At 45.9% G+C, this 141,179-nt stretch overlaps 5 protein-coding genes across 10 annotated transcripts; 2 read left to right on the top strand and 3 right to left on the bottom strand.

Annotated features, from left to right (window-relative positions):
- Positions 1-2,284: 2,284 nt before the first annotated feature.
- On the bottom strand, positions 2,285-29,199 carry VANGL2 (VANGL planar cell polarity protein 2). Of its 3 annotated transcripts, none has more exons than XM_059934690.1 (8): positions 28,904-29,199; positions 13,864-14,124; positions 13,604-13,724; positions 11,061-11,668; positions 10,153-10,289; positions 9,504-9,639; positions 6,638-6,869; positions 2,285-5,821 (listed from the first exon to the last, which is right to left on the bottom strand). In XM_059934690.1, exons 2-8 carry the CDS (start codon positions 13,932-13,934, stop codon positions 5,561-5,563), a joined length of 1,566 nt encoding a protein of 521 aa, XP_059790673.1. In that variant the 5' UTR covers positions 13,935-14,124; positions 28,904-29,199; the 3' UTR covers positions 2,285-5,560. The 3 variants fall into 3 exon arrangements, with proteins under 3 accessions (XP_059790673.1, XP_059790680.1, XP_059790686.1); XM_059934697.1 differs by lacking the exon at positions 28,904-29,199 and adding an exon at positions 28,516-28,602; XM_059934703.1 differs by lacking the exon at positions 28,904-29,199 and adding an exon at positions 17,463-17,478.
- Positions 29,200-50,109: 20,910 nt separating this feature from the next.
- NHLH1 (nescient helix-loop-helix 1) lies at positions 50,110-50,511 on the bottom strand. Its single transcript, XM_059902741.1, has one exon. The coding sequence runs from the start codon at positions 50,509-50,511 to the stop codon at positions 50,110-50,112; it is 402 nt and encodes a 133-aa protein (XP_059758724.1).
- Positions 50,512-61,642: 11,131 nt separating this feature from the next.
- NCSTN (nicastrin) lies at positions 61,643-76,756 on the bottom strand. 2 transcript variants are annotated; one of them, XM_059934680.1, is made up of 18 exons: positions 76,600-76,688; positions 76,096-76,123; positions 75,263-75,367; positions 71,067-71,190; positions 70,516-70,704; positions 69,941-70,086; positions 69,021-69,171; positions 68,617-68,726; positions 68,205-68,357; positions 67,428-67,532; positions 67,167-67,244; positions 66,126-66,298; positions 64,566-64,668; positions 64,356-64,451; positions 63,960-64,047; positions 63,541-63,695; positions 63,090-63,302; positions 61,643-62,445 (listed from the first exon to the last, which is right to left on the bottom strand). In XM_059934680.1, the coding sequence occupies exons 4-18, from the start codon at positions 71,116-71,118 to the stop codon at positions 62,323-62,325; spliced, it is 1,935 nt and encodes a 644-aa protein (XP_059790663.1). In that variant the 5' UTR covers positions 71,119-71,190; positions 75,263-75,367; positions 76,096-76,123; positions 76,600-76,688; the 3' UTR covers positions 61,643-62,322. The 2 variants fall into 2 exon arrangements, with proteins under 2 accessions (XP_059790663.1, XP_059790658.1); XM_059934675.1 differs by lacking the exon at positions 76,096-76,123 and having other exon boundaries at positions 70,516-70,637; positions 76,600-76,756.
- A 43-nt stretch (positions 76,757-76,799) lies between these two features.
- COPA (COPI coat complex subunit alpha) lies at positions 76,800-127,970 on the top strand. Of its 2 annotated transcripts, none has more exons than XM_059934663.1 (33): positions 76,800-76,950; positions 80,005-80,118; positions 80,307-80,380; positions 83,939-84,019; positions 86,064-86,140; positions 86,873-86,982; positions 92,206-92,315; positions 93,703-93,802; positions 94,742-94,877; positions 95,541-95,623; positions 107,876-108,026; positions 108,956-109,022; positions 109,972-110,047; positions 111,946-112,028; positions 112,854-112,993; positions 113,558-113,643; positions 113,732-113,897; positions 118,891-119,053; positions 119,156-119,302; positions 120,064-120,253; positions 120,376-120,471; positions 121,630-121,718; positions 121,912-122,035; positions 123,265-123,354; positions 123,535-123,644; positions 124,048-124,125; positions 124,289-124,357; positions 124,919-125,055; positions 125,321-125,507; positions 125,606-125,716; positions 126,035-126,196; positions 126,858-127,052; positions 127,316-127,970. In XM_059934663.1, the coding sequence occupies exons 1-33, from the start codon at positions 76,911-76,913 to the stop codon at positions 127,373-127,375; spliced, it is 3,702 nt and encodes a 1,233-aa protein (XP_059790646.1). In that variant the 5' UTR covers positions 76,800-76,910; the 3' UTR covers positions 127,376-127,970. The 2 variants fall into 2 exon arrangements, with proteins under 2 accessions (XP_059790646.1, XP_059790653.1); XM_059934670.1 differs by having other exon boundaries at positions 76,801-76,950; positions 113,759-113,897.
- Positions 127,971-131,143: 3,173 nt separating this feature from the next.
- Positions 131,144-138,039, top strand: PEX19 (peroxisomal biogenesis factor 19). 2 transcript variants are annotated; one of them, XM_059934647.1, is made up of 8 exons: positions 131,144-131,239; positions 132,655-132,764; positions 133,195-133,360; positions 133,798-133,883; positions 134,100-134,261; positions 134,992-135,168; positions 135,335-135,379; positions 135,548-138,039. In XM_059934647.1, exons 1-8 carry the CDS (start codon positions 131,170-131,172, stop codon positions 135,629-135,631), a joined length of 900 nt encoding a protein of 299 aa, XP_059790630.1. In that variant the 5' UTR covers positions 131,144-131,169; the 3' UTR covers positions 135,632-138,039. The 2 variants fall into 2 exon arrangements, with proteins under 2 accessions (XP_059790630.1, XP_059790636.1); XM_059934653.1 differs by having other exon boundaries at positions 135,513-135,623.
- The last annotated feature ends 3,140 nt before the right edge of the window (positions 138,040-141,179 follow it).

The raw sequence follows: 141,179 nt of genomic DNA, 5'->3' as shown, positions 1-141,179 counted from the left end.
AATATGTCTTTTCGGCTAAGTTACAAATACCCTTTGTTACATGACAAATGGGTGGGATCATCACCTTTACTTTCAGCAAACCCTGAGAGAAAATATGATCCCATGGGATCTGGCCTTAAATCTGTTAACTCCTGGGCCTGGCATTAGAGGAGGAGATTCATGAGGTTAAATACAGACTCTTCCAGGGTCCACAAGGGTGGACTCAGAGAAACCAGGAACATATCCACTACCTTTACCAACCAAAGCACTTTAGTCCCAGACTGGGAACGTCATAGGCACTGAATAGAGATTTACTAAAAGGTATTTAAGAACAAGAATAGGGCTTCCCTGGTAGCGCAGTGGTTGAGAATCTGCCTGCCGATGCAGGGGACACGGGTTAGAGCCCTGGTCTGCGAAGATCCCACATGCCGCCGAGCAACTAGGTCCGTGAGCCACAGCTACTGAGCCTGCGCGTCTGGAGCCTGTGTTCCACAAAAAGAGTGGCCGCGATAGTGAGAGGCCCACACGCCGCGATGAAGAGTGGCCCCCGCTTGCCGCAACTGGAGAAGCCCCTCGCACAGAAAAGAAGACCCAACACAGCCAAAAATAATTAATTAATTAATTAATTTAAAAAAAAAAGAACAAGAATAATTTCAGAGTCATGGTAGGGTAGAAATTTGGTCACAGTAAGTCAAAAGCTGGCTTTGAGGTGAAATGAAAACAGCAAGTGAAATTAAAAGCCTAGTTACAGAAAGGACAGAGCTATGAGAATGGGGATGCAGTTCCAAGGGAAGGTTTTTTTAATTCATTTTCACATGAGAAAGACCTGAATGCAAATTTAAAGGGAGAAGTAAGTATATGATCTCTTTTATATGCCCCTATTGTATCATTCGTTTTTTATAATTCACTATTCATTCAATAAATTTTTTAACTGAACACCGACTGTATGTGAGGAACTGGTATAGATGCTAGGAATACTTAGGTGAACAGAATAGATAAACCTCCCCTCAAGAAAGTAGCGTTACCCAGTCCTGATTCTTAAACAAACTGCTTAAATTTCTTGAAGGGAGGCTGTCTGAGCTCCTCGGAATCCAGTCAGGACTAATCTGTGCTCTGCCTGTGAACAGGCCACACAGTCTTGTGTTAGGTTATCTGGTCTGTCACCTCCCTGTGGCCTGGATCTTCCTCCAGGACAAGGATACAACTCTGGTCTTTGCATCCTCAGAGTATGGCAAAGTATGAAGCAGGGTAGAGGAGGACCAAATCTAGTAAATGGGTTAACTTCACACAGGAAAGTTTACATTTGCTGGTTCATTTGTTTTTAACCTTAGGAAGAGGTTTATATGCTAAGAATTTTGCCCAAAGTCACAGAGAAGCTTGGGTCTGGGTAGAGCTGAAAGAAGGGCCCTGATCTCTCAATGATAATTCCAAGGCTTGATGACAAGCACAGTGCCAACAGAATATTTCCATTTTAAATAAATGACTACTGCCAGAAAATTCTTTTGTGCAGTATCTGAAAGATTAGAGAGATAATTGTAGAAACAAGACGATACTTAGTAACACGAGATACACTTCAGGAATGTTTCTTTTTTTTTAGAACCACCATTATTATTTTAAATTTTTATTTATTTATTTTATTTATTTTTGGCTGTGTTGGGTCTTCTTTTCTGTGCGAGGGCTTTCTCTAGTTGCGGCGAGCGGGGGCCACTCTTCATTGCTGTGTGCGGGCCTCTCACTGTCGCGGCCTCTCTTGTTGTGGAGCACAGGCTCCAGACGCGCAGGCTCAGTAGTTGTGGCTCACGGGCCTAGTTGCTCCGCGGCATGTGGGATCTTCCCAGACCAGGGCTCGGACCCGTGTCCCCTGCATTGGCAGGCAGATTCTCAACCACTGCGCCACCAGGGAAGCCCAGGAATGTTTCTTAATAAAATGTGATGAGCCATCACTATTGAATGAAATCATCAACTGTTCTCTGAAACTCCTATGAATCCACCCATACAGGAATCTTTCCTTCCTCCTTAACCACCCCAGAGAACAGCTGAGTCCTCATGTTCCCAAGTGTCTCTCTTCTCAGAATCAGTGTTCAGAATAAGCAACTTCCTTTTTCAATCATCCTGAAAAGAGTGGAGCAATGATGAGCTCACGCTGCCCCCTCCTGGCCCACCCACTCCCTAACAAGGAGCATACATTCACTCTTTCCTGACCCTCTTTGGCTCTTTTTACTCCTGTGAAAAAAAAAGAAAAAAACAACAGAATGCCCCCACAAAAGTCAAATGTCTTTATTTTATATAAAAAAAATTTGTACAGTTTTAGTTCCTATGTTTAAGAAAAAAAAATCCCTAAAATTGTCATAATGTTTAGATCCACTGCAAACTGTAAAAACAAGCTTTTTATATATTAAAAAAAAGAATTTACATTTTACAATTTTCTACATGCATGCACAAGGTCTCAGCTCTGTAACCCAAAAAAAGGAAAAAAAAATCTAGATCCAACAGTGGAAAATTCTACATTTACAATCTCACTTGGAAGGAACTCAAAAATTCCTCTTCCTTTCACACACAGAAGAACAAATCACAACAATCACACACCAGGACCATCAGCAGAATGCTGCCCCATGGGGAGGGCAGAGGAAAAAGAAGACAGACTGACAGACACCACAGAGGGGCAAGGGAGCTCATCCGGGCCCAACAGAGAAGAAGAGAAGCACAAACTCTGGGAAACAAACGTTTCAGATGAGAAAGGATCTCAATGTCTCATGACAGGTATTGTGTCAGGGTTTGCAACAGGACTGAGGTGGGGATGGGGAAGTGAAAAGGTAAGGGCTGAAATGGAGGGGGTTGGGAAGAAAAAAGGAGAAGCTAAAGGGAAATAAACAAGAATAGAAACAGAGAGCATGAAGAGTAGTTTAAGAGAAAGGGACGAATGGGGACGGCGGCAGAGTGGCGAGGTAGGTGAAGGACTGAGGCACAGCTTCCTGGTGTGGAGGGAAGGAGGACCAGCCTTCCAAGGTGGTGAAAAGGAAGGCCTGGGAGGTGTGGTGGGGATGTGCTAGGATGCCATGTAGTCATAGAAAAGAGCCCTGGAGAGACCCAGCTACAGCTCCCTGATGGTGGCATATGGGGCGCGGGTGGTAATGGGTGGGCAACACCCCTATGGGGGAAGAACGAGCAAATCCAGCATGTGATGGGACAGGCAAAGTGGGGGACACTGCTCAGAGGGACTGAGTCAGCTGCACACCCCACAGCAGTTCACAGCATGAAGACAACTTCCCATATAGGAGAAGCAAAAGACAAACACAGCCGTACACTTGACAATTCATCCTGACATTTCAAAAAATAATAATAACAATAATCAAAGAAGACAAAGATACCACAGTTCTGATGCAAAGGACCAAAACACTACCATTCTCAGTCACAGACCTTAGTGCTTAGAGAGAGAGTCAGGGGTGGGGGGGGAAATGTCTTTTTGTTTTAGGAAAAGGGAATGAAAAAAATCACAGTGATTAAAAACATGGCAGGTTCTTAAAATAAACATTCCCCCGCCCCTAACCTAGGGCAGCGACTCTGATCCCAAAGACTTTCCCTCTCCCCACCCCAACTCCTCCTCAAACCACACCACATCCCACTCCTGCCCACAAAGGCAGTGACCCCAATCACCATCCAGGCCCCGTTTTCCAGGATAGTGAGGTATTTAGAAATGTGACCCAGAAGGGACTCCTCTGAAACCAGGTCTTTGAAGAGAAGGAAAAAATACCTTCCCAGGACCCCCAGGACAGGATGTATCTCACTCAGGCTTCTCCCCAAACCCACAGCCCCGGCCCAAGGCTGACCTCCAGGCCCTGCCTAGGTCAGCCCCATAACCCACCCAAGTGCAGATAAGGTAAGCACTGGCCGAAGAACCTTTCTCTAGTAAGCGGTGTGTGGAAAGATGTGCTTTTTCAGAAAGGACAGCAGGAGAAACAATCCCCAGGTTCCATCATGCCCAGGGCTGCCACTACACAGAGAAGACTCCCTGGTAAGAGATCAACTGTGATCTTACCCCAGGGTGCACTCTGCAAGGCAAGAACAATGAGTTTTCCAGGGGAAAGACGGGCTTATAAAGGGGCATTTGAGGACTGGCCCAGGGGACTGCTCCAGCCCAGCCACCAGAATGCTCCCCAACATGGGTGCTGGCTGGAGGTATGTGAGTACTCCTTAGTTCTATTCCCCTTGGCTAAAACTACATAATTTAAGGGTGTCTGATTTAAAGGCTCAGATTTACAGTGAAAGTAAGTATTAGAAGGCCAGCAAATTTTGCTCAAGAATTCAGATTGGGTGCAAAGACTAAGGAAGCTAAATGGGGTGAGGGGCTAAGTACCCATCAAAGGCAGCAATCTTGGTCCCTCACCCCAATACAGAGGGAGACCAGAGCCCAGAAAACCAGGCAGTGAGGGAACAGGGGGGGACCCTGGCCAGCCAAGGAAAAGAGACCCCTGAGGCAAAGAAGTGGACTTAAGGCAGGGGATGAGGAGGAGCTGCTGGCTCCCCCCCAAAAAGAGATGAGGCAACAGGTCTCTGGAGCTGAGAGAAGAGACAGCAAGACTGGGGGTGGCTGGTGAAGGAAAGAAAAACATTTGGCTGAGACCACCAGGGTGGGTCAGGGTCTGCAAGCCACTAATTCTGTATAGAAGTCTACGTGGCATCCTTCACTGGGAAGGGGGAGTCCCGTCCCACCATGGTGGGAACAGAGGTGAAGGAAGTTCAGAGGGCAGGGGTCAGCGATGTTCACGGGGCTCTCTCCCAACCTTCCCCCAGGACCCCTTGGAAGAAAGGTACTGTCCCCCAGGGCCCAGGAAAAGTGGTCACAGAGGTTTTCCATCTCAGTTTGCCTGTGGTCACACGTGACCACACAAATCAGAAATGGAAGGTAGAGATTTCAGGGTAAAGGATGGGATCTTCCCTTGCTCTGAATATGTGTGGATGGGGGAGAGAGGCTCAAACAGCTGGAAGCAAATAACCCTGGCAGGGAGGCCCCGGACGCTGGGGCTGTGTGGGAGGATGCAGGAGGATCCTTGCCCAAGAACTCCGGCTTGGGGTGAGCGGGCAGGGGGAGCAGATCCACCTGCCGCCAGGAGGCAGCAGGTAGCGCTGCCCAGGAGTTTGGCACCGTGGCTCTCTGGAGTCAGATCTGCGCCCCCCAGAGAAACCCTTTTGGGGGCCACTGGATAGAACTGCTTATAGGAACCTGGGTTCGAGAGTGGGGCTCAGGTGGGCCCTGTGCCCTTTCAGAAGAGACTGTCACCCGGGGAAAGGAGAGGGAGAGAGGCACTGATTCCTGCAGGGCCTGGAGTGATACAAAAGTGAGGAGGGTGGGAGAAGGAGAGGGAATTTCCCAGGTACTGTTGACAGCAGGATGGTCTCTCCAGGTTCACATGGGGTAAATAAGGAAGAGGGGAGGAGACAGGTGGGGGGGTGGTTAATTCAAGTAAAAAAAAAAACTAGAGCAAGAGGAAGAAGGTGGCAGGAATGTGGCAGGGCCTGAGGGCCACGCCCCCACCACCCTCAGGAGCCCCCCGCGTCTCCCACTCCCCCTGCTGTTGCACAGTCACACCGAGGTCTCAGACTGCAGCCTCATGACAAACTTGTGAGACTTGGGGTCCACAAATTCCTCGGAGAGTTTGAAGAATGGGACCTTCTTGGTGCTGACCACCAGGCTGAAGTCCTGGCGTTTCAAGAGGAAAACGATGCCATCCTTGAGCCCGTTGGTCACCGGCTCCTCGCTCACCAGTGTCCACTGTTTGGCCAGCCAGCGTTCCTTGTGGTACTGGATGGTGGGTCCAGCCGCCAGGTACCGCTCCAGGAAGGCCTGAGGAAGGGAGAAGGGACTTCACAGGAAGTTCTCCCTCCCACCCACCCAACCTCCTTTACCCCTCGGGGGGTACAGCTTCCAAAGACCACCAAGATGTGCCCAAGCTCACTCTCTGCAAACGATCTCAGAATGTTAGAGCAGGAAAGGGCCTGAGATCATCTGCCTCAGACCCTAGTTTATCAATGAGGGATCGGGAGCCCACGGAGGTGACATGGCTCAGTAGGGTCGGGCCTGGGACTCAGCTCTCCTGACCCCTCATCCCCGGCACCTGCTATGACCCGGGCAAGCCCTCCCTCGTCCTTCCTTCTTCTCCCTTCTGCTCGTACGGGTAGCGTCCAGCAGGGCTGCACCAGCAGAAAGCTAGAGGTGTCACAGTTAAAGTGCAACATCTTTAGTCACCTGTTCCCCAAAGATGGCTCAGGGGATGCAATTCTAGGAAGCTGGCTGTAGAGCTGAAGGGTGGGAATGGCTCAAAAAGAGCACAGTGCAAAGAACATCTTCTGGAGGTGAGGGGGTAAAGGTGGGAGTTTGGATCTGAAAATTCCGGAACCCCTACAGAGATGAGAAATAGGTCTCAACCATTCCCAAAACGGTCCTGAAACTCCGTCTTCTCCTCACCACCTAAGAACTTCACCCCATGCAGAGATGGAGTGGATTGAGTACGGATGAGAGAAGAGACTATACAGAGGTAGAGATGAGAGAGAGAGGGATGGAGGGTACGGAAGGAGGTGAGAGAATAAGGGAGAAGGAAGTGGAAAGGAAGGGGCCAGAACTGGGGAAAGAGGAAGGATGCTGGGGGCAGAGTGGGCCTACCTTGGGTGTCATGTCGTGAGTGATGCAGAACTCAAGGTGCTGCAGGATGCTCTCCATGGTGTGGTAAGGCTGCTGCTTGGTGGTGCGAAGGTACTTCTGCATGGCACGGGCCATGGATGCGAAGATGGCCTGGGCTGCCTCCCGTGGGTCCATCACCTCCCTGGGGTTCTTCTGTTCCTCTTCCTGCAGCCGCTTAATGTGAGTGAAGGCCTCCTCCACGGCCACCACAAGCCTGGGGGACATGAGGAGTATGGACCAGACGCCAACCTCTCATCTTCCCCCCAGCTTCAGCCCTCCAGCAGCCTGAGCGAGGTCAGGCCTTTGTGCTCTCCCTGAAGCAATACGCACCCAACTGGAGTCAAGAACCAGGCTTTGGGGGCTGTGTGTGTGCATGTGAACATGCATGTGTGCAGCTGGGTAGAGGGGGAGGGTCTTTCCCCCTCTAGGGATAGGAAACAGTTGTAGAGCTCAGTGAGCTCAGCCCAGGGACCCAAGGAGGACAATCTAGTGTCAAACCCAGAGAGACAACTATGGATCAAACCCTAGAAAAAGCCTCCTTAAGACCCCCCAAATCACACTTCAGTGGGTGAAAAATTAATAGCTGTAACTACATCAAAATGACAGATGCCTATTCAACCATGACAGCATGGGCAACATTAACTAACACCTGGGGTGGGCAGAGGTAATGCAAAAAATATGCTGCAAATCAAGAAGGAAAAGGTAAGAACAGCATTGAAAATGGGCAAAGGAGTGAACAAATAATTCGTAAGAGACCTGAAAGGCAGAAAAATAGATGAAGTCGTCACTGGATAGTAATCAGAGAATTAAAATGTTAATAAGATACTACTTATTCATCAAAATGGAAAAAATTAGGAAGATGACCATCATCCAAATATTGGTCAGGATGGTGGAAGATTTCTCTGAGTACTATGCAGCGATGAGATGCAACAAACCAGATATACAGACAAGGGTGAATCTCAAAAATATACTGTTAAGGGGGAAGCAGGGAAAAGAAGCCAATTTACATTAAAAGCATAGAGACATACAAAACAATACCAGTATCCGGAAACCCAGGAACCTGGGGACTTCAAGCAGCTTAGGATGGGATTCTGGGCTAAGTAAACGTGTGGATCTGTGTAAGTCTACCATATCTCTGTTTTTTCTTTTGCTTCCCCCAAGTGTCTCAGTAAAGTTTCTTTTGAAAAGATCCTTTTGACTCAGGATCTGAACCAAGGGAAATAGTTTTCTCCTCGTTACAACCAAGGTAATGGGGAAGGAAAGGGTCCCCTATGGTGGTGGCAGCACAGGAGATCCAAAGACCCTAGTCAGGGCAAAGGTAGAGGAGGAAGGGAACATCTCCAGTTTCCTTCCCACGAGGGCCTTTTCTGAGACAACTGGAGACTTGCTGCAATGTCACAGAAATGGAGCTGCTGACCTTCAGTCTACTGCAGCCTCGTGTAAGAACAGGGTCAGGGCTACCTTTCTCCCTGGAAGCCTGGAGATCATGTGGGAGGAAGGGCAGAGTTCCATGACCCTCTACTCCTCCTCCGTGGAAATCCCAACAGACCAAGGTGGGCCCTGGCAACAGTAAGCACCAAGAAAGAATCTTCAGGCATGACTAGCATTCACATAACAATGTGAACAGGAAAAAAGGAGAAGTGAGGACAGCGTTTAAGAATTTACCAAGATATGGGCACTAGAACCTCATTTTCTTTTTTCCTGGGAAATAAATGGATATTATTTTATTTTTTTTTTTTAACATCTTTATTGGAGTATAATTGTTTTACAAGGGTGTGGTAGTTTCTGCTTTATAACAAACTGAATCAGCTATACATACACATATATCCCCATATCCCCATATCCCCTCCTTCTTGCCTCTCCCTCCCTCCCACCCTCCCTATCCCACCCCTCTAGGTGGTCACAAAGCACCAAGCTGATCTCCCTGTGCTATGCGGCTGCTTCCCACTAGCTATCGGTTTTACATTTGGTAGTGTATATATGTCCATGCCACTCTCTCACTTTGTCCCAGCTTACCCTTCCCCCTCCCCGTGTCCTCAAGTCCATTCCCTAGTAGGTCTGCGTCTTTATTCCCATCCTGCCCCTAGGTTCTTCATAACCATTTTTTTTTTTTTTAGATTCCATATATATGTGTTAGCATATGGTATTTTTTTGCAGGTAAAAATGTACCATCTGCTGAGCAAGTCTACAAGATCTACTGGAAGGAGGGCTAGTCTAGCCTCAATCCCTGCCATTGCCAGGGAGGCTCACATCCTTTAATAGTCCCTGCTCCACTGTGTAGGCAGAATCAAATGCCCCGTCCACTTCCATCAGATGCCCATCCCCTGGTTATCCAATAATCTCGGTACGTTTTGCAGATGCAATGAAAGTGCTGAGTCAGTTGACTTTAAAATAAGGAGATTATCCTGACAGGTCTGGTCTCATCACATGAGCCCTTTAAGAGCAGAGTTTTCTCTGGCTGGTGGCAGAAGTCAGAGACAGACCTGGTCTTGCTGGCCTGGAGGAAAAGGCGAACTACCTATGGGTCCAGGTGACAAGGAACTGATTCTGCCAACAGCCAGTGAGCTTGGAAGGGGACTCGGGCTCAAACGAGAGTCATCTTGATTTCAGCCCGTGAGCCCTGAGTGGAGGGTCCAGCTCACCCGTGCCTGACCCATGGGACTGTGAGACAATTAATGTGGGGTGTTTTGCAGCACCGGGTTCACGGTGATTTATTAAGGCAGCAACAGAGAGCGAATGCACACACCCCACCCATATCATCAGCAGTTACAGAAGCCGATGGTCTTCCTCTCCCCAGCCTATCCACACCCCACAGCCCCCAGCACCCCCTCCTCCCCCAGGGACCCACCTGGCCCTCCTCTTGCGCACCCTCCGCTCATGCTCAGCCTCCTCGTAGTAGTACTCGTTGTGGCTGTTGTCCCGCCTCCGGGCCGCTGCTGCAATCACAGCCCGGGACTGGCCCGTGGAGTTGTTGGTGCTGTTTTCTGCACAGGAGCAGGAGAGAGAGGGGATGGTCACTTCAGAGCGTGGCCTCCTTTCTCACTCCAGGAAGTCTGGAGCCAGCAACCCGACACATCCAGAGGAAGCTGTGTCCACCCCCCAGCAACACCTCCCGTTCCCAACCCTCCTGGCCGCGTCTGGGAGAGGCCCACAGGAAAGCAACAAGGAAGGCACCAGAGGGCAGGAGTCCCGCACATGTTCCTCCCCAGTGCAGGACGTTCTGGAGCTCAGAGAGCGAGGGCTTAGGACCAGGGCTGATGAGCAGACGCAGAGGAGCCAGATTAAGGGGACGCACCATAGCATAAAGGGACAGCAAGTAGAGTCAGCAGCTAAGACCAGCCACCTGGCATTAAGGGAAATGACAGAACAGAAGGGGCTGGGACACGGGCTGGGGAAAGGAGAAAGCAAGGCAAGAAGGGGGAAAGAGAAACAGGAGGCAGGAACTTGGGAATCCTGCTTGGGAAGAGACCAGGAGGCCGAGGAGCAGGGCCGCTCACCCTCTCCGAGGGAATACACCTTGAAGCCAGACACTTTCTTGGCCAGGACGGACTTGGGCAGGTTGAGGAGGGCAGGGTTGTAGACAGGGAAGTCATGGTAATACTTCTCCAGGATCCACACTGCCACGCGCTGGATGCTGTGGGGGACACGGCAGGAGGGGGAGGGAGAACGGACAGACAAGGGGCGCAGGGGGAGGGACACATCAGGGCAGGTTGGCAGGGCAGGAGAGGACAGAGGGCAGGGACAAGCTGCTTCCAAGGAGCCTGGCTCAGGGCCTGAGGTCTACTTACCAGGCTCCCAAGCCTTCCCCAGGGAGAGAAAGCCCAGGGGAGAAAGGGCGTCGGGCCAGGGTCCCCAGCCAAGGGTCACCTCCTCCCCTCCATCATTCCCCCCCAAGATTCCCTGCAGGACCAGGAGGTGCTATTGATACTCTGGATGGCCAGGGCGGCCATCCTGCCCACAAGTTTAGGGGGAGCTGAAGAACTTTCCTCATTATCTTTTCCGCTGGGGTTGGGGGAGAGTCCCTCCTCTGGCCAGCTCATCTCAGTGACCACTGACTAAGTGTCCTCAAGAGGCTGTGCCTCCAAGAAAGAGCTAGAAATGTGATTCCAAAAAGCCCCTGTTCATGCCCCAAACCTTCTTCCTCTTTGGTCCATCCCTCTCTAAGATCCCCGATCTCTAATTGTCTGTTCATCTATTCACTCCCAACTCCTAACTCCCGCCTTACCTGCTCCAGGACCCTTAGCCTGACAAACGCTGTTGAAAACCTAGGATGTGCAGAGTACGCAACTCCGTCCCACACAGCCCTCCTAACCCATCCCTTCCAGCCCCACCATCACACCCTCCTACCCTACGGTCCCCTCAGCCTCCTCCCCAGGCCCGTCTGCCTGCCCCGACGCGCCCATACCTGAGATGGCCCACGTTGTAGAAGCGGCTGGCCCCGTCAGTGGAGCGCACGACCTTGAGCGTGAACTGAGGCTGGAGCTGGCGCAGCTCCAGCAGGACCACAGCCAGGTAGTGCACGAAGAGCAGGGCATCTACCAGCGACACGGCAAACTGCACCACGCCCTGGTAGCTGCGCTCGCGGGCGTCCAGGATGCGCACGCCGTAGAAGAGCCAGTAGGAGACGACGAGCAGGAAGACGAGCACCATGAGCAGGGCACGCAGCACGAAGACACGGGGCAGAGAGGCCTTGGGCCGGCGGAAGAACAGGGCCCAGCTGCCCAGCAGCAGGATGAGCAGCTTGAAGGCCACGGAGATGAATAGGCCCTCGCAGGCTGTCCCGCACGGCTCCAGCTCCTCCCGCCACAGCAGTGGGGGCAGCAGCAGGAAAGCCAGCGGCGTGAGGAAAGAGAGCAGGGCCAGCGTGGCCCCCGCCGCCACGCCCAGGTGCCGGGAGCAGTCCAGCGGGACGCTGTCCTCCATGTCCTTGGCGATGCGCGTGAGGTCATCGTGGGAGATGCTGTGCTCCGAGGTGCCCGTTACTACTGTGGTCGTCTCCCCCCAGTTGTCGTCCTGCATCAGGAAGGGCCGCAGCAATGTGGGGAGAGGAGGAGGAGGCAGGGACACAGGAGAAAAGGTGAGCGGAGAGAAGACAGAGAGCAAAGCAGGGAGAGGAGAAAAGAGGGCAATCAACAAACATGCAGCCATCAAAGTATTTACTGAGCTCCACTGCATGCCCAAGCCTGGCCTCTGCAGGGATGGGACATCTGAGACCTGGGCCCTGTGGGAGCTTCATGCCATCAGCCAGACAGTAAAAAACTACACATGTACCCTCAGAGCAGAGGGTACAAGACAGATGCCAGGGAGCTGCTCAGCCAGAGACTGGGATCCGAGGTCAGACTCTCCAGGCAAAGTGGGCAGGCTCGATCAGGCCACCTGCAAGGCCAGGATAAGCAACAGGTACCTATCCTCCAAGTATGGAGAGCCACTCAAGGTTTCTGGTTAAGGGAGTGACCTGACAAAGGCAGTGTGGTGAAGAGAAGAGGACACCGGTAGGAAGGGTTGGGGAAGGTGAGTGACTAATGCGGGGCATGTGAGACACAGTGCAGACTCGGGGCCACTCTGGGTCTCTGGTCCGCCTGGCTGGCTCTATTGGGCCATCTGAATGCCCACCACACAGGGGCTGCCTGTTCCTGGAGGCAAGTGGGTGGACAGGCTGAGGTCCCCTGGTGCCCTTCTAAGTGTGGTCCACTCAAGCTGTTTCTCTGCAGGGGCTGGACGCCATCCCTCAGAGGAGCCCCAAGACCACCGGTGGTCATTCGTGCCTACACCCTTAACTCGTGGGCAGTCTGGGAATATGGAGTCACATTTTGACACCCAGGGGATTCAGGCTACAGGACAGAGACAGAATGGGGAGTGTAGGAGACTGCCTGGCAGGGTCATCGACTAGGGGGTGGAAGAATCTCCTCGCCGAGGAAAGGAGAAGAGTCTGACCAGAAGATGAAAAGTGGAGGCGCTGCCTGCTCTCAGCTCAGGGAACCCTAATATGACCCTCAGCCACACTGCCTAGGCACTCCAAGCATCAAGGGCCTGGGCACTTGTCAACAACAAGGAGCTGATCAGGTCTCAGGGTCACTTCAAGAATTCAGGAGGCCAGGTCTCTGGGAGAAGATGGGATTGGGAAAGAGAGAGAGAGACCATTTCCCTCAGGTACTGATCTGCTCCCAAGACCCAGGAATCCCCAGTGTCAGTCACAGAGATGTCCTGTGAAGTCTCCAGCTCCCTAAGATGCTCCCAAGAAGAAAGAAAAGGAGGAATGAGACACGGACAACCTCACAGTCAACTCAAATCCTGCCTCTGCCTTCTGCCAGCACTGGGTTCTGCCCCCTGACCTCCCTGCCAGGTGCACACAGTGGGCCAGAGAGGCTAGACCAGGAGCAACCTGCTCAGCCCTGTCCCAGAGAACTCTCTTCCAGAACCTCCTCCGTCTCCCCAGGCTCACTTCTTCTCCCTCCCCTTTCTCCCTCGACTCCTCCCACCTACCCTAAGACCAGAGGTGCTATTCTATAGTTCGACACCAGAGAGCGCTGGAGTGCCCATGCCTTTAGGCTCAAGGAAAACTCAGGGCTGCCACACCCCCAGCCCCTCCCACTCCAGATTCCCAGCCCCTCCCACTCCAGATGCCCAACCCCCTAACTGGCTGGCCTGAGCCCAGAGGAGTCAGGCAATTCCCATTACACAGCCCAAGTCACATGGGTCATAAAGACGAAAGAGGCTGCTGCTTCCAAAGGGATCTCTGAATTCTACTGAAATTCTACTGAATTCTACTGAAACAAGGTCCTAGCTTGGGACACTTAGCAGACGTATGTCACAAGATGCCCTCCCTGATCTGGTTGCTGTTGGAAGAGACCAGGTTTCCAGGCCCTTCCCCTTTCTGATGGACCTCTAACTTCTCCAGGGATCAGTCTGGAAAACACCTGGCCTAGACCTCATCCCTCTGACGCTCACCCGCTCATCCCCTCGCGTGGACTCATTGTCCAGCAGGGGCTCCCCTGGAGCCTGGATCGTCACCGACTTGTCCCCACGGCTCCCGTCTCGGCTCTTAGAGCGGTGTCGGTCCCGACGGTCCCTGCGGCAGGAGGCCAGGGGAACAGGCACAGGAGGTCAAGGGGAGGACCCGGGTTTCTCAGCAGCCACCCCCAGTCCACCACCCCTGTGCATGCTCCCACCCCTCCCCCCCGCCTGCGTCGCGCCCCACGCACACCCACCTGTGCTTGCGGGAGCTGCGGGAGTGGCCCGACTTGTAGGAATAGCCCGAGTACTGGGACTCGGTGTCCATGGCGTCTGAACGCCGCGCCTTGTAGCGCTCCAGGGCCACAGGCTGGGGCCTTTTGGGGGGCCCCACTGCCACCTCCTTTAGCACCGACTTCTTCAGGCCAAGGGGCACCTTTAGAAAATCAACCGTCACCCTGAGGGACTCTATTTTGCTGGACGGGTGGGCTGGTCTCGGAGAAAATCAAGCGGCCCTCCTGAGGAGAGGAAGCAGCCGGTTAGGGGGAGCTGGAGCTTTCTGTGGGGTCAGAGTGGAGAGGCAGGCCATCCCCAAAAGGCAGCTGCAGGAAGCTCAGCGGAGCCTTGCCACTACCTGAGAATATTCCACCCAGGTTCCTGCTCTGTGCAGTGGGCCCAGTTCCTCCTGCCCTGCCTCCTAGAAAGAGCACCCCCAGACTGTGCCAAGGGCTCAGGGGTGGGGGAAGACGGCCAGCAAAGGCCACCCAGAATGACCCAACACTGGACCCCCTGCAGGGGAGAACCAGGCAATGCTTTCCTATTCTCAGCCAGGAAAACTAAGACTCGGCGAAGGCAGGTTCTGGCCAGGCCAACTGGTTGGACCAGTGGAGACCATAGCAGGAGGCAGCTAGCTCTGCCCAGTGGCTACCCCAAGCCTCTCCTTCTCTCCTCTCATCTCCTCCCACTCATAAGTTCTGAGTGGGCCCACAGGGGACTGCCTATGGCTGCTTCTCTTGGCATCCGGTCCACAGCATCGACGTCAAACACACCCATAGTTACTGCCAGGTCAAGTTGGCGGCTCCCCCTGAGGCTGTGTGTGTGTGTGTGTGTGCTTGTGTGTGCGCACAAAGCAGGGGTAAGGAATGGAAACTACAGATCACATGGTGGGGGGCAGGAGGGAAAAGCGAGTAGAAACCATCCTCTAAAAACCTAACATCCTGAACTAGGCAAGGTCATGAGCTTATCTGGCTATTTGTGGGCTGAGGGGCAGCATCTTTCTTCTATACTTTCACCTGCTAAGTCTGCAGGGAGAAGGACCTCTTCTTCTCCCCTCCTCTCTCACTCTCAACCAAATCCTGCTCATTCCTCAGAGCGCAGCCCCTACCCCCTCAGGAAAGCCCCCACCTCCCCCAGCACCCAATGTTACATCTTCCCCTCCAACCCCGACCCCACCGTCATCATCCCCGTGCACTGAGCAGTCATTTCCTACCTTCACTCACTGAGTCATCAGCTCTTGCTTAGGCTCCTTCTAGGAACCATGTACCCTGCTAGGCCCTGGGTACAGTGGTGAAAAGACACTGAGTTCACAATCTAGCGGGGCAGGTGCACGCTAAACAAGTAAACAGGTGAGTATAAACGACTAACTACATCAGTGGTGAAAGGAGAATAACGAGGACAGTATGACAGACAAGTCTGGGGAGCGGGGCTCCTTTAAACTGAGTGGTTCCAGAAAGTCTGAGAAAACAACAGCTAAGCCTGAAAGAGCACAGGAGTTAAGCAGGCAGAGCGGAGGGAAAAGCCTGCAGAGCTCAGAATGCCCCGTGGAAGGCCAAAGGCAGCAAAGAGTTGGGTGGACCAGTGGAGCCGGAGCTGCGGAAGGGAGAGGGCAGTGGAAGGTGAGGCTGAAGAGGTGGCCGGGGGCCGGGTTATTGCAAACTCCATGGGTCAGGGGAAGAGCTCATGGGAAGCCTGCAAAGGGTTTTAGCTATGCAGGTATGGACTAGAAAGAGGAGAAAGCAGAAGTAGGGAGATGAGTAAAGAAGCGACTACTGGGCTTCCCTGGTGGCACAGTGGATAGGAGTCTGCCTGCCAATTCAGGGGACACAGGTTCGATCCCTGGTCAGGGAAGATCCCACATGCTGTGGAGCAACTAGGCCCATGCGCCACAGCTCCTGAGCCTGCGCTCTAGAGCCCGCGAGCCACACCTACCGAGCCTGTGCTCTAGAGCCCACAAGCCACTGCTACTGAGCCCGTGTGCCACAACTGCTGAGGCCCGCATGCCTGGAGCCCGCGCTCCACAACAAGAAAGGTCACCGCAGTGAGAAGCCTGCACACCGCAATGAAGAGTGGCCCTCGCTCGCCGCAACGAGAGAAAGCCCACGTGCAGCAACGAAGACCCAATGCAGCCAAAAATAAATAAATAAAATTAAAATTAAAAAAAAAAAAAAGAAGCGACTACAGTGGTGAGGCTTGGATAGGGCAGAGCAGCAGAGGAGATGGGGAATAGTCACTTTTGCAACATATGTTGGTGGTAGGACCAACAGGACTTAATTGGACTGCGTGAGGGGGAGGGGAACGTCAAGATCTCTGGCCTGAGCAAGACAGTAGGTGGTAGTGCTATTATTAGGTGGGAAGACTGGGGAGGAAGTTGGTGAGTACAGTTTCCAGTGTGCTGAGTTCATGACTGTGAGACAGGCTGTGGAACAGGCAGCTGGGTGTCAGAGGAGCTGGACTCAGAAAAGAGTCTGAGCTAGAGGTATGGATGGTGTGCAAGGTCAAGGGAATGGATGAGGTCACCCAGGGAGAGGGTTAAATAGGGGGTCCCGAGAACCCCAATATGTAAACGTGTCCGAGGAAAGGGATCAGGCAAAGGGGCTGAGAAGGCAAGGCCAGAGGAGCCTGGAGGCCAGAAGAGTGGGCTCTCATGCAGCCAAGAATTAGAGTGTTTCAAGGTAGGAATAAAATCAGCCAGGTGCTGCCAGAGGTCAGTTACGTTAATTTGCTTTATGTAGTTGTTAACTTTTCTCCAACTGAACTGAACCATCAGTAACTTGAGAATAAGAACTATGATTGATACATATTTGTATCTGCCACCTTCCCACGGGCAGATAGCAAGTAACTAATACCCACCTGACTCTCAGGGAAACTGCAACGACTGTAGGGAGATGAAATCAATGCTAAATCCATTCATTTATCCTCCTAACAGAGTTATGTGGAGGCACTCCATGGCCTAGTGATGTCTGTCAATAGCCCCATGTCAAGGCAAATGTGTGACATTACATACATACTTAGGCAAACACGACAAACATACTTAGGAAGACAGAGACACAATATCTTAACCCACCCTAAACCTTTCTAAAAGCTTTTGCTACAAACAAGGCCCTGTTCATCTCCCTGTCTGCAAATTACATGTTGGGGTCCACTACCCCGTCTCCCCCAAGAACCCATTCTACTGGTCTAGTCCCTGATACAGTTCAGACACATCACCTGCAGCTCTCTTGCTGTGGTTCAGCTTACTCTTTCTAGTCATCCTCCTAAAAACTGAATTTCACCAGGAGGTTCAAAGAGAACAACTGGGTTACAGAGTGAGAGAGGTGGAGAAATAAAGACGAAAAGGACTGCCATGGACTCCAGTCCAGACAGAGACACCAGAACCCAGACTCTCCATCTCCCCAGCCTGAGTTCTCATGTCTGCCAGAGCCAACAGCAAAAAGAGCCTGGGATTTGCACCCGAGTAGCTGAATTCCAAGCCTAACTCTCCCACTGATGAGCTGTGTGACCATGCGCAAGTTACTTAACTTCTCTGTGCTTGGCAGCCTGGTAGGCTCATTGGTAAAATAGGGAAAATGATACACACCTCGTGGGGTTGCTGTACGTATCCTGGGGGTAAAAGAAGTACTTTAATAAACTGCTCAGCAAGTAATAAGTTAAGCAATTAATACACTCTGGCTTCAGGATCATTCCTACTCCAATCCCCAGATACTTCCTCTGAGACTTGGGGAAGAGGTGGTATAAATAAATCCTGCTGCTTGTACAACTAAAGTCACACACACACACACACACACACACACACACACCAGACCAGAACCACCACTTCAAACACACCCAGGAGGGAAGCTGATGCCATTGTGCTTCCCCTACAGATAAATTTCAAACCAGACAAGGGTGCCAGTCCCCTCCCAACCCTTTGTTCTAAGCTGCCCTCGCCTAAAGCTCCCTACCTTCCTCCCAGCTACTTATTGAAGACCCAACATAAACCCAGCTCCCCTGGCCTGCTTCTCCCACCCCTACCTAACAGAGGGGCCAAAAATGAACCCAATTTCTGAGGCCCTTGTCTGCTGTCCCCTCAAATACCCCAGGGAACTAATCCAAGCACTGGAGAGGCTGTGGGGAAGGATGGGAGGTGAGCAAAGAGAAGGGCAGACGTTCCCCTTGTTTAATCGGTCTCAGGAATCAGGGGTTTGGAGGGTCTCCCGGGTGGGCAGCGTTCCCAGGGAAGAGAGTGGGGGAGGGGATCGCTGGATGAGATCAACAAGTGGAAATGTGGGAGGCATGACAGGACCGGGAGGGAAGTCCGGACTTGCTGCAGGGCAGGGAGTGCCCTGCTTTGGGGGGTGGGAGGCTGTAAAAGGGAATGTGTTCCATTGCTTTTCACCTTGCCCCCACCCCACCCCAGACACACAAACACATTCACCCGGTCCCCTGCTCAAACCAACCATGGATTATCTGGGGTTGGCCAGAGAGGAGAGTGGGAGGGAAGAGAGAGGCCGTCACAAAGAGGAGACCCTTCTCCCCTCCAAAGGTCTTTCAGAAATAAAATTAATGGAATGTGTCTCAGTATCATCCCAAGAGGATTGGGAGGAGGGCTGGGGGGGGGAAATGTGGGGGCTTTTGTCCCTGCTGCCCAGCTTCTCCCACATTGATCACCATGGCAACCAAAGCCCCCTGTTGCCTAGGTGATGGCAGCCAGGTCCTGGAACCCATACCCAGCATCCCAAGCGAGAGAGGTTATGGAGGTGGGGGGGTAGGGACAGAGGGGGAGAGAATGGGGTTTCTCCTCTGGCGGCCCCAGCTTTTGTATGAGCTCTGGGATCGGGTTTCTTCAGGAAACAATCAGAGGCCTCTGGAAAAAATACACTCAAAACCCGGCAACAGGCAGAGGGAGTAAGGCTCTTCTGGGTGGGGTGGGAGGCATCGGAGGGGTTTGTGTTGGCCAAAAGTCAGACGAAGACTAGACCCTTCCTCACTGCCCCACTCAGAGGAGCAACCTAGGCAGACAAGGCCTTGGACACAGACACAGGCAGCCCCACGCGAGGCGCGTGCTGAGGACCGATGACCAGACGGCAGGCAGCCGTGGTCACCACCTCCCCCTGCTGCTCTAGCCCGGGGCCACCACACCACCCGGTCCCAGCTCCTTTCAGGCCTGGGGTGGGGAAAGGAGGCAGAGACAGGACCCAGATGGGGCTGGGGTAAAGAACTGTGGGAGCAGGGCAACCAGGTAGAGAAGAAGGTGGGGAGGTGACAGAACACAAACATGCACCCAGAAAGGGCGCCTGCAGTTCCTCGTCCCTACCGAGGACAGGGCTGGGAGTTCCAGACCCGAGGCACAGCGGAAGGCGCTTGTGTGGGATTTCAGAATGCACTTCCAGCTGGAGGGGGGAAGAGGATGAGAAAGAGGACAGGAAGCCAAAAGTTTTCATCCTACAGGAGCAGCGCTCCGATAGGACCATTTTTTAAACAAATGGCCTTCCTCTCCTCAGGCCAGGATGGGGGAAGGGTGGTCCTGCCTGGACGCAAGGAAATGGACATGATCACCTCTTTAGACCCCTCCTGCAGAGGAGTCTGTGGACCCTTGCCCATTAAAGGTCTCTGATTCCTATCATCTTCAAAAATACTGAATCACTATGCTGTACATCTGAAACTAACACAACAGTGTAAAGTCAACTACACTTCAATTTTTTTAAAAAGGTCTCTGATTCCTACACAAGAGCCTAAGTCTTACCGCATGTGCCCTGCACCCTCTTCCCCACTACAAATCATGGGAGGTGTGGACATGTGGGCCCCCAGCCCCATGGCTCCCTAAGCTTCACCTACCACTGCCTCTGTCCAAGGATATCAATGTGAGTTCCACCCAAAATGCTGGATGCCCACCCTCCTGGGGGGCACCAGAAGTCCCATCTCCCAGCCCAGTATCCAAGGAGCTAGATGTCTGCCCAGAGAGACCAAGCACCTTGCCAAGACATCAGCTAGTGTGAGGCAGAGCAGATTCCAAGTCACAACTAACTGTCCCACTTGGTTTCTCCTCTTTACCACATCACTCCCTGAGCTTCATGGACGTGCTCAATCCAGGCCGCCCTGTCAGACACTGGTAGAGGCAGGAGGTGTCCGATGTGGGGGGAAAATGCAGCACCTAACAAGCTCCCAGGGAGGAGAGGGAGGTTCCAGAACCTCTGACTGTGCCCACATCGTTCTCCACGCACCCCCCACCACCAAAGGAGGAGACAGTGGATTGACCCACCCAAGTCTCGGTAGGTCCCAGCACTAAGCTAGAAGAGGCCTTCCAGGTGCAACCCCAAGCTTTACAGCTAAAAAGGTAGGGCCCAAAGAAAGAAGGGTGCTAGCTCATGGTACTACATCCGAGGCAGCCCTTTCTGGCCTCCGTTGTTAGAAAGACCTCACTAATACTGGGACTCTGAGGCGTGCTCCTCTTGGAGTGAGGCCAGGTTCCTCCACGACACTCCTCCTGGACTCTGGGTTCCTGGAATAGCCAAGACTATAAGATGGCCAGGACAGGAGAGAATTCACTGGCTCCTGCCCTAGCCCTTCTTCCTCAGTGACAAAGGGACAGAGACTAGACAGGCCTAAGCTTGTTGAGACAGTTGAGACTGAAGAGCCCCTTCCCCTGTAAGGGCTGGTTTCTGCCTCCGCCCACCGACCACTCCTGACTGAGGATCTCAGTGTTCCTTCATCATTCCCATCCAGCCTTGCGTCACGTACGAGCCCTCCATCCCAGGAGGCCCATGCTGGGTTCTCCCTACCACGAAAAGAACTAAGGCACAAAGTGGGCCAGGACCAGCCCCAGGGCCTAGACCAAAACTGGGATTTTTGCACCCCCCATTCCTGGACCCTGAAAAAGGCCCCAATGTCCTTAAGTCACAGTGCTGTCCAGGAGGCCAGAGAGAACAGCTGGATCTCAGTGGGCTGAGGGGGTAGGAAAGAGTCGGACGCAGAAGTCTGAAAGCTGGCACCAAGCCCCGCTCCCGCCCTGTTAACGGGCACTCTCCCAGGACGGCCCCAGACATGAGCTCACCCTCCTTAGAGCCCTGGGGCAGGGGGCAGGATCCCTCTCCCCACTGGGCTGAGTAGCAGGGGAAGAGCCGTGCTTGGGTCATGCAGACAGTCTATGCTTCCAGAGCAGCTGTTCACCACCAGACCCCAGTGCAAGGAGCACTGCAGGGGAGGGCCCATGGATTGGGCTCCCGGCCAGGATACCTGAGCTTGCATTCTAACTGAAAAGGAGCTAGGGAAGCCAGAGCCAAGCCCTTCTCCACCTACTTCCTTAATTTCTCTCGATCTAAAGCAGGGGGGGGGACACTGAGGACCCTCCAAATCCACAGACACACTTAAGCACAGACACAGGCACATGTGCACCCGTGCTCGTATTCCCCCTCTGAAACCCGGAATGGCTCCTGCCTGCCCCGCCCAGCTCCACCCACCCTGGCCAGGCAGGTTCTGTAGAGACCTGCTCTGCTTTCTCTCCAGCACGCCCACCCCCACCCCCAGCTCTCAGAAAGTCCCTGCCCCCAACGCACTGCACACAAGTACACGCATGTTGCACACACACCATAGCGCTGCATTCCCTGCCTCCCCCAGACCCATTCCCAGTCGGTCTGGAAAGGAACACTGGGCGGGAGGAAGGAGTGCGCGGTAGAAGGGGCCAGTAATCCCTCTGGCATCTGTCCCAGGTGGAGGCCAGAGGGGAGACAAGATGCTACGCTGGGGAGAAGGTAACCGGGGCTTCTAGATGCCTGGATGCTCTGTTAAATTTGCACCAATGAGCAGGCCCCATAACTCCCACCCACCAGGCTCTGAGCTTCCTCCTCCCTCAGCTAGGGCAAAGGACTGGCCCCTACGTGCCCACCACTAAGCTGCGGAAGAGCCAAGAAGGAAAACAGGCACCCTGAGTTGTCCTCAGGGACAGGAGAAGGTGGAAACGGGAGGCGGGCAAGCCACATTGTCCCAGAGGCCAACTTCCTGTGCGCTCCACATGCCCACCCTTACGGAAAACAAAAATGCCTCCCCCTCTTCTTAGCCTACTGTCCTAGGTGGGCCCCAACTGTCCCTGACCCCAAGAGACCCTCAAAGCCTGCTCACCCAGCCCCCACCTCGGGGGGAGGGGGGGACTAGTAGAAAGCAGATGAGGAGTCAGCCAACCTTAGGTCTGCACATGGATGGGGAGAGCTGTGACGTGGGGACACTGGCAACAAAGGTCGGTTTGTGTGGGGAAAGCAGTAGGGAGGGCCGAAGGGTGCAAGACGCAGTGTGACTAGGGGTGCGGGTGGCAGGCCTGGCTCTCCCTGGGTCTCCCCATTCTGAAAACCTCCTCCTGCTTCACTCCAGGGCCTCTGACCTGGTAAATCAGCCAGTTCGTATCTAGGAAAACCGAGCCAGCTGAAAGGCCCAAGCACCAGCCAACCTCCACTGTCTTGACAAACCCACCACCTGAGGTTTCCACTCTTTCTGAGGAGCCTCACATCCCCCAACCCTTATATCTGCCACCCTAATCCTGGAGTAAAGCAGGGGACAAAAATAAGTGTTTCTGTTCACACCCGGTTGCTTTCTAAGTTACTGCATTCACACCTCGGGCTCAGCACCTGTTCCTGTGTACCTCCACTCACCCTAACAAGCCAGAGCCCCCTCCCCAGACCCTCACACACACACACACACACACACTCTCTCTTCTAGCCAGACTGGGGGAGCCACGAACTCTCTGGTGAAACTCTCCGGGGTCTGAGGGATATTGTTAGGGGGTTGCTGGAAAACTCTACAGACAACGAGGGCCAGGCCCTTCCAATCAAAACAAGACTCCATGGGTTATGGTGGCCGGAGCCCCCACGTGTGAAGTGACCCAGCAGACAGGAACAGGCCAGCCCTCGGGGATGTTCTGCCCAGGTGGCAGGCCTGCCCCAGGCTGTGACAACAAGGTGCTCCTCCTAGGAGACCCCATTCCTCCAGCAGACTGACACCCTCCCTCAAGGGTAGACTTCTCTACTCCTCAGGCTGACATCTGGACTCGTGTCTGCTTTTCAGGAGATAGGGGAATTATTCAAGTTTGAGATTAAAGGCAATAATGAACAAAACCTGAACTAAATGAAATGAGAGGAGGGAAAGGTGGAAAGAGCACTTTGGAAAACAGAAGAGAAATGACATCAGATAGACCTAGCATAGCCTCTGAGGAGCTATGTAATCTTAGATGAGTTGCTTGCCCTCTCTAAACCTCAGTTTTCTTATCTGTAAAATGGGGATAATTGTGCCAACTTCAGAAGGTCGAGTGTTCAATGAAATAATGTATACAGAATATCACAGAGTCAAACACGTAACAGATGCTCAATAAAATGTTAGTTTCCACCTCCTTCTCCTATAGAGGGTGCACAGCCAATCCCCTTCACTCCCTGTTCCCATAACCTCATTGTGAGAAGTAAGACCCCACCTGGAATAAGACGGAAACAACACTTTGGCTACAGTGCTGGCCCCAGCCCCCAAATGATGGCCCCTCTCTAACTTAGACCACACCCAGGTCTGAGAGAGCAGCCAAAACCCCTCATCCCACGCTCTGCCTCTTTCCTCAGGGGCTCCTGGATCCTCCAGCCTCTCTCTTCCCCTCCCTCCTTCCACATTTACAGTGAGGCAGGGCCTGGGCTGTAATCACCTCCTTCTCTCCTGCAGGCGCTAAGCTCAGCTGTGTGTGGAATGGCAGGAGAAGGGGGCCCCAAGCCTCCCGCCCCACTCCAGCCCCCAACTTCTTCCCACTCTCCCCTCTCACTGCCCCACCCTGATTACCAGGATATCCTCAGCTCTGCTGATTCTAAGCCTGCTTCTCCCAAACCCGTTCCCAGCTGTCATGTCTGTAATTACCAGCCTTGCCAGGGGCATCAGACAAGCACAGCAACACCTAATTTCCAATGGGCGCCACCACACAAGGCCTCTGCCTCCTACTCTGAACCAAGCAGTGTGGAGAAAGGGATGGAGAGAGTCTTCCTGACCCACCTCATTTCTCTCCACATCACAAGAGAAAAGGTGACAGAAGGTTGCCCAAGTCAGATCAGCAAGAGACAGGATATAAAGAGTAGGATTTACTCCCAGGCCTTTTCCTTCACCTCTGCTACCAAAATCTCCCCATGAACAGGGTTACCCACCTGGAGAGCGTGAGAGAAATTTCAGGTCAATTCAGAGAGAGGGGAAGTCAATGCCCAGTAAAACAGGAAGATGGGTACCCACAGGGATGAGGGCAGATGCATACTGGAGGGAGCTGCCCAGGAAAGAGGAAGAAAGAGTAGGTTTTAAAAAGTCCCATCTGCGACCCAGACTCTGAGAAGAGGCAATAATATCCCAGCCTCTCCTCTCCCTAATACCTCCATCCCCAGCCAATCACACAGGACTTCATTTTATAGGCAGGGAAACTGAGGCCAAAACCCCAGTTAATACTTCAAAATCCAGTAACACCAGCAGCATGTGGCTCACCAGCCCCCCCGGTTCCTTCTAGCTCATGCTCAGCCTCTACCTGCAGCACCCTCCCCAGGCCCCTCCCTGCCTGCCTAACTCAGCCTTTAAATCCAGCTAAGGTTGATCCACACAGTGGAATATGATTCAGCCACAAAAAGGAGTGGAGGTGTGATGCTACAACATGGGTGAACCTTGAAACAATTATGTTAAGTGAAGGAAGCAAGACAAAAGGTCACACATTGTATAATTCTATTTATATAAAACATCAGAATAGGTAAATCCATAGGGACAGAATGCAGATTGGTGGTTGCCAGGGGCTGGGAGGTAAGGAATGGGGAGGATATATTAACCTGTATCCTTAATGGGTACAGGTTTCCTTTTGGGGATAATGAAAGTGTTTTTAGATAGAGGTGGTAGTTGCACAACACTGTGGGTGTACAAAGTGCCACTGTTCACTCTAAAATGGCTAATTTTAGGGAATTCCCTGGCGGTCCACTGGTTAGGATTCCGCACTTTCACTGCCGAGGGTGTGGGTTCGATCCCTGGTCGGGGAACTAAGATCCCACAAGCCGCACAGCGTGGCCAAATAGATAAATAAATAAATAATAAAATGGCTAATTTTTTTTTTTTTTTTTTTTTGGTCACACCGCGTGGCATGTGGGATCTTAGTTCCCCGACCAGGGATCGAACCTGCACCCCTTGCAGAGTCTTAACCACTGGACCACCAGGGAAGTCCCTAAAATGGTTAATTTTATGTGATGTGAATTTCATCTCAGTTAAAAAACATCCAACTAAGGGCACATCTCCTCCAGGGACCCTCCCTGACACCCACGCCAGGACCAAGCACTCTTGCTCCACATTCCGGTGGCCTCCTGAACACACCTCCATATACTACTCACTGGGTTACAGTGAATCGGCATGTTTATGCACATTTTCCCAATGAAAGCTGGTCTTATTCACCCCTCCATCCCTTGTGCTTCACACAGCACCTGGCAAATAGTAGGCAGTGCCCAATATGGTCTGCCAGAAGAAGTGCAGAACCAAGGCCTAGCTCTCCTCCCCAACCCAGAACTCACTCCTTTAATTATCATCAATCAGAACCCAAACCATTCCAGCTAACGTTTACTGAGGGCTTCCCAAGTGCCAGGCACCATGTGAAGTACTCTCTATATATTACTTCATTTAATCCTCATAAACCTAAGAGGTAGGGCCTATTATTAACTCCATTTTACAGGTGAGGCTTCAAAAGTTATCTACTCTATCTGAGGCCTCAGAACTAGGAAGTGGCAAAACCAGAATTTAGGAGCAGGCTAAAACCCAGGGAAGGAGACCACTAGAGGTTCCTGGAGGAAGGCCCAACCTGGGGAGGGAGGATAGTGCCTTTTTTTTTTTTTTTTTTTTTTGGTAAATATTTATTTATTTATTTATTTGGCTGCGCCAGGTCTTAGTTGCAGCAGGCGGGATCTTTGTTGCGGCGTGCAGGATCTTTTAGTTGTGGCATGTGGGATCTAGCTCCCTGACCAGGGATCGAACCCGGGCCCCCTGCACTGGGAGCACAGAGTCTTAACCGCTGGACCACCAGGGCAGTCTTGAGGATAGTGTCTTAAGACATCTAAGAGGCTGAGGAATAGGTTTTAAGAAGCTGCCCAATGTCACAACACTATTAAGTACTAATTCCAGCCAACTCTGCTGGACGCTTCCCTTTGGCCTCACAGTGTGGGGAGCTGCTCAGGGAGGAGTACCAAGGAAAACTGGAGACCCTCAAACTCAGGGGATGAGGGGCATCCCAGATCTCTTCACTGTTCCCCACAAAGCTTCTGTAAGTCAAGTTGATCCCCCTCTAACTGAAAGGACCTCTTGGAAACCAAGTAAGCAGATAAAAGTCTGTCCTGCTCTAGGGACAGGGAAGGGGGCCCTTCCTCAGATCTCGAAGGAGCAGAGGGGGCACACCAGAGAGGCCGGCCCCAGAAGAATTAGGGGGAGAGAGGGCAGAAGCAAGACAATGGGGGAGGAGGGGGCAACGCGGCCACTAGTTCCAGTATGAAGTACTTTCAGAGGCGGCCTTTCCTAATGTCTGACCACAAGTCCTCTCCTCCTTGGAAGAGCCCCCCAACACACACCAGTATAATACATCATGCATGCAGTGAGAGGACAGGAGCGAACAAGGTACCCTGGAAGGTACCCCAGAGCATACCATCCTATATGCAAGAACCTCGCTCGCCCTGGGAACCTTACCCATCAGATAGGTGTCAGGTTTGGGGCAATCATGCATTTTCTTAATCCAGTCTTTTCCTTCTCTGCCCCACACCTAGTCCCAACATTTTCTGCTCTTATCCTGGGGGCTTAAGAAAGGTGGGGAGCCCTGAGGGCTAAAAAGGGAACATTTCCAATTGCACATGCCCATTAGGAACTCCCATTCGGGAATTACCCAGAGACCCTAATGGGCCTGTGCATTCACAGCCTCAGCTCCTAAAACTGGGTGCCTCGATCTAACCTCTGGCAGCAAAAGGAAAATGACTGAGAGTGAGATGGGCAAACAAGGCATGCATCCCAAAGATGGCCAGCCCCTTCCCTTCACCCCAAAAGAGAAAGAATGAGAGAGAGAGAGAGAGAGAGAGAGAGAGGGAAAGAGACAGAGAACGTAGATGCTGCTTCTCTGGGGACCGATACATCCACTTCCCACCGCACCATCATGACGGTGAGTACAGCCCTCGATGGGTGCCTGCCCCTTCCCCACCACAGGGACAACTGCCCTCCTGGCAAGCTCAGCCCCTATTCCTCACCCTGAAACCTGGCCCCAGACCACAGCTCCATCCCAATCATGCTTCTCACCAGCAAAAAGAAAAAGTGTGTGATAACCCACACAGACACACCTGCAGAAACTCCTTTAGAAACACCCTCCACTGCCCTCCCCAGAGCTCCCATGCTACCTTCTCAACCCCATGGGAAGGGAACCCAAGATGTTAAGCACCGGGTCTCATCCCTCCAGGCATGCTCCTTCCTCTGGCCTCCATCCCATACCAAAATCCCAGACTCCTCGGGAACTATAGGATCCTAGAGGCAGGGCAGAGTTAGTGGGCTCCGAAACAGCAAACTCCAAGGTGGCTTTACAAGAGAACTGTGGCCTGAGGGGGCTGAACTTGGGCTGGGAAGCCAAGAATGTAGCCTCTCCAAGCACTAGAACCCTACCTATAAGGTGGAATAAGAGGATGTCCCTCTTATTCTTCTCCCTGACTCCTCCAATCCCCCAGATTCCTCTAGGACTACCACCTGAACCCCTGTTCCCTATTCCCCACAACACACACCCTTGTCCAAAACAGGCACCTCATAAAATGGCCCACTCACTCCCACCCATAGGTCTCAGATACTTAAGGCACTACCCTCAAAACCAGGGCAGGGCCATCCAAGAAGCCTCAGAATCCTCCAGGCAGCCCTCCTTTTGGGCTCTCTGCCAGGAAAATCTGCCTGCAGAGGCAAGTGGCAGTACCCCCAATACACACTCAGAAATGCACACACTACCTAAGGCAGGCACACGCTGGTACTTATCTATCAACACAGGTTACACACAAGAGAACACATTCACTAGCATCCCTTTCCAGTACACAGGTGCACACACACCTATCCAGGTATGCCCCATTCTGCTCTTACACACCCACCTTCCTCAGTACCTGTCTATCTCTTTCCCATAAACCCCTACCCAGTTCACACACATAGACACACACCCCTTCCCCAGAGTAAGCCCATAAATACATATCCAAACACACCACAGATACACGGTCAGCTCCTGCTTGGGTGCACACACACTCAGGCACAGAAAAACACCTTCATCTCCAAACCCACCTGCAGGAACACGCAGCACACACACACAAAAACAAAGAATCATGCACACTGATGCTCCACCAAGCCTTTAAAACTCACCGATGCAGAGCCCACAGCCCCTCAAATGGGTAAATATGAGTGGAGAGAGGGACGCCGGCGCCTGTCCTCTGGGCCCCGATAGATAACACAGTGCCCGGGTCTCTGGCCTCCATCCCCATCCTCGACCTGCACGAACACCCCCTCTACTCTCCTCGGGCGGGTCTCCCCAGACTCCACATCACACCCTCAACGCATACCTGCCCCTGGCCCTCCCCACACTTCTGAGGGGAAGTGTGTATGCACCCCTAAACACCCTCGCCTTCCAATACCTCCAGATTTCGATCCTTCCACTGCCTCTCCAACCACCTCCAACACACACTCCCAGCCTCTGACTTCAACCGGCTCCCCCGGTAACATTAAGGTCCCCGCCGGGCGCCGGGCGCCGGGCCCCCGGGCCCAGGAAAGTCCCCGGCTCTCCAGGCCCGGGCTCCGCCCCCTCCCCACGCGCCCCTTCCACTCCCCAAAGTTGGGGGGGCACTCCGCTGTGCAGTGGGGGAACGGACCGGAAGGGGGTTACCCCGCGCCCCCCTTCCCCCATAAGCCACCCCGCTCGCTGGGGGACCGGGCACCCCCTGGCCCCTTGCATGATTGTCCCCTTTTCTGTTTCCTTTTTTTTTTTTGCAAACTTTGCCCGCGCCCCCTCGGCCCGGCACTCACCAGCCGCTGCGAACTGCCGGGTGGGCTCCGCCGGCGCCCCACTCGGCCCGGCGCCTTTGTATCCGCAGCGTTCCGGGTCGCTACGAACTCCGCGCTCCCGGACGGGCAGCGCGGACGATGGGGGGGTGTAGAGGGGGGCTCCTGAGTCTGGTCGCCCCCTCTCCGTCCCAGATCGCAGTCTCTTCCCCCTCAGGGCCCCAGGGGCAGGGGGCCGGGGGGAATGCGGGGCGCTTAGGCTCCCATGGCGGGACCAAAGATCAAGGAATCAGGGATCAGGAATCAGATCGGGAACCGGCGGAGGAGGGGGAGGGGGCGGAGGGGGAGGGGACGAGAGCCGAGGGGGTGCAGGGGGCGGGGGAGCGCGCGCTCCCGGGTGCCGCCTCCCGGCTGTTCCCGCAGCCGCCGCCCCTCCCGCCGCCGCGTCCATTGTCTGCGGCCCCGCTCTTCCACGAGTCGCCGCCCCCCCAGCCCTTCGCCTCCAGATTCCCGGCGGCCCTTCTGGATCCTGGGAATTGCCGGCGGGACTGTGACCCCGGCCCCGAAAGGTGGTCTGGGGGATGCCTCGATTCCTGGCCTGGGCCCACCCTGCAGCCACTCCTGCGGCTGTTTTCCTCCACCCGCCTGTCGGAGACCGAGCCCGCCGACCCCGAGGGGTGGCCGTGTTCAATTCTTTAGGGCCCCAGACCCGGCTACACGAAATCCAGTGGAATCTGGGACGTGGAAAGATTGAGTTTTTGCCCCCTCTAGGGCTGCGAGAAGAGCAAGTCATCCCTGGTTTTAATTAGTGGCGAGAAATGCTCCCTTCTTCCCATGCATACGGGGATTTCCCTGACACCGTCGCCACCATATCCCCCGGCTTCCAAAAATAATTTAATTACTTGGTGTTCTAGCTGCGAGCGGCGGCCGCCCAGTCAGTCTGGGACGCTCTCTTCATTAACACTTTTTTCCTCCCCTCTGGTTTGAGCGTTGGGATTAATTACAAAGGAAACCCTGCCCTGGGGGAGTGGGGGAAGGGAGACGACGAGGGCGCCGGGAAGTTTGGATGGCAGGGGAGAGAGGCCCTTCTCCCAGGAAACCTCCAAGTGTAAAAATGCGTTAGCCTATCAGGTCCTAACCCCAAGTAGGCAGGGCTCTTGGCCCCAGGGTTTCACATACACTGGAGCTGATGGCACTACACAGGGATTGTAGGGTACCACAAGTATCCGACATAATCGGGCATTTCTGCTTTAGAGTATGCCAAGAAACCAGCTGAGTTTCATGAAGTGGGGCAGTAGCTTTGAACCCACCAAGACTGACCCCCACTATAAAAGTCTAGGCTTGTGAAAAGTACATGTACTCCTTGGAGTGAGTGAAAGCAAAAGTATTATTATAATGTCATTAGTATTGTGTGCAACCCGCACTTACCTAGAATAATAATACTTCAAAAGCACATTTGCACACTTCATCTCTGGCAGGGCAAGGCTCTCTCAACATCTCAACATCTTAGGGCTTCCAGTCCTGATACCTTCTCACCCAACCCTGTGATTAAAAAGTCTCAGGGTAGGAGACTCCCAGCCTCTCTGTTCCTGACTTGTTGGGGATTTTTCTCCTCTCTGATGAAAAAATTTTTTCTGAGACTTAGTGTCAGACTTTTTGGTCATCCATTCTAACCTGACCAAAGATGAGAACAGAGTCAACTTCATCTGCACTGTGACCATTCCAATATGTCATTCTTTAGGTCTTAATAGAGCCTTAAGACAGACTTCCCTTCTTGACCCAAACCCTTGCCTTTCCTCATACAGTACTCTCTTCCCACATCATGGGTCAGCAAGTGACTGAACACCAAGACTGCATGAAATACGCAGAATCATCATTTCAGGTACCCAAGTCTCTGCATGCATTCAGGTGCTCATTTGCTTGGTGCCTATCATGTGCCAGGCACTGGGCTGCACTGGAGGTCCTGCCGGTGTCGGGGACGGTTGGCAGGAGAGCTGGGGAAGGGTAAAACGTGGTAGAGAGGGCTTAGGGTGCTCCCAGCCCACCCAGAGCACACCCCCGGTGCTGGGCAGCAAGTGTGTAATTTGACACAGTGTTGGGAATGTCCTAGCTGCCACAGCCCCACCTGACTATCCAGCAGGTTTACTGTGAACTGTGTTCACATGATGATAGCCTGTTTCACAGACCTCAAAAGGGCCCAAAGAATAGGAAACACTGCTTCTGATGCCAGAATTACAGATAGCTCTATAACCTCTCCCCACCTAAAGCTTGAAACCTAAGTCAGGATGTCAACAAATGAAGCGTCAGGATTAACAGAGATCAGGCATCAAACTGCAGTAGGCTATGACCCTCTTTTCTCTCTCTGAGGGTGAGATTGGGGGCTTTCCGTTATATCTCTGTAACAAAAACACTGGATTTCAGAGGAGAGGTCCAACATTAAATCTGACTGGTGTGGTGTGTCCCATGCAGCTATTCTCTGAACTGTCCTCCACCCTCACCCCTAGGATGGAAACCCATCTGGACTTCACACATCCTTAATTCACAGAATGAAGAAATGGAGACACAAAGAAGAGGCCCATGTGCCCTGGGGCCCAAGGGAACTAGCCTAATTCTTTAGGAGGGAGGAGAATGCTGAGGTGACATCCAACCAGGATTTTCCCAAAGAGGCCAACCTACAGTGACAGAGGGAGGTCAGGAGCCTGAAGGACAACAGAGTGGGACAGGTTGAACTTCAAATGCACAGCTCCTAGGGCTTCCCTGGTGGCGCAGTGGTTAAGAGTCTGCCTGCCAGTGCAGGGGACACGGGTTCGTGCCCCGCTCCGGGAGGATCCCACATGCCGCGGAGCAGCTAGGCCCGTGAGCCACAACTGCTGAGCCTGCGCGTCTGAAGCCTGTGCTCCGCAACAAGAGAGGCCGCGACAGTGAGAGGCCCGCGCACCGCGATGAAGAGTGGCCCCCGCCTGCCACAACTAGAGAAAGCCCTCGCACAGAAACGAAGACCCACCACAGCCTAAATAAATAAATAAATAAATAAATAAATTTAAATTTCTAAAAAAAAAAAAAGTTCTCTTTAAAAAAAAAAAAAAAAATGCACAGCTCCTAGCTTGGAGCACATGGGCAAGTTTCTTAATTTCTTCAAGCCTCGATTCCTGCATATAATATGGAACTAATAAGGTAACAGAAGGAACCCCCTCTGCATACCCATAGTGCCCCAGTCAATTCCCAATCAAACTTCCCCTCTCTGTTATATGAATTGGGGATTCCTGGCGCTTTGGGGAATCCTGATCAAGGAAGGGGGCGCCCAGCCAAAAGCCAGGGTCCTCAGTAAAAGCTCTTTCAACTCCTCACCAGCTCATGGGCCTGGGGCAGCAGTGATGGAACAGGCCGACCACAGGCCTCTCAGGAGCCCTGGGAGGTTGAGTCTCCCAGGGAGATGCAAAGGGCTCAAGACATGGCAGTGGACACTCTCCAAGGGAAGGTCCCAGCTCTGAAGAATTGCCTGCTTCCTGTGCACAAGAAGCTGTTCCTGGAAGTAAGGCCCATACCAGAGTGTCAAAGGTTAGGTCTTCTAGTCTGGTGAAAAGTAGGGCCCTTTCCCAGCTCCACTGCTGAGAAAGAGGAATCCTTAGTATCTTGCTCAGACGTAGAAACTTCACAGCCTACGGGATGGCCATGAAAGGTTTCCAATGTGAGTGATTAGCAATTTCACCCACCTCCCAGGTACAGGGGACCCCAGTAATGAACCCCCCATGTGGGACAAGAACCACCATCTTCTTGTAACCCTGTTGATAAAACTGGGGACAGTTCAACCTCTCAGGATAACTAGAGCTCTCTCCCCAGCACCCGCTTTCCTAGAAAGGCTGTTCTCAATGCTTACAAAAGTATTCCCAGACCCGGTTTGTACTGTGAAATAACTGGATTTTTTTTTTTTTCACTTTTAGTGAAAAAGGATACAAAATAGAAAAAACAAACAAACAAAAAACGCTTAGCTGGTTAAGAACTGTAGGATGGGGCTTCCCTGGTGGTGCAGTGGTTGAGAATCTGCCTGCCAATGCAGAGGATACGGATTCAAGCCCTGGTCCGGGAAGATCCCACATGCCGCGGAGCAACTTAAGCCCGTGCGCCACAGCTACTGAGCCTGCGCTCTAGGGCCTGTGAGCCACAACTACTGAGCCTGAGTGCCACAACTACTGAAGCCCGTGTGCCTAGAGCCCATGCTCCGCAACAAGAGAAGCCACCACAATGAGAAGCCTGTGCACCGCAACAAAGAGCAGCCCCTGCTCGACACAACTAAAGAAAAGCCCGCGTGCAGCAACAAAGACCCAACGCAGCCATAAATAAATAAATAAATAAATTTTAAAAAATAAAAAACTTTAAAAAAACTTTAAAAAAAGAACTGTAGGATGTAATAGGTTTGTTTTGAGGTGTCTCTCTCAGATAAGATGCTGATCTCTTTGAGAACAAGGACCAAGCCTCATTCATTTCTACATGAATGGCACAGAAAAGTCACTAAGTTAGTATTAGTCCCCTTCCCTTCTAACTTCCTTCTCTTTCTCTATTCCTAACCTATCCCCAAACTTTACTACTCCCTATTCATCCAATCTTTATCAAGCGTGAGCTTCCTCAGATCCCATCCTATTATCACCAATCTAAAAAGTCACCTACAACTAAACCAGTGGTTCTCAACCTTGACTGCAGATTTTAATCACCTGGGAAGCTCTGAAAACATACCAACACCCAGGACCCATGCCAGACTAATTAAACCAGAGACTTCCGAGTTGTGGCCCAGCTATTAGCATTTAATTTTTAAGTTACTTCAGTGATTCTAATGTGAGAACCACTAAATCGAACTCTTTTTTGATAGGCTTCCTCCTTTCTTGACACAAGGAATGTCCCCACCTCCCTTGCCTAGGACTAATCCCCCCAGGTTTCATTAGATCTTATCCTTTCCCAACTCCATTCCTTATCCCCAGTCTCTACTGTATCTAACTTCAAATTCTTGTAGCAAAATAAAATACCTCCCTCCATTTTGCACCCTCCTCTTGCTTCAGCCCTCTCTTTTCTTTTCTTATCATCCAGTCTTCTCAAAAGAGTAGGTTCCTCACCACTATCCTTCATTCCTCAGCTCCTTGCAACCCAGCCATCCTCTCAATATCTTTCCTCTTCCTGACTTTGAATATCGATATTTCCCAGAATTCAGCCTTTGGCCCCTTTACTCCTCACCTTACATCCTCCCCCAAAGTAATGTCATTCTCTCCCTTGCCTTCAGTCAGTGCTTACTTATTAATGATCTTAAATCCAGATCTCTCTTCTGAACATCAGACTCAAATTTCCAGCTTCCTACTGGACATTTTAACTTGCCTATTCTTTTGGGTACTTTAAATATAATAGGTTTAAAGGGAACATATTATCTTCCCTCCCCCATCCCAAATCCCTTGGCTTATTCAGACCTTTCTCACTTCCAAACTTGTATCATTCCCTTCCAATCTATCTTTCTATCTGTTGCCAGTGTGATTTTTCTGAAAGAGAAATCAGAGTGTCCCTCCATTGCCTAAAACAATTCAATGACTCCCCACTGTCTGCAAGATGAAATCGAAACTTCTTGGCACTCTACGTAAGGACTTTGAGTCTCCCCCTCCAGCCTTATCTCCTGTTGCTCCCTGGGCATTCAAAGCCCAAACATGCAATACGCATACGTTCCAACTAGACCCATCTACTGGTTGTTCTGCCAGCTTGGGGCTTTATTACTGCCTCTTCCTTTCTGAGGTGTTTTCTTTGCCTGAAATCCCATCCCCCTCCACTCTGCCTAGAAAATTCTGTACATCCTTCAAGACTCCACTGTGGTCTCCTCTTTGATTCCTCCCCAACTTTCCCAAGCAGAGTTAGATGCCCCTTTCCCCAGAGAGCCTCCTTTGTGCTCCCAGAGTTCTGCATTTTATGGTATTGTATGGTAATTTCTTATTTACATATCTGTCTGCCCAGCTGGTTCTGTGAGCTTCTGAAGTGAAAGAAACAGTGCTTTATATATCTTTCTATCCTCAGAACTTGGCTCAGTGGGTGGGACACAACAGTGTTTGTCTAGTGAAACCTAACAGAGGAGAAGAGACTGAGAGGAGATAAACTGGAATATTTGATGTCAAAGGAATCTTTCTGTATTTTACAGATAAGGAAACAAGGGCGGAGCAGGTAAACCCACTGCCCCAAAATCATACAGCTAATTAGTTGGCAACACCAAAATTCCCTAAGTCTCCCGATTTCTTGTTCAGTAGTCTGTTCAGTAGTCTTGTTCAGTAGTCTGTCAACTATATCTTATTAACTGAGCATTAATTGTTTCACTTGAAATACAGATACAACTCCTCACCAGCTCATGGGCCTACCAGCCTATTATAGAAAAGAAAAAAGCCTTGAGTCAAAGATATAAGCTTCCACTTTACAAAATTAGAGGAAGAGTGCAAATTAAACCCCAAGTAAGTAAAAGAAAGGAAATAATAAAGATCAAGTAGAAATCAATGAAATAGAAAACAGAAAATTAATAGAGAAAAATCAATGAAGTCAACAGCTAGTTCTCTGAGGAGGTAGGTAAAATAGATAAATCTGGCCAGACTGATCAGAAAAACAAGAAAAAAAATACAAATGACTAACATCAGTAATGAGAGAGGTGACATCACTACAGATTCTAAAGATATTAAAAGGATAATAGAAAAATATTATGAACAGCTTTATGCCAATAAATCTGACAATTTAGATGAATGTAAAAATCCCATGAAAGTACCAAAATGTCAAACTCACTCAAGAAGAAATAGATAATCTGAATCACCCTATAGCTATTAAAGAAATTGAAGTGTAAAAGATTCCCACAAAGAAAACACTAGGTGTAAATGGCTTTACTGGTGATTTCTACCAAATATTTTAAAAAGAAACAATGCCAATTTTATACAAACTTCCAGAAAATTGAAGCACAGGGAATACTTCCCAAGTCATTATATAAAGCCAGTGTTACTCTGACACCGGAATAAGACAAAGAAATTACAAGAAAACTACATACCAATATCCAGTATGAATAGTTGCAAAAATCCTTAACAAAATTTTAGCAAATCAAATCCATCACTGTATAAAAAGGATAATACATCATGACCAAAAATGCAAGATAGATTTAACATATGAAACATTGAAAACATTTTAAAAGATTAAAAAAAGAAAAAACAAAAAAAAAGGAAAACACATGGTCATCTCAATATCTATCAAAAAACATTTGACAAAAATTCAATATCAATTTCTGATTAAAAAAAAACTTTCAGTAAATTTGGAACAGAAGGGAACTTCTTCAACTTGATAAAGGGCATCTACAAAAAACTATGGATAACATCATATTCAAAGATTGATTCTCCTAAGATGAGGAAAAAGGCAAGGATGTATGTTCTTACCACTTTTACTCAACATTATACTGGAGGTTCTAGCAAGTGCAATAAGGAAAAAAAAAAAAAAAAGACATCCAGATTGGAAAAGAAGAAGTAAAATTGTCTTTATTCAGAAACGACATAATCATCTTTATAGAAAATTCAATGGAATACTTTTTTAAAGTTACTAGAACTAATAACTGAGTTTAGCAAGTTTTCAAGATACGAGATCAATACGCAAAAATCAATTATATTTCTACACACTAGCTTTATTAGTTTCCTAGAGCTGCCCATAACAAAGTATCACAAACTGGGATGGTTTAAAACAGCAGAAATGTATTCTCTCACGGTTCTGGAGGCTAGGGATCTGATATCAAGGTATTGACAGGACCATGTTCCCTCTGAAGGATCTAGGAGAGAATCCTTCCTTGCCTTTTTTAGCTTCTGTTGTTTTCTGGCAAGCCATGGGTTCCTTGGCTTGTAAATGCATCACTCCAATCTCTACCTCTGTTGTCACACAGCCATCTGTTCCCTGTGGATTTTTACATCATCTTCCCTCTCTGCATGTCTGGATCCAAATTTCCCTCTTCTTATAAAGACATCAATCATATTGGATTAAGGCCCCACCCTACTTAAGTATGACCTCATCTTAACTCTAATTACATCTGCAAAGACCCTATTTCCAAATCAGTTGACATTCATAGGTGCTGGAGGTTAGAATTTTAACATATCTCTTGCAGTGGGGGGGACACAATTTAACCCATAACATTAGCAACGAACACTCAAAAAATTAAATTTAAAAATACCATTTATAATAGCATCAGAAATATAAAACATTTAAGGTAAGTCTGACAAACAATGTGCACTGAGGGACTTCCCTGGCAGTCCAGTGGTTAGGACTCCACGCTTCCAATGCAGGGGGCGTGGGTTCGATCCTTGGTGTGGGGAACTAAGATCCCACATGCTGGGCGGAGCAGCCAGAAGAAAAAAAGATGTGCTCTGAAAACTACAAAACATTGCTCAGAGGAATTAAAGAAGACCAAAATAAATGGGGAGGTATACATTGTTCATGGATTGGAAGGCTCAGTATTGATAAGATTTCAATTCTACCAAAATTGATCTAAAGATTCAATGCAATCCCAAACAAAATCACAGCAATCTTTTCTTTTTTTATAGAAATTGACAATCTGATTCTAAACATTTTATGGAAATGTAAAATACCTAGAACAGCCAAAACAACTGTGAAAAAAGAGAATAAAATTGAAAGATGTATGTTATATAAATTCAAGATTTATTATAAAGCTACAGTATTCAAGACAGTGTAACATATGCATAAAAAAAAGATAAGTAGATCAATGGAACAGAATAGGGAGTTCATAAATAGATCCACATACATATGGTCAACTGATTGTTGACAAAATTGCAAAGGCAGTACAATAGAGAAGGGATAGTCTTTTTAATATAGAACAGTTGGATATCTACACGCCCAGAAAAAGAATGTCAATCCACACCTTGCATCATACACAAAAATTAATTCAAAATTGATCACAAAGCTAAATGTAAAATATAAAACTTCCAGGAGAAAACATAAGAGCAAATCTTTGTGACCTTTGGTTAGAAAAAAAATCTCTTAGACGTGACATTAAAAGCATGGTCCATAAAAGACATAAAATGATAAATTGGACTTTACCAAAGTTAAGAACTTGTGCTTTCAAAGGACACTTCTAAGAGGTGAAAAGACAAGTCACAAACTGGGGGGAAGTATTTGCAAATCACGTATTTGATAGAGAACTTGTATCCAGATTATATAAAGAACTCTCAAAACTAAAAAAAAAAAAAAAACAAAAAGTAATATATGAAAATATTGCAAAGGAAAAAATAAAATTGCTCTTTTAATTTAAAAAAAGATGGATTGTTCAATAAATTGTATTGGGATAATTAGGTAACCATTGGGAAAAAGCAAAGTTGGATTCCTACCTCATTTCTTATATCTAATGAAATGCAGATAGATCAAAGGACCAAAGGTAAACAGCAACAACACCAAAACAATAATAATAATATAACTACTAGAAGAAAGCAGTGGAGTTTCTTTTTTTATCTTCTGATCTTGGAGCCAGGAAGGCCAAGGCCCAAAATACAGAATCCAGAGAAGAAAAAAACTATAAATTTGACTAAATAAAAATGTTTTGCATGGCAAAAGAGTTAGTATCCATAATCCTATAGATTTTACAATCCTATAATCCTAGAGATACTGCAATCAATTAGAAAATTCCCAACAATCAAACAAAACAATAAAAGAATACTTATGACTTTACATTTACCTGAACAGCAAAACTTATAAGTTGGATAATATCAGGTGCTAGTGAGGTGGTAGGAAATAGAGATCATCACAAGCTGCCGGTGCAAAGGTGAGTTGATATGTTTTGTAGCACAATTTAGAAGTATCTCATAAAACTGAATATGTGTATATTCTATAATCCAGTTCCATTCCTAGGTATGTATCACAAAAATGACCCTGCAAAGGATAAATAAATTGACATATTCAAGGATATCCATTGCAGAAAAAAACTGGGGGAGAAAAATCTTATATAATAAATACATGGTATTGATAGAATGTACATATGGCATATGCAGATAAAAAAAGAACTAGTTCACCATATATTGTGTTTTAAATTCCATCTCATAAGAAAAGCAGAATAGAATTTTAAAACACAATGCTCAGTAGGAATAAAAAAGAAAAGAAAAAGTAAAAGAAACAGAATGAGATGTACATCACAATATTTTCCTGAAATATAAAAACATGCAAAATAATGTAATGTACGGATCATGGATACATACGAGTCAATAAAGGGATGAAAGGGAGATTCAAACACATGCACTAAATAAATGAGTAGATTCCTATGGGAGGGGTGGCAAGGAAAATAGGGTCAAGGATGGGAAAAGAGGAAGCAACAAAAAAGGAGGCATAGACGAATTATTTAGTGTGCCACAAACTGAGGAATTAACTTGATTATAGCAGTTGAACAAAAGAAGAGCAAAAACATTTTTGTTTTCCTTAAAATCAATTGTATTTTTTAAAAGAAAAAATATTGCATAAAATTTTTTTTAAATAAACAGTTTTTTTCACTCGAGAACCAGAGAAGCTCATGAGGAGACCACCTGAGACTAGATCAAAGGAGTGCAAGGTATTGCGTGCACCCTGATCCTTATCAGCAACCCCACTCTTGAACTATTGCTATAAAACCCCTCACCAAATCCCCCCAGGTTGGGACACACAGTTTTTCAGGGCACGAGCCTGCTGTGTTCCCCTTTGCCTGGCAAAGCAATAAAGCTGTTCTTTTCTACTTCACCCAAAAATTTTAAAAAATAAAAAATAAATAAACAGTTTTTTTCAATAGGCCAATGATATGAACAGGCAATTCACAGAATAAGTACAAATAAGCATATGAAATTATTATAAGCATATGAAATAATAAGCATATGAAATTATTATCATATGAAATTATCTAATAAGCATATGAAATTATTATCATCAACCTCAAATAGGGAAAATTCAAATTAAAGAAAAATTGGTATAGTGGAGGTCGATAAAGACTTTTTGGAGGGCAATTTGGAAGAATCTATCAAAATTTTAAATGTACATTCTCTTGAATCCAGCAGTTCCATTTCTAAGAATCTACCTTCCTAAAATGCTCACATTTGAGTGAGCAAATACATACATAAGTGCACAAATGTATGCATAGAATGATATACACTGCAGCATTATTAATAACAAAAGATTGGAATTAACCTAAATGTCCATCAGCAGGAGGATGGTTACATGAATTATCATACATATGTCCTATGTAGAAGTTTAAAAAGTGAAGTTAGGGCTTCCCTGGTTGCGCAGTGGTTGAGAATCTGCCTGCCAATGCAGGGGACACGGGTTTGAGCCCTGGTCTGGGAAGATCCCACATGCCGCGAAGCAACTAGGCCCGTGAGCCACAATTACTGAGCCTGCGCGTCTGGAGCCTGTGCTCCACAACAAGAGAGGCCACGATAGTGACAGGCCCGCGCACCGCGATGAAGAGTGGCCCCCGCTTGCCACAACTAGACAAAGCCCTCGCACAGAAACGAAGACCCAACACGGCCAAAAATAAATAAATTTAAAAAAACAAAACAAAAAACGAGCCATTCAAAAGGTTGGCATTAAAAAGTGAAGTTAGTCTGTATGTATACATAAAAAAGATTTTTATAGTGTGTTGTTTAAAAAAAAGTAACAGTGCATATTAAGTTAAAGTCTAACAGTAAATGTACAATATAATTTTAAATGCATGCACCTATGTATTTATATATATTTGTAATGTAAAGTTTGGAAAGATGGTTCAGACCAAATGGTTAATACAGATTACTTTGGGGGAGGGGTATGTAGTTCATACCTACACAGTTGGTACATCTACTTTTAACTCTATGTATGTATGTTAGTATTATTTGAATTTGTTACAGTAGGCATATATTACTTTGGTAATTTTTTTTTAAACTTGCCTTTTTTTTTTTTTTAATTTATTTTTGGCCACGTTGGGTCTTCGTTGCTGCGCTCAGGCTTTCTCTAGTTGCGGCGAGTGGGAGCTACTCTTTGTTGAGGTGCGCGGGCTTCTCATTGTGGTGGCTTCTCTTGTTGCGGAGCACGGGCTCTAGGCACTCAGACTTCAGTAGCTGTGGCTCCCAGGCTCTAGAGCGCAGGCTAAGTAGTTGTGGCACATGGGCTTAGTTGCTCTGCGGCATGTAGGATCTTCCCAGATCAGGGATAGAACCCGTGTCCCCTGCATTGGCAGGTGGATTCTTAACCACTGTGCCACCAGGGAAGTCCAGTAATTTTTTAAACGCTTTTTTAAAATGAGTAATCCTATGGCTTCCAGTGGAGTGAAAAGATAAGACACAGCTTCCAGAGGAAAATAACTTAACGAGAACCCCGTCTGAAATGTCAAATGGACTGGAATAGATGAATACGTATTCTCAAGGTGAATGGTAACAGGTAGATGTTGGGACAATACAGAAAACTGAAGTGGAAGATAATAAAAGCAATAATTTGTCTTAATATAACCACCGTTTATTGAGCTTTGTTATGCACTAGCATGGGGCTAAGGGCTTATTAACATGTTATCTCTAATAAGGAAACAGATGTTTGGAGATTTCAAGTAACTCACCCAAGTCACACCAAAACCCATGTGATAGTAGGTAAATGATCTCAGTAACATTCAATGTGGGGAGGGCAATCATAGAGATGTGCATGGAAAGCTAAGGGGGAGCAGGAAGAGCCAACTTGAGGCTATAGGAGGGTTTCCTGGAAGAGGGGACATCTTTGTGGTCTTGAAGGTTGAGTAGGACCTACATAGGTGAAGTAGGAGCAAAGGCACAGAAGTCAGGAACAATGGGGAGCGTGCCAGAGAGCTCCTTATAATGTTAGAGGACAAAGTGTGAAGGATGGAATAGCAGTCGGGGTGGAAAGACTTGCAGGAGCTGCACCATGAAGGGAATTTCGTGCCATGTTGAAGAATTTGGCTTTTATTCTAGAAATAATGGGGAGCCATTAAAAGGATTTGAATCTAGAACTGTCGTGATTAGATTTGCACTGGGGGTAGGTCACTCTGATGGCAGTCTGGAGGGTGGATTTAAGGAGAGGAAACCAAGAGGCAGGGAGACAGCTCGGCAACTGCGCTAGTCCAGGCAAAGGAAAGCAGGGGTGGCACTCGTGGAAATAAAGAAACGGTTCCAAGTCTCGTTTAGAAGGCAAAATGGATAGATGTTGATGATGGATTGGAGGTGGGAGCCAGGGCAATTGAATGCTGATGGTGCCATTTAGTCATATGAGGAGCAACAAGGGAAAAGTCGGGATGAGGGGAGGAGAGAATAAGGAGGCCAGTTTGGGGACGTGGAGTTGGAGATTTCTGGGACACGTCCTAGCAAAGAGGTCCAACTCTTTAGGCACAAACCCAGAGAGCCAACTTCCTTCTGGACAGCTCCATGGGAAGACTCCTCAACAGTTCTTGTTCAGTGTGTCCTTAGTATGTCACCACTACTGCCACCATCCCCACCACAATCCCCCACAGTTTCTCCTCCTATTTGGTCTATTTTGGAAGGCAGCACCACTGTTCATCCAGGCTTCCCAGCCAGAAACCTGGGAGTTCTCTTCTAGCCTCTCACATTTAATAAATCGCCAAGTTCTGTTGAATCCACATTTAAACAGCTTTTCCTAAATCTGTCCTCTCCTCTCCATTCCCTCTGCCACTGCTTAAATAGACTCTCTTTTTCTCTCAGCTGACCTTGCAATAGCCTTCTAAAACTGTTCCCTGCACAGATCTTACCCTTGCTCGTCTGTCTTCAGAACTGTCCTTAAAGTGACATTTCTAGAATGTAAGCCTGATGGCATTTATCTACCCTACTCGACAACATTTACAGGTTTCCCATCATTAAGTGGCAAAGGACAAGCTCCCTAGGATAACACATAAGGCCTCTCCTGCCTGGCCCCTGCTTTCCTCTCCCGCCGTTCTCCATCACTCTCCTGTCCCACCAGCCCCTCGTATTTTATGTCCTAACAATACCAAACTGTTTATGGTGTGCTCTTGCTCACAAAGCCTCCTCAGGCCTCCATGCCTTCGTACCTACAGTGCGTTCTACCTGGAATATCGCTGTCTCAGGTAGAGTTCCCTGGGAAAGAGATTCTTACACACTGAGGTGTATGCAGGAGGATGCTTTCAGGAGAGAATATCTGTGAGGTGTGAGAGAGGCTGTATTAAGCAGAGAGCTAAACTGAAATGCAATGGGATTGCAGGAGAGGCCTCTGGCAATCCCATGGGGGATCTCAAGCTGGGACAGACCTTCATGGCTGTCCCTGGAATGGGGCTGTGTAACCCCACGCACCAAGCAGCCCTTGCATGTACACTGCCTAGGGAGGGAGTGCAGCCTTAAGCAAGGCAGCTTTCCTCCTCCAAAGGCAATTCTTGGAGACAGACTCCCCGGCTGTGAGTCAACACTCCTGCATGTGGGAAGGTGAATGCCCTGTCCAGTGAAGGAGGAAATTTGCAAAGGGGGTTCCTGACAGCACACGGCAGAATTTTCTGCAAGCACCTTCACAGACCTGGCAAATCCCTTTCAGTCTTTGCAGCCCAGCTCAGGTTTTACCTGCTCCCTCCTTCACCAGCACTCCCTCTGAGTTCATACTGACTTCTGATCCTTGCATATGCTTTTCATCCTCAGGAAACTGATGTGTTTCTATGTCTGTCTCCCCAGTAGATACTGAGGGGAGCCTGGGCCTGTATTTCAGAACCTAGAACAGTGTCAGGTACACATTGGCTAGTTAATAAATGCATGGTGCACTGAATAAAATGGGATTGACTGGTGAAGGAGACAGCTACAAGGTTATAAAAGGAGAAGGCTGGAGTTTAAATGCCAGTAAGGACAGCAGAGAGGTGGATGGCAAAGAGGTGGTGATCTCAGGGCTCTCCCTCTCCTCTCACTTCACTCGGGAACCAGGTTAAACCCAAGAGTCTCAGGTGAAAGCAGAACAAGGCTCTGCTCTTGGAATGATCAAAGCAGGGCAGAAGCCAGCAAAAGTCTGTCACTTGTAAATAACCATGTGGCTGATGGAGCTGGAAGGCAGAGGTAAAACCTAGAGGGAAGGATGTAATGGTCTATATGGGAAGAGAATCTTAAGAAAGAGTAGATATATGTATACGTATAACTGATTCACTTTGCTGTATACCTGAAACTAACACAACATTGTAAAAATCAACTATACTCCAATAAAAAGTAAAAAACAAAACAAAACAAAACAAAACAAAAAATCTAGAGGGAAGGAGAGGAAGTTAAACAGCTTCAGGTCTCTGTGCCATACCTGACAGTTGTCACTCAGATTCCAACATGAAAAAGGGCAAAAAAACAAGCACACCGATGTACGCGCATACAGCAACCACAGAAGCAGGCAAGCACCCTCAGAGTAGAAAACACACACACACACACACACACACACACACACACACCCTGAATGAAATGGACACAGGAAAAAATCAATCCAAAAATTATAAACCATTAATATATGTAAATGAAACACCATTTATCCCTAGACAGCAATCAACCCTCATCCACCTTCCAGAAACCTCTGACAAGAAGAGAACTTTGGATTGCAAGTCCCACCACATCTCCTCCACCCTTTGTCCCCAGTCTAGCACCATCTTCTGATTTCCCATTTCTTAGCAGCTCCCAGCCAGAGAGGGGGAAGAGTGAGAACATCTCTAATCACAGACAGCAGGGGGCAGTGCTCCATAAGCAATAATCAGACCTGGCTTAGAGAAACTTGCTTAAGGGAGGGAACAGGGGAAAAGGAGGAGCAAGAGGTCCACCCAGCACAGCGTTCTGACCACATTACCCCACCCAGGTCTCCCTCCTTTTCTGTTTCTTCAGCACCCACCCCCCTTTTCCTCAGCTGCTATGTCTCCATCCTCAGTTTAGCAGATTTCAGAGTTTGGCTCTACCCAACTCTCCAGAGAAGCCTGAGCTAAGGGATCCACAGCCTCTTGTCCCCTCCCACTCTATCTTGGTTTCCAAGGTGGTCAGGACTCCTGAGTTTTTGGTTGGACTCCTGACTGATGCTCAGGAACCCACATGAGGGGCTTGATTCTAAGGCCACCTCTTGAAGGATGCATGCATCCTCACTGGCACCAGTGGCACAACTGGTGTGGTGGAACAAGGGCTGGATATCAGGCCCCTTCACTGCCATGGCCTGGCACATTGTACAGTGCACAGACTGTGCAACAGTACAGGTTGGTCCTTTTACTTGCTGCCCCTGAGGTACCCTAAGTGAGAACTTATCATGCTAAGCACTGCCACAATGATCTCGTTTAATCTTCATAACACCTCTTTAAGGCAGGTCTTATTATCTTCCCCTTTTTGCAGATGAGGAAGTTGAGGCCCAGGGAAGCATGTGCTTTGCTCATTATGACACAAAGCGTAAAAGGTAAGTATGGAGCTGGGACACGCATCCTCCAGCTGCCAGGTATGAGCTTTCTCTCTCCTCTAGCACAATGCTGCTGCTTCTGCTGCGGCCACCACACTGCCTCCCTTCTCCCCAACTCCCTCTCTGCTCTCTTCCTTCTTCTCTCTGGCGAATTAGCATTTGAGGACTAACCTTCCTGTTAGCTTCTTTCTTCTGTCCCCAATCCTTACCCAGTTGGATTTCAAGAGCTTAGGAAACGACAGAAGAAAGCAAGAAAGACTCAGAAAGATGAAGGAAGGGGGTGGCCTAAGGGGCCTTCCAGAAAGAGGAAGAAGAGAAGGCAAAGAAGTCAGGCACTGCATTGGGAAGGAAGGAAGGTGGGTGAAATGAGGGAGAGGAGCCCTGTGCCCAGACTGGAAAGGGGCACAGGCAGGGCCTCCATTGTGTGGGCACAAAGGGGCCATATGCCTGGCAGCCTACACAGTGTGTGTGTGTGTGTGTGTGTGTGTGTGTGTGTGTGTGTGTGTGTGTGTAAGGGGAGGAGTGGGAGGAGTGGCTAAGAAGTCCCCCCCATTCTCTCAAACCCCTGGGGCCCTGCTGTCTGCTCTGTCACTGGGGGTGGGGTTTTCTGAGAAAAAGGGCAGAGGGGAGCAATTATGACAGACAGCATGGGAGGGTCAAGGCCAGCGGTAACTGGGGATGGAAGAGGGCATGGAAAGCTCGAAGGGGCATGATGGGGAGGGGCTAGAGGAGGGAGGGGTGAGGTGCCAGAGCCTCACTCGCCAGGTGCCCCCAAACCGCCCCTCCCCCACCCCACTGGCCCACTTGCTGGGGTTTGGAGGTTGTGAAACGAGGGCCCCCAGATGCATCCTCTTCTAACCTTCCGTTCCTCCCTCCTCCCTGAGTGCTAGCCCCGGAGCGCTCTCTTTTCCCCTCATCCAGGGACTTCCATCTCCCTGACAGTCTCCTCTCCCAGGACCTGGTCCCTTTCTCCCTTCCTCCTCCCACTCCCCACCTCCTTCTTTTCCCATCCTGTGGAGCAGAGCGGCAGCCGAGGCCAATTGATTATCTGAAGAAATTCGGAGCTAGCAGTAGAGCAGCTGCAGCTGCCCCCTCTCACCACCCCCAGGCCCTAAGGGATCCCTGAGGGGAGGGGCCCAGTAACCCCTTCTGCTTTCCAGCGGGGCAAAGTGATGAGAGGGAGGCAGGGCGCTCAGTGGACTGAGGCCTCTGTGCAGTGGAAGGCGCAAAGCACTCGGGGCCAGGTAACCCCAGTCCACCATCAAGGGTGAGTCCCATCATTTCACCTGCCTTTCAAACAAGTGTTGGATTCAGCAATTTCTGTGCTCCCTTCCCACCCTGGCCCCTTGTAGTCCTCAGATCCTCCGTGGTCTCTGTTCAGCCCTCCCTCTTGCCAGGTTCTGGGCGGAGTACATTTCATCTAAATCAGATGGGGAAGGGAAGATGTCAACCTCTTCCTGTATGGAAGTTCTTCCCTAAGTCTAACTCAAACCCCTCTTGCTGCTGATGTCATTCTTTGCCCATCAGAGATGAAAACAGCACCCTTCAGAGACTGAAGGACATCTCAGCATCTTCCTCCCAGTGTTGGCCTTCAGCCGTCTCAGATGACCTGAAGTTTGGAAAGGATCTTCAAGTTCACCTAGCCAGGATTTCATCTGGCAGGAATGGCTCCCTGGCAACTCTGCCTACAGTGTTTTCTTCAGCCTGTCGATTTGGGCTCCTCCTCCCTGAGGCAGGCGCTTCCGCTGCTGGACAGCTCCAGATGTTGCAACGCTCTTTGGAGTTAAAAATCTGTTTCCGGGCTTCCCTGGTGGCGCAGTGGTTGAGAATCTGCCTGCCAATGCAGGGGACACGGGTTCGAGCCCTGGTCTGGGAAGATCCCACATGCCGCGGAGCAACTGGGCCCGTGAGCCACAACTACTGAGCCTGCGCGTCTGGAGCCTGTGCTCCGCAACAAGAGAGGCTGCGATAGTGAGAGGCCCGCGCACCGCGATGAAGAGTGGCCCCCGCTTGCCGCAACTGGAGAAAGCCCTAGCACAGAAACGAAGACCCAACATAGTAATCAATCAATCAATCGATCAATAAATCTTTAAAAAAAAAAAAAATCTGTTTCCTATCACTTCCACCTACTGGTCTTTGTTCTGCCTCCTGGGACCACATAGAATGTCTGTTTTTGTTTTTTCTTTCAATATTTGAAGATGGGTATCATCTTGTCCCTAAATCTATTCTTGTAAAGACACATATCCTCAGTGTTTCAACTATTCCTTCTGTGAAGCTGTTTCCAGACCTTTTGCCTTCTTGGCCACACAACTCTGAATACTCTCTAGTTTATCAAAGTTCCTGTTAAAATAGGGAGTCCATAGAGTGTCACCTGTCAGGCTGGCTCATTTCAGAGAAGCAGAGGGGCATTGGCAGCATAGGACAAAAAGAACCTGGGTTTGAACCTTCTCTCTGCCCTTAACTAGCTGTGTGACCTTGGGCAAGGTCCTTCTCCTCTCTGGGCTCTAGTTGCCTCATCTATAAATTGATTTTAGAGTCCCTTCCAGGATTCCTTTGATATTCCTTCAGCACTACTTTTTATCCCTTTCCCTATTCTTCTCTTAGTACCAGGTCCTCCACTGTGTTCTCTCCAGTATCTGAAAGTTGGGGAACACAAAATGGGCCAAGAACTGTGATTGCAAGGAATTTTGATCCAGCTCAGAGACAGTAATGGGGAAGGCCATGTTTCATAGCCATGGCATGAAATGTTTCATAACCCAGCAACATGGACCCACAGACACATGTTTAACTTGGGTTCCACTGGGACACTCAGCTCCTTCTCTGATCCATAGAGGGCAGGAGCAGAAGCACATCAGAGGGGTCAGAAAGTTTCACTCAGTGGGTGCCAAGGCGGAAGTACATGGCACTTTAGGTGGAGAGGCCTGGGACCTGTTACACCCTCCCCTGCACCTCTTTACTCTGTGACCCCTTCTTCTCTCTTTTTTCATTTGCTCACCATAGTGAGCTCTCATGATCCCATCAGGAGAGCCTTCAAAGCTTAGGACCCTCAATGCCCACTCTATCATAACCTGCAGTCCAGCTTCCCAACCCAATTGAATGATCCACAGCTGTACCTGGTGCTAGAACGAGGTCACTTTAATTTTTCTTTTTGTATGAAATCAGAACTGCAACAGGAGGAAATCACACACAGGACACAGGACACAGACCTTTAGGGCCCACTGTTGGGGGTCTTAGGATGAAGTGAGCGTCATGGGAGAGGGCTAGAGAGAGAAAAGGAGCAGGCAGGACTGGGGTGGGATTGTCTGGGGATGGAGGGAGCTGAAGAAGGATCCAGGAGCCCTGGAAGTGGGGGAGGGGCGCCATCCCAGAGGACTAGGGTGTCAGGACAGATGGATCCCAGGAAGGGATACGGGTGTGGTGAGCAAAAGGGATCCCCACACACACCTGGAGTTACAGAAGGAGCAAGAAAGGGAAGGGAATAACTAGGGAGGAAGCAAGAGAGACCTGGCTAGGACGGCCAGGAGCTCCCTCACTCGACCCCAAAGTGCACGACTCGGCAATAAATAGTAGTATTTATAAATAAATAAGTAAATAAATAGATGAATAAATAAATAAATACGTAAATAAATAATATCCTTGTAGAGCTAGGAGTTTGGTGCGAGGGAGGTGGGAGCATGGGAAGTGCGGTGAGCTCATCTCTTCTACACAGGTCCTCAGGCCCTTCATTCTGCCACGGACCCTGGGCTAGTGAGCAGGGGGTGCTCAGCAACATGGGGGTAGGGCAGAGAGCCTCGAGGTGGGATGGGCTAGGGGGGTATCTTCCCTTGCTAAAGGCAGCTTAAGGAAGCAGAAAAAATATAATAAAGAGGTCCTAGGGCCGGGAGAGCTGAGCTTTCCCAGAGGGCAACAATAGGGCATCCCCCCTGCATCCGAGGGAGAAATCAGTGTGGGTTTTGCACATCTTTGTGGTGGACTGGGATGGAGGAAGCAGACATGAGATCTGGCCCACTCACTGCCTGGGCCTTTTGCAGATACTCTGGGCTGATTTGGGGGACATCACCCCCTACCCCAAGATCTAGGTTCCCTTTCTCTAGCTGCACACAAAGAAGAAGAAAATTGAGATGGTTGGGGTAGGAGGAGATAGGGAGGGGGGCCAAATAGCTCAGAGAGGGCAAGGCACTCACTACCAAGTAAGATCCGAGGTCTGTATATGCTAAGCCTCAGGAACAAGATAGAAAACAGGAAGAGTTTTTCCATAATCCCCAGCTACTGAGATTCCCCTCACAGGAGTTACCTCACCATGCCCCTGTCTCCCAAGGGCTAGACTGAGATGTCTAGGAAAAAGCCCACCCCCTCTAACCCCAGCCTTCCCCTTTCCTGTTCCCATGCCCCCTCTCTACCACGGGTAGGAGAAGCTGCAACAGGGTGCAGACAGGATGGGAGACAAGAGTCGGGGTCTGGGGAAGGGGGGTGTGTCTCTGAAAATTTGGATATAGGATTAGAAGAGGCAGCAGCGCATGAGCGAACCAGGGGGCGGACTCCAAGACTGTATACCCACCACCCAAGCAAAAACATTTCTAACCGGCTGGGTCCCAACCACAGACTGTAGAAGGTACCCACGAGAAGAGCCCTCCGGGTGCCTGGGCGAGTAAAAGGAAGTCGCCTTCGACCAATCGACCAACTGGTGGGCACTCTGCCTCGGCCCGGGGCCAGTGGGTACATGCTATGCCAGGGTACAGGGGCTCAGGGAGGAGAGGTCGTTCCAAGCAGTGAGCGGTGAGGAGGGACCCCAGCGAAGCCCCGGGGAGAGGAGTGAATCCAGGGCGGGAGGCAGGCAGTGTTCAGACGTCCAGCACGTGGTTCAGGTAGGAGATGTAGCAGATGGCCAGGCGCAGGATCTCAATCTTGGAAAGCTTCTTGTCGGGGGGCAGCGTGGGCAGCAGCTTGCGCAGCTCGGCGAAGGCCAGGTTGAAGGCTTCCACGCGAATTCGCTCCCGCGTGGCGTGGGCCGTGCGGTACTTGGCTGTGGCGCGCCGCCGGCGCCGCCGCTCCTCACGGCTCAGGTGCTGCAGGTCTTTCCGGCCCGGCTCTCCCGGCTCCAGGCCGCGAGCCTGACCCCCTCCCGGCCCCCCCGGCCCCGCCCCGTCAGGGCCCGCCCCGCCCCCACAGTCGCTGAAGCCGGACTCGGTCTCAGAGTGGGTGGGAGGCAGGTCCAGCTCCATGGTGTCTGAGTTGAGCATCATGATGGATGCCCCTCGCCCTGTGAGATCAGGATCCCCTCCCCACCCCTCCCTCTGGGAGCCTGAAAGCTGGTTGCGGGAGGGGCAGGAAGGGCCTGGGGTCGTGGGGTCTGCCACTGAGCTCAAGGAAGTGAGAGCCACTTCAGGGTTCCATGGTCAGCGTTCTGGTCGGGAGCCTGGAAGAGAGAAGGGGAAATCGGTAAGGGCAGAGGGAGGAAGGAGGGGACAGCTCAGAGATGGGGAGGGGTGAGGAAGGTTTAAGATGGGCTGGGAGAGGGGGAGGTACTGTAAGCTTGGGGAAAGAACAGCAGAAACATGGGGAGGGGTGGAGGCAGTGAGGCAGGAGAGACAGGCAGGAGGCCATGGTGTCAAGGAGTAAGAGGAAAGATGGAGAGAAGGGAAGAGATACAGAAAGTCGGCAACTGGAAAGGAGGAGCAATGAGAAGGACAGGGTCAGGATACAACTGAGCAAGAGGATTAAAGACCTAAATGTAAGAACGAAAACTGCAGCTCCTAAAGAAAACACAGGGGGAAAACTTCATGACATTGGACTTGGCAATGATTTCTTAGATGTGACAACAGAAGCACAGGCAACAAAAGCAAAAATAGACAAATGGGACTACATCAAACCTACAAACTTTTGTGCGTCAAAGGACACAATTAACAGAGTGAAAAGGCAATGGGAGAAATTATTTGCAATTCATATAGATGATAAGGGGTTAATATCCAGGCTATAATATTATAAAGGACTCCCACAGCTCAACGACAAAAAATTAAATAACTTGATTTAAAAAATGGACAAAGAGCTTGAAGACATTTCTCCAAAGATGATATATAAATGACCAGCAAACATATGAAAAGATGCTCAACATCACTAACCATCAGAGAAATGCAAATCGAAATCACAATGAGATATGTATGACCTCATACCCATTAGGATGGTTACTATCAAAAAAACAAAACAAAACAAAACAAAACCCCAGAAAATAACAGGTGTTGGCAAGGGTGGAGAGAAATTGGAACCCTTTGCCCTGTTGGTGAGATTGTAAAATGGTGTAACTGCTATGGGAACAGTATGCAGGTTCCTTTAAAAATTAAAAATAGAATTACCATATGATCTAGCAATCCCACTTCTGTGTTTATGTCTAAGGAAATTGAAATTAGGATCTTGAAGATATATCTGCACCCCCATGTTCATTGCTGCATTATTCACAATAGCCAAGATATGGAAACAACCCAAATGTCCGTCAATAGATACACAGATAAAGAAAATGTGGCATATACATACAATGGAATATTATTCAGCCTTAAAAAGGAAGAAAATCCTGTCACAATTCTACAACATGGATGAACCTTGAGGACATTATGCTAAGTGAAATAAGCCAGTCACAAAAACACAAATTTTGTATGATTCCACTTATATGATATATCTAAGTATTCATCTTCATAGAAGCAGTATGTAGAATGGTGCTTACCAGAGGCTGAGGGGAGAGTGGGGACGGGGAGGTGTTGCTCAAAGGGTATAGAGTTTCAGATTTACAGGATGAAAAAGTTCTGGAGCTCTGTTTCACAACAATGTGAATATAATTAACACTACTGAACTGTACACTTAAAATAGTAAATTTTATGTTATATGTTTTTATCACAATAAATTTTTTTTAATAATTAAAAAGGGGGGGGGGTGGAAACTGAGCGAGACTGGAGCCACAGCTCCAAGAGAGATTGGCTGTGGCTCTAAACCTTTCCCAGTTGTGAGGGGAGCATTGCAAGCCTTGGCCCTGCCATCCCTTCCCTCCCAGGGCCTGTCTCCACCCTGGCTGCTTCTGTATGTGTGTGTGGAGAGGAGGGGATGATAAACACGCAGATTGCCCTTTGTAGAGTGGACTGGGGCATATGGAGCTCGGCACAGCTGCCCAGTTCAGTCCCTCCCAGCCCCCAAACCCCACAACAGGACCCTTGCAGACACCAGATCCTACCACCCCGACCACTAGAATCAGGGGGAGGTATCTGATATACAGATATCTCCCCTGTATCTCCACAATCCCCCTGCTCAGGACAGTCCCTTCCTCCAGCTCTGTCCTCAACACCCTCAACCCTTGCCATTCCCTGGCCCTTTCGGCAACTCTGCAAGGAAGATTGGGGAAAGGGAACATAATCAGCTTTCCACTCCACATCCTCCCCCAGCCCAAGGCCAGTTCAGATGTGGCCGGCAGAGAAGGATAGGGGTAGCTTTTGGAGGCCACCATTTGGGGCTTGGCGAAGCTTGCTTGTCCCTGGGACCAGAGGAAATCAGGGAGAGGCAGCAGGAACATGGTCTGGGGAAAGGCTGGGGAAAGGGCTTTGCTGTGGGGGAATGTCAAGTGGGAACAGTGGGCCACTCACTGTGAGCTCGGCTGGACTTAAGTGGCAGAAACAGAAGCACAGAGGCTCCTTCGCAATCACCATATCCCCTTCCTCACCAGTCCGGGTTCTCCTGCCTGATGGACACCTTCACAGGGGTCAGGACTCCCCAGCCTTGCCCCGCCCCACCATGCAGAAAACAGGCTCAAATGAGTAGTCCACTAACAGTAAGCTCTGAGGTTGGGGGTGTGAGATCATCAACATCTGACAGCATGTACACACACAGCCATAACACAAAACAGAAGGGGGTGAGTGCTGAAATTTAGAACACACCGCATATTCCAGGGTCCAAAGGAACACGAGGAGATGGATGGCAATAGCGTGGGAGGCCCCGAAGTCAGCACCTCCCAGTATGTGTTTAGTGCACCAACTCCCCACCCCCATGATCCAGGAGTTCAGCTATGGGGTTCTCGGCACATCTATCACAGCCCGATTCTCCCTCTGCCTGGGCCCCATGTTCCTTCATCCCTGGTCACTTGGCCCTCCTTTCCCCCCTTCTGCTCCCAATCTGACCCCAGTCCCACTTCCACCTGGACCCACTGTCTTCCCCAGCTCCAGTCCTGGCAGCAGCTTCTATTCACCCATCAAGTCAGTCCTCACCCCAAAATCCACTTCTGGTTTCAAAGTTGCAGGCTCCGAGGATCAGAATTCCAAGCATCCAGGATAGGACTTCCTGCCCCACTTCTGCCATCCCCAACCCGACTGAGAACAGATAGGCACAAAGAGTCAAAGGGGAGAAGTGGGGAAGAGGGAGGTGCAGGGACAGAGAGAGACACAGCGTGAGAGAAAACTAGAGGGAGGCTCTGGGAGGGGACTTGAGCCAGAGAGTGGGAGGGACACGCCCACCCCTCCCCAGCCTTTGGTTCCCCCTTTACCTAGGAGGAGCCTGTGAGGGGATCCAAGCTGGCAGGACAGGGGGGCAGCGTTGACAGCCCCAGTCTCCTCTGGCTGCTCAGAGCTCATCCGTCTGCAAAGTTATTGACCAGCTTTCTAGACCTCTCCGGGGCAGCGTGGCGTGGCTGTACAGGCTCCAGGGCATAGGAGAGGGGTACACATGTTGGGGATATAGGACCCAGGTGGAGGGGGTGAGCTTGGCCAGGTACTGGGGCCACCCGCACTCACACGCACACACACACCACACGCTCACAGACACATACACACCTGAGCTGGCCCAGCCCTATGTATATATATGGAGATACACACACACACCCCCAGCTCTCCATTGGCTGGCCCAGCCCCCCCCCCCTTATCAATATTAAACAGTAAGGCCAGGCAGCCATTGGCAGAGGGATCTGGGAACCCCCCTGGGAGCTGGGGGTGGGGCTGGCCCTGGGGGGGGCGGGGAGTGGGGGAGCAGGGACATCTGTTCTCCATGCATATTTCATAAGCAAGAAATGGAGAGCTGGGGAAGGGGTGGGGCTGGGGCGAGAGCCAGGGCAGGATCACAGATGAAACCCCTCAGTCTCCCACACCAGAGGTGGCAGGGACAGAGGCCCCCAGCAAGCCAGGTTTAAGTGCCATGGTCCCATTCTGAGTCCCAGCTGGGCTTTGACAGCCCCTTCCCACATCTCCTTTTCCCTGGGAAAAAGGCTCTCCAAGGTACTAACAGGGAAATCAAGAAAAGGGCAAGTGGACAGCACGAAAACGCAGAAGAGGTCCCTAGAGTCCTTGCCCTCACCAAGCTCTCATTCTTCGTAAAGCTGGTTCCCACCAGCCCCTTTGCCAGGCTGCCTGTGACTACCGTTCAGGCCCCTGCCCTTGTCACCCTGGGACTCAATCACCCCACACCCTCTTATCCCAGCCTCCAGCCTCCCACCTACCCCATCACCAGGGGAGGAGTGGGGTCAGATTCCTGACACAGATCCTACAAGGAGTTTTTCTAGGCTGGCTGGCCCAACCTGACCCACTGGGAATTGGGGGCTCTCAGGAGGAAAGAGGTAAAGGCTAAAAGGAGCAGGGTACAGGAGCACCGGGAGAGGAGGAACCAGGGTTGGAAGGACACTGGGGGAGGAGGGCAGGGCACCCAGGCAGGCTTCAAGCATGCTGGGACATCAAATGAGCAATAAGAAAACTAGCTACAAAATCATATGCAAATGGGCATTGATTAAGTTCACATCAATAGCTCAGCTGCCTCCAGCCTGTGTGTGCATGTGCGTGCGTGTCTGAGTGTGTGTGTGTGTGTGTGTGTGTGTGTGTGTGTGTGATACAGGGTGGCAGGAGCAGGGAGCAAGGGAAGCACAGAGGCAGTGGGCTACATTTCCGTATCTGAAGTTCTCTTCCCCACTCAGCTGTTGAATGTCTTCATTGAACCTCTGTGAATATCCAGAATGAACCATGGCTGGGAGGACTCCAGAGACGGCTACAGTGCTACAGTGAAGAAAGCTTTGTCGGCTGTGTGACCTTGGATGAGTAACTCAACCTCTTGAGCCTCAACCTTCCTTTTCTGTAAAATGGGATTAGATATAGCTGCCGCTTAGGTTGCCATGGAGATTAAGTGAGATAATGCATGTAATGTGTCTGGACCTTAGTGGGAGCACAGTCCACATGCAGGCTTTTGGAAGCATTTGCCATTTCCCTGTTGCTGATCAACCTTTTCTGGGCTTTCTCCAGGGTAAGGCATTCCCTAAGGGGAGTCCTGTAATTCTTCCCCAAGCTCCCCCACCCCCAGGTCTGGGAGGTGCCAACTCCCACCTGGGCAGGCCCAGACAGGTGCCCAGGCGCCAGCAGATTGGCTGAGCTGGAGGGGAAAGGAGGCTTGAGGAGGGGGGCTGGGGGGCAGGGGATCAGGTGGCATCTCAGTTCTTGCATCATCATTGCCATGGTGCTGATTAAAAACCAATCTCTACCTAATGAGCCCCCAGCAACAACAATCCTACCTCCCCCACCCTCTTGCCCTCCACCCCATCCAAGAAAATTGGGAGACAGAGAGGGCCATGGAGGAGAGGAGAGATACGGAACAAATGGGAGGTGGAGAAGAAGCAGAGGAAATGAAGGGGGAGACGTGGGGAGATGTCGAGACACACACAGAGAGAAACAAGATGAGAAAACAGAGTCATGAGGTTACAGACATGGGGAAGATGTAGAGAAATGGGAAGACTCATTACGGGGAGATGGAGACGTAGGGGAGACAGAGAGATAGAAGAGAGAAGATGGGAGCAGAATTGCCACGTTGCCAAGGCTTTGTGGAAGATTCGGGGATGCAAGATACAGGGGGATAGAGACATGGGGAGAGACATGAAAAGAGGAGATGGTTAGGGAGACACAGACCTGGGTGAATTATGGACGTGGAGAAAACATGGATATTCAGGGATGGATAGGTATTGATACTGGGAGAGGGTCCTGAGGGAGGCCTCAAGACAGGGCGGAGATATACAGACATGGGGGAAGCAGAGTGCGGACTGTTGTGAGGAAACAAAAAAATACTGGAGACAGGGAGACAAGGAGGGGAGACACGACAAACAGCTAGAGAGATGAGGGACTGTTACTGAAATGGGGAGGCCTGGTTCCCCAAGGGTGAGACATTGAGAAAAACAGAAGCAGAACCTGGAGAGACCGTAGAAGCAGAAGGGAACCATGGTGGGGTGGAGATGGGAGAGAGAAACCAAATCCTTGTTCCCGGCCTCCCTGCTTTTAGGCAGTTCGGCTCAGATACTTCAACCCTGCAACCTCCATCCTTGAAGCACCCAGCCCAGGCTGTGCCCAGTGCAAGCTGAGGGTTGATGGTACATGGGGGTGGGAGAGTGCTCTGGGACCACCTCTGTCTGCCTCCTCTGCATCTGTCATTCCAGGGTCCTGGACTCTGGGGGCCCCCAGACCCAGTGTTCACTCAGGGATTCAGTTTATGCACCTAGGGGGTGTACCTAAAAAGGACATAGCGTGTGATAAAGAGGAGGAGCTAAAAGCATGGAGTGGTGGGAAGAACTACTAATTCTACTGAACTTGGGGCCAGTAGACCTGGGTCCGAGTCCTGGTGACCTTGGACACATCATTAACCTTTTTCTTTTGGCTGCGCAGCTTGTAGGATCTTAGTTCCCCAACCAGGGATCAAACCCAGGCCCTTGGCAGCGAAAGCATGGAGTCCCAACCACTGGACCACCAGGGAATTCCCTGGACACATCATTAACCTTGACTGAACCTATTTTGTCATCTGTGAAATGGGAAAAAAATTGCCTTCCTCGTAGGGCTTTTGTCCCACCGTGCGTGGGAAAGTGCTAGGTACCCCAAACCCTTACATTTGTGCAGTGATTCAAAGGTGGCAAGAAATCGTCTGTGTGTGTATATGAGGCACGATGATCGAGGGAGGCTGGGGAGAGCTCTGAGGTCAACTCAGGTTGCCGGCAGCTCCAGGCCCCGCGGGGGGAGGAGAACCCTGGGAGTTGTGTTGGGGTCTTTGCTGTAAGCAGGGCAGGAGGATGGGGAGGGGGTGGGAGGATGAGTGTGGCTCTGTGGTTTATTGTTATTTTGCATTTGATAGGTGTTCAATTTTTCAGATTGTTACTCCCCATCTTTTTTCATCGCCACACTGCCTGCCTGTGAGGTAGATGGTGGGGGAGGGAGGTTGGGATGTAGGGAAGACATGGGGGCAGGGGGCCTGGTCCTTGAGGGTGGGGGCAGGGCCTGGAGGAGCTGGGAAGCCGTGGGTTTGGCAGGAGAGGGGGTGACATATGTGGGGAGCCCTGGGGACCCAACCAGGCAAGCGGCTGGCAGAGAGAGCAGACGGCATTAACCCTCACTGTGCCACACTGCGCGACCCGTCCGGGGAGTGGCCCGGGGCGGGGGTGTTATCATGTGTGTTCTGGGTCACAGGAGCTCCTGGGCAGGATCTGTTATATTCCTGGGAAGCGGTGGCTCGTCTTGGATCTTCTTCCGTCTTTGAAGTTCCCTCCTCGTCTGCTTCCACGTGTTCTCCCTCAGTCTGTCTTTCCCTGTCTCCACCTCTCTGTGCCTCTAGGTGACAGCGGGTCTCCACAATCTGTCCCCCTCTCTGCCTCCAGCCCGGCTGGAAGCCCCTTTTCAGCGCCAGGCCCTGAGCCCTCTCTCACCCCTGGCCCCCTAGGCCTTGTCGCCTTTTGTCTCCTAAGGCAGCCTCTCCTTTCTTCTCTCCTCTCTGCTCACCTCTCCCCAGCTCCAAGCCCATCCCAATCTCATTAGGCCTCCTCCGACCACTGCCCCCCCCACCTCTCCTCCTCCCTCCCCCATCCATCTGTCTTCCCCGAAGCCCTCCTCTTTGTGTCCACCCATCTGTCACCACCAGCTCTGGGCCCACTCCCCCCCCCACCCGCCTGGCCTCTCTCCCCTCAGGCTCAGCTCCCTCAGAGCACTCCCAGCCCCCTGCCCTCCTTCAGCCCATCAAGGATTGCCTACTTCCGCTTGCCCTTCACTCCTTTATTCTTGTTCCAGATACCCTCTTTCATCTCTGTTGTTCCTTTTTCCCCTCCAGTTTCTCTAACTCCTCCTCAGTTGATGGGGAGAGAGACAGGGGACTCTAGGGTCCTGGCCCCCAGCCCCTGAGCAGCCAGCCAGCCAGATCCAGAGGCTGGTAATATTTATTCACAGTTGCATCATCTCCTCAAGCCTCCTGAGATGCCCCCTCCGCTCCTGCCCCATGTTCTTCCTGGTTGGGAACAGGGGCTCCAGCTGCCCTTCTCAACAACAGGAGTGTGCCAAGCCCTCTACCTTCTGAGTGTGGGACTCAGAAAGGAATCAAAATCTGACCTGAGCCCACATGGACCCTGACCTTCCAAGGCTCTCTGCTTCCCAAACTCCCACCAACTCAACAACTCCCACCAAGCTTTTTTTGAGGATGGGATGCTGAGTTTCAGGATGGCTTTTCTACCACATTATGCCACTACCTGCAAAGTCTACTGTCCTTGGGTTAGAGGGCAATCAGTGCCCCCCAGGCCTCCCTCTCCAGTGGGAGAACTTTCTAACTACCTTCAAAAGCTCACAAATTGGCCAACCCTTCAAGCCATCCCCCGCCCTGAGGGGTTTAAGATGAAAGGGAGAAGGGAAGAGAGGCTGACTGTCAGAGCAGGGCGGAGCCTCAGACAGCAGGCCTCGGTCTGACTCCACTTTGTGCAAATGAGAACACTGGGGCCCACAGAGGGGAGCGCCCTTTCCAAAGTCACACAGAGCATTGGAGGCACTCCAGAAAATCTGGTCCTGACTCTTCCCACAACAACATGAAGCTCTTCCTTACCGGCCCCACCCAAAGCAAACCCTCCATCCTCTGAACTCGGGTAGAACCTTTTTATAGCACTGATTTTGCATGGAACATATGCTGCCTGGCCTGGTTATTTATCTTGTGTCATGTCCCATCCTGCCATCTAGACTCTGGATCCTAAGTCTCTAAGGGAAGGTGCCATATCTCATACCCTTTTACGATGCTGGGACAGAGTGCCTTGCCTGTAGTCAGGCTCAATAAATGTTTATTACCACTGTAGCTGCCAGTGCAGATATAAGAAATGTTCCAGTCTCTGCTCTAATATGCTGTGTAACCTTGAGCAAGCCACGCCACTCCTCTGGGCTACTGTTTCCCCCATCTATCGAATGAGTTAGACCATACACACAATTTCTCAGGGCTTATCATATGGTCCCTGGAAGAAACAAAGTCCTCTTGAAAAAGGTGGGATCTTGGTACAGAACACCAGACTCTGGGTGAAAATATCTCCTCCCAGGATGTGCCTCTGAGATGTGGGAGACAGAAAAGAGTGAACCCTTTACTCAGAGAAGCTGGGAAAGAGAAACCAGCTAATAGGAAAGCCTTTGGTGCTAGTCTCGAGGGACCAGGTGTCACAAGAGGTAGAGACACAACAGACTGGGTCCTAGAGCAGGGTGGTCTGTTATTCAACAGTCCACGTGGGTAGGGTGGAAGAGAAGGTGCCGTGAGAACTAGCAGTGGGTAGGAGTAGGGAGGGAGGGAAGCCCTGTGGGCAAGGGAGGAGCTGGAAAATGACAAATTTCAGAAGGCGGCACAGAGGTCAGCAGGGCCTGGAGCAAGCAGGAAGAGGGAGGCTAACGAGTTAAGTCTGTGGCCCTAAGATGCTGCTAGCCAATCGCATGCGGTCTCCAGGACACAGGAGGTGGCTGGGGAGGAGTTAGGCTGTGGTCTCAGAAAGAGGGCCCCAGTGGGTCATCTGGGGGTCTATTGCCCCTTCCATGGAGACTGGTCTCCTCAGGAGACATGTTTTGTTTTTTTTGTTTTTGTTTTTGTTTTTGTTTTATATTTTTTTATATATATATTTTTATTTTTTTTTAAGGAGACATGTTTTCTGGTTTTGCAATTTCTTTTGGGGCAGGGGGAGGGTGAGGTAGGGATAGCATGGAAGGCGGAAGACAAGCTGGTGCTGAAGAGTCCTCCCTGGGCAGAGGAGACCGGAGGACAGAAAACCCTACATCCTGTACCCTTCTCTTGCCCACCCCATCTACTGATTCTGCCTAACCCTCCGCTTCCCTGTTCAGCCCTCTCACTGGTTCTCAGCCACTTCCCCACTTCCAGAAGCTGCCAGCAGGATGAGGGAGCTTAGCGCTCTGTCCACTGGGAGACCTGCTGGCCGAGGGAGGCATGGAGTGGGCCCAGGCGATGGTGGCAGCTGTGCTCAACTCCCGCCAGCACAGTGCACAGCTTCTCCAGCTCAAACTGGGAGGGGTGTGGTGGAGGGGAAGCAGCGGGGTATATTTCCACATCCCAGAACCCCAAACATGCCCCTGAGGGAACTTGGAGAGAAACCTCGAGAAAAATCACCTCCTCTCAGCAGGATTTGAAAAAGGTAAATAGTCCAATCAATCAGGAAACTAAGAGGAGTGCTTGGGACTCTGAAAATGGCCAGTTTTTTTCCATCTCTGCTGTCTTCAGGCACATTGGAGACAGGCCCTTGGCCAGCAGCAAGGGGAGAAGGCTGGCTTCAGGCGCAACTCCTACCAGTTCGCGTCCCCCCTCAGCTGACTCAGCCCCTGCCCATCATCTAGCAGTTCTGCTATCCTCCAGAATTCTGCCTCTGTGAAGACCCAGGGAATTAGAGTATCTCCAAAGAGCAGAGATTCTCTTTCTAGAAGGGTCCAAAACTACTCTTGTTTTGGTCTACAAAATGCCCACTGACAGCACAAACCGCTTAGCATGCCACCCAAGGGCCTTTGTGACCCGGCCCCAGCCTGCCTGCGGATCCTTACGGCTCGGGAACACTGAACAACCTACCATTCTCAAGCGTAAGCCGTGCCTTTTCTTGGCTCTGTGCTTCCATACCTGGTGAGCTCTAAATCGCCACCCAAGTGCCTCCTCCTCTCTGCAGCCTTTCCAAATGCCACCCCCACTACCCTGAACCCCTCCACGTGCTACCAGAGCACTCTGGAGAGGCTGCGATGTCTCCATTTACTACACCTAGTTGTGAGTGTATGTTTCTCCCTTTACCCCAAATGTGAGCTACTCAAGGGTCAAGGCTGCTGTATCCCCTTCATCTCTGGACCCCAGCCCAGGCCTCAGATAAGGAAAGAAATGTCTGTCGAATACAAAGTGGGAAGAAACCGTGCTAACGTCGCTCTTACAAGAGGGAAACCAGGATTTCAGGGCTCCATAAGGAACCCTTCTGCCAGAACTTCCACCGTTTTTGACAGAGCCTTACTACTCGGGCTCTCTGGGGACTCAGAAGAGAGCATGTGAGGTTACGGTTCCAGGACTCCAATCTGGGATCACTGAACAAGGGGGCTCAGGAAGAAGAACAGGTAATGGTACAGGACATGTGGGAGAGTCTGTTTTAATGAGACTCGTTATTTATATATTTATAAACATGTACACATACACACACAAAAGGAAAAAAGAAAACAAAAATAGATATTACAGCTTAATAAAAATTACAACTGAGCACTGTGGGCTGGAGGTGGGATACCCACCCAGCAGCACACCCACCCTGATGTGCCATCTAAGGGCCTTGAGACAGGACAGCAGGAGGGAGACAGGAGGCTCAGCCCACAGATGGCTCCTGTCCTCCTCAGGGCTTCCTTGCAGTTTGTTCCTGGCATTCACCCCTTCATGTCCTTCCTGGTCAGGAAGGGGGCGAGGGGCGGGGAGCAGAGGGAGGTATAAGGTGGGACGGAAAGAGAAGAGGGATCCTGAAGAAGGGAAAGTTAGGGTAGGTAGCTAGGAGTCGAAACAGGAGCAAGAAGCTTCTATCTGTCATCCCAGGATTTGGCAGGGGTGAGGAAGAAGACACGGGGAAGGGGAGATGGGAAGGGGAAGATGTGGGCGGCAGGTAACTCGTTTATCTCTCACTGTCTCTTTTGGGCAGTTCCACTTTATGTTAATGTCAGTCCGAGCCAGGCCCAGAGAGGTTCCAGTGACAAACTAGTGGTTTATGTCCCAGTGGGACAGATGATCTAGGAAGTGAACTGCAGAGCTGGCAGGAAAAGCTGGGGTCCTCTTCAGTAAGACACAGATCCTGGTTCCCGGGGAGCAATGAAAAGGACATCGGCTTTGGCATTGATGCAGTAGGTGACGACAAGAGAGAAGACGAGGACGCCGAAGCCCACCATCAGGGTGATAAACTGCAGGAGGGGATGGGCAGGGAAGGAGAAAGGTGCTCTCAGAACTCAGTGCAGTTGTGGATAACTGCTTGGGGCTGGGAGCCAGGGCACTGGAATTCCAGAGCTGGCTCCAAGCACCAAGTACTGAGCAATCATAGGCAACGTCTCCCCAGTCTGGGGACTTAGTCTCCCCATTTGAAAAGAGAAGTACCTCTGTCCTTGCTTCTGTCTTTTTTCCTTAGATTTTAAGCATCCAGAAGGTAGGGCCCATAACTTTGATTCTCTTGTGGCCAATTATGTGACTGACTCGCTTGTGACAGGTGCTCAATAAGTTATTAGACTGACTCGTCCTAGCGATGGCTGGTGGACATACCGGATGGGAGTGGAGCTGCGGAAGGGCTACATGGGGTCCACAGGGGAAGGCTTATCTCTTTGGGTCTCCATGGGAACATATGTCCAGAATGAACACATATGCAAACTATCAGTGAAGACAAGCTTCCTAATGGCGCATGCTGGCTGACCAGGGACAGATTTGCAGCAGGTTTTTGTGGCAAATCTGGGGCAAATGGGAGATGGAAGGGGTAAGAGACAAGAGGCAATAGGAAGAGGTCAAATAGACCTCTGCCACCTCCCCCACGCCCCACCCTCCCCAACCCGTGTCTCACCTCCAGCTCTTTGCTGGCTATCAGAAATATCCGGGCGCGGATGTCTTTCCAGCGGCTCTCAGTCCATGTAGAGTATTCAGTAGAGCCCCACTGCTTCAATTCGAAGGCAGGGGACAAGGCCCTGGCGAGTCGTGCCGTGGAACGCACACACCGGGGAAGCCGGTCTGTCTCATTGGAATTCAAAGGGCCCTGAACCCAAGTGTACTCGTACAGCTGCACAGAAGACAGGCCACAGCAAACGGGCTGACAGGATCCTCTCTCTCTCACTCCCTTACCCTCTAGATGGTCCGTTTTTACCCAGGCTACTGCCTCTTCGATACTCAAGTTCAAAGGGCTGCATCCCTCTACCTCTCCATCCCAATCTCTTGGGTCCAATTGGGCCTAGGAGATCCACCAACTTTCCCAAGGGAAGGGGACCCTTGGGGCGCCTCCAATGTCCACTACCACTCACATCCTTGTTTTCAGTGGGGACTTTACTCGGATCCTGGCACTGCTCTCGGGTAAGGTCGATCACCTTGCCAGTCAAATTTGCCAAGGCATACTGTACAACGTAAGTGGTGTTGGTGGGGCTGGAGACGGCGATGTAATGCTGAAGAGGCCCGTCACCTGACCGGAGACCACAAGGGAAGGGAGGATTTGATGGGTGGAAGGTGGGGTGCAGATGGGCAGGGATAGGAAGAGCCCAGGGATAGGCAGGAGCCAGAGAAGAGAAAGTTAAGACAAAAGGATCCAACAAATATCAGGAGGAAGAAAGGAAAACAGGGGGGAAAGAAAATAGGAAAAAGGAGAAAGGAAAGATTAAATCAAAATGATGACTTTTTCTCTATCCCTTCCCTTCGTTAAGGGTCCCATCGCACACCAGGTGCTTACCCAAGTAGGACCTTAGGTCCGGCCTGAGGATAGACTGGAACCACGAGTTGTTGGCTCTAACCAGGAACCCATAGAGCAGGCGGGTAACCTAGGATCGGGACAGGGAGAAGAGAGACCCCTGTGACTTGGAGCCCAAGGAAAGAATTTTTAGTGGAGACCCAGTCATGGGGTAGGAACCAGACTGGCCAGACACTGGGGCTGGGGAGACGGTGGCTGGCCACAGGATGCAGACGAGGCTCCCCCGAGAGCTCCCTGGGGCATCAGTGATCCTCACCTGCACATCCAGGGCCGCTGAATGCCAAGGTTTGGGAAACTAGGCAAGGGACCAGGATAGAGGATGGGGTAGCCTGCTGTGTAAACAGAGACAGAAGGGAGCCAGGGCCCACTTGCTCTTACCGTCTGGGGATCGGCCTGAATGGTGTCGCTGAAGTTGGTTCCTCCTGCGAGCTGGTACAGTGCACGTCCCAGCACCGTGGCCACACCTGCCAGAGCCTGTAGTAGGTGAGGAGGGGTCTGAATGGCCCAGCTTCTCTGACCTCCAACACTAACATGCTAGCCGTCTGCACTGTGTTCCCCATGCTCCCACCCAGCCCGGGTGGGTGCTACCTTGGCAGCGTCTGTCACAAAGTTCAGGTCCTCTTCAGGGCTCTGCCCTTCAGGGTAGGTCACATTAATGTTCTCAGCAGTGTCGTAAATGCTCTGGTAATAGCTGCCAGGAAAGCCAGCATGAGCCTTGGCTGCACTCAGCCAGGGCCCTGCCCTTTCCTCCCTCAACTGTCCCTTCTGCAGGAACTTGGGATCTCATTTTTCCTCATACAGGGAGGAGGGAAGAGAGAAAATCAGGATTCCATATTGAAGAAGGTGTAGAGAATGGCGAAGTAGGAGTGAGCGTGGGAGTGCTTAAATACAAAGACTCGTCTGACCGACAAGATAGAAAAGGTAAATAAGATCGCAATGCAGGAACTGTTCCTTCCTGGGAGATCTTTAAACGTTAAGAGACACTTCCGTGTCATTTGGGTCGGAGATACAGGAGGGTGGCTAAGATGACTCTCAGAGAACCCTGCCATACGTTATCAGAGCAATCATATGATTGTTTCAATGTACATTCATATTGAAGGTGGCTGGGAGTAGATGGGGATGAGCAGGTCTGTCCACAAATATGTAACACTACACTGGGTCAAACCACCCTGATGCTCCTTGGGAAGCCCCAAGGAGACAGATCTTAGAAGAGCAGCTACGAGGAGAGCGCTCCCAGCCTCTAGCATCACTGAATGCCTGCCCCCCACAGAACCAAGTCAGCCTCATGGCCAAGTCCAACATATGTTCAAATGATGAATCACCCCTCACCACAAAGTGATACAGAAGACAGGTTTGGAGAAGAGAGCTGACCCTATGTATCAGAACCGTCACCGCCCTAGATAAATGAGAAGGTGCTACTGGGTGGGGGCTGGAGAACCAGAGCTTATGCATTTTGACTCAGAAACTCACTTGGCCTGTTTTGAGAAGGGAAGGGAGGCTGGGGGCTTAGCAATCCAGCCTGAATCAAGTCCCCTGTTACCCTAGGCCTCAAGTTAGGGGCAGTTTAGGGGTGCTTAGGACCAGGAGAGAGGTGACTACCAGGGCCTCACCCCTTTATTGCTGGAGCCCCCTCCGCTGTAGGGACATTTTTACACCCACACTGAACCACGTGCGCTTACCACATGGCAAGAACATGTCACATTTCACAGAGTATGAGCACTGTCTGTGGCACCCTTGGGTGGGTCATAGAGAGCAGGGACAGCTCTCTGTGCTCCAGCCAAAGAACCCCGAACATCATTCCGCCGCACGTTTGAGATGATGCCCTCTGCTGGCAGCCCTGGGGAACTCAGGCCCCTGGAGAGCTTTGGAGAGGTGGAACCACAAATGAGGAGGATTGTGCTAGGAAAGGGCTCAGGGTGAGGACTGTTTTCTAAGATGAAATGTCAAGTCAAACGAGGGGACCAGGTTAGATGTGAAAAAGACACTGAGCAAAGAACACAGATTGACCTGAGATTTTGGTGAGGGTCGTGTGGGGACAGGGGCGAGCAGTGATCTCTCTTGACACAGAGACATTTCTCTCTATGGACCTCTGGCTGCAGAATAGATTCTCTTCGGGAACAAAGAGGATGCAGGCTAGGTGACTCTTACTGGTTATGGAAGACAGCAGAGTGGTCAGCAAGAACAACGCCAGAGATGTTTCGAGCTCGAAGAAATCGCTGCAGAGAAGATGGTGGGAGAGGCTGGGACCGACTCAGCCTCCTGAGGACTACAGTAGGGACGCCAGCACCGCTCTTCTCCAGGGTGGTCAGGAGCTCCTCCACCTGGGGGATGAGGGGCATTAGCTGATGGGACGCACTGGGGAGAGGAAGCAGGAAGAGGTCTCTCTTAGACCTAAAACACTCTCTACTTCAAGTCCCCAACCTGTTGAGCAGCCCTAAATTCTCCTAGATCTAAATCCTTCAAGCCTTTTGGGATCAAGGCTCTCTGAATTTTCCTGCAGCTCCCACCATCCTGTTTAAGTTACAGCACAGAGAAGTAAGAGGCCTGTGGGTTCTTTTTTTTCATATTTACAGGTAAACCCCACTGTCCTCAGGACACTGTCTTATCCTCAGCCGATGTTTTACTTATTATTTGCTGTGTAGAACTGGAGGAGCAAAAAATAATACAAAACAATGCTGAATGCCACACCAGTAGTCCGCTCTGTAAGGGCTGTAAGAAGCCAGAGCAGGGATGACACTGAAGCTGGCATGGCAGGAAGAGGACCTCAGGGAAAAAACAGACCTATTTTGAGGGAGGGAGGGTCTTGAACAAGGAGTGAGGAAAGTGGAAGACAGTTTGGGTAGGGAGTCTTACACAGCCAGGATGAGGAAGGGCAGCCAGGACAGCTGGGCCCCTGGGGCAGCAGGAGAGAAAGGAGCCACTCACACCCTGTCCTTAATGGGCAGTGATAGTTCGCTAGGCACCGAATGATCAGAGAACCATCCATCCCAGGGAACCAGTGACAGGAGCTGAACTCGTGGTTTTTCCCAGGGAGCTGTAATAGCTGCGGTGTTCACCCTTTGGCCAACACCCAACCTAAGGACCTGTTTCACAGGCCCTGGAGGCTGGTGCGGATAGGGCCAGGGCGAGAGGGTGCCCATATTCTGAGCTGTTGAAACACAAAGTGAGGGGAAGAGATGCTCAGATTACCTGGTTCTGTACAGTTTCATTTTTCTGAGACATGGGGTCTGTGTGCATCCAAAGCTCTAGTGAATTTCTTAAGGCCACCTGAGGGGAAGATGAAGAAGCAACATTTATAATTAGTCTCCCATTCTGGCCCATATCGGGGAGAAAAGAGTGGGATCAGAAGTCAAGGGAAGAGGTGGTGGCAGCTGCAGTGGGGACAAGAGAACAGCAGAGGTGAAGCTTTAGGAGGTAAGAAGGAAGGGGTGGAGGATACATGCTGCACACCTGTCCCAGCTCCACGAATGAGTCAATGTTCTCTAACTGCACAGGAAACTTGCCGTTCTCCATATCGTAGACCATTCTTGAGCTGCCAATGTAGTCAAAAGTTTCCTGAGGGATGGAGATGGGTGGGAAAGGGAACAGAGATTCCAAAGTGTTAGGGCAGCCTCAGTGCCTTGGGGCCAGATCATCAAAGCTGTAGGTACAAATGTTACTGTCTGTGTCATCTCAACTGCTGGCCAGCTTAGTCACGTGACTCTGCCCTCCTCCCTACCCCAGCTCCCAGCTGTGGCTATGCCTCACATGTATGTGTCACAGGACTTCTGGAGCCCAGACGTGGGGAGAGCAGCCTAAGTGGAGGCCCAAGGCGAACATCAGCTGTTAAGTGTCTGCTTTTTGCTTCTCCCCCACCTCCGCCGAATGAGCCACGGCTGCTGTTCCTTTACCCTAGGGCCAGGCTGTGGTGGCAGTGGGGAGAGGCAGGAGCCTCAGGGCTCCTGGGTGGAGGTGGCAGGGAAAGGGTCCAGAGAATGTAAAAGAATGTCTCAAATAGACAGTACCCGTGGGGGAGTGAGGGAGTTGGCAGTATACCAATTCCAGGTCAGGGTGCAAAGGCTTCCTACAGTGGGGGAATCTGAAAGGGAGACACACATAGACACATCCAGAAGCTCTCTGCTGAATAACAATTAAGTCAAGTGCTGAGATCTTCCCCAAACAACAGCCACTCCCATCTTTACCACCCACTCCTTCCCGGCCATCCCACCGCAGCCAAAGAGCCCTCACCCCTTGGAAGAAGACAAACATGACATTGCGGGGCAGGGTGGTCACATCGGGTGCCTTCTGCAGAGCTTCAGCTGCAGCCAGCTGAGTGACGAAGGAGGCAACGGCACTTTCAGCCCCTGGGGCCACATTCCAGAAAAAGGAACGACTGTCCAGCTGGGCACGGCAGACAAGGCAGGGGAGGTACACTTTGAAAATGGAAATTCGGGGCAGGCCCCAGTCCCCCTCTCCTGTTCTGGCCAAGAAAATATTCATGTCCTGCGGCGATGGCTAGAACCCCAGAGTCCCACAGCCCAGATCCCTCTCCGTCTGAGGCTCTCCACTGTAGCGACTCAGACACCTGATATGCCCAAAACAGCCCTGCCTGCCCTTTCTGTGCCAGCCCTGCCCGCCCTGATGAGGGGCCAACACTCACCCGGGTGGCAGCCACCACAACCTTGTCATCGGGCTCCAACGTCTCAGAGGTATTTACAGGCTTTAGCATGCTCCATACGTTGTAGTCGGACAGGGGGTCACAGACGATTTCTGAGCAGGACACAGACAGTGAGAGATCAACAGGTAAGGGAGGAGGTATCTACAGAAAAGGCCCGGAAGACCTCTCTGTAAGTCACTTTCTGTCCCGACTCTTCCACGTCGGTTTCTCTGCCACCGTCCACTTCGGGCACAAGCTGCCTCGATTGTGTAGAGCTGTTTCCACTTCTCCCACCCAGTGCTCCCTACCTGTGCCCACTCTGTCCCGACAGTGGTCTCGCCCACATTCCCTGGCCTGACCCCTCCTCCCCACCCCCGGGCACCCAGCTCGCCTCGGATCTGTCCTACCTGGGTTGATGCTGAAGGAGCTCTGGATGAAGCTGCGTCGCATGCAGGTGACGGTGCTGATGACGGCGTGCATGTGTGAAAAGAGCTGCATGGCGCACAGTGGGAAGGCCGGCGCTGAGCCGTTCTGACTCAGGTTGTGATCGCGGTAGCACTACAAGGGGAGACGAACCCCGATGAGGCAGCTAGCTGTGGAGTCCACCCCATACTTCCCAGAAGGAGGAGGGCCCAGCACCATCCTTAGGCCATTCCCACATCTGTCCCTGAGCTACAGTTGTCCTGGTACAACCACAGGAGCTATAAGGTCAAAGAGAAAAACTCACCAAGAGGTGCCAAGGGGCACAGAGTCAATGACTTAGTTGGGGCAGATGAAATTACCCTATACCAAATGGCCTGCCCCAATGTGGAGCTTCAGTCACCGTTCCTAATGTGATTTGCTGTAAAAGGGCACCGAACTGGGAGATGAAAAATGAAATTCAAGACAGCTTGCACATCAACTCACCATGTAACTGTGGACAAACCTCTTAACTGCTCTATGTATCAAAATTAGAGAACATTAGATTAGAATTAGAGAACATTTGAGCTAAAAAGAATTTCAGAAATTACTGAATTCAATCTCTCAATTTCTAGTCCAATGCTCTTTCTTACCACACTAAGGGTTCTTATAATCAGGGTTCTATACCTTATCTCATATTAAATATTCTTTATGTTTTCTTCCAGTCTAAAAGCCTTTAATGCTATAATTTCAGGCAGGAGAGAAACAGGACAGGGGAATGTGAGAAAAATAAACCTCTTGGCTCTTCCTGGAGCAACTGTCTTTCAGAGGGTGTACTAGTAGAATGAGACTCCCTCTAAACAGGAGAAGAGCCTAAAAAATAATTCTCTTTCTAAGTGGAATTGCTAGGAGCTGGCAGAGTCATTACCTGCTTAATGACATTGGTTTCATTTTCATCTTCAAGAAGGAAGATGGGGAAACTGAAGTCCTCATAAGCCAAGCCATCGCCCAGGGAGTTCCATGCTATCTCTCTGCAGTGAGCAAACTCTGGCCCATAGGAGTTGGAGTAAACACCTGAAAGGGAGGACAGGGGATGGGATGTTGGGACACCAAGCACTCAGGGACCAGGTAAGGAAGGAGGGCTAGGATATCATAGGATTGGGACTAAGAGTTCTGAAGGAGGGGGTGACTCAAAGAAGCAAGTATCAACCTATCACCACCTAAACTAAAACAGACACTGGTATCAGGGAGCCCTAAGCTGGGCAGTTAGGGATCTGAGCATGTGACAAAAAGGGAGGATGGAAGGTAAGCAGAAGAAAGGGGAGCAGGAGAGAGAAGGGATGAGTGGTAAAGACAAAGAAACGGATCTTTTGTTTGGGAGTCAGTTGCTCACACTATACACAGACAGACGCACACCTCTTCCCAAGCCCTCCAAGATGTGAGAATGAAGCAACAATGAGGTTTGGGTGACAGCAGGCTCCCCTGATCCCTTGGGGCTCTTACCAAACCCATCATTGGGACACTGCACACTAGGAGAGAAGCCTGAGGCAGGACTGGGCTTGGCTAAAGACACTGCAAGACCAGCAATTCGGCTGGTTCTCCCCTTCATCTTCTCCATCAGATTCCTGGAATAGGGTGACAATGCCATGAACGAAGGCAGGGAGGTTATCAGGCAGCCCGACATCCTGCCCCCTAGGATGGAAACAAATGGGGAGTTAGGGGAATCAACACTGTCGACTCATTTCTTGTCTTTTCGGTCTCTTAGCTTCTGAGTGAGAACCATGACCTGATCTGAACTCAGGGCTTAATCTCATCTACCCTGTCTGTGCACCCCTTCTTCCTCCCTGGGGTCCTTATTCAACTAGAGCTCTACTTACAAGGTCACCGAGATGATTCCTTTTAATGGTCCAAGTTTTCTTCGGACGATCACTCCACCCCCTGCCCTGATCGGACCAGGGCAGCCAAGGGAAGTTTTCACTCACAAGTGTGAGGACTGTTCACTGACTCTTCCCCTCTCTGGATGCATTTCCTCCGCAGGAACACAGAGTTCTTACCTGGTAAAGAGCGTGCCCTCCAGCAGAACCACATAAGGGGGGTTAGGGCCATCGGTCAACACCCACTGTAGGTCTTCTTCCTTCTGTACTACGTGGATAACCCCTGTGTCCCCACTAACGGAAGCTGCCAGAACAGAATAGGTCAAATTAAAGCACCCACAGCTGACCATTCTGACTTTGCTTCACTGACTCTGCAGATCATTTATCCCCCCCACAAAATGTCACAAGACATTGCGTTAATGCAGCCAACTCTGGACTGGAACTGAAAGGCTGAATTGCCCTGGCTCCATTTGAAGGCTACTAGGAGGGAATGGGGGACAAAGGAGGCCCGAAGTCTGCTCATTAGAGGCCTTGTTTGTTCAATGTCAGAAAGGCTCTACGATCTTCATTTTCTTGCCCTCTTCCCTCAACCTCATTTAGCCATATATACAAGATTCTGTAACAGCAGACACCAAAGTCTTTACACATGCATTTTCTCCATGAAACGGCAGGCTCTAGATCTCAAGCTTAGAGTTCTAGCGCTGAATCTTCCTTTGTGAAAACATATGTGTAGATTTCCTTGGCCTCATAGCCTCCTTGGATCTCCATTCCTTTGCCCTATTTGGAAATGACTTCACTTGCTTTTGGCCAGTTTTGGGAAAGGTTCATCAAGAAGTTCAAGGAGTTCTGTAGAACAGTTTCCCAAATGATGGGCCTTGAATAGATTAGGTGTGCTGATATCGAGTCCTCTCATTTCTGGGGACTGAGGGTTTCCAAAAACCCTACACTGGTCACCCCAGGCCAGGAGCAGACTCATCCATTACCCTAGGATGCTCTACAAATAACATTTTCTTTTATTTTAAATATTTGTTTATTTATTTGGTTGCACCTTGTCTCAGTTGTGGCAGTCAGGCTCGTTAGTTGCGGCATGCACGTGGGATCTAGTTCCCTGACCAGGAATCGAACCTGGGCCCCCTGCCCTGGGAGCTCAGTGTCTTAACCACTGCACCACCAGGGAAGTCCCAAATAACATTTTCTCTATGTTTCATGACAAAGACTGGAAGGCACTGCTCTACAGGATGGACGATCCAGTCCAGAATGCCTTGAGGTCTATGTAGCAATACCCCTCAAGTCCCTAGTGATCCATGTAGAGACATCCTAGGGTCTCCCCACAAGTTTTCTCCCCACTCAAAACTGGATGTGTTATTCATAAATTGTTTTAGAGCAGTATTTCTCAACCCTGGTTACGTATCAGAATCACTTTGGAGTTTTAAAAAATAGAGATGCTTGTGCTTTACCTCAGATCTACTCAATTTAAATCTCTAAAGGTGAGACCCAAGCATGTGTATTTTCAAAACACGTCACATGGTCCTTTATTAGGCATAAGAATTATGTCTCTAAACCAAGACACTGGAATACTTGTAACTTGCAAGAGACAAAAACCACAGGTACTTTTCAGACTGCCAGCCATGTAGAATTTTTCTCCCATGGGATCTGGTAAAATCTAGATAGAGAAGCAGTTTCCCAACTAAGTCATATATAGCAAATACTTCATAAGTTCATGTTGATAGTGATAAGAGTAAAACATAGAGGAAAATCAGAATCTGGAATAACTTTGGTAAAGATTTGGCTACCAAATGGCAGTTCTAAGTAAAACAATAGACAACAGTGCGTGCCACAGCATTTAAAACACAAGAAAAGGAAAAGCTCATCTGGCAGATAAAAAATATATAACTTCAGCTCCAAGGAGGACAGGAAGAAGACAAGCTATAACACAGGCCTGAAAAAACCTGGATTGGACACTGGGTTCCCATTGGTGACTGTGTAGTCTTAAATAACTTGCTTACTTTCTCTGGTCCTTCAATGAGGAGGAGGTTTTCCACCCCTATTCATCTCATACTGTAGGAAAAGACTAAAAAAGGAAAGAAAGGAAGGAAAGTAAAGAAAGCTACAGATAGCCCCTTCTGAGCACTTTTAAAAGGGTCCAATAGGGCTTCCCTGGTGGCGCAGTGGTTGAGAATCTGCCTGCCAATGCAGGGGACAAGGGTTCGAGCCCTGGTCTGGGAAGATCCCACATGCCGCGGAGTGACTGGGCCTGTGAGCCACGACTACTGAGCCTGCGCATTTGGAGCCTGTGCTCCGCAACAAGAGAGGCCGCAACAGTGAGAGGCCCGCGCACCGCGATGAAGAGTGGCCCCTGCTATCTGCAACTAGAGAAAGCCCTCGCACAGAAACGAAGACCCAACACACCCAAAAATAAATAAATAAATTTATTTAAAAAAAAAAAAAGGGTCCAATAGAAACAGAGCATCAGAAGCAGAAAATCAAATATAGGTCTTTCTCTCCAAATTTAAGCAGGTGTAGCTTGCTCAGGATGGACAGATATGAAGTAAGACTTAGAAATAAGTAGGTTGAAAAGGAAACAAGATCTTAACGAGGAAGTGGCCAGAGTCCAGCCCCACCCCTTTCGTCTCTCTGTACTGGCACCAGGCTTTATCTCTAGAGGCTACTGCTTTGCTTCCCACAGGGCTGCTCTAAGAACATGCAGCAGACTCATTCCCAAAAGGGATATCTTAGAGCTCAGCTTCAGGAGGATGGGGGCCTAGCCTTTTGCACTAGAGTGGGGTTCCAGCAAGACCAGCAGTCTGATCTCAGCCCACACTGGACCTGGCTCCCTTCTACTCCCAAATCTAGTTTAAGAACAAAGTCCAGGGACTTCCCTGGTGGTCCAGTGGTGAAGAATCTGCCTTCCAATGCAGGGGACGCGGGGTCGATCCCTGGTCAGGGAACTAAGATCCCACATGCCGCGGGGCAACTAAGCCCGTGCGCCACGACTACTGAGCTCACACACCTCAACAAGAGAGCCCGCATGCCTCAAACTACCGAGCCCACGTGCTCTGGAGCCTGCGCGCCACAACTACAGAGCCCACGTGCCTTGGAGGCTGCACGACACAACTAGAGAAGAGAAAACCCGCAGGCCACAACTAGAGAGAAGCCTGTGCGCCACAACAAAGACCTGACGTGGCCCCCAAAATAAATAAAATACATAAATAAAATACATAAATATTAAAAAACAAAACAAGGTCCAACAAAAATAATTTGGGACTGTTTGGAACCAGTTAACCTACTCCCAGTATTTCCTGTAGTAAGGATATGGACAATTAATGTAGAGTATAGCTAGGGGAAGGATGGCTAGAAAACTAGTCATTGCCACCTTGAGCAAGTCCTTCACTTCCCACTGTCTAGTTTTCTCCAACCAAACTGGAAGGTTTCAGACAATCACACTGTCCTGTTGAGACCGCACTCAGCATCATCAATAAACACCTATTAAAGGCAGTCTGACTTTCAGCTTTGTGCACTTATATTCTAACCATTTTTATAGGAGTAAATAAATTCAGAGGTAACCAATTTGATGATGAAGAAGTCAAGATCTGACTCTAAGTTTCCTGCCTCCCTGCAAAACTGCATTCTGACAAAGCTACTATCCACAGAACAAAATCTGAAGATAACAGGTTAAGCAGCAAAGGAACTAGGGATTCAGCCTTCAGATTACAACTTTTTTCCCTCTCATAGTTTTATAACCATACCACATTGATAGGGTAGCCTGTTTTGGAACACATTTACAAAACATAAAAACAAATCTAAATCCTTTACTATTTCCTTTTGTAACTATTTGGCTTTCTCGATGACTTCTTCTTCAAAGAGTTCACTGCCTTAAGGAAGCCCATTTCGGTTCCAAAAAGAGCATTCAGAGTGCAGGTGATGAGTGGACTTCATAGAATAAGAGGCTTTTACTCCTTAGAAAAGACTATAACTTTCTACCTAACCAACTGGTTAAGAGTCCTGGTTTAGAACTTAGACCACTGGGGCTCAAAGCCAAGCTTCATCACTTAATAGCAGAATGATCTTAGAAAAGTTACTCAACTTCACTAAGTCTCAGTTTCATCATTTGTAAAATGGGAGTAATAACAGGACCTACTTATGGGGTTGCTGTGATGGTTAAATGAGATGTACATGTAAGAACCCTGTATGTAGCATTTCCTAAATGTTTGCTCTTATTAATTATCTCACCTGGTTTGACAAATGGTTCTCTATCACCTACTACCCACACCGCCTAATTTGTGTGCTAAGACTCCCAAGCAGGACTTGGATTATTATACCTAGGGTACAGACTGAAATATCAATGGCCACGAACACAAATCCCAACCTCAACTCACACTGGCAGCCAATCTGATGAGTAGCATTGAGCAGACGGACACAGGGAGCTGTTTTATTTAAGGGGATGTAGATCTTCTTCTCCACTGAGTTTCCTTTGCACAAACCTGATCAGAAGATAAAAAGTGTAAGAAGAAATTGAGAGACATTGGTACTAGCCTCTATCATGTCACAAATTTGTTGTATGGCTTGAGTATATCATACTTTCTAAAATGGGACTAATGTCTATTCTTCTCACCTCTTGGGCACATTATTGGAACAAATAAATGCACCCAGCTATGTACCACAGAGGGTTACTACAAATCATAAAGCAACTGACATTGAAGCTAAAAGACAAAAAACTTGATTTGTCAAAGGAGGTATTTAACCTCAGGTGTACCTGCTTCTGGTTGCATGGACAACCACACTTCTGCTTTTCTTTTCTGTATGTACATGACTAATTAGTTAATAAATGGGTGCCAGTCTAAGAATATAGAGCACAACAGCAACAAAATCTTCTTGTGACATTTTTCCAGGGGTCTGAACAGAACTGGGAGAAAACTTATGCCAAACACACTGTCAGTTAATCTAACATCAGTAAGTCACTTGTGTGTGCCCACAGTGTGAGGCAGCTAGTTTCTCCTTTGGGGATTTTTAAAACAAACAATCTCAATTTGGGGGAAGGTATCGTCGTGATTATAAACAGGCATGTTTGTATTTTAGGGCTTGACCAACTAGAAAGCCATATACCAGAAAATAAATGGGTGTAAGCAAACACCTGTGCACATTATAAATGGCTAAAGTTTCTTGAATCATTATTTCACGGCATAGACAGTTAAGAGAACTAATATCTTACCTTAGTTTCACTTTATTGATGGGACAAACTGAGGTGAAGGACAGGGACGCGGGTTTACGGTGGAGTAAGAGAAAGAAATAAGGCATTTACCTTCCTAAGCGCCGCAATGAACCCACAGAACCAAGCGCTTTGATCTTAAAAGTCTAAACGCACTGGGAAGAAAGCTGAAAGCTAACTAACACCTGTCCTTTCTGATTGTGCGTGGGGTGGCTGGGGCCGTGGGGGAAACGAGATACCCGGGCAAAGTAGGAGAAAGTGGGGCTGGAAGTCCAGGAAGAGGCCTGGAGGAGGAAATGGGGCTACACGACGTGCCGCGGGGGAGAAGGGACCTTCAGGTCCAGGCAAAGGGGGAACTTCTGTCGTGGGAACGAAAGAGAAAGAGGATTTACAGGGTGGGGGGACGGAGGGGCTGCGGGGACCAGAAGGGAGACGGCAGCACTCGGGCCGGCCAGATCCGGAGGATTCTTCTTACAAACTGGAGCTCACGGGCGGGGTAGGTCTCACCTGCCAGTAGGACGCAGAAAGACACAAGGCGAAGGAGACTCCGATTTCCCAGGTCGGCCACACAGCCACCCCCATCCGTGGCCATCTTGCGTCTCGGTTGAGCGGAAGCCTTGGTTCCCTCCTTGTCCGGCAGTGGCCTCTCTAGGCCAACAATGGAGCCGTCTCTGTGGCCCGGAGCTCCTGGGGCCGGAAGTTCGTGTCTGGGGAACTTCCGGGAGTCGCGGCTGAGGGACGCTGACGTGGAGGCAACCAAAGGACGGCAGGGAGTGTCAGGGGCTCGGATTAACAGGTCGAAGCCGGAGATCTGAAGGATGCTAACCAAATTCGAGACCAAGAGTGCGCGGGTCAAAGGTAATGGAGATTAAAAGGGGGAGAACGGAGGCTGGATGACAGGGGCGGCGCTGTCACCGGGGAAGAGAGAGAAGGTAGACTTAACGGGCTGAATTGGGCCCACCGTGCGAACCAGAGGAAGATGGGACCGAGGGAGGTTAGGCCTGGCGGGCGGTTCACCTGCAGTCCTGTCTCCTTTGGCGTGCCCTCGGGATTTGATTTTCCTATAGTGGTTAACGAACCGCAGGAGGTTCCTTAGCTTCGTTCCTCCTCCCCTCCTCTCCTGGGGCCTGTGCTGCGACTTTTATTCTGCTCCCAAGGCCCTGTGACCTGTTGGTTTTTTTGATGACTGTGTTGTAGAGAGTGGCCCTGGGGATCGAGTCTCGACCTCTGCTATTCGTGTCCAACTCTAGGTTTTTCGGAGACGAGCACTGGCTACCTCTCTTAAGGAGGCCTTGGGCTGCACCATATCAACATCCAGTGCCTCCATTGGACTCTATTGCCTACCTGGAAACAGGACATTGTTAAGTCTTAGTTTGCACAGGCTGCCGGATAAAATAGAGGATGCCTAACTGGATTTGAATTTCAGGTAAAAAGCGAATAACTTTTTAGTATTGTTCACTTTTTATCTGAAATTCAAATTTAACTGGGCATCTTTATTTTTATTTCCTGAATATGACAACTCTAAAACTTGTGCATCAGTGGATGGAGGTGGAGGACAAACAACTGAAATTGCAATAGTAGTCTCTTAGAATGTTAGAATGAGAAAGGCAGAGACTTGGGGAAAAGATTTGTATCTTGAATATTTAGTAATATAAAATAAAAAAAAAATTTAAATGTAGCATAGCAAGTGGTTAGAAATTTGCTGTTTGGAGTCAGGTGGCCTTGCTTTGGAATCCTGAAACATTCGGTAACGAACTGCATGACCTTGGGCAACTTAACATTTCTAAATCTATTTCCTCATCTGTAATATGTGAATAATTAACATTCTTTTATAGATAGAATTAAAATGAGAAACTATATGAAAGGTGACTGGCGTAGACTCGATAGCTCAGAAACTGGATGCCATTATTAATGTAAGAATAGATTCTGAGCAAATTCTAAGTCTCTTGGGAATCTTGGTTATGAAGAAGAGTACCATTAAGAATTCCTGGATGTCTGAAATGGGTCTTTATAATCCTGGAGTTTTCTCTTCTGCTCCTGATTTCTTATTGGGCAGTAGGGAAGGAAAGTGTTGGGGGGGAAGGATATCAAAATATTTGAGAGTAAATATCCATTAATGAGTGTTCTTGTATATAACGGGGGGGGGGGGCGGGGGGGGGGAAATGAACAACCTAATGGAAAGTTTAGAAGAAGAAATAAAAGTGTTCAATAAATAAATGAAAATACTCTTTATCTCACTAATAATGGAAAAAGTGGTCTTAGATTAGTAAAGCAAGCAAAACAACAAATAGCTGATAACATCCCATGTTGACCAATGTGTGCAAAATGGGTACCTTCAGAAATTTGGTAAGATTGTATGTTGATACAGTCTTTTTGCAATCAGTATCTACCAAAATGTTAAATGCACATACCTTATTCCTGAACAATCTCATTTCCAGTCTTTAGCCTAAATCAGTAATAATGCAAATAGGCTAGATTATGTGTGGAAGCATCTTCATTAGGTCCTATTTTCTGGTAGATAAAAGTTAGGAGAAAAAACTTAAATGCCCATGAGTAGAATAATTTTAAAATGTGGTGCATTTATACCTTGCAGTTGTTAAAAAGAATGAGTCTACATTTATATGTACTTAAATGTAATGAGATCCATTATATATAGTTAAGTGAGGAAGAAGTTTGCAGAACATTATAATGTTATCTCCATTTTCATAAAATGATATGGATTGCATTAAAAACCTGAAAGACTACAGTCCAAACTGTTAGCAGTTGTTACTTCTGTGGACTTCCATTTCCAGTCATGATGGAATAAGAGAGACCAGGTTTATCTTCCCACCTTAAATACCTGCGTAACTGAACAAAACGTGTGAAACAAAGGTTTTCGGACATTGGACAACAGGCAGTGCGAGAGTGATTCTTGAGAGAAGGGAAATAAACAAGATGAGTCCTATGATTGTTTTAGCTTACTACCTGGAGAGAGTTTCCAGGCTGCAGTACAGGGAGGGGGGAAGAGCCCCGTGGTCTCACTGAGGAGACAGTTTAGAGTTCAGGGAAGTCAAGACAGCTAGAAGTTGCTGGGCAAAATACCAGAGAAGAGGGAGCTGCACAGAGAACCCTAGAGTTCTGCAGGGGATCCTGTCAGGCCTTTGAGTACTAATCTGCACATGCATGTGAGGAAATGACCCAAAGCCTGGGAAAGAACCACTAGAGAGGAGAAGGCAGAACAATCCCATATTGAGCTCACATACTGGCCAATATAGACCTCCTGATACTATAGGGCATGATATAGAGATTTCAAATGGGTATTGCTTTAATAGTGGTGCCAAATTAGACCTAAGCTAAAGGCTGCTATGGACCCATCCTAACAAAACTTAAAGAGCAAGCCTCAAAAGGATCAACTAATTCCAAGTAACTGCATCCTAAACTAAAGCCCAACAGTATCTAAAGAAATACAACAGTAAGCTGTGACAAAGTGAGGGAGTGGCATGGACTTATATACACTACCAAACGTAAAATAGATAGCTAGTGGGAAGCAACTGCATAGCACAGGGAGATCAGCTCTGTGCTTTGTGACCACCTAGAGGGGTGGGATAGGGAGGGTGGGGAGGGAAGGAGATGCAAGAGGGAAGAGATATGGGAACATATGTATATGTATAACTGATTCACTTTGTTATAAAGCAGAAACTAACACACCATTGTAAAGCAATTATACTCCAATAAAGATGTTAAAAAAAAAAAGAAATATAACAAAAAATCCAGCACGTAATACCATAAAATTCACAATGTGTGGCATCCAATCAATGAATGTATGAACCTAGGATCAACCTAGCTGTCCTGTTTTCTTATCAGAGTTGGCAGGAGGTGACATCGTGGGGCTTATTTAGCTCATTGGATCATTGTCTGATTTTTTTTCCTCAGGACTCAGTTTTCACCCCAAAAGACCCTGGATCCTGACCAGTTTACACAATGGGGTCATTCAGTTATGGGACTATCGGATGTGTACCCTCATTGACAAGTTTGATGAACATGATGGTAAGATAACAGTTTCTAGGAGGAAGCTAAAAGAGATATAAATATTTATTGTCTTCTGGAGTAGTTTCAACTTTCTTTAGGATTATAGAGCATGGGAGGGATAGAACTGGAAAATTCTGAATAAGAATCACCTTAGAGACTAGGAAGCATAACTCTCTTTAATGTGTATTGCCTGCCTTCTTCCCCAGGTCCAGTGCGAGGCATTGACTTCCATAAGCAGCAGCCACTGTTTGTCTCTGGAGGAGATGACTATAAGATTAAGGTATAGAGGGTCTGTCATGACTGGGAGTAAAAGACAGGCAATGTGAAGTTTGGGAATTACGGAAGGGACTGAAAACCCAGACATCTCATGCATACAGAGCTCAGGCTTTTGACATTATCCAGAGCACTTATCCAGCAGACACTTATTGAATGCTTACTGTGTAGCAGGCACTGTTTTATATTTTTGGAATTCAAAAATAAATAAGAAATGGTTTCTGCTCTCAAGGAGCTTTTATTCTAATGGAGGAGTTAAATATATACCCAAATAATAGCATGTACAGTTTAGTAAGTAATACAATAGAGAGATAACCAAAGTGAAATAGGGAAGGACAATCTAGGTACAAAGACAAAAAAGTATGACATAGCTGGATACATTTGAGAAACTATAATTAGTTTTGTGTGGATAAAATCTGGACAAAAGGTGAGAGAAGGAGCAGAAGATGAGAAGGGCCAGATTATGGAGTACCTCCTTGTAGTGCTCAGAAGTTTGGATGTTATCATACAAATAACAATGAGTCATTAAAGGCGTTTAAGTAGAGGAGTGACATCAGATTCCCATTTTTTTGAAAAGGTTACTTGAGTGGCAGTATAGAGAAAAGATTGGATGAATTGGGCAAGACTGGAGGCAGATACTAGTTAGGAGACTTTTATAAAAGTCCATGTGGGAAATGAACAGAGCATGAGCTTAGGCAGTAACATTAAAGATGGGGAGGAGATGGGGGACTTCCCTGGTGGCACAGTGGTTAAAACTCCGCGTTCCCAATGCAGGGGGCCTGGGTTCCATCTCTGGTCAGGGAAGTAGATCGCACATGCATGCCACAACTAAGGAGCCCGTGTGCTACAACTAAGGAGCTGGTTAGCCGCAACTAGGGAGCCTGTGAGCTGCACCTAAGGAGCCCATGAGCTGCAACTATAAGGAGCCTGCTGGTCGCAACTAAGGAGCCCACGTCCTGCAACTAAGACATGGCACAACCAAATAAATAAATAAATAAATAAATAAATAAATAAATAGGACTTCCCTGGTGGTGCAATGGTTAAGAATCCTCCTGCCAATGCAGGGGACACGGGTTCTATCCCTGGTCTGGGAAGATCCCACATGCTGCGGAGCAGCTAAGCCCGTGTGCCACAACTACTGAGCCTGCGCTCTAGAGCCCACGAGCCACAACTACTAAGCCCACGCGCATAGAGCCTGTGCTCCACAACAAGAGAAGCCACTGCAATGAGAAGCCCACGCACCGCAACAAAGAGTAGCCCCCACTCACCGCAACTAGAGAAAGCCCGCGCGCAGCAACGAAGACCCAACGCAGCCATAAATAAATAAATGAATAAACAAACAGATAAATGGGAGAGGAGATGGATGTATCTAAGTAAACCAGAAAAATTTACTTCATGAAAAGAAATAGTCTTCAGAAGCTACCTCAGGAAGTTATAAATTATACAGTAGAACTTAGGTAACAGGTGTGAAAAGTGACAGCTGCCTGTAGGGAAAAGAGGCATTAGAATTATAGGAAGGACAGTTCTTTCTGGTTTCTAGGTTTTAGGCACTGATCCTGGGGGCAGTTAGTGGAAGCTCAAATCACCTGATAGGCCTCAAAAGCTCCTAAGGATATCACTTCCTTGTAATATTTCTAGTAAAGTGATGACCATTAAGTATTAAGAATGGTTAACTTGGGTTCCTTATGATCTGTTTTAAGAAAAAGACTGAGTGACCTTGAAGAAAAAAATTTTTTTCCCCAAATCATTAAATTTTTGAAAAGGAGTTATCTTTCATTTGTACGAAATATCCAGATCAGTAGAGCAAATCAGTAGAGACAGAAAGTTGATTAATGGTTGTCTGGAGTTTGGTGGGGGGTTGGGAGAAAATGAGGAGTACTAATGGGTATAGTCTTCTTTTGGGGGTGATGAAATGTTCTAAAATTGATTGTGCTGATGGTTGAACAACTATGAATGTATTAAAAAAATACTGAATTCTATACTTTAAATGGGTGAATTAGATGGGATTTGAATTATATCTTAAAGCTGTTATTAAATAAAGGAATTAGCTAGCTGTTGGGTGTGTACTGCTATTATGCTGTGGTTTAAATTTATATTTCTCTAATGAAAGTGGGATTATCTCGAAAAGTTATGTTTATGGACCATCATATTGTTTGCTATACCCAGATAAATGTAGTATTAGTATAATCCTGACTTACAAAGAGTAAGACAGGAATCACAGATGGCCATGGTCTAAAAACCCTATAGGTCTTTCAGAATTCACAGTGCTGGAATTTGATAGAGGACTATAAAGGAGTCAAGACAATTTGAAGCTAGAAATGTGAAAGTTTAAAATGCTGACCTCTATAAGAGGAAAAAAAGCTAGTTACAGAATAGTATTTATGGTATGATCTAATTTTTGTGTGAAACTCAAACTCCACTGTGTACATGTATATTTATTTATAGATGACTCAACAGATGAAGGTGAAGGTATTGGAATATTTTCACTTTTCGTGTTATTTACCTTTTCTCATTTCTGCTGCACATACCTTTTGAGCATGTACTAAGTGTTAGCTGCTATGTTAGGTGCTAGGGGTATAGTGTTGAGCATGATGGACAAGGATCCCACCTTTAGGGAGCTTACATTCTTTTTTGGACAATCAGACTTAAGGATTATTCAAATTTGTTACAGGAAATGGGATTACCTTTTGTGATTTATGAAAGAAAATTTAACAGTTTTTAAGTAAAAATAGGAAAGAATAGTAACAACCTGGCCTAGATAGATTATAAACAAGCGTTAAATGTTATAGCAGAAAAAAAAAGGCATCTGACCTCTTATTTTTACATTTTTGGGAGTTTTTCTGGATGGGAAGTGTGAGCTGTCATACACTTATGGTCCTGGTTTCAGCATCTTCCTCAGTTGTGTCCATTGATGCCTGATACTTTGGTAGTTGGCTTAACTTCTTATCTGAATATGATGTTTTTCTGCTTAGCTCAGCCTAACTGAGCAATGCAGTATTTTCCATAGTGATGAGCTAAAATATGTTTGCATGATAGATGAGTACAGCCCATGAATGTATGGGCATCATTTGCCATCAAATTAGGAGTCTAACAAAAGATGATGCTATATATCATACCATTCTTTCCTTTGCAGTCATATCCATCCTACTTTTTTTTATCATGAGCTAAGGTGATAGGTAAGCACTAAATAAGGGATCTGTATTCAAGCTAAGAACACAATAATGCAGTAGAAAGAAGAATTTCAAGTTGAGTCTTAGATAAGCATTTTGTCTTATGTTATCAAATACAGATGGTTTCTTCCCAGAAAAAAAGGAAAACATTTCCATAATTTTATCTTTAGGTTTCCCTAGCCTTGCCCTTTTTCCCTCCCTACACTTTGTTTAGCTGACTTATATTTTCATTCATGGTCTTTTCTCCTCCAACCTTAAACAAGATTCCCTATCAAGACTCTTACCTATTTAAAAATGCCAAAATATAAATCCAAACTTGTTTATTGAGAAACCTGGGGCTTATAGAGGTGCAAGACCTTACGTCCTATTCCTTAGTTGAATTTTTCTCTTTGCAGGTTTGGAATTACAAGCTTCGGCGCTGTCTCTTCACATTGCTTGGGCACTTAGACTACATCCGCACTACGTTTTTTCATCATGTAAGTAGCCATTGTGGCTCTTGTTTTAGAGCATTCTTCAGTTTCCCTGTAGGAATCTTCTACTTGCTCCTCAAGAATCCGTGCTTTGATAACAGAATTATGTTATTGGTTCTTCTAGGATCTGTGAGGTGTTGACCTTTCTGCTTTGTTTCCTTCTGCAAGAGGAAGCACTCAGAGTTATATTTGAATTTAATTTAATTGGATTCAGTGGGCTTTATGAGGAAGGCATTGATTCTCTGTAGGGAAAAGCAGAGATTTGATTTTAGGTTTGCTGAGCTACCACACAAAAGTTTGCAGGCTAATCACATGTAGAGTATTATTAAATAGTGTGTCTAGAAGAAGGTCAAGGTAAGATGCCATTTTGATGAGCTAACAAATGTTTTGAAACATTAACAATCATGTGCTTTTATCCTAGGATTTTAGGGTCTGGTAGAGGCTATTCCTTTAGCCAAGCTTACTACCTTTCTCGATTTGTTAGGTATCACAGTAGACAGATACTGAGTTACAGATTAGAGACGCCCAACCTCTTAATCTAGTCCCAACCTGACTGGATTTCTCTGTAATTATATGCTATTAGAATTAACTTCTACTATTCCTTGACTCTGAGTAAACTAAGTCTCTTCAATTAAGTAAGAAAGAATATAATGAAATAAACAATAAATTCCTGGCTAATAATACTTTATCCTTTTTTAAAATTAAAAAAATTTTAGGATAGAATAGGAGACGATGAATGCTAAAATTATAGCTGAAACATTTGAAAATGAGGGCCATTCAATAAGATAATTTACTCAGAAGGAACTAAGTGTCATTGCCATTCAGGACTTGCTGAAGGCTCTTGCCTAGAACAAGTTGCCGTTCAGCTGGAAAGTTATGAAAAGCTTATTTCCTTTTATTTTTTCAGTTTAATAAGTATATGTGTACCTTGTGCTTATTAAATTCATTGCTAAACACTGGAGATACAACTGTGACTAACAAATACTTCCTTTTCTTAAAAAGCTTGAAGACTCTAAAAGGGCTGAATTGTTTTTACACGTCACTTTCTGCTTTGTTTACTGAGACTTGGGAATTTTTTGAGACTGGATGGTCTGACAGGGAAAAGTCAGACTTTAAAACAATATTCCAGGGGCTTCCCTGGTGGTGCAGTGGTTAAGAATCTGCCTGCCAGTGCAGGGGATGCGGGTTTGAGCCGTGGTCCGGTAAGATCCCACATGCCGTGGAGCAACTAAGCCCGTGTGCCACAACTACTGAGCCTGTGCTCTAGAGCCCGAGAGCCACAACTACTGAAGCCTGCGTGCCTGTAGTCCATGCTCCGCAACAAGAGAAGCCACCACAATGAGAAGCCCGCGCACCACAAGGAAGACCCAACACAGCCAAAAAAAAATTTTTTTTTAAATTTATATTTTATTTATTTATTTTTGGCTGCGTTGGATCTTCGTTGCTGCACACAGTCTTTCTCTAGTTGCGGTGAGTGGGGGCTACTCTTCCTTGTGGTGCACATGCTTCTCATTGCAGTGGCTTCGCAGCATGTGGGATCTTCCCGGACCAGGGTTCGAACCCATGTCCCCTGCATTGGCAGGCGGATTCTTAACCACTGCGCCACCAGGGAAGTCCCAGCCAAAAATTTTTAAAAATAATAATAAATAAATAAATTTATAAAAAAACAAACAATATTCCAATCTTAGGGTTAAAGAGAAGAGATCCTTTCACAAGATCTTAATTTACAAGATTATTTATAAATATAAATCATATATACATATGCACATATGTAAAAGTAAACGTAAATATGTGTTACACTCTTTGCCTCTGAGAATCTACTATGTCTGGCTTCTACTCTTAAACCTTATAGCTGAAAGTGCCAAAGTTGGGAAAAGTTGGTAGAATGGTAAGGAGGAATAGATAACTAGCCTGATAAATCAAAATCGTTTAGAAACTAGCTGAGACATTAGGCAACAGAATATTTCCTCCAAAGAGAGAAATGGGTTACAGGAGCCTGGAAGAACACATTTGTTTCATGTTCAAACCCTTTGTCTGGAATATTTTTCAGGAATATCCTTGGATTCTGAGTGCTTCAGATGATCAGACCATCCGAGTGTGGAACTGGCAGTCTAGGACCTGTGTCTGGTAAAGCAGGAGACAGAGAGCTGAAAAAACTTTCATTTCCTAGTATTTTCATAATCAGCTTCTCTTCAGAATAATCATCTCCCTTCACTAATGGGCTATGTCCGCTGATTAATTACTGATTATATTTGTAAGACACTCTTGTGTATAAAATGATAAATACAGAAGCAATCTCATTAGTAATATATGAACCTGGATTTACTGGTCATTTCTTACCAGGCAAAGGAGGTCATATAGCTAGGCTTCTAGAACAAAATTTTTGGCTGGTTTTCAGTTCTGTTCCCGTGAAACCTGAGTCAAGATCTAGACTTCTGTCCTGCTTTGTATTTGGCTGTAGAGCTTTCCATAAGTATGTAAGGACTATTTAAAGTGATGGCCTTTAAGAGGGATACCCCACTAAAATCTAACATAGCTTCCAGTATGAGTTACTAAGATTTCATTTATTTTGGTATTTTACTGCATCTTTAATCTGAGAGGAAAGCTGTACAGTCTCAGTTCTCCTGAAATTAGTAATATGTAAATACTAAAACATTACAGGCAAGAAGAGAGCCACTCTTGAAACAGCTGACCTTGCATATTATTATTAGTTCAGAATTGTTAGGATGACTTGCCTTTGCCTCCAAAAAAGTATAATTGGACCTGCATCTGCTCAATATGGAACATGGTATTTAGCATGTAGGAATCTGTTGATTCCTGCCTCTAATTTGGTATTGTCTTTCTTTTTTCCTCTTGCAGTGTGTTAACGGGGCACAATCATTATGTGATGTGTGCTCAGTTCCACCCCTCAGAAGACCTGGTTGTATCAGCCAGCCTGGACCAGACTGTGCGCGTTTGGGATATTTCTGGTGAGCTGCCCAAGTTCAGGGGACAACCTAGTGGTGTCTGGCGCAAAACTGCAATTGCTTAAAATAGTGAGGGTAGTTGGCTTAGAACAGGAAAACTGAGAATATTCTGTTCTCATATAATAGTGTCTTTGATTTTGAGGGTATTAAATCTGCTTTGATGGTTCTTCATGTTAGAGGTATTCTAAGAAAAGTGGCTGCTCTAGAAAATTTATTTTAATTTGAAGAAAATTTCACCTTTTAGTTAGTTCAGTTTTAGGGAGTATTTGATTAAGAATCAAGCTTTCCACTAAAATAAAAAAAAAAATCTTTGACAAAAATGAATTTTGGGAGTAGATTAGTGCAGGGAATCAGGGCTCTTGGATCCTGTGGCTTCATTCAGAAACAGGAAAATCCTGCTATTATATATCTTCTAGTGTAAGGAGCATGAGGGTTGGAGGAGGGATTTTCACGTCCAGAAAGCCTTTTAACTGACAGACTTCTAGGATGAAAAATAACTTGTAGATTTTGGATAGTTGTGATAATCCCTCCTTTCACAGTTTGTATACAGTGTCTTGATTTTGGGATAAGGATTTAAATTTTTAGTGCTTTATAGAGGAGAACTGAGAATTTAAATGCAGAGGAAGGACTGTACCTATGAGATTGACATGCTGGAAAAATGGAAGTGCTTTGTTGAGAAATGGAATAGGGAAATGAAATTCTAAATGCTGTGGTTCTCTGCCCAGTTAAATTTACTTGTCACTTCCTGAATTGTTTCTAGTTGTTTGTTGCCTTAGAAATTCTTAGAGATTGGATTCTCTGAAATGTCTGTGACTAGACCACAGCACACTGTTTTCATTCTGTAAAAGGAAGGACTCCTCATAGGTCCTTGCCTAGTTCTTTGTGGTAGTAAAGAAAGCTGATAACTTTTCCCAACTCCCTTGTGGCATGGTGGGCTGGGGCAGTATGATACTTGCTGTTTTAAAAAGCAAGTTAGTCAATTTGGATTCCTGGGTGCAGCATTTGAAATGTTATAATAGCTGGTGCTTAAGATTCATGTAGTATAGAGACAAGCCAAGGGGAAGATGAGGACAGTTGGAAGTAGAACCTCTGCTGTGTTCTACATTCTACAGTAGAATCATGCTGTGTCTGCAGTTTCAAAGGTTCAGAATTAGAAGGGAGTGGTATAAACAAGATAACAAGATTGTCTTGGAGATAGGGCAATTGTCCTCTCTTCTGCTAGGGCTTTTGCCATTGCAGTTTTTCGTCAGACTGGCTAGGCTTTTTGAAGTACACCCAGATGTGACCAGCCATGCCAGCAGAAGGTGTTAGGCACAGGCACTGTGAGCCTGTGTCCTCTCCTCACTGCTAGTACCAGGGAGCTTACTCTTCACTCCCGCAGTAACCTAGCTGTGGCTTTCCATGGTTTTTCACATGCACGCATTGAAAGCACCCTCTCTGTCTCAGGATATGGGAGCCTGATGGGGTTCGATCCCAGGTCATGCTGTTCCAGCTAATCAGGGGCAATTACTTAGAATAGCCTTTCCCAACTGGGGATCTGTGAGAGAATTATGTGCTACTCAAATACTTTGAGTGACTGTTTTCTCAGTTCTTCTAAGAATGGTATACAAGTAATGCCATTCTAGATCATAGAGAAGTTAATTTGTTACATGCATAAACTGGTGCTTTGGCCACTGGGGCTTAATTCTTTCGTAGTGCATCGGGTTGGAGGGGGCTTATACTGCTCCACTCTTAAGAGTACTGTTTATGCCACCTGATTCTGGCAGAGCAGGTTCCCTGTGGCCTAGCTAAAGCAATTTGGGGCACTTAGGTGAATGGATTCTCTTTGGTCATCATGAAATGCCCAAGGCAAGAAATCCTTTTCTTCACTTTTGTAGGAAAACATATTTGCATCAGAATCAAAGGCCCTAAATCAGAGAAGAGAGGGAGAGGGTCTGACGCCATTTTGGTTTATGCTTGCTCTTGAATGTGTAAAGTGCATGAATTACTATATAATAACATTACAATTGCTATACTTAGTATATGTGATACTGAAATTTTGTACTAATGTTACTAATGTTAATTCTCTCTTTACCGTTTCTAAGTGTTTTTCTGTACTCACAATTCTCTTGATTTCCAGTAACCCCTTAACCAGAGTGGAAGGAGAGATGCTTTGGTATTTAACCAAGTGGAAGGAGCTTTTGGGTTAGACTTACGCATTCTTTCCTTTTCTGGAAGTCAGCATACTCTTTTTAGCAGAGTTATTTTGCCTGGGTTCAAATAAATCTGAACACAGGAAGAGAAATTAGCAGTCAGCTCTGTTAGGAACCAGAGTTAATATTTCCAGTGTTTCCAGGAGGGAAAAAGTTAGTTCTGAGTCAGAGAACAAAACCCCTCAAATTTAGAGGACTGGTGAAAATTCTAATCTTTCTGAGTGTCTCTCTTTGAAGGGGGACACTCTCTGAACTAAGTAAATGATAAGGAAACAGAGGTCTTTAAGGAAAACCTGTCTTCTTGATACCCCTTCTATTAGGATTAACCCACAGGGCTTAGCTTAACTTGATCTTTTTGTATTAGCCTGGCAAAAAATATTTGTTTAAAAGGGAATATATTTACCACCTAGATTTAAAAGATAGGTTACTTTTTTAGCTTGATCTTCCAAGTAAACTGACAGTGAAATTATTTTAATGTGCTTATACTTTTGCATGTCAAGCCCATGTAATTCAGTCTTAATCTTTGAAATGACTACTAAAAAAGTATTAATTTGCTGCCAAATCCTGTCCTCATCCCTCTCTTTTTACTACTTCCCCTGGTTCCCACTGGGAAGTGTGCGTCAAACTGGTCCATTCTGAGAGTGTCCTCCCCTCCCTCTGGATCTGAGTAGCTGCTGTAGAAATTTTCCATCTGTCGTTCAGTCCTAGTGAGTAGCTTGTCGAAGGCTCAAATATTTCTTCTCTAAGTATCTTTTCACTGCCTGTCACTATTCATCTGTCTGTTTTTGCTCTTCCCCTTTTCCTGGATCATTACAAGCAAGTGCAACAAAGGCTTCCATTCTGTCATACAGCTTTCCTTTTAATGTGTTTGTTGAAGCTTATTGGAGGTGAAGTTCCTCACAGCTGTCTGTCTTTGTATCTTCCTTTGAATCTGTTTCCTACGCCAGACTCATTAGAAAAAGTTGACAGATCCCATTAAAGGGATAAATGAAATAAGTGAAAGGAGGCATCCCTGTGATGATGTATTTATGAAGCCTTAGGAAAATGAATTTTTTTTAAAGCATTGGTTTTATTTCTTTCTACCTGTTGGCTAAATGCTTATCATGGACAGGGTACAAGATAATTAAAACTGTCATGTCCTTTTAGGCACTTGCTTCTCTGATGCTGATGTTTAGGTGCCATTGTACTAGAAGAGATACATTGTAATTTTAAAACAGTGAAGATAAATACAATCATTGAACTTAATATTTTGTATTTTCTTACAGGTGCCAAAATTTAGGCTTAAAACTACGTAGGTTTTATTTTAAGTGATAGCTTTTATTTCCCCCCTATTACAGATATTTGGTTTTTTTACTTTATAAGTGCCAGGTAGTTTCATCTTCCTCTCCCCCCAGCCCCCAAATACTCCAAAAGATAGGATTTTAGTCCAAATTCTATTTTCTCATCTGTAAGCTGGTATAATTATCCCTGCTTGCCCACCTCACAGCATCATTACCTAGATCAGCTTTGAAAACCACAAAGTGCTTTTCCACCTGTAAGGTAGTAGTGTTACTGTAATTTTGGTTCTGACTATAGCACAAAATATCAAATTTTAAAGACAGGTTGTGGTTGAGCCATAAGTGTGGGCCCTATACAAATAAGACTCTCCTTATCATGGTGTCTTTTTTGTTTTGTTTCGTTTTGTTTCTTCCTATCTATCTATCTATCTATTTATTTTTGGCTGCATTGGGTCTTTGTTGCTGCACGCGGGCTTTCTCTAGTTGCGGCGAGTGGGGGCTACTCTTTGTTGCGGTGCGTGGGTTTCTCATTGCAGTGGCTTCTCTTGTTGCAGGGCACGGGCTCTAGGCGCGCAGGCTTCAGTAGTTGTGGCACATGGGCTTAGTTTCTCTACAGCATGTGGGATCCTCCTGGACCAGGGGTCAAACCTGTGTCCCCTGCATTGGCAGGCGGATTCTTTTTTTTATTTTTAATTTTCTTTTAACATCTTTATTGGAGTATAATTACTTTACAATGTTGTGTCAGTTTCTACTATATAACAAAGTGAATCTGTTATATGTATACATATAGGCAGGTGGATTCTTAACCACTGCGCCACCAGGGAAGTCCTTTTCTGTTGTTTTTGAATTATGGGCTGATTTCTCCCTATAGTCTCCAAAAGTTTTAATGGCAAGATACATATATTCAGATCTATAACCAGTCTTTTGAGCAAGTGTTTAAAGGGATATGACAGTTTTAATCATTTTTGTCCCCTGTCCAAGAGTCAAGAAGAAGATATGAGTACACTTTTTGCACAATTTGTAGTTTTACAATATCATCCACCAAATAAGCTGTTTTATATTTGATAGTTTTAGTTTCCTTAACTCCTTTGGAACTTCCCCATGAGTTGCCTAGAAGCTTCTAGTTTGAGAAACACTGAGCTGTGGCCTCCCCAAATGAGTTTTCTTTAAAAATTTTTTGAGATGATAGAAGAAAAGTTGCTATAGATTTCATAAAGTTGAAAGTAGAAATTGAATGTTTACCATTTGAGGCCACATTTCAAAAATATTGAAGAATGGAAATGGGTGTTATCTCAAGTAGACAGCTCTTGAGATGAGGTTTGTTGAAGAAATTAGCTATGTCAGAAGTTTGGATTGTCCTCCTCTGGGAAGAAGTCCCAGTAATGGGTCTGTTAAGGGAGCAGAAGAGAAGATAGTGAATGTACTTCACTATTTTGAACTTTTTTGTTTGTTTGTTTGTTTTGGCTGCACCGCACGGCATGTGGGGGATCTTAGTTCCCCAATCAGGGATTGAACCCACACCCCCTGCAGTGGGAGCGTGGAGTCTTAACCACTGGACCGCCAGGGAAGTCCCTCGAACAGTTTTAGAAAGAGATAGATAGGAGCTCTTGCATCTTTCTTTAGTCTCTCTAAATTTCTTTTTCCCTTCTTTTTCCTTAATGTTAGTCTATCACTGTACCTTTCTGCATTTCTGTCACTGTGCTCTTTTTGGTAACATTATGTTTACATTTTTCATCCCACTCCTTACCCCTTCAAAGGTCTAAGGAAAAAAAACTTGTCCCCTGGTGCAGTGGAGTCGGATGTGAGAGGAATAACTGGGGTTGATCTGTTTGGAACTACGGATGCAGTGGTGAAGCATGTACTGGAGGTACTTATCACTATAGCTAGTGGCTAGATGTGGGCTCTTCTCCAGGGAAACAGTGACAATATGCCGTTCATTTATTCATTCCTTCAACAAAGACTTATGCAGGGTTTACTGAGTGCCAGGCACTGTTTGAGGCACTGAAAATAGAATAGTGGGTGAACCAACAGAGAAATGAAGCTTATGTGCTACCTGAGGGAGAGTCATGTTACCTTATAAACATGAAAGCTGGCACAGGTTCCATCACCGTCCCAAAGCAGAGCCCATTGTCAAGCCTCTTGAAGGGGAAGGGGAGGATGATAAATCAAAGTTACTGAGAACCAACCATGTGTAAATAACTTGCATGCATGGTGGGAAAATAGAAAAGCATAAGGGAAACAAACTAGATGTTTTAAAAATATCTAATCCTTACCGCTATCTACTGGTAGAGATATTATTAACCTCATTTTGCAGATGAAAAAATTGAGATTTACAGAAATTAAGTGGTTTACCAAAGTCTACACATGTCTAGTAAATTGAAGAACTAGGCTTTGAACTTGGATCTATCTGACTCCAAACCGAGGTGCTTTTCACCGCAGAATGGTACCTCTCAAAAATACTGCTAATTTGAAACTACCTTATCTGTGATTCTGTTATGATACAGAGTGTAAACTTATAAATAGGGTAAAAGATATCTTAAAATCAGCAGTTCTTAAACTTTTTGGTCTGAGGACCTTTTTATACTCTTAAAACTTATTTAGGACCCCGGAGAGTTTTTGTTTATGTGCATTATATCTGTCAATTTTTATCGTATTTGAAATTAAAACCAAGAACTCTTAAAACATGGACTATATAAGGATAAAGTCTATTAGCCATCAAAGCAGTGACGTCATCACATGTCATGTAACCTCTGGAAAACTCTACAGTCATGAGAGAATAAGAGTAAAAGGGGCAAATAACATTTTAGTAGTATTATGAAGATCGTTTTTGACCCTGCAGATTTCCTGAAAGGTTCTTGGAGCTCATCTAAGAGTTTCTTGAGCACACTTTGAGAATTTCTTCATTAAGTTATAAAATTGGTCTTTATTCTTGAAATGCTAATAACTAGTTGGAGAAATAAAATATAAGTAGACAAGTAACAAAACAAGGTAGTATATCCCAAATGCAAATGAAACTGAATTTGGGAGTAGAAGAATTTGGGAATTCCCATGAGAATTGGGAATAATATTAGATAGATTGATGTAGTAATTCTCATGGTCAAATCTTAGAGCAGCAGTCCCTTGAGTCTTTTCACATGAAGAGTAAAAATCAGAGACATCGTTTATAACCACTAGCATGGTCCATTGGTTTGGTTTGAGTAACAGATATAAAGAACGACTTTTTTAGTTTAGAAGAACCACCTTTTTTTGTACAGGGTCATGATCGTGGAGTTAACTGGGCTGCCTTCCACCCCACTATGCCCCTCATTGTATCTGGGGCAGATGACCGTCAAGTGAAGATCTGGCGCATGAACGGTGAGTGAACCAGTGACAGTATCACCATACCTAAAATATTGGCTGATGGCCAACAAGGTGAAGTAGCCAGGTTTTCCAGACTTAGTGACCCATTTTCCTACCTTAGGTTGTTAGGCTAATAATCCTGGGAGCATGACAATTGCCTTATTCCCTTTTTTTCCTTTGATGGCATCCTGATTTTGAGGAGTATGAACATAATTAAAAATAAGAATTCATTTATTCAACAAATACTTATTGAGTACCTACTTTGTACTAACCATTGTTCAGGGTTCTGAAGATAACAGTGGTGACTGAACCAGATTACATTCCTGCCTTATGAAGATTCCATTTACTCTATAGTGGCAGCTAGTGACAGAGCAGGGTAAGGAGATAAAGAATGACAGAGAAGAGGTGTTATAATTGATAGGGGGGTGAGAATGAAATAACAAATACGTAAAGATTCAGAGTCTTGGGCTTCCCTGGTGGCGCAGTGGTTGAGAATCTGCCTGCCAATGCAGGGGACACGGGTTCGAGCCCTGGTCTGGGAAGATCCCACATGCCGCGGAGCGGCTGGGCCCGTGAGCCACAATTACTGAGCCTGCGCGTCTGGAGCCTGTGCTCCGCAACGAGAGGCCGCGATAGTGAGAGGCCCGTGCACCGCGATGAAGAGTGGCCCCCGCTTGCCACAACTAGAGAAAGCCCTCGCACAGAAACGAAGACCCAACACAGCCATAAATAAATGAATGAATGAATGAATGAATGAATGAATAAATAAATAATAAAAATTAAAAAAAAAAAGATTCAGAGTCTTAAATGAAGAAAATTGCCCTATTAGAAAGGAGTTGGTAACTTTACATTTTGTAGTAGTACCTAGCATTTGGTTAGTGGATGTCATAATTTGAAATCCCAAACTTAAAGTAGTAGGGAGTTGTGGTGACCTAATTCTTTTTTGTTCTTCAGAATCAAAGGCATGGGAAGTTGATACCTGCCGGGGCCATTACAACAATGTATCTTGTGCTGTCTTCCACCCTCGCCAAGAGTTGATCCTCAGCAATTCTGAAGACAAGAGTATCCGAGTCTGGGACATGTCTAAGCGGTAAGGGGGTTACAATGGTGTGTGACCAAACCCAGGGGAAAGCCCCTTTCTCTCTCTTACTCTCTCTCTTTTTAAAAATTAGATTAGAACACTTTTTGTTTCTCATCATCCTCAGCATGTAGAAAATCAAATTATATATTATGAAAATGTGAAGGGACCTAGTGTTAGCCAACATTTACAAATCTTCCATGAAATAGAAATTTCTGTGTATGTTCTTTTTCTCCTCTAAATTTAAGCAGGTTCTTCTGTAGCTATAGAAATAAGAAATATTAAATGAAAACAGTACAGTAGAAAATTATGATGAGTGGGGGAAGTTGTAATATCAAAATAGTAGAGTCAGTTTGAAGTCCTCTTTTTTTTTTTTTTGGTCATGCTGCACGTGGCATGTGGGATCTTAATTCCCAGACCAGGAATCGAACCCAAATCCCCTGCACTGGAAGTTTGGAATCTTAACCACTGGACCACCAGGGAAGTCCCTGAAGTCCTCTCTCTGTTTCTTGGTAGAATTTATCATGACTGTCTTTATTTAGAATATGCAGTTCACTGTCCTTGATTTAGCTTTTTAATCAGTGTGCTGGCCTACCACTTAATGCTCTTGTATGTGATAGGCTGAAGTTTCCTTGGAAATTAATATTTTTCTTTGTGTACCTTTTACTTTCCTAGGACTGGGGTTCAGACCTTCCGCAGGGACCATGATCGTTTCTGGGTCCTAGCTGCCCACCCTAACCTTAACCTCTTTGCAGCAGGTAAAGGCCATTTCTTCTCTTTTTTCCTTTGGTTCAAAGTTTATAAGACTTGAGAGTGATTCTCCATTAGCTTTGTCTCCAGCAAGTATATAGTAGGATGACAAGGAAAAATAGAAGTCTGAGAGCCACCTAGTTGAAGCTTTTCTCCTTTTTAACTCCCTTACCTTCTTGGTATAGTGTTCTTTATCCACCAAAATTCATTTAATAATAAAGCCCAATCTCTCCCTTTTTTTTTTTTTTTCTTTTGTCCATGCCACACGGCTTGTGGGATCTTTGTTCCCTAACCAGGGATTGAACCTGGGCCCTTGTCGGTGAGAGAACTGAGTCCTAACCACTGGACCTCCAGGAAATTCCCCTAAAGCCCATTCTCTTTGATTAGTTCCTAGGAGACTTAGAGGCTAATGCTGGACACTTGAGGTTCCTAGACTGAGGAGCTAGAAGCTGAGTTTTATTCATTCATTTAGCAAATACATACTGAGTATCAACCCTAGTCTGGGTGCTGGTATTCTAGCAGTGCATAAAACAATGTCTCTTACTTTATAGAACTTTTTTTGAGTTATAATTAACTTAAAATATTTTATTAGTTTCACAACATAGTGATTTGATTTTTTTTTTTCTTTTATAAATTTATTTACTTATTTATATTTGGCTGCGTTGGGTCTTCACTGCTGCGTGCGGGTTTTCTCTAGTTGTGGCGAGCGGGGGCTACTCTTGGTTGTGGTGCGCGGGCTTCTCATTGCCGTGGCTTCCTTTGTTGTGGAGCACAGGCTCCAGGAGCGCAGGCTTCAGTAGTTGTGGCACACGGGCTCAGTAGTTGAGCTTGCAGGCTCTAGAGCGCAGGCTCAGTAGCTGTGGCACACGGGCTTAGTTGCTCCGCGGCATGTGGGATCTTCCCGGACCAGGGCTAAAACCTGTGTCCCCTGCATTGGCAGGCGGATTCTTAACCACTGTGCCACCAGGGAAGTGCCGATTTTTTTTTTTTTTAATTTTAATTTTATTTTTTTGTCTTTGGCTGTGTTGGGTCTTCGTTGCTGCACGCGGGCTTTCTCTAGTTGCTACAAGCGGGGCCTGGTCTTCATTGTGATGTGTGGGCTTCTCGTTGCAGTGGCTTCTCTTGTTGCGGAGCACGGGCTGTAGGTGCATGGGCTTCAGTAGTTGTGGCTCATGGACTCTAGAGCGCAGGCTCAGTAGTTGGGACGCACGGGCTTAGTTGCTCCACGGTATGTGGGATCTTCCCGGACCAGGGCTCGAACCAATGTGTCCCCTGCATTGGTAGGCAGATTCTTAGCCACTGCGCCACCAGGGAAGCCCGATTTGATATTTTTATACATAATGAAATGATCACTACAATAAGACCAGTTACTGTCTGTCACCATACAATGTTCTTACAATATTATTGACTATATTCCCTATGTGTACATTACATCTTCATGACTTATTTATTTTATACCTATTTTCTACCTGGAAGTTTGTACCTCTTAATCCCATTCACCTATTTCATCTGCCCCCCTACCTCTCCCTTCTGGCAACCACCGTTTGTTCTCTGTATCAAAAAGTCTGTTTCTATTTTGTTTTGTTTGTACATTTGTTTTTTAAATTCCACATGTAAGTGAAATCATACAGTATTTATTTTTCTCTGACTTATTTTGCTTAGCATAAATAATACCCTCCATGTCCATCCATGCTGTTGCAAATGCAAGATTTCATTCTTTCTTATGGCTGAGTAATATTTCATTGTATATGTATACAACATCTTCTCTATCCATTCATCTATTGATGGACACTTAGGTTACTTCCATATCTTGGCTGTTGTAAATAGTGCTTCAATGAACATTGGGGTACATATATCTTTTTGAATTAGTGTTTTTGTTTTCTTTTGATAAATACCCAGGAGTGGGATTGCTGGATCATATATGGTAGTTCTATTTTTAATTTTTTTGAAGAACCTCCATATTGTTTTCCATAGTGGCTGCAACAATTTAAATTCCCGCTAACGGTGCACAAGGGTTCCCTTTTCTCCAAAGCCATGTCAACACTTGTTTCTTGTCTTTTTGATAATAGCCATTCTGTTAGATGTGAGGTGGTATCTCATGGTTTTGATTTGCATTACTCTGATGATTAGTGACGAGAACCTTTTCATGTGCCTGTTGGCTATCTATATGTCTTCTTTGGAAAAATATCTTTTTGGGTATTCTGCTTATTTTTAAGTTGGCTTATTTGATTTTTGATATTGAGTTGTATGAGTTCTTTATGATTTTTTTTTTTTTGGCCACACCACATGGCATGCGGGATCTTAGTTCCCCGACCAGGGATCGAACCTGGGCCCCCTGCAGTGGAAGTGTGGTGTGTTAACCACTGGACCACCAGAGAAGTCCCAGTTGTATGAGTTCTTCAGATTTTGGATATCAACCCCTTATTGGATATATTGTTTGCAAATATGTTCTCTCATTCAGTAGGTTGCCTTTTTGTTTTGTTGGTGGTATCCTTTGCTGTACAAAAGCTTTTTAGTTTGATGTAGTCCCATGTGTTTATTGTTGTTTCCCTTGCCTGAGGAGACATACCCAAAAAAATATTGCTAAGACTGATGTCAAAGAGGTTACTGCCTACACTTTCTTCTAGGAGTTTTATGGTTTTAGGTCTTACATTTAAGTCTTTAATCCATTTTGCATTTATTTTTGTACATGGTTTAAGAAAGTGGTTCAGTTTGATTCTTTTATATGTAGCTATCCAGTTTTCCCAACACCATTTATTGAAGAGACTGCCTTTTCCCTATTGTATATTTTTGCCTCTTTTGTCATAGATTAATTGACCATGTGAGCATGAATTTATTTCTGGGCTCTCTATTCTGTTCCATTGATCTATGTGTCTGTTTTTGTGCAGTATCATACTGTTTTGATTACTATAGATTTCTAATATAGTTTCCAGTCTGGGAGCATGATACCTCCAGTTTTGTTCTTCTTTCTAAAGATTGCCATGGTGATATGGCAACTTTTGTGGTTCCATACAAATCTTAGGAGTATTTGTCTAGTTCTATGAAAAATACCATTGGTATTTTGATAGGGATTGCACCGAATCTGTAGGTTCCTTTGGGTAATATGGACATTTTAAAAATATTGATTCTTCCAGTCCATGAGCATGGTATATCTTTCCATTTATTTGTGTTGTCTTCAATTTCTTTCATCAATATCTTATAGTTTTCAGAATACAGGTCTTTTACCTCCTTGGTTAAATTTATTCCTAGGTTTTTTATTCTTTTTTGATGTAATTGTAAATGGGATTGTTTTCTTCATTTCTCTTTCTGATATTGCAACAGATTTCTGTATATTAATTTTGTTTCCTCCAATTTTACTGAATTAATTTATTAGTTCTAATAGTTTTTTTGTGGAATCTTTTGGGCTTTCTATATATAGTATCTTGTCATCTGTAAATAGTGACAGTTTTATTTCTTCTTTTGCAATTTAGATGCCTTTTCTTTTTCTTACCTAATTGCTGTGGCTAGGACTTCCAATACTATGTTGAATAGGAGTGACGAGAGTGGGTATCCTTTTCTTGTTCCTGATCCTAGTGGAAGAGCTTTCAGCTTTTCACCATTGAGTATGATGTTAGCTGTGTGTTTGTCATGTATGGCCTTTATTGTGTTGAGGTATTTTCCCTCCATACCCACTCTGCTGAGAGTTTTTATCATAAATGGATGTTAAATTTTGTCAAATGCTTTTTCTACATCTATCGATATGATCATATGATTTTTACCCTTCATTTTGTTAATGTGGTGTATCACATTGATTTATGGATGTTAAACCATCCTTGCATCCCTGGAATGAATTGTGCTTGATCATGGTGTATTATCCTTTTAGTGTATCATTGTATTTGGTTTGCTAGTATTTTGTTAAGGATTTTTGCATCTATGCTCATCAGGGATATTGGCCTATAATTTTTGGTTTCTTATGGTCTTTGCCTGGTTTTGGTATCAAGGTAGTGCTCTCCTCATTAAATGAGTTTGGAAGTGTTTTTTCCTCTTCAATTTTTGGAATAATTTGAAAAGGATAGATATTAACTCTTCTTTAAATGTTGGTAGAATTTACCTTTGAAGCCATCTGGACCTGGACTTTTGTTTTTTGGGAGTTTGTTGATTACTGATTCAATTTTGTTAGTAATTGATCTATTCAGGTTTTCTGTTTCTACATGACTCAGTCTTGGAAGATTGTATGTTTCTAGGAATTTATCCATTTAGGTTGTCTAATTTGTTGGCATATCATTGTTTGTAGTATTCTCTTATAATCAGTCCTTTGTATTTCTGTGCTGTCAGTTGTAATTTCTCCTCTTTCATTTCTGATTTTATTGGGGCTCTCTTTTTTTTTTTTTTTTTAAATTCCACACCTCTTTTTTTTTTTTTTAATTTATTAATTTATTTATTTATGGCTGTGTTGGGTCTTCGTTTCTGTGTGAGGGCTTTCTCTAGTTGTGGCAAGCGGGGGCCACTCTTCATCGCGGTGCGTGGGCCTCTCACTATCGCAGCCTCTCTTGTTGCGGAGCACAGGCTCCAGACGCGCAGGCTCAGTAATTGTGGCTCACGGGCCTAGTTGCTCCGCGGCATGTGGGATCTTCCCAGACCAGGGCTTGAACCCGTGTCCCCTGCATTGGCAGGCAGATTCTCAACCACTGCGCCACCAGGGAAGCCCTCTCTTTTATTTTTTAATGAGTCTGGCTAAAAGTTTGTAGATTTTATCTTTCAAAGAACCAATGCTTAGTTTCATTGTATTTTCTGTTGTTTTTTTAGTCTCTGTTTCATTTATTTCTGCTCTAATCTTTATCATTTCTTCCTTATACTCACTGAGCTTTGCTTGTTCTTCATTTTGTTTTTTTTAAATCTACTTTTAGATTGCTTGAGATTTTTCTTGTTTCTTGGGGTAGGCCTGTATCACTATGAACTTCCTCTTAGAACTGCTTTTTGCTGTGTCCCATAGATGTTGGACACTTGTGTTTCCATTTTCGTTTGTCTTCAGGTATTATTGATTTCCTCTTTGATTTCTTTGTTGACTCATTTGTTGTTTAGTAGCATGTTGTTTAGTCTCCACATGTTTGTGTTTTTTCTAGTTTTCTGCTTGTAGTTGATTTCTAGTTTCATATTTTTTGGTGAAAAAGGCACTTGAAATTATTTCAGTCTTAAATTTATCAAGCCTTGTTTTGTGGCCTAGCATGAGATCTGTCCTGGAGTATGTTCAATATGCACTTGAAAATAATGTATTTTGCCACTTTTGGATAGACTGTTCTCTATCTATTAATTCTATCTGGTCTAATGTGTCGTTTAAGGCCAGTGTTTCCTTGTTGATATGATCTGTCCATTGATGTAAGTAGAGTGTAATGTCCCCTAGTATTATTGTGTTATTGTCAGTTTCTCCCTTTATTTCTATTAATATTTGCTTTATATATTTAGGTACTCCTATGTTGGTTGTATAAATGTTTGCAAATGTTATATTCTCTTGTTGGATTGACCCCTTTATCATTATGTAATGCCCTTCTTTGCCTTTTGATATGATCTTTGTTTTAAAGTCTATTTTGTCTGATATGAGTAACGTCCTAGCTTTCTTTTCTTTTACATTTGCATGAAATATCTTTTTCCATCCCTTCACTTTCAGTCTATGTGTATCTTTAGATCTGACTTGAGTCTCTTGTAGGCAGCATATAGATAGGTCTCATTTTTTTAATCCATTCAGCCACTGTAAGTCTTTTGCTTGGTGCATTTATTCCATTTACCTTTAAAGTAATTATTGATAGGTATGTGCTTTTTGACATTTTGTTAATTTTTTTCTGGTTGTTTTTGTAGTTCTTCTCTGTTCCTGTCTTGTTCTCTTGGTTTCTTCCCTTGTGGTTTGATGGATTCCTTTAGTGTTACATTTGGATTTGTTTCTCTTTATTTGTTGTCTATCCATTGTAAGTTTTTGTTTGTGGTTACCATGAATTTCATAAATATTGAACTGTATATATATATTTGTCTATTTTAAGCTGATGGTCACTTAAGTTCAAAGGCATTCTAAAAGCACTACATTTTTACATGTACCCCATTCTTTGTTTTTTATTTCATATTTTATATCTCTTTATTTTGTGTATACCTTAACTATTTTTTGTAATTATAGTTGATTATACTGCACTTGACCCTTTAACAACATGGAAGTTAGGGACACTGACCCTCTGTGCAGTCTAAAATGTGCGTATAAGTTTACAGTTGACTCTCTGTACCTGTGGTTCCGTATCTGCAGATTCAACCAACAGTGGACTGTGTAGTATTATTGTACATATTTAGTGAAAGAGAACTGTGTGTAAGTGGACCAGTGCAGTTAAGATCCATGTTGTTTAAGGGTCAACTGTTCTCTGGTCTTTTAACTTTCATACTAGCTTTTTTTTTTAAAGAAATTCACATTCTTTTATTTATTTATTTATTTTATTTATGGTTGTGTTGGGTCTTCGTTTCTGTGCGAGGGCTTTCTCTAGTTGCGGCAAGCGGGGACCACTCTTCATTGCGGTGTGCAGGCCTCTCACCATCGCGGCCTCTCGTTGCGGAGCACGGGCTCCAGACGCTCAGGCTCAGTAATTGTGGCTCACGGGCCCAGTTGCTCCGTGGCATGTGGGATCCTCCCAGACCAGGGCTCGAACCCGTGTCCCCTGCATCGGCAGGCAGACTCCCAACCACTGCGCCACCAGGGAAGCCCCATACTAGCTTTTTAAGTGGCTGATCCACTGCCTTTACTATGTATTTGCTTTTATCAGTGAGATTTTTCCTTTGATGTATTTTCTTTTTTTTTTTTATCTTTTTAAATGTTTTTTAAATTTATTTTTGGCTGTGTTGGGTCTTCGTTGCTGCACATGGGCTTTCTCTAGTTGTGGTGAGTGGGGGCTACTCTTCATTGTGGTATGTGGGCTGCTCATTTCAGTGGCTTCTCTTGTTGTGGAGCATGGGCTCTAGGTGTGCAGGCTTCAGTAGTTGTGGCACATGGGCTCAGTGGTTGTGGCTCGCTGGCTCTAGAGCGTGGGCTCAGTAGTTGTGGCACACGAGCTTAGTTGCTCTGCAGCATGTGGGATCTTCCTGGACCAGGGCTCGAACCCGTGTCGCCTGCATTGGCAGGCGGATTCTTAACCACTGCACCACCAGGGAAGTCCCTCATATATGTTTTTATTTCTAGTTGGTGCCTTTTCTTTTCTGCTTGAAGGAGACCTTGACATTTCATGTAAGGCTGGTTTAGTAGTGAACTCTTTTAGTTTTTGCTTGTCTGAGAAACTCTTTCTCCTTCAGTTCTGAATGATAACCTTGCTGGATAGATGCTAAGTGGTTAAGTCTTTTCCGCTCAGCATTTTATATGTATCCTGCCATTCCTTTCTGGCCTATAAAGTTTCTGCTGAAAAATCAGCTGAGAGTCTTATGGGGTTTTCCTTGTATGTGATTAGTTGTTTTTCTCTTGCTGCCTTTAACACATTATTGACCAGAGATCTATTAATACATCTTTTGTTACCTGAATGTTATTGACTGGAGATGTATCAATACGTTTTTAGAGAGTGATACAATTAACATCACCATACAAAGTTGTTAGAGCTTAAAATTGATCAAGGGTTCATTATACAACTTATGAATGTCGTTATCATTTGCATTTTGCTCCATTAGGTTTTTGTTCCAACCTTGTGTATATTATAAACACAAGTTTGTTACCATAAAATTTTCAAAAATGATGCATCGCGAGATTTTGAGTGAAGAAGAATTTTTCGGTGAATTTTATGCAGATACTTTCTCTGATTGTCCAAGTGACATATATACTAGTGTCTCAGAAGATGATAGTTCTTCAGAATATAGTTCTGATTCAGACAATGTGAATGTTAGACCAACAAAAAGACAAAAAAACTTAGTGATTGATTCTGATATGGAAAGTGAAAATGAAACTCATGGTGCTGGAGAATGCTCCCTTGCTTCTGCAGAAGAGTGGATTGCAGACAACATTTCACAAAAATTAGAAGACTTTACAGGTGTGTCAGGTGTAACTATTGAATGTAATAACCTGCAAAGTGTTAGTGAAATAACAGAATTAATTTTTGGTAACGACTTTTTCGAGTTGGTTGCTTCTCAAACAAACTTGTATCACCAACAGAATGAAAAAGCATATAAAAAGTATGATAAGGCTTTAAAATGGACTGATGTAACCAATAGTGATATGAAGAAGTTTCTTAGATTAATATTTTTTTTTAAGAGGTATGAAGCTTCCTTTATTTTTTTTTGAATTTTATTTTATTTTATTTTTTTATACAGTAGGTTATTAGTTATCTATTTTATACATATTAGTGTATATATGTCAATCCCAATCTCCCAATTCATCCTACCACTGCCCCCCCGCCCACCACTTTCCCCCTCTTGGTGTCCATACGTTTGTTCTCTACATCTGTGTCTCTATTTCTGCCTTGCAAACTGGTTCATCTGTACCATTTTTCTAGATTCCACATATATGCGTTAATATATGATATTTGTTTTTCTCTTTCTGACTTACTTCACTCTGTATGACAGTCTCTAGGTCCATCCACATCTCTACAAATGACCCAATTTAGTTCCTTTTTATGGCTGAGTAATATTCCATTGTGTATATGTACCAGACATCCACTCGTCTGTCGATGGGTGTTTAGGTTGCTTCCATGGATTAAAAATTTTGATGGGACAAATAAGAAAGTCATACTGGAAAGAATATTGATCGACTGATTCCTTACTTGAAACACCTATCTTGCCAAAGATTATGACGAGAAGAAGGTTTGAAAAAATAATGACGTTTCTTCACTTCAACAATAACTCAGAAACTCTACTTACTGCAGACAGAGAGGTTCAAAAGTTAAACCTCTTTTGGATTATTTTCTACCAAAATTTCCATTGATCTATATACCCAAACAAGAGCTATCACTTGATGAGGCAATGATAAAGTGGAGAGGATGACTCAGATTCAAAACCTATAATCCCAGAAAACTTACAAAATAAGTTTGGTCAGGATGGTTAACGAAAGTGAAACTGGGTATATATGCAACCTTGAGATTTACATGGGTGAAGGATAGAAACTGCAAGAAACAATTTTATTGGTCCTACAACCTTATCTTGGTTCATGGCACTGTATTTACCAAGACAATTATTAAAACAGTGTGTCCACATCTGAAATATTGTTGAAAAATAAAACCAGAATTTGTGGGACTATAAGAGAGAATCATGGTCTACCAAACCAATCAAGAGAAATCTAAAAATCTACAGAGGGGAGAAATGACATTCTTATGGAAGGGAAAAGTGATTTTTCTTATATGGAAAGACAAAAGGCTAGTCTGCATGGTGACAACTATTCATTATGCCTCCATAGCATCTACAGGAAAAGAAGACAGGAGGACTGGCCATCAGATGACTAAGCCCACTTGTATATTAAAGTATAATAAATGTATGAAAGGAGTTGATTGATCCAGTCAATACCTGGCAAACTGCAATATCCTCTGGAAAACTCGAAAATGATATAAGAAAGTGGGTTTCTATTTGAGTAATTGCACTTTATTCAATGCGTTTAAAATTTATTGTAGCCTTAATGCACAGAATAAAATGACTTACAAGCAATTTTTGTTAGCAGTAGCTAGAGAATGGGTAATTGACCATTCTGGTGAGTATAGTGGTAGTCCCGCACCTGGTCCTTCTTGTGGTGTTTCTAAAAGAGCCCCCCACAAAGATCCACCTTGTCGACTATCAGGTAAAATAAAAGAACATGTTCTAGAGGAAATAATACCCACAGGACTAAAAAAAAATGCCACGGGGCTTCCCTGGTGGCACAGTGGTTAAGAATCTGCCTGCCAGTGCAGGGGACACGGGTTTGAGCCCTGGTCCGGGAAGATCCCACATGCAGAGCAACTAAGCCCGTGCGCCACAACTACTGAGCCTGCGCTCTAGAGCCCTCAAGCCACAACTACTGAGCCTGCGTGCCACAACTACTGAAGCCCAAGCACCTAGAGCCTGTGCTCTGCAATGAGAAGCCACCTCAATGAGAAGCCTGCGCACTGCAACAAAGAGTAGCCCCCACTTGCCGCAACTAGAGAAAGCCCGTGTGCAGCAACGAAGACCCAATGCAGCCAAAAATAAATAAAATTAAAAAAAAAAAAATGCTGCCAGAAAGTGTAGAGTCTGCTCTTCCAGGGGAAAGCACAGTGAAACACGATATATTTGTAATAGATGTTCTGTTCCCTTGCACAGAGGTGCCTGCTGTACTGCCTATCACACTCTAATGAAATATTAGAATGCTTTAGTTAGACATGTACAAAGTTTCAAAGAAATACATTAAGTGCAAAAACAGTTGTTAATAGTTATACTCAAACGCGGGTGTTTCAGTATTCACTTATATAACAAATCGCTGGCCACAGGCATCAGTTTCTGCAAAAATCCCCTGGCCAATAATGTGTTAAGATTCTCTCCTTATCTTTAACTCTTGCCATTTTAATTATAATATGTCATGGTGAGGATATCTTTGGGTTCATCTTATTTGGGAATCTCTGTGCTTCTTGGACCTGGATATCTACTTCCTTCCTGAGGTTAGGAAAGTTTTCAGCCATTATTTATTCAAATAAGGTTTCTGTCCCTTTCTCTCTTCTCCTTTGGGAATCCTATAATGTGAAAGTTAGTATGCTTGATGTCGTCCCAGAAGTCCCTTAACTCTCATTTAAAAAAAAATTCTTTCTTTTTGCTGTTACGATTGGGTGATTTCCACTATTCTGTCTTACAGATTGCTCATCTGTTCTTCCATATCATCTAATCTGCTGTTGATTCCCTCTAGCATATTTTTTCTGTTTTTGTATTCTTCACTTTTGATTAGTTCTTTCTTATATTTTCTAAGTCTTTGTTGAAGTTCTCACTGAATTCTTCCATTCTTCTCCCAAGTTTGGTGAGCATCCTTATGACTGTTTCTTTGAACTCTTTATCAGATAAATTACTTATCTCTGTTTCATTAGGGGTTTTTCCTGGGGGTTTATTTTGTTGTTTCTTTTGGAACATATTCCTCTGTCTCCCTTTTGTTTGACTTTTGGTTTTTGCTTCTATGAATTTAAGCAAAACAGCTACCTCTCCTCCTCTTTTCAAGGAGTGGCCTTGGGTGAAAGCTTTCCTGTGTAGATTGTTTGCACCTGGCAGCTTTGACAGGCTTGCTGGGGCTGGAGTGCATCTGGGCAGGCATAGTCCCTGGGGAGTGTGGTCTCTTGGTGGAGTGCCTGGGGCTGGAGTGGGCGTGGGGCAGTCCCTGGAAAGCGCTACACCTGAGGCCATGGAACTTTTATTTGTAGTGAAGGGAGGTAGACCCATAAAACAATAAATATATAAAACAATGTATGGTGAAAACTGCTTTAAAGGAAAGTTAAGCAAAAGTAAGTGGGTAGAGAGGGACGAATGTGGGGACTGCTGCTTTATACTGGGTGTTCAGGAAAGTGAAGGGGAATGATAAATACATTGACAGTGGGAACAGCAAATGCAAAGACTGTGATATGAGAAATGTTTAACATGTTTGAGGAGCATCAAAGTGGCCAGTTGGAGCACAGTAAGGGGCTAAATAATAGGAGGTAAGACCAAGCCAGATTGGGCATTGCCTTGTAGGCCATTAGAATTTAAGACTTTATTCTGAAAGAATGGAAAGCCATTGGAAGGTGTTGGGTGGGGAAGTGACATGATCTGATTTATGTGTGGAGTGTATACTAGGAGGACAAAGATTGAAGGTTTTTCTGAGTGATGGATAATGTTAGTAGGGAAAAGCAAAACATTTTTAAAAAACAGAACCAGAAAGGCTTTTTAAACTAGCATACATTTGTTCAGCACTTACTTTTTATGTTTGTTATTTGATAGTGACTGGGGAAGGATGGAAATTATTGTAATTTCTGTTTTCAGGGAGCTCAGTGTATACTGGGGATGATACACCTAAACAATTACAGTGCAGAATGGTACGTGCTGTGACGGAGGTTTGTACAAAACAGTTAGGAGAACACAGAGGAGGGTTTGTCTAATGTGGCAGTATGATAGAGTGAGTATTGGTAAAGGATTTACAGGTGTTTACTTGAATAAAGATTCCAAGAATTGTGAGAATTTAGGCAAATAAAGAATGCATTTAGGTGTCTTAACTTTGTTTTTAGCATTCATATACAGTCGTCATCTTTGTGTATCTCCTGTTTCCAGTTTTCTTTCTTGCCTACAGCTAATTCTTTCCTCCTTTTTTCCCTGTGGCCCAGGCCATGATGGTGGCATGATTGTATTTAAACTGGAACGGGAACGGCCAGCCTATGCTGTTCATGGCAATATGCTTCATTATGTCAAGGACCGATTCTTACGTCAGTTGGATTTCAACAGCTCCAAAGATGTAGCTGTGATGCAGTTGCGGAGGTAAATCAGACTTGTTTCTTCCTTCCAAACTGTCTCATCTGTTACCATGAAACAATACTCACAAACTGGAGTCTGTTCTGTTAACAACGTTTTGGATCTCATCTCCTGTCACAGGTAGAATTCCCAGGAGCATGGTGGTGGCCATGAGGCCAATGGGGACTTCCCTGTTGACAATGCTAGAGACGCTGTGGAAAGGAAGTTATACTGCCAAGTTTGCCAGGTGTCTTGAAAACCAGGGAAAGTTTCCTGGTTGAGAGTAGCCCAGCTTGGTGACAGGCCTCTTTGCCTTTATTTAGCATTTCTTTTCTATACCTCTCCCTTTGCTTTTCAGCAAAATGCATGCAGCTCTAAACCAGAATATATGTCTCTGGAAACTCTTAACTCGGAAGATATGATAATATCTAGGGTGCCTGGCAAAAGGAACTATCCTCTTGGAAAGCCAGATGTATCAGCATGCTGAAACATTCATGGTGGCAGGCTTTGGCATAAGGGTTTGATAACCACCCTCCAGCATTACCACAATAAAAAAATGGGTTTATGTTATCACTCCAAGGGACAGGAGAAACTAGCCAGAGACAAATCACATCATGTTACTCTGTGGTATCCACTGCAATTATGTGTAGGAATTTGTACCCAAGAAGAATCAATCCCACTCACTACAGTGAGTGCTAACTATACCTTCTGTTGAATAAGTAGACTTGTACTAGGTGTGCTTTTTTAAAACTCTGTGCTCAAAGCTGAAATAGGGGAGTCCCTAAGCCTTAAAGGAGGGAAGAAATAGATGCAACATTCATTTATTTTTATTCCAGAAAAATGATAAGTATATCTGTAAAGATGAGGTAAGTAGGAGGTGTAGTAGTAATTCCTTTTTTCCTATTGTCATTATGTCTTTTTACTAATTTCTCTGTTTTTTGTATATATATCTCTAGTGGTTCCAAGTTCCCAGTGTTCAACATGTCGTACAATCCAGCAGAAAATGCAGTCCTACTATGTACAGTAAGTAAACCTCCCAGGATCTCCTCATTTCCCATAGCTCTCTTTCTCATGCCCTTAGAGGATCTCTAATGGCTTCTTAGAAACTATTTAATGGTCATTTTGAGAGAGCTGAAACAGTAAACAGAGGCTCAAACCAGGCAGGCTTCAGCTGTCATAAACATGTTAAGGGTTTGTGTACTTACATCTTTCATAAGGCGAACAACTTCTAAACTTAATGGAGCATCGGGATGAATCACCCAAATCACTGAAAGTAATTTGAAAGAATGTTTGGGACTATATCCTATTCAAAGGAGATGCTTATCTTGATTCCCTCCATTTGGGTGAAAATAGTAGAGCTGATTTTGAGAGGAGTTCCTTTCAGTGGTGTTACCTTTGGGGTCATCAAGTAGCCCTCCTTATTTCTTGCCATACAATTAAAAAAAAAAAAAAAAAAAGAAAGAAATGACATTCTAATTTTAGTGCCTTCATTGCCAAGTCAGAAGAATGAAAACCTGTCTTTCCCGATATGACTTCTGGTGTCTGATCCCAGTTCTTCTTCAATATCTAACAGTCCCATATTTTCCTCCTGGCACTTTCCTTTAATGTTTTTTCTTTGATGTCTTTTTTTTACCTTCAAACAGACTTTTAAGTTGATGAATATACTCAGGTGGGGCACTGGAATATTGGGGTCTTAGTCTGTTAATTTGTGGAATAGAGAGCAGTCCTTGCTTTCATTCAAAAGATATCTACATCTTTGGAAGATAAAAGAAAAATAAGGTGACATGAATGCTGAATTCTTTGGCAATGAGCCCTATAATTTTTAGCTGTAGAAACGTTCAAATGCCTTCTGAGTGAAAGGTGTGAAAAGTATAGTTTCAGGTTGCTGTCTGTATAATGGTGCTGTTTTCTATGTCAGAGTAAACTGGTATCTTGGGTGCTCTTACTAACAATTCCTCCCTTTCCTCTACAGAGAGCCAGTAATTTAGAGAATAGTACCTATGACTTGTACACCATCCCCAAGGATGCCGACTCCCAGAATCCTGATGGTAGGCATTCGCTTTGTATACCCGACTCTGCTCCTAGCTCTCCTCACCCAAATCATCACTCCTCTTCAAGTTTTTCACGTTCCGTCCCCAGGCCATGGCTACATCACTCATGTCTGTTGGCAGGTGCTGCTGACAATTGCATCAGAGGCAACCGTGATGTGAAATATTCATGTTCCTCCTCCATTTTATTACTCCAGCTAGATATATATATTTTATAATTTGGTTATTAGAAACTCTCCATTTTCTCTTTCAGCACAGCATGTTATCCTAGTTTATTGTCAGCTGATGTGACTTTCACCCTGGTAGTTTCATTTATTTAAAAACGTGGCTCCAATCTTGCAGTGTCTCATCCTGGGACTAGGGATTTATGCTCTCCCATCCATATCCAGATCCGATTTGCTTCCTTTTGCATGTCAGAAAGACGAGGCTGTTAACAGCCCCTCACCCCACCAGGGATCCCGGATCCAGCTGAGACCCCTGCCTGCCTCTTCCATCACCAACATCCCTTTTTAGTCCTTTCTGCTAGAACTTGCTGACAAAACATTCTCAGAATAGATTTGAGTCTCACTTATGCTCCTTTTAGTGTACTTCCTCCAGTTGGTTTGTAGGTCAGAGGTTTGTTCCTCAGGTCCCCACTCTTAGTACCATACTTTCATGATATTTTAGACCGAATCAGCAGATTCTGAGAAATATTTTGCTAGCTCTGTCCTATTGTGGGTGCCACTGTGTCATTATTGCTGCTAATATCATCACTCTCCTATAAGTGTGGTCATGGTGAGAAGAGAGAAAACCTGTAGGTCTTTGATATCCATAAATCAAAGTCTCCCCTATAAATTAATCAGTCAAGCCATTTCTGACCAATTTTTTTTATTTGGTCCTGCTTACCCATCCCCTTGCTTCTTTTCCCCATCTGTTTACAATTAATAGAGTCTAAAATGTTTTGGTTTTGTCTTATAACCACTTTTATTTTACCGTCTCCATTTTTTGAGGGAGATAATAATTATTAAAGGAATAAAGGTACAACACAGAGGAAGAGAAAGAGCAAAGGCTTGAATAGTGTGGTTCTTCGGCCCCTGGAAAATGGGAGTGTTGGTTGTGATAATAATTAATTTTGTAAATTGCCTGACACCCCTGGTTGTCAGGGGGTGGCCTGGCAAGGCTGGCCAGCACGTATTGTCCAGTTTCCTGCTGATACTAATAGATAAAAAAATATTTCCGCGCATCCTTCTGTGTATCTCCTTTGAAGTTTCCCAGAGTGTGGAGTGCCCATTCGGAATTCTAATCAGCCAGTGAAGTGTTTGGGAACTGAGAAACACGTTGTAACTTTGTTGAGTGATTGATTGACATTTATGGAGCATCAGCTTGGTGCTAAATAGTGCCTAGCATAGAGCTGGGGGATTTAGTTAGGAGCGCTCTGCCCCACCCTGCTCTACTAGGAGGTCTGCATTTGCATGTTAAAAGCAGCAGAGCAGCTGCGTCCTGGAGAGGGGGCTCTGTCTCTACTCCAGCTTGTTGAGATAGGAGGTCCAAGACACTCACAGGCTGCTTGCTTTGTGCTGCAGCTTGGCCAGCGAGGCCCTCCCTGCTCGTTAGCTTGATGGAATGTGCTGTCTCCCAAGATGGGGGTGGTCCTTCTGCCAGTATATGGTGTTGGCTGAAATGCAGTCACTTGGCCTAGAGAAAAGAGGCTTGGCAGGGGTGGAGGTTGGAGTTTGGAGGGGACTGGTGGGGAAAAGTCACTGACAATAGCCTCAGGTCATGGCTGAATGAGTTAGGAAGCAGCTGAACTGGCAAAGCCAACATGGCAGCCAGCAAGACTGGCAGCTTCATGGCACCTGACTCTGTCACCTGCCAGTAGCTTACTACATGCTCCTGCCCTTTGGTTTTGTTCCTCTCAGCTCCTGAAGGGAAACGATCCTCAGGCCTGACAGCTGTTTGGGTTGCTCGCAATCGGTTTGCTGTCCTAGATCGGATGCATTCGGTGAGTTAAGACTAAAAAGGGAAATTAATTTGGACAGTGTGGTGGCAGTGGCCTGTGTATTGCAGAATAAAGAGCATTTTTTTTCCCCTTACTCTCCCCCGGGCAGCTGTGGTCCTCATGTATTGGCTGCTTTCTCCTTAGCTCTACCCCAAACCCCTTGGGAAAAAAAGGCCTTAAAATTGATTTGATTGGGTGGATGATCACTGTGGCTCTGGGCTTAAGAACCAAGCTAAAGTCACTCTTGATAACACAGGAGCCAAAAAACATCAAATTTGAAATAGGTGAGCTGGGAAGTCCCTGACGGTCCAGTGGTTAGGACTTGGCGCTTTCACTGCTGGGGCCCGGGTTCGATCCCTGGCCTGGGAACTAAGATCCTGCAAGCCACGTGGCAAGCCCCCACCCCGTCCCCCACCAAAAAAATGAAATAGGTGAGCTAGATAAGGAGTAGATCCTCTTCCTTATCCTACTACCTCTGATGGTACTTAAAAGGTAATGGGTCCTAAAAAAGTTAAGCAAAGCTCTCTCAAGAAAATATTTAACAAAAATTTAAGCCTCAGAAGTGCTGTATTCTCTCTCTGGTTGATTGAGGAATTCAGATTTTAGTTGGACTTCTCAGGATATTTCAATTGAAAAAAAAAAAAGCTATCAAGACGCTTGGAGAGGATCTTAGTTGGAGTGGTCTAGGTAGAGTGGTGATTGACCTGGACAGACAGAAAACAAAAATACTTTGTTTATTGAAGCTAAGGAATAATTGCTGAGGGACGTTGTCAGCTGACATCATCTTACATGTATTCCTCTTAACCCCACCTTTTATACTCATTTCAGCTTCTGATCAAGAATCTGAAGAATGAGATCACCAAAAAGGTACAGGTGCCCAACTGTGATGAGATTTTTTACGCTGGCACAGGCAACCTCCTGCTTCGAGATGCAGAATCCATCACGCTCTTTGACGTACAGCAGAAGCGGTAACATGTCAGATGCCCCTAAGCAGACAGGCATATAGTGGGGGAGAGTGGAAATCTTTAGTGGGAGCTTTTCTTCCCCCAAGTGAGTTTGACCTGTGGCTTAGCCACTTCTTGTGCTGTAACTCCAAGACTCTTTCTAACCACTTTTTTTCCTCTGTGATCACTCTCCATCCTGTACATACACACTAGCATTACAACAAGGGACTTATTTGTTTTCAGAGCATTTATCTGAACAAAGAATGCTCTTGGGACTTAGAATAATAGGGACACAGAAATGAATAACATAGTTCCTGTACTTAAAGGAGCTTATAGTCCATTGGTGAAAACAGACATACACAAGTCCCTAATAATACATGGGAATGAGGGGCAGGGAGTTGAGGAAGAGGGAAGTATACAATGTGAGCCAAATGTTTAAGTCACTGAACTGTAATACAGAAAATGTTTATTTGGTATTATTTTAAGAAATTTCGGTTTACATTAATTTGGAGATGAAAAGGAGGTAGGTCATAACCTGGAATAAGGGAATCAGGTCCACTCACATTTGCCCTTCTCTCTCTATCCCAGGACTCTGGCATCTGTGAAGATTTCCAAGGTGAAATATGTTATCTGGTCAGCAGACATGTCCCATGTAGCACTACTGGCCAAACATGGTAAGTCTTCATTATGTCCACCCTGATTTAGAGACCAGTCCCTCCCTCCCCATCCCTGCCAGTCTACTTCACTCACCCTGTCCAGCAGAGCACTCATGTCCTTTGCCTCTTACAGCCATTGTGATCTGTAACCGCAAACTGGAGGCTCTATGTAACATTCATGAGAACATTCGTGTCAAGAGTGGGGCCTGGGATGAGAGTGGGGTATTTATCTATACCACAAGCAACCACATCAAATATGCTGTCACCACCGGGTAAGTCGATTATCTGAGATACAGAATGGGAGAAAGTGGCTTCTTAAAATCACTGTCCTGTCTCAGGAGACATACTGAAGTCCTCCTTGAACTGTCTTCGTGGAAAAGCTTTGTCTGGCATATATGTGCTAGGAGCATCAAAACATTCTTCTTTCAACTCTTTTAAAATTGTGAAATATGACACAAATATAGAAAATTACATAGGTTATAAATATATGAAATAGCAAATAGGTACATAATGAACATCTGTGTAACTGCCACCCAAGTCAAGAAATAGAACATTTCTGACACCCCAGAAGCCCTTTGCCACGTGGTCCCTATTGATCACAACCCTCTCTCTTCCTCAAAGATAACATTATTCTGACTTTTATGATAATTTCTTTCTTGCTTTTCTTTGCAATTTTACCACCCAGTATGTGTCTTAAAATAATGATTTAATTTTGCCTGGTTTTGAACTTCATGTAAATTAAATCATGCTGAATATATTATTTCATATTTTGCTTATTTTGCTCAATATACTGTTTGTAAGATTCATCCATGTTGTAGCTCTAGATTATTTGTTTTTGTTGTTGTATAATATTCTATTATATAAATATGCCACAGTTTATCAGTTCTATTCTAGAGGGATAGTTGGGTGATTTCTAGGTTTTGTCTATTATAAATGATGTTCTTTTAAACATTCTTCCATGTATTCTGGTTCATATGCACATACATTTCTCTCTAGAGCAGAATTGCTAGGTCATAGAGTGTGCTTATCTTCACATTTGCTAGGTAATGTGAAAGAGTGGTTTTACCAATTTGCATGCCCACCAGCGTTGTATAAAAGTTTCTTTGCTTGTCACGCTGGCCAGCACTTGCCTTTGTCAGACTCATTTTTGTCCGGTAGATGTGCGATGTATCTTGTAATTTTACTTTGCTATTTCTCTGATTCCCCAGGAGAGTGGACAACTTTTTATTTAGCCATCCATCAGGATTTCCTCTTCTATGAATTCTGTTCAAGTCTTTTACCCTTTATTTAAATGAGTTGTCCTTATTCTTTTGTTATAGGAGTTCTTTATATATTTGAATATCAGTCCTTTGTCAGGGCTATGTGTTGCAAATATTATCTCCTCCCATTCTATAGTATGTCTTTTGATTCTCTTTTGATATCCATTAATGAACAGAAGTTCTTAGTTTAATGTAGTTGAATTTATGAATCTTATTCTTTATGGATATCAGGTTTTGTGTCCTATTTAAGAAATCTTTGTTGACGCCAAGATCATAAAGGCATTCTTTTATATTTTCTTATGAAAACTTTATAGTTTTGCCTTTTATATGTAGGTCTATAATCTACCTGAAGTTGATTTTTTTGTATGGTGTGAGGTGTCATGGGCTCAGCTTTACTTTTTCCATAAGGACACTCAGTTTTGTACCAGCATCATGTATTGAAAAAACCAGCCTTTCCCCATAGTTCTGCAGAGCCATCTTTGTGATATATGAATCACGTTTACAAAAATGCAAGGATCTGTTTTTTGTTTTTTGTGTTTGTTTTTTTATTTTTGGCTGCATTGGGTCTTTGTTGCTGCACATGGGCTTCCTCTAGTTGCAGTGAGCGGGGGCTACTCTTCGTTGCAGTGCGCGGGCTTCTCATTGTGGTGGCTTCTCTTGTTGCGGAGCACAGGCTCTAGGCACGCGGGCTTCAGTTGTTGTGGCACGCGGACTCTAGAGTGCAGGCTCAGTAGTTGTGGCACATGGGCTTAGTTGCTCCGCGGCATGTGGGATCTTCCCGGACCAGGGACTGAACCCGTGTCCCCTGCGTTGGCAGGCGGATTCTTAACTACTGCGCCACCAGTGAAGTTCCAAGGGTCTGTTTTTTGTGGTCTATCTCTAATCGAATTCTACACTGTCTTAAGTATTATAGTCTTGTAAGTCTTTACATCTGGTAAAGCAGTTCCACAAATCTTACCCACTTTGTTTTACTTTTTTTTAAGTTATTAGGCTATTTTCAAATTAGTTTTGCCTTGAAAAGGCATATTTTCAAGTAATTTTTTGTCTTGAAAAGGTATAAATTTTAGATTACCTTGTGAAATTCCATGCCAAAAAAAAAAAGACAAACGGGAGTTCCCGGGCCCTGGTCGGGGAACTAAGATCTTTTTTTTTTTTAGAAAGTTGATTTTTCTCTCTTTTTTTTTAAATTAATTAATTAATTTTTGTCTGTGTTGGGTCTTCATTGCTGCGTGTGGGCTTTCTCTAGTTGCAGTGAGGGGGGCACTACTCTTCGTTGCAGTGCACGGGCTTCTCATTGCAATGGCTTCTCTTGTTGCGGAGCACGGGCTCTAGGCGCCCGGACTTCACTAGTTGTGGCACATGGGCTCAGTAGTTGTGGCACACAGGCTTAGTTGCTCCATGGCATGTGGGATCTTCCCAGACCAGGGCTCAAACCCGTGTCCCCTTCATTGGCAGGGGGATTCTTAACCACTGCGCCACGAGAGAAGTCCCGGGAACTAAGATCTTGCAAGCCTCACGGCATGGCCAAAAAAACCCAAAAAAACAAAAGCAAAAAACCCTATTGTGATTTCAGTTGGGATTGTGAATCTGTATGTGATTTGGGGATTTTGGGTGTAATTATTATCTTTACAATATTAAGTTTCCTAATTTGTGAACATGATATAGTAGCTTTTCATTTATTTAGGGCTTCTGAAACATCTTTCAATAAAGGTTTATAATTTTATCCATAGAGAGTTTGCATTTTCTTTGGTTAGATTTATTCTTAGGCATTTGATAGTTTTTAATGCTATTTGTAAATGGATAGTATCCATTTAAGAATTCAATTTTCTAATTTTTCCTGATATTTAGAAATACAACTAAGTTTTAAATTAACTTTATTTCAGAGACCTTGCTAGACTCTTATTAATTCTATTAATTTATTTATATTTTCTTTTCAAATACTCATAGCATCTGTAGGTAATGACACTTTTGTTTCTTCTTTCCAGCACTTATTCCTTTATGTATTTTTCTTGTCTTACTGCACTGACCAAGATCTCCAGCACAGAGCTGAATAAACATGGTGATAGCAAACTTTCTTGTCTTATTCCCGATTTACAGGGTGACTTTTCAGTGTATTGGCATTATGTAAGCTTGCTGTAGATTTTTTATAAATATTTTTTATCTACTGAGGAATTTCTTTGCTATATCTCAAATGAATGTTGAATTTTTTTAGACCCCTTTTCTGCATATATTGAGGTAGTTATGCAGTTTTTCTCCTTTTGTTGATTAATGTAGTGAATTAAATTGATTTTTTTTTTAAATGTTAGACCAACATTGTATTCCTGATACAAATCTAACTTGGTCATGATGTTTTACCCTCTTCAAATATTGCTAGTTTCAGTCTGCTAATATTTTGTTTAGGATTTTGCATCTTTGTATATATATGTGTGTGAGATTGCCCTGTGATTTCCATTTTCCTTTCTGTCCTTGTCAGGTTTTGGTATTGAGATAGTGCTAATTTCATAAAATAAGCAAAATAATATACTTTATTCATCTGTTCTCTCATTGAGTTTGTATAAGATTGGAATTAATTTTTCCTTGAATGGTAGGTAGAATTTGCCGGTGGAGTCATTCAGGCCTGGTACTTATAGGAGGATTTAAAAATATGATTCAGTTAATTTTATGTAATAATTACAGGACTATAGGGGTTTTCTATTTCTTTTTAGTCAATTTTGGTAAATTTTACTCTTCTGGGAATTTGATCATTTAAAAACATTTATGCGTATCCTCATTCTGCAAGATCTATAGTGTTATCCCTTTTTGCATCCCTATTATTGCCATTTCATCCTTTTTTTCTTTTTTTTTTAATAAACTTATTTATTTTGTTTATTTACTTTTGGCTGTGTTGGGTCTTCGTTGCTGCACGCGGGCTTTCTCTAGTTGCGGCGAGCGGGGCTGCGGCGAGCGGGGCTACTCTTGGTTGCGGTGCACAGGCTTCTCATTGCAGTGGCTTCTCTTGTTGCAGAACACGGGCTCTAGGCACACGGGCTTCAGTAGTTGCAGTGCGTGAGCTCAGTAGTTGTGGCTCGCGGGCTCTAGAGCACAGGCTCAGTAGTCGTGGTACCCGGGCTTAGTTGCTCTGCAGCGAGATCTTCCTGGACCAGGGCTCAAACCCGTGTCCCCTGCATTAGCAGGCAGATTCTTAACCACTGTGCCACCAGGGAAGTCCCCATCCTTTTTTTCTTAATTAGCTTCATGAGAGGTTTATCAGTTTTACCCAGCTTTTGCCTTTATTGAACTTCTCTATTGTACTTTTGTTTTCTATTTCTTAATTTCTACTATTGACTTTATTTTTTCCTTCTAAGTACACTCTTTGTTTTAACTTTAAAAAGAACCATAAAATTTTTGAGTTGGATGCTTACTAATTTTTAGTCTTTCTCCTAATATTAAGCATGTAGACCTCATTAATTTTCAGTCTTTCTTCTAATATAGCATATGCACTTAACACTATAAATTATCCATCAAGTATTGTGTTAGCTATAGCCACAAGTTTTAATCTGTAAACTTTTAATTTGTATTCAGTTTAAAATATTATGTGCTTTGCATCATTTCTTTGTACGTCAGAAGTCTTCACATCTACCTCTCTTCCACTTTCACTTATAGCTTATAAGGAAGGATTTAACTGTTCATAGTGGCCTGGTGATTATATATCAGAACTTAAGATTTAACTTTTAGGTCTGGTTCTGATAGCTGTGTCTGTTAGATCCTAGAGTACTAGCTTATAAAGAGAAATCATACCATCTGCCCCATCTTTTCCCACTTCATACAAGAGAATAAAATAAGTAAATTTGGCATTTAGTTCTGCTCTTTTTTGAATCACTTCCCATCTATACCATTGTTCAAATGGCACTTGACAAAAGGGTAATGAGAAGATAAAAGGCTGGGTCCTAGGCTTGTTTTATTTCTTTACAGACTGGATTTACTCCTACACTTGCTTAAAGTTGTGCTCTCTAACTCTTATTCTTAGGGACTATGGGATCATCCGAACTCTGGATTTACCTATCTATGTCACACGGGTGAAGGGCAACAATGTATATTGCCTAGATAGAGAGTGTCGTCCTCGGGTGCTCACCATTGATCCAACTGAGTTCAAGTTCAAGCTGGCCCTGATCAACAGAAAATATGATGAGGTATGAAATGAGGAAGCATATTAGGAGTATTGAGAAGGGCAGCACTCCTTTTTTCTTATAAGTGATCTCTATTTCCTGCCCTAACCCACCCCAAATGTCTAGGTATTACACATGGTAAGGAACGCCAAACTTGTAGGCCAGTCTATCATTGCGTATCTCCAGAAGAAGGGATATCCTGAAGTGGCACTGCATTTCGTCAAGGATGAGAAAACTCGCTTTAGTCTGGCACTGGAGTGTGGAAACATTGAGGTGAGGGAAGTATGGTTATAAGCCCCATATTGTTGTAGAGGAGGTGAGAGGGTTAGGGTGGCATTGGGAAGACATTATTCTGGGCTTGCTTCTTCAGCCAATATAATGGAATTTAGAATTTTTTTAGTTGTTAGATTGAGCCATCTTCCTGTTGCTGTTTGCCCATGCTTCTGCCCCAGCATTTCTATTGTTGTCGCTCTGAGTTAGTCTGAATTCAGTAACTTTTAGAACAGAACAAAGATAGCATAGAATTTGAAAAATTTCATTACTTCCTTGACATTTGACTTGCTAACTGGCAGCTTAGATGAAGGAATACTTATTAAATGTTGAGGCCTAGAGTCTATAGGCATTATTTTTAAATGGGGAGAAGCCTAAGGAAAATTGACTTTCCAGTTCTGAACTTCCTTCTTATTTCTTCTGAGGAGCCCCTGTGGATCTTCAAACCTGGCAAATGGGAAATATGATAGCCAAACAAGAATTGGCCTTATGGAATCAGCAACTGCTAGAAGATGATTTTGTTGTAAAAGTAAATTTCTGAGGAGGAAGATAATGTGTTGTGATTCTTCTATCCATGGATCCTAAGACATCTTATTTGTTGATTGAATTTTCAATAGTATTAGATTGAAAACAAAGCTAGGAGGATTGAAAGTGTAAAGAGTTCCTTGGGATGTTTACTTAGAGACAGACATTTTGACTGTAGTCCCTGGTTTTGAGTCACAATAACCTCCAACCTGTTAACTCTAATTCTGGGGATTCTTTAGATTGCTCTGGAAGCAGCCAAAGCACTGGATGACAAGAATTGCTGGGAAAAGCTGGGAGAAGTGGCCTTACTACAGGGGAACCACCAGATTGTGGAAATGTGTTATCAGCGCACCAAAAACTTTGACAAACTTTCCTTCTTGTACCTTATCACTGGCAATCTAGAGAAACTTCGCAAGATGATGAAAATTGGTGAGACCCCAGAAACTAAGGATGGGAAAAGGGGTCCTTGGGGGAAGGAAGAAGGCAAATAGAGGCAAGAGAGAACTTGAGAGAGAAGACCTAATTTGGTGTCTCTTATTGACTTGGTGCAGCTGAGATCCGAAAGGACATGAGTGGCCATTATCAGAATGCCCTCTACCTGGGAGACGTGTCAGAGCGGGTACGGATCCTGAAGAACTGTGGGCAAAGTAAGTATACAGGACTCACTTCCTTTGGGGCCTTAGGAACTATTTGCTCTTTATGGTGAGTTATTCATGTGTAGTAGTGAGGGGTTTCCCTTCATTGCACATTTTTTCAAAAGAGACTGCATGCTCCTACCGTGCTCAGAGACTTTCTTCAAAGCCAAATGGAGGGACAGCCAGAAAATATAGTTTGGCTAGGCACTCTTAGGAAAATAGTTAATATCTTGGGGGAAATGGGTTTTAAAAGGTCCTGGTGCAGATACCATAGTAAATGTGGTTGGTTGAATGCCATTAGAGTTTTATTCTTTTACTTCAAATCTGGAGGTTTCACCCATTTATTTATTCATTTTATATTTAAGGGATGTTTTTTGAGAACCCAGTATATACCAAGCATTATACTAGCACTTGAGATACCTTAGGGAATAAGAAAGGTGAAAGATGTGGTTTGGACCAAGGTGCTAGCTGTGAATGGGTGAGCAGTGGTCAGATTCGGCATATATTTTTAAGGTAGAACCAACATGATTTGTCGAAGGGGACTGGTTGGGGGGATGTGAGAGAGAGGAGACAGGGATGAGTCCAAGGTTCTTGTTAACACTGATGATAGATCTTAAGGATAAGCAACTGTTTTAGTTATTTATTGCTATATAACAAATTACCCAAAACTTAGTAGTTTAAAACAACAAATGTTGATTATCTCAGTTTGCAGCATGATTTACCTGGGTGCCTCTGGCTCAGTGTCTCTCATGAGGCTGCAGTCAAGGTGTTGGCCAAGGCTGCAGATATCTCAAGGCTCAAGTAGGAGAGGATCCACTCCCACATTCGCTCTGTGGCTGTGGACAGTCCTCAGGTCCTCACTGGCTATTGGCTGGGAGACCTCAGTTTTCTGCTCTGTAGTCTTTTCCGTAGGGCAGTTCACAGTATGGCAGTTGGTTTCCCTTAGAGCAAATGAGGGCACCCAAGATGGAAGCCATAGTCTTTGTATCCTAATCTCAGAAGTGACATCCCATCACTTCTCCCACATACTGTTCATTAGAAGCAAGTCAATAGATCCAGCCCACACTGAAGAGAAGGGGATTATGCAGGGACTTGACCAGGAGCAAGACATTAGGACACCAGTGTTCACTTGGAAATGTACCTATACCACAAAGTCTGTTTTCTTAACAGAGTCACTGGCCTATCTCACAGCTGCTACCCATGGTTTAGATGAAGAAGCTGAGAGCCTGAAGGAGACATTTGACCCAGAGAAGGAGGCAGTGAGTTTTTATTTACATAAGTATCTCTGATTACAGGATTAACTCTGAGATCTTGGGACTACTTAAACCTACAAATGTCACTCCCCACCTGGTTACCAGGAGAGGCAGAGAAACAAATGAGATCAAAGGAGGCTCCATAACCTTCCCTAGATGGTTCCTGAGAGCTGTTTGCTTTTAACCTTCTATCTTTCAGATCCCAGACATTGACCCTAATGCCAAGCTGCTTCAGCCACCTGCACCTATCATGCCATTGGATACCAATTGGCCCTTATTGACTGTGTCCAAAGGGTTCTTTGAAGGCTCCATTGCCAGCAAGGGTAAGTGCCCGCTTCTTCCATAGCATTTTTGTTGTGTGCTTGTTTTGTGAAAAGCTGTCCTAGAGAGTACCATTAACTATTCTGTCCTTTTCATCTGTCCTTTTTTCTGTGTGATGCTTCATGGCAACACTGAGATGCCAATTAGAGTTACGGTACAGTCTTTTAAAAACTAAATAAAAGCATTATGACGGGGCTTCCCTGGTGGCGCAGTGGTTAAGAATCCGCCTGCCAATGCAGGGCACACGGGTTCGAGCCCTGGTCCCGGAAGATCCCACATGCCGTGGAGCAGCTGAGCCCGTGAGCCACAATTACTGAGCCTGTGCGTCTGGAGCCTGTGCTCCGCAACAAGAGAGGCCGCGATAGTGAGAGGCCCGCGCACTGCGTTGAAGAGTGGCCCCCACTTGCCACAACTGGAGAAAGCCCTCGCACAGAAACGAAGACCCAACACAGCCATAAATAAATAAATAAATAAAATTTAAAAGAGATAAGCAAAACATTCTCTCTATAAATTTGATCTTTAAAAAAAAAAAAAAAGCATTATGACATCATTAAAATTTGGAAAATAGGAGGGAAAAAAGAGAGATGTTTCTTAGTCCATGGCTCTAACAACCACTGTTAACATTTTGATGTATTTTCTTAGGTTTTACCATAGATGTAGTCATACTCTCCATTCTGTGTTTTATCATTCATGACATACAATCTTAAGGTACAAACTCAGCTACCTCAATTCTATCATGTGGGTATACCCACTACCACTCCCACCCTTACACTCCTGTTTTCTCGGCTATGTCTACTAGTTTGTTTCTCCCAGCTGAGAGCCTAAATAGACCCTTGGGCATTTCGTGCCCGGTCCTGCTCTTTCTTCCATATCCTCTCATCCAGCCTTTGTCCTCATGCCCTGTACACACTGTAGTGGTGGTAACTTAGCAAAGATCTCAGCAAGAAATGCCAAGAGTTGGCACCAAAGGCTGGTTAGTAAGAAATTGTTTGAGGCAGCTTTTGGTAGCAGGAAGGCCAGTTGTTTTCATCTCTCTTCTATTCCCTCTCTCTGTGAAACCTGTGCTAACCAGGTTAGCATAATATAGATATCACAAAAATAAACAAAAACAGTAAGTGGACAGAACATTGGCACCTGCTTCTGTAAGGATGCAACAATTTGCCTGCAGAGGAGGCCGCATCTCAGACTTAGCTGGCTGTAACCAGCTCCTTTCTGTTCCTTCCCTCTGTAGGGAAGGGAGGAGCACTGGCTGCTGACATTGACATTGACACTGTTGGTACTGAGGGCTGGGGAGAGGATGCGGAGCTGCAGCTGGACGAAGGTATGAATGTTCTCCTAGGAGTGTTCTGGGCAGATGGGCTCCCTGGAGTGGGACTGGGTTGTGGGGCAGTTCTGCAGGGTGCTGGACCATAGGACCAACAAAGATCCCAGTGTCTTTCTTTCCTTTGGCTAAAATTGTGTCACTTTGAGAATCTCTGTTGAGCCTGGATTTTCCTTACAGATGGGTTTGTGGAGGCTACAGAAGGTTTGGGGGATGATGCTCTTGGCAAGGGACAGGAAGAAGGAGGTGGCTGGGATGTGGAAGAAGATCTGGAGCTCCCTCCTGAGCTGGTATGTGGGATTTTCACCCTCGTAAGGTTCTCTCCATTTCTCCCTGTGGAGGCCGGTGGCCTTATCACCCCCCCAACACCTGTCCTGAGGTCCCTGAACGGGAGGGGATCTGGATCCTCCTAGTCTGATGCTTATCTCCCATTTGAAAGAAAGAAGAATAAGATTAACTAGGGTTGTGCCAGTGTCATCTTATGAAAAGGCAGAAAGCTTTTTTGCCTGATTGGAGCTTTTGGTGTATCGTTTTGTTACTGGGGAAGCTTCTTCTATTTTGAGAGTCATCTTCCACAACAACCACCCCTCCTCCCCAACAGAGGCTGGGAATAAGGTAGAGTTGTGTTTAGATTTATCAGGGCAAATTGCTTGAATGGCTTAAAAAATGACTCACTCTTTGTTTTTCCCCTAGGATATACCCCCTGGTGTAGCTGGTGGGGCTGAGGATGGGTTCTTTGTGCCCCCCACTAAGGGAACCAGCCCAACTCAGGTAAGCAGGGAAACAGTCCTGTAGGGATAAGTGTTTCTGAGCTGGCTATACTTGATTAATGCGTAAAGAATATCAACACTCTTCTATTACAGATACAGGGTAGGATTGTTGGGAAGAGAAAGAGCAAAATTTCACTTGTCTTGGGTTTTCTGTTTCTTGTTAGATCTGGTGCAATAACTCTCAGCTTCCAGTTGATCACATCCTGGCAGGCTCTTTTGAAACAGCCATGCGGGTAAGTCTTAAAGCTACCTTGGCTTTTGTTGAATGTGCCTTGCCTAGGGTCCCAGGGGGATGATTGATTCATCTTAACCAAATGGAAATTATTATACCCACAAGGGCAGAGATGTATATTTAACATGGAAGTCTTTGGTCTTGCCTAAGGAAACTTGCCTCTTAAGGCCTTCCTCTTACGTGCTTTCAATCTGGCTTAGTAATCTCGTAAGGTGGATTCTTCCAGCCATCTTCCACCCATTTATAGCATGCTTTCTGGCTCACATCAATGAAGTCAGCACCCCTTAATGAACAGGTGTATTTTTTGAACACTAAGCCATGTGCTATAGTAGCAATAACAATAACAACCACAACTGCAACAGCCACTAACATTCAGTGTTGACTGTGTGCCAGGCACTATCATAAATGCTTTATGGGTATTATTAAATGAGGTAGATCCTATAATTAAATATAATTTACTGATAAGGAAACAAGTACAGAGAAGTTAAGTACCTTGCCCACTGTCAACTAGTTTTTAAGTAGCAGAGCCCAAATCTTATGTTTCTTTCCTCTTGTATTCCAGCTCCTTCATGACCAAGTAGGGGTAACCCAGTTTGGCCCCTACAAGCAACTGTTCCTGCAGACCTATGCCCGAGGCCGTACCACCTACCAGGCTCTGCCCTGCCTGCCCTCCATGTATGGCTACCCTAATCGCAATTGGTAAGGCCCCTTGCTCCTGGCTTCTCTCTGTTCCAAATTAGGGTAGATATTTCAGATGGTAACCTCAGAGACAGTCAGAATTGTCCCAGAGCTGAGGTTTCCTAGTAGGAAAAGATCTTTGGCTTGGCACTCTGTCAGGTTTGGTTTACACCTGCTGCATCCATTTCCCTAGCTTTTTTCACAGTAGGGTGTTGTGATCATGTTGCCAGAAGAAAAGGTTAAGTCCTAGTGGGCTCCTGATCATCCTGTCTTCTTTCTCTTTCAGGAAGGATGCAGGGCTGAAGAATGGTGTACCAGCTGTGGGCCTGAAGCTTAATGACCTCATCCAACGGTTGCAACTGTGCTACCAGCTCACCACAGTGGGCAAGTTTGAGGAGGCTGTGGAAAAATTCCGTTCCATTTTACTCAGTGTGCCACTTCTTGTTGTGGACAATAAACAGGAGACTGCAGAGGTAAGAGCAGTCACAGTGTCATAGTCATACTTGTCATAGTGCTGGGCACCCCCACCTTCTTGCTTCTCTACCATGACCTTCTTTTGCCCCCTCTCCAGGCTCAGCAGCTCATCACCATTTGCCGTGAGTACATTGTGGGTTTGTCCATGGAGATAGAAAGGAAGAAGCTGCCCAAAGAGTCTCTAGAACAGCAGAAGCGCATCTGTGAGGTAAGACCTCTGGGCCTCTAAGCAGTACAGAGGCGTCTTCCCTTTTACCCACTATTAGGTCTGAATTCTTTAGGTCTCAATATGGGGAGTAAGAGAAATTTGGGCCCATTTCTGTGAGGAAAGGATATATTTCTCCACCCGTCTTCCTCATCTCATCAGTCCTCCATAACTAGGAGGCAGAAAATTTCTCTGCTTTATAGCCAGTCCTGTTTTTATTTGGTTGTTTTGCTGTGTTTCTAATGCATATGTGACCCCTTATAAATGACCTATCCCAGCTTTAGCATCAGCATGGCATGTGTTCCTCCTTCTGTCCACCAGATGGCAGCCTATTTCACCCACTCAAACCTGCAGCCAGTGCACATGATCCTGGTGCTACGTACAGCCCTCAACCTCTTCTTCAAGCTCAAGAACTTTAAGACTGCTGCCACCTTTGCTCGGCGCCTGTTGGAACTCGGGCCCAAGCCGGAGGTGGCTCAACAGGTATATGGGAACTCCTTTAGTGAGCGTAGGGGAACTAGATCTGCTGTTACTTGGAGGGAGTCGAAGACCAAGGTCCTTGTCTCTGAAACAAGGTGCTGTATAACAGCATTCAACAAAAGGAGCCAACAAAATACCATCCTCTACTTACTGGCATGGGGACCTCCTTTTGTTCCCGGAAACTGAACTAATATCTTACTCAGACATGGCACCACTGTGAGAGTGTGACCTGCAATATGGAACAGGCCCTCTGTACCTGAAAATCAACCCAGTCCTGTCCTTAAGTTCTAGATTTCCCCTCACCACCACCACTAGCCTCCATATACATGTCCCATTACTTGTGTTTTCCAAAAGCTTTCTATTTATGCAGTGAAAGCCAGTTTTAACCCTTTAAGGGCTAACCCTGAGAATTCTCAGACTTAGTGGAGGAGTATGGGTCTAGATCCATGGAGCCACTTTGGGATAGAGAAGGAGAAAGCCTGATACAACAGGAATGGCAACTGTTACCCCTTCACATATGACCTATACAGAGGACGTATTCTGTATTCATTCAGTACAATTGCATCTACATCAAAGAAACTACTAATCCATGGTGATGAGATCATTTGAGTTGTGGTGTGCAGCTTTCAGTCCTCTTAAATAAAATATTCCTTCACTCTTTTAGACCCGCAAAATCCTGTCTGCCTGTGAGAAGAACCCCACAGATGCCTACCAGCTCAATTATGACATGCACAACCCTTTTGACATCTGTGCTGCATCTTATCGGCCCATCTACCGTGGAAAGCCAGTGGAGAAATGTCCACTCAGTGGGGCCTGCTATTCGCCTGAGTTCAAGGGTCAGATCTGCAGGGTCACTACAGTAAGTACTGTCCTTGAGAAATACATCTAGAATTCTGTCTTGAGGGAAGGACCAACTAGCATGTTGGTCCTTTTTGTCTCCTGTATTTCCCCCTCACACCTTGAGGCAGTGACCCTGGAGAAGGGTAGAACTTCCCACTGTTCCTTCCAGGCAGTAGCAATAACAAAGCACTCTACTGTGCTCATTGAGGTGTGGAGGGAGTAGGCTTTCTAGGCTTCTCACCCTCACATATCCCTAACTTTTTTCTATTTCTTCTTCCATAGGTGACAGAGATTGGCAAAGATGTGATTGGTTTAAGGATCAGCCCTCTGCAGTTTCGCTAAGGCCTGCTTCATGTGTGTAGGGTTAAGCACCATGTTTTCCCACAGACAGTTAGTCTTTATATCCTTCTAACTCCTTCTTCCTCAGCTACCCTTCATATTATTGATGTCTAGCTCTCTCTACCCTAAAACCTCATGTCCTTTTCTCTTCTTCTATGGCTAATCAAAATGTCTAAACCTGACATTTTTTTTTTTTTTTTTTTGCCTCTGAGGACCTCTCATCTCAAGGTAACTACAGTTGTCATGATTGGCCTTGCCTTCCCAGCTTAGATCTTTCAAAGAACATTTGTGAAATAAATTCCTTCCATATTTATTCCTTCCCTCCCCACCACCTTTGTGTACTTCTTGTTAGAAAGGAATGAGATGTAATAAATAAGATAGCATCTTTTACTCAGTCATAACAAGCTGTTAGCCATCCCCATTTTCCTTGGGCATTGAAACTCCTAGGCAGATATCCTCTGTGTGCCCAGAAACTTAAAGTCTGAGGAGAAACTATTTGATTTTCCAGAAATGCACATCACTTTTTGTTGACTTGTCCTTTACTAAGATTGTTCTTGTATTTTGTTTCTCACACTAAATAAAGTAAATTTCTACGAGAGTTTTGTGGCTTGCCATTTGTTTCCTGGACACTCTCATGTTCCTACTTACTCCATGTAGCTGCCCCATCAAAGCAGATACCTTTCCTTCAATAATTATTTTTAATTACAAAGGTAATAAATACCTATTTGTTTTTTAAAGTACATATTTTTCATAGGATATAGTGAAGTGCTGTGAGAATGGTAGAAAGCAAGTAGTTCCCCTATTCCATTATTGACTGCAACCTTCCATCTATTGCTAGTTATAGAGTGTATTCATTGAGCACCTGCCATGTACTTGGTACTGTTCTAGATGTTTTACGTGATATATATGTGGTTAATTAGTAATACATTGTATATAGTACAGCAATTACAATGGCAATACAGAATTTTGCTTGTCATGTACTAAGATTAATTCCATAGAGGGATGTACTGTGCCTTTGATTAAAATATATACTTTTTTTCATTTTAAATTCATGTTTTCAATAAACAATACATTCATATAGTTCAGAAATCAGTAAATGTAAAAAGCTGTTCTGTAACATCTTCCTCCCACCCTTTTCGTCAGCCACCCAGTTCCTGTCGCCTTCCCCAAAACAGGTAACTGCCGTTGTTAGCTTCCTTATATCTTGCCAGAGATTTTTTGATGTATAAACAAGCAGATATGAATATGTTCTTCCCTATCCCCATGTTATACCTAAATGGAAGCATACTAATGATTTTAAGTTGCCTTGTTATTCATGGATATGTGAGTTATTTCCAGTCTTTGGATATTATAAACAGTGCTGCAGTGAACAACTTGAACATACATTGGACAGGTGTGGAAAGTGAATCTGAGGATAAACTATAAGTGTAATTCCTGCTGTCAAAGAGGGCAGGGCTTTGTATCTTTTTAACTTTAAAAGATACTTTCTTAAACAGAATCCCCAAATGAAGCCTGCCCTCTCAAAAATTTGCACACTATTTTCATAACACTTTCTCAAGTTATAAACATTCTTTCTGTAACCATAGGCAAGTTGATGAAAAATTTTGGCAAAATGGCAAAAATTTTTTGTAAGTTTAAAATAAATTATAAAATTAATTTTGCATACCAACATAAACATTCTGAACTGAGGGATATGAAAAAAGTGGACAGTCCTCATGAAGCTTATGTAATTGGGGAAACAAAATGGATACATGTGGAATAATTAAATACCAGGCAAGAATTTGAAGTTGGTTAATAAACAGTAGAGAACCATTAAGTCCTTACTTGAGAGAGTGATATAAAGAAAATGCTGTAAAATACTGTTGTGCAACAGTGTTCACTATACATGAAAGGTGGGAGGTGAGTAAATACTGAGATGAGGTGTTAGGCTTATCAATAGTAAAGCAAGTTTAAGAAATAGTGCAAAGGAAGAATCATGCTTATTTTTGACTCCATCTTAATTCTCTTATTTACCACCTGATGTTTTCCTTATTAACATACTTACATTACCATATTAATGTAAAGCCAATATAAATACCTGTAACGTGTGCTTGATATAGTCAGAGATAACACATGTAAGCAGTTTGGAGTTGAATGAGAAAGTTAACCTGGAATAGATGTTACAGGTGTTTGGGAGAAAGAGATTAATCAGGGAAGGATTAGATTATAGAAGTTTAGAAGTGAAAATGACCTTAGAGTCCCAAATTTAATGTTACATATTTGTAATATGAGTCCTAGAGTGGTGAAGGGTTTTGAACAAAACAATTTAATGACAGAGTTCGGACTGGAATTTAGGTCTTCTGACTCCAGAATGTTTTCTCCCAAGTCACAGTACTTGTGCCTGGAAGAACACAGTAGGTTTTGCACAGGTATGATTTTAAAAGTCTGTGCCCTATGTGTCAAGGAAAGAGTAAGTACCTAAACTGGTGCTTGACACAAGTACTCAAGTGTGTGTTTAGGAAGCTAAGGCTGAAAGTCATGAAGTAACTTTTTTCATTTAGATGTGATTTCTCCCTTTTAAACTTTATGGTACTCTATCCTTCTTATAAGACACTTAACCTTGTGCCATACTTACTGTGTGTATGTCTAATCCTACCTCCAGCCTAATCCCCAGTCAACTACGTTAACAGCAAGGGCTGGTTCTGATTTCTCTCTCTGCCCTCCACTGTGCCCAGCATAGGATATTAAACAACAGCAGATGCCTTCCAAGTGCTGAGATAGGTTTGTCTCAGGCAGTTGATGCATTCTCACAGATCTGAATAGAACAATTCCAGAGGAGGGAAGGGATATCTGGAGTTGCCTTTATCTGAGCCTCCTCCAACTACACTCGATTGAGTTCTGCGTAGAGAAAAGGAGATAGATCAGGGAAGGCAGGTCTATTACCACTACATTCCAATTGCCTCCCTGCTTAGTCCAAGGTCCAAGAGTCGCTTTTTCTGCCTGATTTAATTAACTAACATTGAGTTCTAAATTCTTGGCACTGTGACAGTTTTAATGGGATGCAGGGAAATCAGAGACAGCCACTAGATTCTGCAGAGAAACATGCCTCATTAGGGCCTGGGAGAGCAAAGAGCAGCCAATGAGTGCCCAAGTTTTAGTCCCTAGCCTAGGAGTTGGGGATGCAGCAGTGAACACGACAGATGAAAATCCTTGCTGTCATGGTGCTTAAATTCCAAGGGGCTTGAGAGGAGATAATAACGATAAATAAGTAAAATATATAGTATGTCAGATAGTGGTAAGTGTTGAGAAAAAGAGGAAAAGTGGATAGGAAGTGTATATGTGTGTGTCGGAGGGGTTGCAATTTTATTTAGTGAGGCCGAATAAGGCATTTCAGAGAAGATGACGTTTGAGTAAAATACTGAGGGAAGTGAGAGGAAACTAGCATGTTGGGTGTGCCGTTAACTGTCGTCATTTATTACACATGCACAGCTTCTGGCTGTTCGTAGTAGGCAGTTTGTCCCAATTTGGCCTACCCACAGTTCAGGAAGAAATAATAAGCCAGGTAATGCGGGCAGTTCAAAGAAAGGAGGCCAAGCCAGTAAGAAACCTGGCAGAAGGTAACAGTGAATTCCCCTCTGTTGGTTCTACGTTCCTAGAGAAAGAGAGGAAGAAAAGAAAAAAAATCGAAGCTTCCTGTCCCTTTAAAAATGGCGGCCCGGCACGGGCCAACAATGCCATTGGTTGCACGAGGCAGAGGGGGCGGGCGCGGGGGGTGGGGCGCGGAGTCCTGCCTCCTACGGCACGGCGGAGGTGGCAAGATGGCCGCGGCTGAGGAGGAAGGTGGTGTTGGGGCCGAAGCCGACCGGGAATTGGAAGAGCTGCTGGAAAGTAAGAGCCCGTAATGGGAAAGGCCCGAAGGGGTCGGGTGTAAGGATCCCTTCAGGGGGTTAGGTGAACCTGAGGTATTTGGGGCGGAGCAGGAGAGGTTCTCCAAAGGTTGGTCGGCGGCGGAGAGTCTGCGACCCCCGAGATAGTCTCTGGGTCACCTTCTCCTTCCTCCGCGGCGGGAGCTGAGGAGCTCGCTTTGGGTCCATGAGCGGTCCAGACCGTTGATCTCCTTGCCGGAGGGGAAACTAACCCAGAGGACGATGTTTCACTACCCCGCTCCAAACTCCCCTTACTTTAGTAAGTTCTTAAAGTCCGACTTTCTCCCCGCCGGCAGCAGCCTTCGGTCCTCGGTGGGCCGCGAACCGGACATCCACGGATTGCTTCCATTACCTCTTAGCGAGCCCGAAGTGCGTCCTTCTGTGCACTGTCCCGTTCTCCTTAACACGGAAGACACGCCTTTTCTTCTCCCAGTCCTTTTCACCTTTCTCTCACCAGGCCCCTTTCCAGTTCTTTCATCATGTCAGAGCTCAAACACACTCCCTTCCCAGTATTTTGAAAAACAGGGTGAGACGGCCTCTGGGGAAGACAGTTCACCCTCTTAAAAGAGGGTGGCTGTACTTTTCCTCCTTAGCCCTGTTTCTTGCCCAGAGTGGGGCCGCTGCCCTCCCCTTACACTTAGAGTCTGGCAAGCAGAATGGTGGTGAGGACACAGGCTTTTCAGGGAAGAGGTGAATATTTTTTGTCTCTTGCTCAGTCACAGACAGAGTGGGCAGGCGGAAAGATGAACAGAAATCGTGAGAAGTGCTAAGTGACTGTGTGAGTCTGCGGAGAGGAGGCCAGAGGGAGCTCTAAGAGCTTTGGGGAGGGAGAGTGAATCTGGAAGATACGAGAGTTCAGTGCCCTCCCGTGGAGTGTAATATGGAGTCTCTCAGTTCGTACTAGTACCAGGACCCATGGGAAGCTGGGTGAAACATCTTGTGGCTTCAGCTCTCTTGCCAAAGATTATTCCCTTTAGGGCTCCAGAATGAGTTCAGGGGGTTAAGGACATCTGTGTTCTCTGCTCGCCTTGGATATCTGTATGGGATTTCTAGGAGTCATTAAAGAATGGCAGGGAAGGCACTGTATAGATGGAGATGTCTCTGCAGAAGTTTTAACTCTCTTCTCCCAGCTCTGAGAGAGATGCTTGTTCCACCTTAAGAGATTTCTTCCCCTTTGATCACAATAAATTAGGTAATGGGGAGGGAAGTGGGAGGCTTATTGAGGGGTGGGTCAGGAGAGGGAGAGTCAAAAAAAGGAGAAAATTTTAGGAAAGTTGACAGTTTGAAAGATTGTTCTCTTAATGCTTTGCCCAGAAACCCCCCAGCCTTGTATCCTCATCCATCCCCAAATACGCGCCGTGTTTCTTGTTTCTGAAGGTGCTCTTGATGATTTCGATAAGGCCAAACCCTCTCCAGCACCCCCTCCTACCACCACAGCCCCTGATGCTTCGGGGTCCCAGAAGAGATCGCCGGGAGATACTGCCAAAGTATAAATTCCACCCACTTAAGGGATGGGGGGGTGGAATGGGCATGCAGCTCTGAGCAGAGGTTGGGCAGGCCCCTGCGGGCCAGAGGGGAGTTGGGGGAGGTGCCTTGGCCTCACATTGCTGAGTGCTCTTGCAGGCCTCAGTCCTTGTGAAACAGGGACTTGAGATTGAGTAGAGGCATCTCAAGGAAGTTCTTTAAGAAAAGAGCAGATTTAAATGGTTGGATTGGGAATGACACTCCATACCATTCCCTCAGTGGCCAGATGCCTTTTTGCTGCTCTCAGTAAGAGAGGTAGTCAGAATGTCCAGTGGAGGTGGGTAGGAGGGAAGCACTGCATTTCCCAGAGCCACTGCCTGTGACTTTTGTCAGAGGCCGTGTGCAGTGGGGTGCCAAGTAAGAGATGCGCTTAGGCCCCGTTCTCCCCTGCAGGATGCCCTCTTCGCCTCCCAAGAGAAGTTTTTCCAGGAACTGTTTGACAGCGAGCTGGCTTCCCAAGCCACTGCAGAGTTTGAGAAAGCAATGAAGGAGTTGGCTGAGGAAGAGCCCCACCTGGTAGAGCAGTTCCAAAAGCTCTCAGAGGCTGCTGGGAGAGTAGGTGAGGAGGGGACCCCAGACAACTGGAAATGTCTGAACAAACCTCTTAGGTCATTGTTGCTTGAGAACACCAAACTTTGTAAAGTTGACAGCAATTATGATACCACTGCCATGGGATGGGGGAGGAGATGGGAGGAGGCATGAGACCCTGTTTAATGAAAGGCGTGAGATAAGTTGGAAAGTAACAGAAAAGATTATTAAAAAGTGACCATTTTAAAGGTCACAGTGTTAACGTGGGTATCATTGTGGAGAACAAACGGACACACAGTCCATGTAGATTTGTGAAAATAACTATGAAGATAACCATAGAGTATTCAAAGATTTGGAGTGCTAGTGATTCACTAATAAACGCTCCATATCCAAGCCGGTAACCAGATCAGTCTAGGCAAGCAAACGGTTAAAATCCTAAATGACCTTGGCTCTTTTCATCTCTCCTAGGCAGTGATGCGACTTCCCAACAAGAATTCACTTCTTGCCTAAAGGAGACATTAAGTGGACTAGCCAAGAATGCCACTGACCTTCAGGTGAGGGGGAAGAGATAGGGAAACACAAGGGGCCCACTCCCAGACACTTCACCAAGCAGAGTCTCAAAAGGCAGACTCTCTTGGGTATCATCTCCAGTCTGTCCCTGCCTGACTACTTTGCTACAGGCAAGTTTAAATAGTTCTTTCCCACCTGAAAGGTTGGTGAGCATCCCAAGAAGGTAGTATACTTGCTCACCTCCCTCCTGTCCTTTCTAGAACTCTGGCATGTCAGAAGAGGAGCTGACCAAGGCCATGGAAGGGCTGGGCATGGACGAAGGAGACGGGGAAGGGACCATCCTCCCCATCATGCAGAGTATCATGCAGAACCTCCTGTCCAAGGATGTGCTGTACCCGTCACTGAAAGAGATCACAGAAAAGGTTTGTGAACTTCTGTTTATGCTTTTCCTCTTTGTTCCCCATTGTATCAAGTCCTGTGAGCTGCTTTGTCTATGTAGAGCCTGCAGAGATAGAGTAACTCAAGTGTACAGGTTCATCTATTTTTTTCTCCTTTATTTATTTGGAGGGGGAGAGTTAGGGAGGAGTTGTATCTCCAAGAGAATAAAGCTACCATACTGAGGATGTTTAAGGTAGAAGGGGAAATCCGTCAGCTCTAGTTTTCTGTAAATTGGTGTGAGTCTCTGTTGTTGTCTGATCAACCTTTCTTGCATTTCCAACTTCATTCATTTCTCCAATAAGGTTTCACTGAGGATTTACTGGTTTTATGCTGTGCACAATTTTAAGAGTAGTTTAAATGATGGTCTCTGCCATCACAGAGCTTATAGTGTCACTGAAGAGATTTTTAAAGGTTGTTAAAACAAACAAAAAAGAAGGAATATGTGACAGAGATCATATGTGGCCCTTAAAGCCTCAAATATTTACTATCTGGCTCTTCACAGAAAAAGTTTGCTGTCCTCTGATGACCGTAAATGCTAGCATAGCCAGGTGATCTGATTGAAGTCAGTGCTACTTCTCATGCTGAACTCGCTTATTTAGCTTTTCCTTCTCCTATGTTCCTGTCCCCTTCATGTTTTACTCTTCCTCATATTTTATTGCCCTTACTTATTCATTGTTCACTTACTTCCTCCCCACCCATTCTCTCTTTGCTTAGTATCCAGAATGGTTGCAGACTCACCGAGAATCTCTACTTCCAGAGCAGTTTGAAAAATATCAGGAACAACACAGTGTCATGGGCAAAATATGTGAGCAGTTTGAGGCAGAAACCCCCACAGATAGTGAGGGCACTCAAAAGGCTCGTTTTGAGGTGGTGCTGGATCTCATGCAGCAGGTAAGGCCTCCTCTTGCCGTCTGCCCGCTGCTGCTGTCTGCTTGCGTGTTCAGTGGAGGAGGTGTCCTGGAAGGATGCCTCCCTGCCCAGCCAAGGTGGAGGAGGGAGCACAGGAGAGGCCACATAGCATGGTCTTATCTCTTGTTCCTCTTTCCTTCTTTTCCAGCTACAGGATTTGGGCCATCCTCCAAAAGAGCTTGCTGGGGAGATGGTGAGTATACCTTCTCATATACTTTAATCTGAGCCCCAGTTTCCAGTATTTTGTAACCTTTAGTGATTCCACCTAAGGTGATAATTGTGGCTGCTGGGGATGGACCTTCAAAAGCTCTAACTTTCTGAAATAGGAGGAGTTATCTGAGTCCCTTCATCTCTTCTCCAGCCTCCTGGCCTCAACTTTGACCTGGATGCCCTCAATCTCTCGGGCCCACCAGGTGCCAATGGCGAACAGTGTCTGATCATGTGAAACACAACATGCTTTCTTCCCTGATTCCCAGCCGTGGGGGAACGTCTGGAGTCAGCAGCACCACTGGGAGCTGAGGCAGGAGTGTCGTCTACAGGAGTGGTCTGCCCACTGCCATCTGTCATCCCACCCAAGATTGTGCCATACCAGCTGAGGCTTTTTCTGTGTCCTTCTAGGAATAAGGCCTGTTCTGCAGATCATTTCTGTGAACCCTTTCCATTGTGGTTTCTGCTGCTAGCAAAGGCCCAGCTACCTACCAGGTGAAGGAAGGCGTCCCTTTTGGGGCATGCACCTTCTTTCCTCTCCCAAAATAATGTTATACAGGGCCACACTGAGTTCAGTTTTGTACCCAGGGTCTTCGTGCCTTGTCTCTACTCCCTGTCTTGGACCTGGGGAGCAGGGACAGAGTCCTAGGACTCTATATTTCTATAGTTCTCTTGGGCAGCACCTGTGGGAATGAATGGGGAGAAACTTAGCCTGGGCTGGGGGTTTAGGTCTGTCACCGCACCCTCTTGCCTTCAGACTGTTCTGAATTCTCTGAAGGGAAAGTAAGTGAGGGGACTTTTGCATCTAAAAATGCTACTCTTTCACAGTAGGTTGAAATAGAAGCCCTGGGATTCTCCTCTCTCCAGGTACAGAGTCCTCAACTCCCTGTACCAGCCTGAAAACTCAAGTAGCTGCCCTGTTCTTTCTATAATGCTATGTGATCTGGATGAACTCAGCCCTTGACCTTCCTTTACCCCCTGCCTCTCCTCTCATCTCTCTATTTTAAATACCTCTTTATTCCAACCCTTCTCTGAGCCCAAACTGTGACAAAGAAGGGTCCATCCTGTTTCCCCTCATCTAGTCCATCCACCACCCTCACTGGCCCCCCTATCACCCTGGCAAACGTATATAATTATAGTGTCAGGTCTAGGAAATGAATTACTGTTCTTCCCCAGATACATTTTGGCTTATTTGAGACATCTCATTTGTTTGAATCCTGTTCACTGATTCAGGGAGGTAGCTTGGGAAAGGTGGGGTAGGATTCAGCCTGGGTCCTTTTTCCTGACTAATAAATATTCTGAGTGAGGGATTGTAGCCTGTTTTTCATCCAAGTCTTTTCCTAATCTTCCTCAGCTTCTCTAAGCTGCTGTGTGAGGAATGTTAGCATAACATTGCATTGCTGGGTTCTACCACCATTTCCCTTCCCCAGCTCAGTCTGCACCCCAGTCGGCAAAGGAGACTGAATGGGCCATCTTTCCTCATTTTCTCTGAATATTTCAATTTGGGAAGCCCTTCGATTGGTATTGTATTTTAACATTTCACAGTATTATTATTAATGTTAGTAATATATTGTTAACATGTTTACTAAATTATTTTTCTTTGAGCTGACCTTGCTTTTCTCTGTGGGAACCAGTGAATCTGTAGACCTTGGCTGCCACATGTTTGTGGATACTCTGGTCAGACCAGCTGGCTGTCCTGGTTCAGGACTCAGAAAATAACTTCCAGAGCAAATTCGTACTTATCATTTGTGGCACTTTGAGCTCCTGACATGTCACTTTCCCTTGGGTTAAGACTTTTCACCCCTTAAGATCCCACACATTCTGTGGTATTGGCGAGGAAGGAAATGTTCTTAAGGCCTAAGGCTGTTCGGGAAGGTCCAGCTACTGTACCTTAGAGTACAGAAGAGCCCGGGTCTGAATCTGAGACTCCTCTCCTCTGCAAGAGATGGGAAAGTACAGGCAGAGTTGTGATGATGGTCACAGGACGTGAATGGTCAAAATTCTCTCCTTATAACTCTAGCCAAAAACTGGATGAGGAAAGAGAAAAAGGAAGGAAGAACGAAAGGGCCTTGCGCCTTGAACTATGTGCCAGTTTTCCTTTACACATTCTTACTTCTGCTGGCCTGGCCAGGGCTTACGCCAGGAACCTAAACAGATGCCACCTTAGTTTTGTTCCCAAGCCATTCATTTTCATTTTGATTTTGATTGAACATGAACAAATTGACCTCAGGTTACTCTCTGTTCCAAAAATACTATTTGAATTATTCTAGGACTTGTGGAAAGATGGAGCGGTCCTTCTCAAACTGTGGTAAGGGACCAGGTTTTTTTGTTTTATAAGTATCCTGTCCTTTGTCCACCAATATGTGTTCCATATGCGCAGTTCACACTGTGGGCTACCCACCACACAAGTTTGACAACACCAAACTGACCAGACCTCTTCCGCAGGATAAGGCCACTGATCATGCATTTGGATATTATAGCAGTCAAAATGCTAGGGACTTCCCTGGCAGTCCAATGGTTAGGACTCCGAGCTTCCACTGCAGGGGTCATGGATGGGTTCGATCCCTGGTTGGGGAACTAAGATCCCGCATGCCCCACGGCACGGCCAAATAAATAAATAAATAAAAATGCTAAATGGTTTCTGAACACATTGAATTTCTAACTCATTCTTGTCGCAGACTGGTGAAAAACTGTTCACAGACCAGTACAAATTTCCAGCCACCTGAGTAGCACTGCTCTGGGGCCCTCCTCAGTCTCTCCACAGCTGCATCAGCCAAAGGGATACATTTCTATACTTGTTCCATGTGAGGGTTTCTTCTACTGAACCTTTTCTTCAGCAAGAATGTGTCACTGTAAGGACGTTTCTAGTATTTTTCTAGCCTTCCTTTGCTGCTTAAAATAACCATCACAAAGCTTAGGTTTAAGCTGTATGTTAAGTGTTTATGCTGCTCTCAAACTTTAAAGGAAGTGCCCCTTTGTTCCAAAATTCTGTACATTAGAAAACAAATTTGTGATTGTTTGGATGGTTTAATGAATTAAGAATCAAGTTAGTACTGTGATAATCATGTTCCTATGATTCTGGAACATCCTGGCAGGGGCCCCATGAGCTGCTTATAACGTGCTGTTGAGATGGCTTTTTGGGAGCTTGGGAGAAACGATGGCCCACAGTAAATGAAGTAGAGATGACAGACCATATGAAAAATGATCAAAAGGCTTAGAGGAAGTATGCATGCAAGAATGAATGTATATTTCACTGGAAAACCCACCTGCTGACTATGTTTCTCAGGAGGGCCTCAGGAAAATTTTTTATAAAGGAAAGTCACTAATGAAGGGGTCACCAGCATGTTTGAGAAGTTAAGAAGTGGTTGTCTCTGTCGGTGGAGGCTGATGGAAGAGGATGTTTAAGAACTGGTTTCCCTGGTAGTGGTGGGGATAATAGGATCCTAGCATTTGGCCCTGATAGCAGAGGCCAAATGGCAACACTTAACTCTCAGAAGCAGGGTGGGTGAATTTCCATAAGGGCAGGATAGTCGAAGTGGGGGTGGCTAATGGGACGTGGGTGGTCTTAGGGACCATGTAGATGGACAGTCAAGTAGGGTATTGATTTACATATAACTAAGAGTGACCAAGAATGGTTGAACAGAAGGCTGAGGTCAGTAACTTCAATGACAAGTCACAATTCCTTGCCTAGTTTATAGACCTGAGACAGTTCGCAGACTCAATCTATCAATTGAATGCACAATTTACTTAGTTAACCATACACTAGGGAAAGAAGACTACCCAAATTTTTTGAGTTGGAAAACCAGGGATACGGGGTCTGAGTTGACACTGATACCAGGGACCCAGAGCACCATCACGGTACCTCCCATTCCTGCATCCCACCCCCCCACCTCACCCCAATTACAGCAGGAAAATATAGGGTCAGATAATAAATGGAGTGCTTGCCCAGGTCTGTCTCACAGTGGGTCCAAAAATCCACTTTACGGTCATTTATCCAGTTTCCCTAGGTAATCAGAATGGACATATTTGGCAGTTGGCAGAGAGCCCAAGTAGAAGTCCCTGAAACTGCCCTCGCACCTGTGCCAAAATAGTAAATAAAAAGTAATATTGCATTCTGGGGGAAATGGCAGCAATTCGTTACACTCTTAAAAACTTCAAAGGATGCAGGGATGTTGGTCCCCATCATATCCTCATTTAGTTTCACCATTCTGGTCCTTGCAAACATTGGGTGGGATGTAGTGGACTACAATGGACTGCTGTAAACTTAAGCAATTAGTAGCCCTGATTGTAATCCTGTGATGGATGTATTTTCTTTTTTTCTTTTTTTTTTTTGCATTGTAACTTCATAATATGATTTTATACATTTATTCTGAGAAATAGAATAGAAAAGCAGCCACTGGCAAGTAGGAGCTGTTCTGGCCCTTACAACTAGGTCTCGATATTTTTCTGTTGAACACAACCAATTTTACATCAGACAAGTTTCATCTCTGGCCTGTGTAGATAATGAGACTCTTCATCTGCAAACATATGTTGAGCCCACACTCAGTCTGAGAAAACATCAGCTCCCTTTCCTGGTGTCAGGACTTAAGGAAGCTCAGGTTCTTGATGTCTCATCACAGAAAGAATTCAGTGAGAGACAAAGTGATAGGTAAGACGTGGATTTATTTAGAGAAACACACTCCACAGACAGAGTGTGGGCCATCTCAGAAGGCCAGAGGCCAGATGTATTTTCTTTACTGGAGAGTGACACAGCCTCTGGTATATTATGTGGCTATTAATATGTACCATCTGGCCTTTTTTACAGAAAGTTTCCTGATCTAGTGAATATATTCTTTCAATACTAATCAGGAAGAAGTATCAGAAGCAGTTGGAGTCGCAAGTGATGGGCAACAGTATACATTCACAGTTCTTTTTTTTTTAATATTTTATTATTTTTATTTATTTATTTGGTTGCACCAGGTCTTAGTTGTGGCATGCGAACTCTTAGTTGTGCTATGCATGTGAGATCTAGTTCCCTGACCAGGGATCAAACCCGGGCCCCCTGCATTGGGAGCTTGGAGTCTTAACCACTGCGCCACCAGGGAAGTCCCTGTGTTCACAGTTTTGATCTAGAGCTATGTTAAGTTTTCTCTCTTTCACAGTATAGTCCAAAAGGACCTGGATATTCTGTAGAATATCATATTTGTTTGCTTTATTAAGCTTATGCTACTCAGGTATTAAGGATATGCTAATCAGATCTGAGGAACAAGCAGTGTCAAGTATTCTGGATTCCTTGGTGAGACACATACACTCCAGAGGGTGAGAGAGAAATTCTTCAAAAGATGCAGGGCCCTGCCATGTTGGTTAGGTTTTTAGGTGTCCAGTGATCTGTAGCATTCTGGGACATCCTCTCTAGTAAAGATAAGTTATTGTATCTTGTGTCTTTTACCATAAGAAAGTAGCACAATACCTTGGTAGGCATATTCCAGTTTTGGAGGCAGCATATTTTTGAACCTGGGAATGCAAGAAAGGCCTCTACAGCAGGTCCAGCCTATGATGCAAGCAGTCCTGCTGCTTGGGCCACAAGACCCGGAAAATTCCATGGTACTAGAGGTATCTGTGGTAGGAAAATACGTGTGTGGATTCTCTGGCAATCCACAGTAGGAGAGTTCCAGCACAGACCTCTCGGGTTCTGGAGTAAGTTGATGCTTCCTGCAGTAGAGAAAGTTTCACCATTGCAAAGCATCTCCTGGCATACTGTTAGGTCCTGGTAGAGATTCAGTGACTAACCACAAAATATCAAGTGA

Source organism: Balaenoptera ricei, chromosome 1, assembly GCF_028023285.1.
Source record: "Balaenoptera ricei isolate mBalRic1 chromosome 1, mBalRic1.hap2, whole genome shotgun sequence".
NCBI lineage: Eukaryota > Metazoa > Chordata > Mammalia > Artiodactyla > Balaenopteridae > Balaenoptera > Balaenoptera ricei.
This window is presented reverse-complemented; position numbering and strand designations above follow the sequence as displayed.

What these genes read in the sequence shown, in the direction of transcription:
- COPA (XM_059934663.1), top strand. Translation starts at nt 76,911, where the DNA reads ATGCTAACCAAATTCGAGACCAAGAGTGCGCGGGTCAAAG. An exon ending in GAGATGACTATAAGATTAAG is followed by an intron (nt 80,381 to 83,938) that starts GTATAGAGGGTC and finishes TTCTCTTTGCAG; the next exon opens with GTTTGGAATTACAAGCTTCG. An exon ending in GCGCGTTTGGGATATTTCTG is followed by an intron (nt 86,983 to 92,205) that starts GTGAGCTGCCCA and finishes ACCCCTTCAAAG; the next exon opens with GTCTAAGGAAAAAAAACTTG.
- PEX19 (XM_059934653.1), top strand. Translation starts at nt 131,170, where the DNA reads ATGGCCGCGGCTGAGGAGGAAGGTGGTGTTGGGGCCGAAGCCGACCGG. An exon ending in CGCCGGGAGATACTGCCAAA is followed by an intron (nt 132,765 to 133,194) that starts GTATAAATTCCA and finishes TCTCCCCTGCAG; the next exon opens with GATGCCCTCTTCGCCTCCCA. An exon ending in AAGAGCTTGCTGGGGAGATG is followed by an intron (nt 135,380 to 135,512) that starts GTGAGTATACCT and finishes TTTCTGAAATAG; the next exon opens with GAGGAGTTATCTGAGTCCCT.
- VANGL2 (XM_059934690.1), bottom strand. Translation starts at nt 13,934, where the DNA reads ATGGACACCGAGTCCCAGTACTCGGGCTATTCCTACAAGTCGGGCCAC. An exon ending in GGTGTATTCCCTCGGAGAGG is followed by an intron (nt 9,640 to 10,152) that starts GTGAGCGGCCCT and finishes GCTCCTGTGCAG; the next exon opens with AAAACAGCACCAACAACTCC. An exon ending in CTCACGACATGACACCCAAG is followed by an intron (nt 5,822 to 6,637) that starts GTAGGCCCACTC and finishes TCCCTTCCTCAG; the next exon opens with GCCTTCCTGGAGCGGTACCT.
- NCSTN (XM_059934675.1), bottom strand. Translation starts at nt 76,684, where the DNA reads ATGGCCACGGATGGGGGTGGCTGTGTGGCCGACCTGGGAAATCGGAGT. An exon ending in TTGTGGTGGCTGCCACCCGG is followed by an intron (nt 68,358 to 68,616) that starts GTGAGTGTTGGC and finishes TGCCGTGCCCAG; the next exon opens with CTGGACAGTCGTTCCTTTTT. An exon ending in TTGTGACAGACGCTGCCAAG is followed by an intron (nt 64,452 to 64,565) that starts GTAGCACCCACC and finishes CACCTACTACAG; the next exon opens with GCTCTGGCAGGTGTGGCCAC.
- NHLH1 (XM_059902741.1), bottom strand. Translation starts at nt 50,511, where the DNA reads ATGATGCTCAACTCAGACACCATGGAGCTGGACCTGCCTCCCACCCAC.